The 144179-nt window shown below is 34.9% G+C and overlaps 7 protein-coding genes, 3 long non-coding RNA genes, 1 other non-coding gene and 1 pseudogene across 13 annotated transcripts; 8 read left to right on the forward strand and 4 right to left on the reverse strand.

Moving 5' to 3' along the window:
• Window positions 1-1295: 1295 nt before the first annotated feature.
• On the reverse strand, window positions 1296-2920 carry LOC132635696 (uncharacterized). Its single transcript, XM_060352195.1, has 2 exons — window positions 2603-2920; window positions 1296-1482 (listed from the first exon to the last, which is right to left on the reverse strand). The coding sequence occupies exons 1-2, from the start codon at window positions 2868-2870 to the stop codon at window positions 1424-1426; spliced, it is 327 nt and encodes a 108-aa protein (XP_060208178.1). The 5' UTR covers window positions 2871-2920; the 3' UTR covers window positions 1296-1423.
• Window positions 2921-8734: 5814 nt separating this feature from the next.
• LOC132637347 (uncharacterized mitochondrial protein AtMg00820-like) lies at window positions 8735-9052 on the forward strand. The gene has a single exon (XM_060354450.1). It carries the CDS (start codon window positions 8735-8737, stop codon window positions 9050-9052), a length of 318 nt encoding a protein of 105 aa, XP_060210433.1.
• Window positions 9053-30506: 21454 nt separating this feature from the next.
• On the forward strand, window positions 30507-31633 carry LOC132638322 (uncharacterized). Its single transcript, XM_060355252.1, has 2 exons — window positions 30507-30893; window positions 31439-31633. Exons 1-2 carry the CDS (start codon window positions 30578-30580, stop codon window positions 31525-31527), a joined length of 405 nt encoding a protein of 134 aa, XP_060211235.1. The 5' UTR covers window positions 30507-30577; the 3' UTR covers window positions 31528-31633.
• Window positions 31634-42079: 10446 nt separating this feature from the next.
• Window positions 42080-43898, forward strand: LOC132638323 (serine/threonine-protein phosphatase 7 long form homolog). The gene is made up of 3 exons (XM_060355253.1): window positions 42080-43039; window positions 43132-43296; window positions 43380-43898. Exons 1-3 carry the CDS (start codon window positions 42248-42250, stop codon window positions 43866-43868), a joined length of 1446 nt encoding a protein of 481 aa, XP_060211236.1. The 5' UTR covers window positions 42080-42247; the 3' UTR covers window positions 43869-43898.
• Window positions 43899-43909: 11 nt separating this feature from the next.
• On the forward strand, window positions 43910-44987 carry LOC132638324 (uncharacterized). The gene is made up of 3 exons (XM_060355254.1): window positions 43910-44513; window positions 44598-44666; window positions 44834-44987. The coding sequence occupies exons 1-3, from the start codon at window positions 43986-43988 to the stop codon at window positions 44936-44938; spliced, it is 702 nt and encodes a 233-aa protein (XP_060211237.1). The 5' UTR covers window positions 43910-43985; the 3' UTR covers window positions 44939-44987.
• Window positions 44988-49616: 4629 nt separating this feature from the next.
• Window positions 49617-53822, reverse strand: LOC132635697 (uncharacterized). Of its 2 annotated transcripts, none has more exons than XR_009580688.1 (3): window positions 52630-53822; window positions 50356-50467; window positions 49617-49727 (listed from the first exon to the last, which is right to left on the reverse strand). It is a non-coding gene; the product is annotated as an uncharacterized LOC132635697 (long non-coding RNA). The 2 variants fall into 2 exon arrangements; XR_009580687.1 differs by having other exon boundaries at window positions 50356-50477.
• Window positions 53823-76008: 22186 nt separating this feature from the next.
• On the reverse strand, window positions 76009-83317 carry LOC132638325 (probable ADP-ribosylation factor GTPase-activating protein AGD14). 2 transcript variants are annotated; one of them, XM_060355256.1, is made up of 14 exons: window positions 83078-83317; window positions 82624-82761; window positions 81561-81622; window positions 81312-81399; window positions 81150-81211; window positions 80983-81079; window positions 80319-80744; window positions 78975-79412; window positions 78420-78566; window positions 78228-78332; window positions 78064-78147; window positions 77203-77278; window positions 76969-77014; window positions 76009-76669 (listed from the first exon to the last, which is right to left on the reverse strand). In XM_060355256.1, exons 2-14 carry the CDS (start codon window positions 82729-82731, stop codon window positions 76540-76542), a joined length of 1869 nt encoding a protein of 622 aa, XP_060211239.1. In that variant the 5' UTR covers window positions 82732-82761; window positions 83078-83317; the 3' UTR covers window positions 76009-76539. The 2 variants fall into 2 exon arrangements, with proteins under 2 accessions (XP_060211239.1, XP_060211238.1); XM_060355255.1 differs by having other exon boundaries at window positions 76010-76669; window positions 77203-77326; window positions 83078-83316.
• A 3264-nt stretch (window positions 83318-86581) lies between these two features.
• On the forward strand, window positions 86582-89027 carry LOC132638326 (uncharacterized). The gene is made up of 3 exons (XR_009581675.1): window positions 86582-86795; window positions 87887-87951; window positions 88886-89027. It is a non-coding gene; the product is annotated as an uncharacterized LOC132638326 (long non-coding RNA).
• Window positions 89028-93878: 4851 nt separating this feature from the next.
• Window positions 93879-96634, forward strand: LOC132638327 (uncharacterized). The gene is made up of 3 exons (XR_009581676.1): window positions 93879-94092; window positions 95184-95248; window positions 96183-96634. It is a non-coding gene; the product is annotated as an uncharacterized LOC132638327 (long non-coding RNA).
• A 1876-nt stretch (window positions 96635-98510) lies between these two features.
• Window positions 98511-114813, reverse strand: LOC132635699 (uncharacterized). The gene is made up of 5 exons (XM_060352196.1): window positions 114593-114813; window positions 111918-114474; window positions 109838-111655; window positions 99944-100199; window positions 98511-99813 (listed from the first exon to the last, which is right to left on the reverse strand). Exons 2-5 carry the CDS (start codon window positions 114378-114380, stop codon window positions 99242-99244), a joined length of 5109 nt encoding a protein of 1702 aa, XP_060208179.1. The 5' UTR covers window positions 114381-114474; window positions 114593-114813; the 3' UTR covers window positions 98511-99241.
• A 12421-nt stretch (window positions 114814-127234) lies between these two features.
• On the forward strand, window positions 127235-140795 carry LOC132635700 (syntaxin-32-like; annotated as a pseudogene).
• TRNAW-CCA (transfer RNA tryptophan (anticodon CCA)) lies at window positions 137069-137142 on the forward strand. Its single transcript has one exon. It is a non-coding gene; the product is annotated as a tRNA-Trp (tRNA).
• Window positions 140796-144179: the final 3384 nt, after the last annotated feature.

Raw genomic sequence — 144179 nt, forward strand, 5'->3', positions numbered from 1 at the left:
ACCTAAAAGAAAATACATAATACATAATGCAGAATATGGATAGGCAAGCATTCAAGTCTATCCTATAATTTATATTGATAATCTCATTGTTTCCGTAAGCACATCATCCATTTCTAAGCTTTATTTCTATCATAATTTTTGCATCTTTGCGCGTATTCATTCCAATGTGTAAAAGTTGGTTTTCAATCATAAGAGGTTGTTTTAAACTATAGCCGATCCAATCACGGATTCGCAGATTCGTAAGATCAAATGTTACCGTGAATGAGGAAAATAAGTATTATTCCTTATTGAATCTTGGTCATAAATTAAAGATATGTAAAATGTATGTCTTTTAATCTTGTGATCTTAAACGTAAAAAAGGAAATAGGCATTCTTTTTAAAATAGACTAAAAAAGATAGTAAAACAAACAAATTAAAACACAGGGAGTACTAATAGTTTTTATATCTTACTAAATAATTTGTGTTCATTTTTCTATTTATGAGTTTCGAATGATAAATGCTTCAAAAAAATATTACTATATTATTTTGTTAATCAACGGCATGAATACATTGTTTTGGTAATTTTTTATCTTGGTTCTAAAATTTCATATAAATAACTCTGAAAAAATGTCTTATTTGTTGTTTTAGTTTGTCTTTCAATAATAATATTTTAATATATTTAGTCACGGATATACATCATAAGGGGTGTAAGTGTAGAAATTTTTACAATATAAACACTGTACGTGTCTAATTTTGAAAGACAAGGGATCTATCCGTGATTGAGCCATAATATAAGGGCGGTTAGCGTAGTTAACCCTACTTAAAATTAGATACACATTTTAGAGACAACTCTCAACACCAAACCTACCGCATATTAAATCTTAAATTTGTCATTTGGTTCCAAGTCAAGGAGGATTAGATGAATATAAATGCCATTGGATCAACCAAGTTAGTTTTTAGTAAGCTTTTTATTATAGCTAGACAGCTGAAACATTTGTAAGCACTCAGGCGGCGACCTAATTATAAGCTGTTCCATAATTTAAGTCATATCAAGGGTGTAAAATGTTTACACAATCGTGGTAATTAAATATTCAGTAAATTTTTATTACAAATACTGTGGTTGATAAATTTGATAAAAATAATAAATATCCTGCCATCACATATTAAACCGCAATGTTAATATAAAAATCAGTACACTATTCTTTTTTCCAACAAAAATCCTCACACTCTTTTCCATTTAGTAACTGATGTGGGAATTGAAACATTGAAAAAGAGGAAAAGGACATGAGGGAAGAAAACAAAATACAGCTATCAAGTTCAGACCGAACGGCAAATCACAAAGAACCATTTATTTATTAAGCACTAATAATTAAAAGATTAAATGAAAAAAAGTGAGACAAGAAATTCTTTCTAATGACATAACACATAGTGGTAATAAATATTTTTATGCCCCACAAAGATTTCCGCAATTGCCAAAGCATGCATCCAGATCTGCACCATTACCTGACAAACCAAAAAGGAAATTAAACTAAAGAAAAATAAAGTACTGTATATTTGATTTTTGAACAGAAAATGTACTAAAAAATAAAACAGGGAAATTAAAAGAGCGTTTTCATAAAATAAAATTAAAAAAGAAAAAGAAGAAGAGGGAGTTTCCTTCGCCCTCATTTAATTTCAAATTATGTTGCCATCAAATTTGTCACAATCGAATTGTCAAATTAAAGTAGTCAACCCTTATTGCATGGATTTAGAGACAATGATCACCTGGGATCATTACCAATTAATTCTGCAGATCCCGAACAAAGAGCCCGTTTGGATTGGCTTATAAGTTGCTTATAAGCTGTTTTTAGCTTTTTTGAGTGTTTGGCTGGCCAGCTTAAAGTCATTTTATGTTTAAAATAAGCTAAAAAAAATAATTGAGCCCGTTTGACTTAGCTTATCTAAAGCAGCTTATAAGCTGAAAACAACTTAAAATAAGCCCATCCAAACAGGCTCAAAGTTACTTCCCACATGTTTCATTTCCTTTTCACTAATTAAGCATTATTCTTCACATTCATTAGTACCTTTTCGGTTACTCCATTTAGACTATACTCGAATCAACCTTACTGGAAACGGCTTAAAACTTTCGTTTAATAAAAAATTCATCTGATCTTAAACCAATGTGGGACTCTAGCTTAACACACCCCGCATGTTCCGGTGTGGACATTAAACAAGTGGTTCAACATTGGATAAAAAAACGAACAAGGATAGGGGCCGTAAATGAAATTAGACTTAATTCAACCTCGAAAAAAGTTGAATCATAAGGTGAGACTCCAAGATCATATAATGATGCCATAATGCGTACTCCCTAACCAATGTGAGACTGTAACATGACCAAATATTTGCAAAGGTAAATTATACTAGAGCACCACCAAAGGTCGTGGCAGGATAGTACGGTAAGTAATCTTCCATCTTTAGACAAAGTTCTTAGGTTCGAGCCCTAGGAATGGAACTGTGGGAATGGAATCGTGATAAGGACCGCTTTACCCCAAAAGTAGGATTTGGTGCAAATCAGAATTAGTCGGGCCCTAAAACGAGTAGCAGAACACACAAGACGAAAATAAAAAAGGAAAACGAAGTATACCAGAGCGAGTAGGAATACAGATCTCCAAGGAACAGCCAATCTTGCAGTAATTTTGGTAGTCAGAAGCAGTACGAGGAATGCACTTGCTTAAGCACTGCAAATAACAAGGATTCCTCCCTGGTACACTTCCTTGCAAATTCAATAATATACACTGATTGTAACACCCACCCCAACAAGCATAAGGGTTATCCGCATCAACAATCTGCATTTGTTTTTCTACTACAATCAACATTATCAAAAGCGTAACAAAAATTCTAATTTTCTCCATTGCCACTTTTTTATCAACTCTTATTTTCTTTTTATCTCTTTTTTTATTTGGAAAGGTGCAGTAAGGGACATATGTATAGGTGAAAGGTCCAACTAATTTGGTGCCTAATTATTCAGAGTGTATTAAATGCATGGCTCTTGCATTTAATTCCTATTTTAAATGGAAAACCAACTCTTTTGACACGTTAATAGTTTTGGCCTTTTTGGGACATCTTTTTTTTGGCACTCAAGGTTCATACCGTGAAAACCTCAAGCTCATGCATGCAATGCCATGAGAAATGAATATATCAAGTACAGTAGTAGTTGCAGTGTTGCAGTATACTTTTGCTTGCCGCCCCCCACCCCCTGGCGATTCGTTTGGATTTTAACTTTTAGGTAACTTATTAGTTCTTTTTACACCCTACATTTCACCTAAAATTTCACGCAACCTCATGCTGGGTAAAACTCATAAATATTCACGTTTCTAAAAACAGTTGTCATGGAATTTTAGGATATTTTCACCTGTAAAATTCGAAATTTCATGACTGTGACTATTTTTCGAAGATATGATCTAAAAGTGATCAATGAGCCTTATTTCTACCCTCATGCCGCCTCAGTCCACCCTCATCGCCTCATGTGGAGGTGGGAATGCATCTACCGCGCGTATTAAGCCTCTGAATAGATATTAAGATTTTAAATTTGATGAATTCTTTGTAAAGTTATTAGTAGTGAATTTATTGAATTTTAAAAATGATGAATTCAAAATATATTAATCATTTGAAATTTTAGTAAGCTTTGACACATCGGAAATACTTCCTATGCTCCAATTTATGTGGCACGCCTTCCTTTTTAGCTTGTCCAAAAAAGGAATATCACCTTTCTAAATTCATAAACAAATTAACTTTAAAATTCTCCTTTTACTACCCTTATTGAGATAATTTACAACCACACAAATCTAAGATATGTTTTAGCCCACAAATTTCAAGTCTTACTTTCTTTCTTAAATTTCATGTCTAGTCAAATGATGTCATATAAATTGGGACGGCGGGAATATTAAATTCAGTTGAGCTTGAACCTATAACTTTTTAAGCTCCAGCCGCCTACCTCTGACTCCAACGTACAGTTGTTGAGTAGTTTGTAATGTACTAATGTTGGTGGGTAAGTAGTAAGTACCACTACACGTCGGTATAGCCCAAAAGCCATTTGAGTAATTAATTATATGTAGAAGTTCTTCAGCAAGTAATGGTATTCATTTCTGATTTCTGGACTCCGTTCTGTAACAGAATATCTAAATTTTAACTAAAGGAATATGTATGTCCATTAAGCAATATGTGTATTCAAAGTAAATCTGGTTCAGCTACTATATGAATGCCGATCTTTCCCCACAAGTGGCTAAAAAGTCTTGCAGTATATAAATAGGCTTTGTTGTATCGCTAAACTCGTTTGTATTCTCAAGTAGTATACATCAATATTTTTGAAGAATAGTGATTTTCACGCCTCAATATTTTGCTTTTTACTTTCTATTATTCTACTCCCTCCGTCCCATATTAGTTATCCATATTACTAAAAATATTCGCCCCGACACACTTGTTAATTTATAAAACCAAGATATAATTAATTAATTTTTGCCTATTTTGTCCTTAATTTTTTTTTTAAAGCAACCAATATTGATTAGTGCAATTTATTGGAGAGAGATAGGAGTAATATATTAAAATACATTTTTATTTATGATTTCTTAATTAAGTGCGTGTAAAAAAGAAAGTGGACAAGTAATAAAAGAAATTAAGCTATAGTATTGTTCAAGTAACTTCAGCCTCGCACAGGCAAAACATCTATAAGAAACTAGTTGTATAATTTCGGAAAATACTTACCCCCACTGGGTATTTACACTAAATCAATGTAACTTACAGTAGTTAAGTAATTTAATGAATTGAATACATATATTAATTAATCATGATTAAGCGATAGTTGTATATATTCAAACACATGTCATGCCTCCATTGATTTGGTATAAACACCAAGTACGGGTAAGTTTTACCATTTAATTATAGTAAGATAAGAGAAAGTTACGAAGAAAGAAACAAAAAGCTCATTAAAATTTTGCCGACAATGGTTTTAATTACCCATACATTGTACAGGATAATAGTCATAGTCAATATAATGTATATATTAGGCAGGTATAGCGATACTTCTATTTCCCATTTGTTGCACAGTGTACTCGAGAGAGATCTGAAAGTGATACTTGCCATTTCACGTGTTTAGAAACCGCAGGATATGTAGATTGCTTCCATTTTCTTTCCACTTACTATAACTTCAATTCAGAACATTAATTACTGCGCTTAGCTTTCTGTTGTTATGATGGTTATCGTTCATGGTGTTACGGACTTTCTTTTGAGATATTGTTATACTCAATTTTCGTAACATTTCTTTCATGTCAGTTATAATTGGAAGGACAAAATATTTCATAGTACTCCTTCCCTCCGTCTCTAATTATCTGTCGTGATTAATTAAATAGTTGTCTCAAATTATTTGTCGTTTTAAAAGTTCAGGACACTATATGGAACACTAGTCTACACTAATTGTAATAGTTTTGTTTATGGTGGAATTGTGATAGTGTCACGCCGCATGAAGAAAGCTGTCAAGCATTGAATGAAGGGAGGGAGGCTCGGGCAAGGTTGTCGGAGCACGTCCGCCGTTGTCTTTTCTATCGAGGTTGCTTGCAAGGAGTCGCGGTCCTGGGAATGAAAGTCCATTCCCTCGTGCTCTGGAACTCCAACACTTGGGTTGATAAATATGGGATGCGTAGTCCTATTAGAATAGGGTTACCTTATTAGACTAGGAGAGAAGAAGACTTTACTTCTATATAAGGAGGTCATTATGATGAATATAAAGCAGAAGAAATTCTCCCATTATTCTTGTCTCTCTAAATTCTCGTCTCTGTATCAATTTTAACATGGTATCAGAGCCACATTAGAAAGAACACAAAAACCCTAAAACAATGGCAAGTGACGGTAAAGAAACCAGCGATGACGGCAAAAGAATCGCCGGTAAAGAAAACAAAACCCAAAGAAACACAATCTCTCCCTATGACATTACATCGAATGATAACCCTGGAATTGTGGTGACACAAGTCCAATTGAAGGTGAGAATTATGAAGAATGGGCTAGATCCATAAGGAGAGCCATAAGAGCAAGAAAGAAGTTTGGCTTCATCGACGGTACAATCAAGAAACTGGAGGAAGAGTCGATAGCTTGGAAGATTGTGGACTACGTGGATTCGCGACACCATAGAACCAACGCTTCGCTCAACGATTTCACAAAAAGAGGAAGCAGAAGAATTATGGATGAGCATTCGAGAGTGATTCGCAGTTATTAATGGCCCTCGGATGCAACAACTAAAGGCGGAACTTGCGTAGTGCAAGTAGAAGGGAAGGACAATAGTGGATTACTATGGAAAACTCACTAAGATATGGGAGGAATTGGTGAATTACGAACAGATTCCAACTTGTACGTGCGGAAAGTGCACGTGTAATCTAGGAACGCTTCTAGAAGCCAAAAAAAAAAGTTGCATCTTCTCCTCGTGGGATTGGATGAGACAACGTATGGTACGGTGAGGTCGAATATACTAGCCCAGGAACTATTGCCATCATTGAACAAGGTTTATTCGAAGCTGGTGTAAGAAGAACGCGTGAGAGGAATCGCACGAGAAATGGAAGATCGGAGTGAAACCATGGCTTTTGCCGTACAAGGAAGAAACCCTTACCATGACCAAGGCAAAGGGAAAAATAATAGTGCATTCTGCACACATTATAAGAGATCCAGACATGTTGTGGACGAATGTTTTTGACTCATTGGTTATTCGGATTGGTGGCCAGGAAATCAAAAAGGAGACGAGAAAACCAGAGGAAGAAGATGAGGACAGCAACAACAGCAGAGGGGTGGATCGGGATCCGTCTGTGGAAAAGGCAACTACCATCGTGGTTGTCAAAGAAGGAACTCAGGCGAAGACAAGATCAGTGAACACAGGTGGGACAGGACCTCACAATTTGAGTGACGAGATCCAGAAGACTGTGATTCACGTGTTGAATTCCCAAGGAATAAACTCGAATGGTAAGATCAATAGTAAGACCGAAAACTCATCATGGATTATTAACTCTGGAGCTATCAATTATGTGACAAGTAATCTAGAGGAACCGAGCGATCAACGGTACATTCCTAAGTATCCATCTAGGCTTCCAGATGGAAGTAGCTCGGTGGCCACGAGAGAAGGAACAACCAGCCTAAATAATAGGATATGGTTAAAGGATGTCCTTTACGTTCCAGACTTAATATGCAATTTAATTTCTGTGTCACAACTTGTTGATCATTTAGATTGTAATGTAAAATTTAACAAAATTATGTGTGCTATACAGGACCCCACCATGAGGAAGCTACTTGGAACGAGTGAGCGCCAAGGTGGACTTTACTATTTTCGTAATGTGTCGCGAGTACGAGCTATGAAGGCGGAGGTAGTTGATTGGTTCGATCTTTGGCACAAACGGTTAGGTCATCCTTCAGCACAAGTAAAGAAGTCAATTACGGCATTAGGCCTAAACGAGAGTAGTGTTGGATCATATAAATAATGTGATATATGACAAAGGACAAAGCAAACAAGAAGTGTTTTTCCCTTAAGTGATAATATAGCTTCTGATATCTTTGAAAGGATTCATTGTGGTATATGGGGACCGTATAGAACCCCTTTTTCTTGTGTTGCTTCGTATTTTTTTACTATTGTGGATGATCACTCGCAAGCCGTGTGGATTTTTCTGTTAATCGACAAGAAAGAAGTGTCTCAAACCCTAAATAATTTCTTCGCCTTGGTGGATAGGCAGTTTGGTAAAAGAGTGAAGATTGTTAGAAGTAATAACGGAACTGAGTTCACATGTATGAAGACTTACTTCTTTGAACATAGAATTTTTTTTCAAACATCTTGTACAAGGACACCACCTCAGAATGGATGAGTCCAAAGAAAACACCGTCACATTCTTATTGTGCCCCAAGCATTGAGATTTCAGGGTCATCTTCGATCTAATTTTGTGGAGAATGCGTTTTGACTGCGGGGTACTTGATCAATAAAGCATCATCTTCGGTTTTGAATGGGGAACACCCCTATGAAATTTTATACGGGGAGGAGCCCTGGTATGATAATTTAAGGGTGATATGCTCACTATGCTATGCACACACAAAGGGAAGAACGAGGGCCAATTTTGAGAGTCGTAGGTGTGTCTTCTTGGGATACCCCTACGGAAAGAAGGGTTAGAGATTATATAACTTAGAGAAACTATTTACTCTCAAGAGATGCGGACTTCTACTAGACTAAGTTCCCCTTTGCTGTAGGATGAGGTAACTTGGTTGACATTATAGAAGTGATCGCAGATGAAATTGAGGGACAAAGAAACCAACACAACTTCGAAGAAGACCGAACTAATAATGTAGGTACGAACAAAACTCAGATGGACGAAGTACGGACACCGGATACTGAACCTACGGATCAGGCAGAATTAGACCGGACAGATGACGGTCCAAATAGAGAAAACTGGAAGAAGTACAGACGGAAGGTGTCGGGGCCAACGACCTGCAAGTGGAAGAACAATTGGGTCGGGGTAAATTTCAGAAGCATGAATCGATTTGGTTTCGCGATTACGTCAATGAAACACTCCGGAAAGAAAGTCCATCAACGCGTCTGCCCGATCTTTAGTAACCCTCAGGTGCGTCTTACCCTTTAGCTCACTATATATCTTATGATAATCTTTTTCTTGCAACATCTAAGCTTCCTTGTAGCAATCACCACAGGAACCGAACCAAAAATCTTCAGGAGGCAATGAAAAAGGAACATTAGAGAAAAGGAATGCAGCAAGAGATCCAAGCATTGGAGGATAATAGAATGTGGACATTAAAAACATTTTCACCAGATAAGAAAAAGCTTGGATGTCTATGGGTGTACAAGATCAAGTATAACTCTGATGGCACAATCGAGCGTTATAAAGCTCGATTGGTCATTTTCAAAAATAAACAAGAGGAAGGAATTTACTGCAATGAAACATTTGCTCCAGTTGCTACAATAGTAACCTTCGGACCTTCCTGGCATTTGCAACTTCACAAAATTGAGAGATGGATGTTCATAATGCCTTCTTACATGGTGACCTTACGGAGAAAGCTTACATGAAATTGCTGCCGGAATTTTGTGTTCCTGCTCTAGAAAAGTATGTCGACTCTGAAAATCTTTGTATGGTTTGAACAAGCCACACAGTGCTGGTTTGCGAAATTGTCAAGTGCTTTGATGAAATATGGTTCAAACAGTCATACTTGGATTATTCTCTCTTCGCGATGCGCCGACGAGGTATGCAACTTAACGTCTTATTCTATGTGAATGACTTGATTATCTCCGGAAACGATCATAGTGCAATTGACCGATTCAAAGACTATCTCTGCGCATGTTTTCACATGAAGGATTTGGGCCCTCTGAAGTATTTTTTGGGAGTTGAAGTTGCATGTGGACCAACTGGGTTATTTCTCTGTCAACAGAAATATGTCTTGGATATAAATTTCTGAGTCCGGATTACTGGAAGCTAAACCAATCAATATCCCATGGATTACTGGCATTGGCTGAAGGAGCCAATTTGGGAGATCTGGAACTATACCGACGTCAGGTCGTAGATTAATATACCTCAGTTTTACGCGACTTGAGTTATCATATTGCATGCATGTGTTGTCCCAATTCATGCAGCAACCAAAGGAAGCACAACGGAACATTTCCCTCCATGTGAAGAACCCAAGACAAGGCATTATGATGAGAAAATATTATGATCTCCAGTTGTATGGATGGTGTGATTCGGACTGGGCCGAATGTCTGTTAACTCGAAAATCACTTACCGATCCCCTCAGTAATTCACCCATGTCACAAAAAACCAAGAAGCAACACATTGTCTCTCGCTCATCAGCGGAGGCGAATACCGATCAATGGCAATGATAGTCTGTAAACTAAAATGGTTAAGGGGAATTTTGCATAGTTTGGGCGTTGAACATAAATCTCCGGTGAAAATGTATTGTGATAGTCAAACGACATTGTATATTGCACGAAATCCAATATTTCATGGACGGACTAAGTCACTATGTTCGGAACGCAGTCCAATCCGATATAATACTTCCTAGTCATGTATCAACCAGTGAGCAATTGGCTGATGTGTTTATGAAGGCCTTGGGCAAATCGCGGCATTAATATTTGATTGGCAAGTTAGGCATCCGAGACCCTCATGCTCCAACTTGAGGGGGGGGGGGGGGGGGGGTTATGGAACCCTATTCTAGTCTAATTGTAATAGTTTTATTTATGGTGAAATTGTAATTATGGTAAATATAGGATGTGTAATACCTTATTAGACTAGGGGAAGAAAGACCTAACTTCTATATAAGGAGGTCATTATGATGAATACAAAGCAAAAAAGAATTCTCCCATTATTCTTGTCTCTCAAAATTCTCGTCTCTGTTTCAATTTTAACACATTATTAATTATGTTTTCTCCATTTTACCTTTAGTAGAATTTTGTCATTAGTTAATGGAGATGCTGCATAAATAGAGTAAACATTTAATGAAGAGAGATTATAACTTAGACATAAATAAGGGTAAAGTTGTCAAATACCCCTCCTAATTAATATTTCTTAACGGACGCGTAATACAAAAAAAAACGACAGATAATTTGAGACGGAGGGAATATGTTTTAGGAGAAAATATAAATTAGTACAATATTTTATTTCTGAAAGTTATATGACGATCAAGGAATTGACAGGACTATTACGTCTTGTCTTCTTTCGCAACATGATAAGTTCGCAACCAGAGTTTTCAGTTTCAATGGTTTGTGGAAGGAGAAGTCAACTCCAAAATTTTCCACTCTATTGTCAAAGGCAAGAAAAAGAGACTATCGCTAAATAAGATGAGGAAATAAGATGGAACCTAGATTGAAGGGATGAAGACATTGCTAATGAAGATGTATCCTTTTTTTCAAATAAATTCTCCAAAGAGAATTCTACTACTGACTTTTCTAGTCTTAATTGCATTCTTAAAGTAATAAATGACTATGATAATGAACGTTTTACGACCAATCCAACTATGGATGAACTGAAACATGTGGTTTATTCCATGAATTCCCACAGTGCTCCTGTCCCTGATAGGATCTCAGGGAAATTCTATAATAGTTATTGGGAAATCATAAAAGATGACTTGCTACTAATGGTTCTTGATTTTTTTTGCAGGTAATCAGATTCCTAAGGCCCTTACTCATACTTGTCTAATACTTATTCCAAAAGTAGACAATCCTTAGACTTTTACTGAACTATGACCTATTAGTCTTAGTAATTTTTCAGTCAAGATTCTTTCAAAATTAGTTAATCAAAGACTCAGTTGCCCAAGCACAAGCTGTTCTCACCTAACCAAACAGGCTTCATCAAAGGCAGACCAATCACAGACAATATCATGTTAACCCAAGAGATAGTTCATAACATCAACAAAACCTCTCCTAGTGGCAATGTGGTGCTTAAACTGGACATGACTAAAGCATATGACAGGGTTTCCTGGGATTATCTTTATAGAATACTTAGACAATTTGGGTTCTCTGAGAGATGGATTGACAGTGTTTGGAAACTCATCATTAATGTCTAGTATTCTGTCAATATTAATGGCACTAGACATGGTTTTTTCAACTCCACCAGAGGCATCAAACAGGGAGATCCTCTTTCCCCCTCTCTTTATTAGAAAAGCTGAATTGTTTTCCAAAATGATGGACTCTTTAACTCAATCAAATTTTGTTTCATTTTCCATGGATAAGAATGGCCCTAATATCTCTCATTTATGCTATGCAGATGATACTATCTTCTCTTCATGTGATCCTCAATCTCTAGAGTTGTTGATGACTAAATTGGGGAAATATGAAGAGGTTTCTGGACAACTTTTCAACAAGAGAAAATCTGGATTCTATGTGACTTTTAAAGAAGATGACCCAGGATCAATATTATTAAAGGGATCACTGGTTTTAATCATTTCCAGTTCCCTATGATCTATCTCGAATGCCCCATTTATGTTGGGAGGAAAAAATTATTTATTTCAATACTATGGTGGCAAAAGTTGCTAAAGGATGGCAAGGAAAACTTCTTTCTTATGGAGGAAAGGCAGTCCTTATAAAATCAGTGCTCCATGCTCTTCCTCTACATTTATTATTTGATGTATATCCTCTTAAGATTGCTTTGGAACTGATGGAGATAATAATTACCAATTTTTTCTGGAGAATGGATGAAGACAAAAAAAAAAAAGAAACATTGGTGCTCTTGGGAGGACTTATGTTTCCCGATCAATGGAGGAGGTGTAGGTTTTAGATCCCTTAGGGATATCTGTAATACTTTCTCAGCTAAATTGTGGTGGAAATTCAGGACTCAAGACACTATCTTAAAATCATTTCTTGAGGCCAAATACTGCAAAAGATATCACCGTGTTGCTAAGAAATGGGCTTATGGACAATCTCACATATGGAAGAGGCTCATGGATAGCAAAAAAGTGGTGGAACCTTCTATTCTATGAAAAATCGTCAAAGGAGAGACATCTTTTTGGTGGGACAATGGACTGATCTAGGTCCTATTGCAAACCTAGTTTAGAATCAAAGAACTCCCAAAAAAAACTATGGCCAAGGATTTCTACAGGGGTAATAATTGGAATATTGTGAAATTCAAGAGGATATTACCTCAAAGTGTAATCAACTCTATTATCACTATTGAGTTTAACACTGAGAGACAGGATTTGCCTATCTGGACTCCTGATTTTACAGGGAAATTCAGCAGCAAAACTGCTTGGCAGAATGTGAGAAGGAAAAGAGAATCAACACTTGTTAGCTCAAAGAATTGGTACATATGAATTCCTTTTAGGATCTGTTTCTTCTTAATGAGGGCTTTACAAAATATGATCCCCTCGGATGATGCAGTGAAAAGGTTTGGAATCTGCCTTCCTTCTATTTGTAATTGTTGTCCAATTCATAAAATAGAGACCACTAAACACCTTTTGAGTGAAGGACAAATAACCACACAAGTATGGGAATTCTTTTGCAATACATGTGGTATTGGTTTGGTTCAGGGACAAATAAGATTGTCAACTATGAAATGGTGGATAACTAAAGGCAAGAATGAAGTTCACTCATGCATTCTTCAGTGTATAGCAATTGATATATGGTGGGAAATCCGGAAAACAGGTGTAGGGCCAGGTTTGAAGAAAAGAAGATGTCATCTTAGTACATTATTCAACAAGTCAACAATCTTATTTCTTTAATTCTCAAAGCAAAGTTCCTTGATATGCAAATTCCTCGTTCTTTGTTGGAGAAATGTAATTTGGTGGAAAAGCTCAGATCTGTAACTCACTCTCAAGCAGTGTACTGGTATAAACCAAATTTTAATTGGGTCAAGCTCAATGTGGATGGTTGTAGTAAAGGAAATTCAGGTCCAGCTGGAGGAGGAGGCATCATCAGAGATCACAGAGGTATAATGAGTCATGCCTTTACTGAATTTTATGGGCAATGCAGCAACAATATGGCCGAGGCATTGGCCATTTGGAAAGGAATTAATATATGTAAGGATAATGATTTTCGGAATGTTCTGGTGATATCTGATTCTCTTATGGTCGTCAACATCATCAAAGAAAAGCTAAAACCACCCTGGCAACTAACTAAGATTATTGCTAAGATTTAGAGATTAACTAGACATGGTGATTTTGTGTTCAAACATATATATAAAGAGGGAAACTCTACGGCGGACCTACTTGCTAACTTGGGAGAAGACTTAAAAACTTCTACTGTCTTCACTGAAGACTTAAAAACTTCTACTATCTTCACTGAAGCTTCCCTCCTTCCTGCTAAGGTTAGAGCTTCAATCAAGCTAGAAATTGATGGGCTTCCAAATTTCAGATTTAGAAGCAAAAGAAATAAATTCATATCAAATGGTAGCTGACTTGCTTGAATTTTTGTGGCACCTCTTAATGTACTTAGTATCCTTTTACTGTTGGTTTCAACCAAACAATAGAGGCAATACTAATCAGTACTTTCAGCTTAATATTAGTATACAAATGGGAAATAGGATGGATTTATCCAACCTCCACCATGTAAATGAGGCTAAAATTCTAATTATGATTTTTGAAAAATATACAGGTTGGTGTCATGCCAAACTCCTCCATCATAAGGATGGAACTCTTGAAAAAGGAAAAAAAAAAAGAATAGAGTGTATGCATACTAAATATGAAAGGGAAAATCGCTTGGGCATACGGAAGGGAAAATCGCTTGCGCATACGGAAGGTAAAAAGCTTATTAATTCATACTCAATATTTACATTAAATTTATTATTATATGACACGTCTTTATAGATATTGTTATCATCAAGTCATAGTATCAACTATTCTAATCTTTATTTAATCATAGTAAATTAATATAATTTGATGTAAACACCACATGCAATAAAGATTTTATCAAGTGGTGGTAGGTGAGGAGGGAATCAAGAGGAAAACAAAAGGAGTAGCCAATAAACTCCATAAATTAATTTGGCACTCTGCATAAGGGTGTCAAGTGGGCCGGGCCAGCCCGAACCCGGCCCGGTAAACCCGGCCCAAGCCCACTAATAGGTGTAAGGGGCTGGGCTAGGTGTCACACCCCTTTTTAACCCGGTGGAGTCGTCAAGCTATCACACCCCATTTTAACCCGGGTTAAAGTAGAAGTATGACGTATTGGAGATTCCTGTTATTTTGTTTGTTTTGTTTAAAGGAGTCGCCACCTAATTATTCATGGTGAATTAGGACACCTAAAGTTTATTAAAGTTATGTTTAAAGTTAACTCTGTTTAAGGTCTGCGAAACTTAAGATTCTAGGTAAGGGTTCAATTAGTCTAAAGGGAAGGTATTAGGCACCCTTTAAGACCCATTAACAATGGTTAACCGACCGGACTAAAAATTAATTAGGCTAAATGTAAATATAGTATTATAGAAAAAAGGAAAGCAGTTTTGTAAGTATGGCTAAAGTTATAGATAGATATGTAAGAATGTTATTTAAAATAGAACTTGTAAAAATATTAATAATTTGTATAAAAGAGTATTTTATAATGTTGTTTTGAAATACGACTTATAAATGTTGTTAAGATTTTAAACGAAAGTAAAATGATATTGTTTAGAATGATATTTGTGGAAGACATAATAATTTTGCATAAAAGAGGAAAATGTTAAATGATATTTAAGGATATTGTTAAGTCCCTAAATAAATAAGTAAAAGTATAGTAATGTTATCCAAAAAAATAAGATTTGTAGATAAACTAGGATGATTTTCCTATGAATAATAATCTTTTAAAAAAAGGTAATTTGACGCAAAATGATCTTTAAATAAAATGATATTATGTGAATGTAAATGTCTAGACTTATGTTCTTAAATACAACGAAAAGGCCATGACTTTCTTTCATTTTCTCATTTTTTATTTAATAAATTTGACTAAAAATATGTATAATTCTTGAAAATGTATTCATAAAATATACTTGAATTTATATTTACATCTATCGAAAAATATATTGCATTACAATGTGAGTTCTAGAAAATTGTTTGTAACGTGATATAGAGCGAGAACGGACATAGAATATACATTTTTAATTTTTTCTTGAAATATTATAAAGACATGCTCTTGAAAATCAATAACAAGAAAACAAGTGAAGCTTATGGGATTGATCGGTTTTCCTTAAATTAATTAACCATTGTTAAACTAAGCCCCACTATTTTGTTAAAATTCATCTGAATTAGGAAAATAAAATAAGATGTTAGTCATACAAAGCAAATAAAATATACAGCAATAAAATAAAGAGAGTAAAAGAGTAAATGGGTTTGGCCCATTTATTAAGGCCAACAGCTGCAAACTCTTCATACTATTGGGCTTCGGCCCAGATTTATATATTGCTGCCGACAGGGGGTGGACACGAGAGGAGTCATGTTGGGCTTTAGCCCAACGCCAAATGCGGAAGGATATGACGAGTCGCTTGGACCCGTATGCGAGATGTCGTGCAAAAAAAAATGAAAAGAAAAGGATTAGTATATAATCGACGAATAAGACTAAACACGTAAAATATACCCTCAAAACAGTATAGCAAACACCAACAGCAATCTCGTCTCAAAATTTGCACTAAAACAAAGAATCAGTCTAGCTGATTATAGCAAACACTTGCTCTCACGTTTCCTAATAACCAAACCCAATGATTATAAAACTGAAAAGATGATATTTTTTAACTAATGCTCGCCAGGAATGTAACTGGAAGCTATGTGTTTGAGGGGGATTATCTTAGGCAAATTATCCTTATCTTAGCAGTACATCAAGAAGAAGAGAAGGAAGGAATAGAGGCACAGACATGTCATTCAACTTATAAAATAGTATTTAACTTTAAACCTCAATTATCATGGAGAATGTTCAATTCCTCTAGACAGAGACAACTGATCAGGGAAAGAGGAAACAATGAAGGACCAACAGACATAGGTTATGCAGTTTAAGGACTTAATGTAATCATACAAAATTCATAGTTAAAGTTCCTTCCCTCATTTCTTTTAAGCATGGCTGTGTTCACACTTATCATACTTATTCTTATACAAGTTCTCTTTTGAAGGCAATGACTAAACATAGTTGAGTCCAATACCTATGTTTCATACACACATAGAACAAACTTAACCAATGCACAGCAAGGTCTTGATTCGGAAAAAACAGTTTTCCCTATGCAATGCACCAAAATTAAACAAAAGAGTTCTACTTTACCAATTTGCATCATAAATGTATATCGTTATAACTGCATAATGTCCATCTGCATCTTACAGGATGTTTGGGAATTACTAAAGCTTAGAATAGCACATAATTACTTTGACGCAGAGCTGACCAATTTAATAACTCATAACGATAGTTAATAAAGCACATTCTTGCATATTTAAAGCCTATTTAAGTACTCAAAGATCATACTGCTTTGATACAATTCAAACTGGGAAATAACCTCATATTTAAGAGAAGAATGATCACTATTAAAAGCAGCTCTTTAGCCCCATATGTGTACTGGGTATACTTTCATATACGCATCTTAATATATACATGATGGTTTCTATTCATGTAGTAACCAATGATAATAAGTTTGTTATAGCAAAGTCATTATGGGAAAATCATAAACTACTCATGAAATGTGAAGAAGCAAGGTTAGATAGAACAGTTACTATTTGAAAATTCTTTATTGGGTTTGAAGACGAATATGTGAAAGATTTAAAGCTCAGATTTCAAAGAGAAAAAGGCCTGGAAGTGAGATTTGAAACACAAGTTGAATTTAAGGTGAGAGGAGACAGTGCTAAAATTAACCATACAGTGGGTTCTATTAACATGGTTTCCCACATCCTGAAGAATAAACAAAAATACATTATAACTCGACAAAGCATACTTTCTTCTTTTCTTAATGATCAATCAAACAGGCAACCTGTTAACTTCATACCTAACTTAATTCTGATCTTAATGATCTATGGCCTCTGTTATTCTAGAATGCAGATCAAGGCAACAGCTTTGCTAGCTACGGTTGAATCAAAACAAACAGGAATCCCAATGTTAACATGCTAACGCGAGTATAAAGAAGTAGAATTGAAAGAAATGGAAAGAAGGGGAAAATTACTAAACCAGTGGCCTCAACTTAGCAAACTAAATTAATGCGTGAATATGCTCAACTGAACCAGACAAACTCAATACAGGGGATAAGTCTGATATGCAGTGGTTTGATTAACTAGATTGGACTATCATTTAAGTACACCTAAATGAGCTAATTTCCATGTTCGACTAGTTCAACCTAACATGAACATGTTTATGAAAACCGAAATGTAAGTAGCTTGAACTAGAAAGGGATCAAGTAGACTGAACATGCACAGTTAACATGCTGAGTTTCATGTTTAAAATATACAGATTACACTAATACAAGTAAGTTGTATCATACAGGCAATCCCAACGAACTTATCGCGAAAAACAGTCCATGAACACAACAGTTGAAGCTAAATCAAGTTCGTCGTTGTTTTGAATAAGCGAATAGTCATGTGATGATGCAGGGGATATTTGTCCTTTTAAAACAGTCGTAGGTAATGCGAGATATGTTAATGGATACTGCTAACCACATAGAGGGGAAAACAAACTGAAACTCGACTGAACATAATAAATGTGCTAATCAGGATATGAATACCATGCCAAACAAGTAATGAGATTGATCCATGTTGATTTTGAACCTATTTAAACATACTAAAACAGCAGATACGCAAGTTTAGACCAGGTTGTAAATGGTAAAGTGGTCAAAATGCCATACAAGAATGGTAGACAAGCAAGGCTGTTTATACTAAGAGTGCATATAATCAAATAAAATTTCACATAGACTCCTAATTTAGGGACAGTTATGTCAAAAACTCACATGGTCTAAATCAGTATTCAAAACAGTCATTTTGAGTCAATCATTTGAACAACTAAATCAGATTTTTATCTAAGTATGATAGCAGAATAATCAAGTTGACATCCAGTACATATTAAGGCAAGAATTATATCTAAATGTGTTAATGCCTATCATAATTTTCTAACAGAACCTACCACATACAAAACTAAATAGGGAATGCAACTAACAATTCAAAGCAGATTATATTCATGACAGGACATATTCTTTGAAAAAGATAGAGTAAAAGAGAGGTAGTGTCGGCCTGTTCTAATCATATACATAATATACTCAAAATATACACACCATGGTATGTATATCATATGTATATCGAATGTATATCTTTTCTTATCTTGATAATCCACTGTATATCATACGTATACTCGGTTTTAAATGTGTCCTAAGTTCTGGAAATTCCGTCTTACGCATCCGAATTACAATGGGCAATTTTCAAATTCAATTAACGATTAATAACCTATCCTAACAGCTCCCAAACATCAAACAAATAACGCGACGACAAAGAAACTACATAATCACTAAACATACAGTAGAATAAACTAAAATATTAACCCAAACAGAAGCTAAAGACCATGAGTAATAAATGTATCGAAGTTTACCTCTTGCGAGTGCAATAAAGTGAGGCGTCGACGGCGTCGAATCTACTCTCTCTTTATGAATAGACCCGAACCTTGAGCCAAACGAGTCCGAATGAAAGTATTCCGGATTTTTTGTGAACTAAAGTTTTGTATTCACTTTCGGGCGAATTGAATAAAATGCTAGAAAGTAGAGAGTAAGGATTGCTATTCAACAGTGTTGTTTTCTGTTTGTCACCAAAAAAATCCTCCCTTATCTCCTCCCAAATTCGGATTATTTATAGTATTGATTAGGGTTTAAGGGAAGAGAAAGAAGAGCGTGGGAGAGAGACGAAAAGGGGAAACAGGAGCGTGAGGCGTGGGGGACAAAGTCGAAGTGGGAGTCGCAGAAAACGTGGGGAGCAGATGGTGAGTGGAAGGGTTGTGTGGGAGAGAGAGACGAGAGAAGGCGGAGAAGATGAGCGCGGGAAAGGGGGAAAGGTTAGGGGTGTGCGGCGGTGAAAATGAGAAAGAGAGAAAGGGGTAGGGCTGAAGGCATTAGGTTTAGGGGGAGGATTGGGCCAGTTGGGTCGGGTATTTCGGTTGGGCTGGCCCATTAGGGTAGAAAATGGGCTGGTCCGTTTGGTATTTAGTTGGGTTAAAAATGTGGGTTGGGTATTAAAAGTGGGTTGTTTATTTGGGTAGGGAAATGATGTTAAATTTGTATTTTGGGCCATTAATTTGGCTGAAAATTGTTGATCCTTCCTCCGCTATTTGAATTATTATTTTTTGGGCTTCTAGTTTAATAACTGGTATTAGGTAAATAATTAATATGTAGAAAAAATAAATATTTTGCAAAGTGTTGTCTTGTAATTAATTTCACGAATCCGAACCCGAAAACGAAACAATGACTAACCGTTTAAAATCTGTGATAAAGTAATACTTATAATGTTGAAAGTAAAAGTAGTGATACTAATAGTAGTAGCAATAAAATATTGTGAAAAATAAAGTATTTAGCTCGTCAGTAAATTTAGAAACCCGAGTAAATTAAATAAAAGAGGGACAAAATTGGGTGTCAACACTAGGTGGGTTTTATTAGGGGGCTGGGCCGGACAAGGTGGACAGCCCACCAGCCCGGCCCACCATCAGCCCGGGTGATGGCCCACCGGGGCACCGGCCCGGCCCAACCCGACCCACTTCAAATTAAAAAAAAAAAAAAAAGTATTACATTTATTACTAATAATAAGTATTTTAAAAACATTGTATCCCAATAAAATAGTTGTAGCTATAATTGTGGATTCTTAAAATTTTGGAAGCAAATATATGAAATATTTATTAATTATTCAAACCATAGTTAGAATCTTACTTTAGTTAATTAAAACTTAACCATTAATTTTAACTCATGTAATGTGTCTCTTATTCAAGTAAGAACTTGAGAAAAATGGAGACAATAAAAATGAAGAGGAATCGGATTCGTTAATATTTAATTGCTACTAAATGAAAACTAATTAGCTCTCTTCAAAATTGCAATTATCGATTAATAAAACTAAAGGCTCACTGAGCCTTTGAATTTCTTTTCAAATTTGTGTTATAATTTTATTTATAATTTTATTTACAAGAATAATAATCTGTACGCAGTCAAAATAGAACTATAAATGTAATTGTGTAAAACTAATCCTATACAAGTAGCAACTCCAAGATAAATTTCTGCAAGGAGGTACAAACATTGATCAGTGCCCAAAAGCAACAAGACATTATAATAGGCTGACAAAATCAGTGAAATGACAAGCCTCTGAAATTGCTGATGCGTGAAATAAATCAAATACCCCTTTTAAGTTACTATCTTGCTGTTGGCTTACACAAGTTCAAAAATATTTCAATAGGTTATACAGTATACTATATAATAATATAAACTATTAGTTATATATATAATAATATATTAATATAATCTTATTAGTTTCAAATATTTTATATATAATAATAATTAAATATTTTTTAGCATATTGAAATGTCTCCACCGATGATGGAGACGTGACAATCTGCACATGACATTAGGACTTAGGATCAGATGAGATAATTAAATTAAGAACTTTGGTTTAGTATCAAAACTCATGTGCATTGTTCCCATTTAGTTCCCATTTAGATGAGTAGGAAATTTAGAGAAAGAGGAGAGTAGGGAATTGTGAGATAATATGGAGAAGAATGAATGGTATTTATAGTTTGAAAATAGGGTCAAAGTATAATTTAAGGAACTTGAAGGTTAAAATAAAGTTGACAACAACTAGATTTTAAAGTATTAAACTTAATAAATTTTAGCATTAGAATTTTTTTTAAAAATAATTAAAATCCGGCTCGGCCCACTAACTAAAACCCGGCCCGGCCCACTAACTAAAACTTGGCCCGGCCCACTAACTAAAACTCAGCCCGGCCCACTAACGGGCCCGGTTAGCCCGACATGTAGCCCCTATCCGAGGTGGGCTAGGCCGGACACCCTTTCCCTCTCCAAGCCCGGCCCCCAGCCCGGCCCACTTAACTTACAGCCCGGCCCGGCCCACTTGACACCGTCTCTGCATAACTTTTAAGCACTTGAACCACTTGAACATTCTCATTAGAGCAATAAAATTACAACAAAAAGAATTCGCAAACTAACTATTGGTATTTGCTAGTTTTTCCAAGTAAAGATGTAAGGGCTATGCCTAAGGGGTTGCTATTTTCTTTTTTCTTTTTTTTTTCTTTTTTTTTTGGGAGAGGGGTAATCTATATTATATAATATAAAGCTAGGCATAGACAAAGTGACGTGGCACCTCTCTATGGCCTAGATTGTCATTATCTTTTTTCTCCTTTTTTTGACACTTTTCCTCATTTTATTTTGAATGTAATATTTTAAAAAGTCTAGAGAGTCACCTCATTAATTCTCATAATACTGCAATTAGCATTTACTTCCATATAATTAGCATTCATTAATATGTATTAACTAAAAATGTTGCATGCACCTGTTGAACTTCTGGCAGAAAATTCGTTGTCTATATAACTGTTCACCTTCCTTACAATTAATTAAAAATTATTAAAACTATCAATTAATTAAAAATTATTAAAACTATGTACTAATACTGGGCCTTATCTTTTATAGGAAAATTTATTAGATATGTTAATATCGAATTTTGTGGTGTTAATTCTACGGTTTCAAACTTTTCACCACTCTCTATAGTGCGTATATATTGGATTCATTAGCATCTCATTTTCTGTACTCCATTTGTTTAGTTACTAATATGTTTACCTACATCTTGGCAGGTTGCCGAAACGCACGTTAGCCATGAAGAGAACAAACGTGGAATTTGGGATTGGTAAAGTCAAAGTGGGTGGTACTTATACAATAAAAGTAAACTCTCTATATTTATTTTTAATTTTTCCTTCCGTATTTGAATAATTAATTAAATTCGTTATTTCGGCAATAGCACAAGAAGTGTTGGTATGTTACAGTTATGTGCACAATCCAAAGACTAAGAGTTTGGAGCAATCCAACAACTTTTTCTTTTTTACTTCTCTGATGTGTCTCCAGATATTGAGATTCACTTTGAAGAATCATTTGATGTTTGTGAACGGGCTCAATTAATCTTTCGATTGTGCTCTCTTTTTGGACGAGAATTTCGTTTTTTGTTTTTTGTTTTTTCTCTCATTCTTTTTATGTTTATTACTATCACATCTTTAACGTGCAGTTTTATGACACTATATGATCTTCCACCATATTTTTTCTTCTATGTCATTTTTTGGAGCATTTATTTGTTTGTGTTCGTGCATGTTAGAGCAGTACTTGCTGAGATTGGCCATCCAGAACCTATGCCTATTGGTATTAATGATCGATTGATTTGTAAGGATCGATTCTTAAGTGCTTTGACTAGAAATTTCACTGGAGAAAAGTTGTGCGCATATTCATAATAATATACTGATATATCGTTTTGGGTTTTTGTAGAAATGACTTCTACGATTTCATCTAAAGCTTACTTCTAATCATTGCTTTCTAAATTACTTTTGTTCTTAGACTAAAGCACAAGTTAGATTATATTAAAAAGCTTATAATTTATAGCCTAGAATTTATCATTTGTCATGAATGGCAGGAGCTTGTCCGGATAAATTTGGAAGTCCTAAAACATTGCGCACCGGTTATTCCTTATATGTTCATAGCTTTTTTTGGCAAAACTTTTCAATTTGACCTTCCAATTTATTTGGTTATATATTTTTTTAATGTAATTCTTTTCTCGTGTTAGGAGTCAAGTCTACCATATCTGTCCAATGAAATTGGCAAGACAGTTCTTTCATACGAGAAATAGAAATTGCTTCATTGGGAACAACTATTCATTTTGCAAAGTATTTAATCAAATGTCGTTGTAATTCTTTTCTACGAGCTATTATATATTTCAGATTATCTAATAACTTAGAAACTAAATAAAGGTCAGAACCAATTACAAAAAAGTTTAAAAAATTAAAGAGTGAAAATTATTAATATTTTCGTGACAGGGCAAAAGGGACTCCAAGACAAATAAATTTTGAAAGAAACAATCAGATTTGGAAAGGGATTTAATGCAACTTGCCAACACATATTCATGTTTACGGTATCTCATGTTGAAAATATTAATGTTGTTAAAAAAATACGTGCTTTTTATCTTCGTTGATATGATGATTGTCATTTTCCTATTTAAGGATTTATTAATTTTAGGATTTAATAATTTTGGTCTCCTATTTTCTATAGTCTAAAGAAAATGATATTCTTGGTGGTGAATGGGTTTCTATTTACTAACACATTATAGTCAGAGTATTTTGTTTAATTCATTGGGAATTAAACAAAATTAGCTTGGGAATTTGATTATTGAGGGTTTTGGAGTTAATTGAATATAATCTTTATAAATGTGTGCATATGCATGAAAAATTATTCTATTACATTTTTGAGTAATTACAGTTATTTCATGACCACGCGAAGCGCGGATAGGTTAACTAGTTTAGTAGTAAAGTTAACGGAGTCATTTGGTTTGAGGGATAAAGAATTATAATACGGGATTAAATTTTGAATTACCTCATTTCACGTTTGATAGAACTTTTATTCTGAGATTAGCAATTTTGAAATTAGTTATACCACTATGATGATTTTATCCTTAAACACCATAATAACACATTTGCCCTTCTCCAAAATTCTTTTTTCGAAGTCCTTTGAGAAATCAAAGTTAAAAGTATTTCATTTTATTCAGTTTACATACTATTTTATAGCTAATGTACCTTATACCCTTATTTTAATTCAATGAACCAACAGTTTACTAACAAAAATATATTCATTAAATAATTTCATGTTATTAATCTCGGTATTATAATTTCATTATTATTATAAGTATATCCAGATTATAACTTGTTCACCAATCAAACCACTAGAGTTATTACAAAACATTAGTATGTAGTAGTATTAACGGTACGTAACTATGTTACCAAGGTTGGCCAAATTATTACAAACACTAGCCGATATGATTTTAACAAAATTTGCCTCTACTTTATGTTCTAAAACTACTGAATTAGCTATTGAAGGAGGGAAAGGTAGATGGATCATAGCACTGGAGTTGGCCTGCTTGGTTCTTTCCCTATACAAACAACGTGTCACCAACTTAAAGAAGTCATAAATAGAATTGTAATTTTATTATATCACCGTAATTATTATTAAGTTATCTAATGATTGAAATCAATCAAATATACTCTAAAAGTTATGCAGCTACTAACAATTCCCTGAAGTTTCCAACCTAATAATTTATTAATATTAAAGGTAAAATAGGAACGAAATGGTAAATTATCTCATTGATTTTTCAAACTGAAAAACAAAAATAGACATCTATTTAATTATACAAGACAAATAAAATGAACGTAGAGAGTTAAAAAAAAAAAATGTAACATCAATGCAACTAATTTAACTTGAGGGGATCCGTGCTCATGTTAAATTAGCTCCAGCATTCTCCGGTATTAATCTGAGATGGTGCCACATCACCAAAATGAAATTCGAAGGCTGGAAATTATTGCTCCTAATATGAAAGTCCACGCCGTTAAACTTTATACTCTCTATGTCCCAGTTGATATTACACAATTAAAATTTTAAAATTCAAACTTTTAAAGTTGATCCTTAATTCAGTAGAAGATTTCAGTTTTTTGAAATAAAACTTTTATATTTGAAAACTACGTAAAAAAGACTATAAATTACAATAATTGACAACATAAAATATTTAAAAGACAAATTAAAAAATCGGCAAACTACATAAATGACAAACATTTGGGCTTTAATCAAGCCACATAGCATATGTTTCAATATTTACATTTTGTAGCAACATGCCCAGCTTCCAGCGCGTGTATTTGTTTTTTTCACTGTATTCATTTTTTATTTTCATTGTATTCATGAATACAACGAATTTTTTTCCCATGCTTTTTCACTGTATTCACGAAAATGACTATCTGTATTCATAAATTGGATTGATGTATTCATATATACAACGAGTAAAACTGAATACATAAAAACATATATACACAAAAAATTAACAAACACCATATTTTTCGGTATGTATACAACAAATACAGGCATATACAACATAGATCCACTAAAATATTAACAAATACAGGCGAAAAACACTGTATATAACAAATACAGGCGAGAAACATTGTATACACTCAAATACTGAATACAAGAAATAAAATTGATTGTATTCATTTGTATACACTTCAAATTCACTGTATTCAGTTGTATACAAAAAGATCTTCTTCGAAAAACGCGAAAAATATTGTATACAGTATATGTATACACAGATATGGAAAAAAAATCAAAAAATATTGATGTATACACAAATCTGGAAAAAAAACTTCCGGTCAGATCTGAAAAATTCCGATCAGATCTGTGTACACCTTCTTCTCCGTCATCATCACTGTCAGCTTCAGATCTGAAAAATTTCGATCAGATTTGTGTACGCCTTCTTCTCCTTCACCTTCTTCTCTGTCATCATCACCGTCACCTTCTTCTCCTCCACCTTCTTCTCTACCGGTATTTTCGCTGGACACGTGGCGCTGGAGAAAGACGATGAAGTTGGCAATGGTTTCGCCGGAGAAAGAGGATGGAGGGAGAACGACGGCGACGGTGGTTTTCACCGGAGCTCTGGCGAGTGTGGAGGAGGAGAAGATGTTAGAGAGAGAGTGTGTGGAGGAGAGTGTTGTAGATGTTAGAGAGAGGATGAGGATAAGAAGTTATATATTTTACTTTATTAGTTACTAAATGATATTAATATACAAATGTTTGTTATGAGAAGTAATTAAGTTAAACTATAGCTACTAAATGTCATTACTCACTAGAAGTTTCTCAAGACATGTAGTTTTCCCTAAAAAAATTCAGTAAAAAAAAATTGATTGACTCTAGAAATTAGAAAATGCCACATAAATTGGGAGGAACGGGTAGAAAAGAATCGTCACCTCCAGGAGTGTCAACATTAGCCCAAACCCATTTGACCCACCCGACCCTCCCAAGCTTTAATGTGTTTGGGCTAGAGTGATTTTGAAAATGAGATAATTTGGGCTAGCTGAAGTTGACTCATCACAAATCATCAGCCCAAACTGGCTCATCAAATGAGCCCAAACTGACCCATCAATTGTCCTACATTCATATGTATAAAAGCTACCAAACATGATTAACTTCTTTTTTAATTATATTTAAATTTATTTTTTAAATTATTTTTATTTTTAAAAATGTTTATTTTTAACTTTTCTTAGAAAAAAAAATTATTTTTATTTTTTTGTTATTTATTTCCTTATTTTAAATTTTTTACTAGTACTTTTTTATTTTTAAGTTTTTAAATTTTTTTTCCCTAAGGGTCTATGCTTATCCGTTTTTGTTTAACCTATTTTCGACCCACCCATATCCGACACACGTTTTTCACTCTTAGTTATGTATAAGACAACCATAAAAATATAAAAATAAGACAAAGGGGTAAAAGAGAGGAATTTGACCAAATCACTATTCATTACGTCAATTAACATTTAATTTTCTTTTGATTTACTTTTCGGAATAATTTCGAATATAATTTATTTACTGGGATAACTTATGAGAAAATATTTACAGTGAATATCTTTATAATTTTGAGTAAAAAGCATAGGTTTGGGATTTTTTTATATCCAAAAAGTATTTAAATTTGATTTTTTTTAAAACATTGTTTATTTTGAAAAGCATGAGCGAGAGAATATTGCAAACAAAGAATATCGATATTTTTAGTTTCTCAAAATGTTGAAAATGTGGGTTAAGTTAGGCAGGTTGGGTTATGACCTTTCATTTAGTCCATCTTGACCCAATTCATCTTAATCCAAACAAGCTTTGGGCAGGGTTGGACTTTGGCTCATCTATAGGTTCAGCCCATCTTGATCTGCCCAACTTTAGCTCAAATGACCCATTTGCCACCGCTACTACCTCCAACTCCTATCTTCTAAGGGCCTGTTTGAAAAGCCACCTGGTAATTGGAATTGGTGTAATTACTAGGGTAGTAATTACACAGCCTAGTAATTACACAGCAGTGTAATTACAATGACCTGTTTGTTTGTCATAATGTAATTACAGTGTAATTACAAGCGTGTTGTTTGGTTGCACAAGTGTAATTACACAGTTAATTTAATTTAAAAAATAAAATTTAATTAAAAATATTTAAAATGAATATTTAAAAATATTTGCCTTTATAAATGATATGAAATTAGTTATTTAATAAGACATTGCTTTTTGAAAATATATTAATTAATAATCATATATTTGTAACTAGTATTGTAAAAAATAATTGATATATATATATATATATATATTTCAAATTAATAATATTTAATTTTAATTAATTATAAAACTTAAAAGAAGACTTTTTTTGTGAGAACGTCATGGATTGGACGTTTGACAAAAAAAAATATTTATAAATATAATGGCATAACATTATTCAAACGTTTGGCACAAAAAATCCATCAAATGTAAGTGAAAAATAAACAACATGCACTGTGAAAGCAAATAACTTAAAATTGAAAATATAACCTAAATTCAAAATCCAAAAGAAAAAGTTTAACATAATACTTTTATGTCAAATTCACAGTAACTTAAGTAAATAATTCAAAAGAAAGGGAAAATATAAGTCTATAACCTCATTCACAACGAAATTCTACTTTAATAACGTCACTCGTTATATGTCAAGTTTTTTAATGACTTATTCTTTCCAATATTAAAAGATGTAGTTTCAAAAATTAAAATAATAACACGGTTATGCTAAATGAATAAAAAAAAATGAGCAATTACATGGAACTACAAGAAGTAAAGGTTGGGAATGAGAAGAAGGAAATGAAAAATAAATAATATAAAAAGAAAAATACATTTACAAAAATAAAAATAATTAAAAAGTAAAAATAAGAAAGAAATTAAAATAATAGAAATAAAAAATAAATTAAAAATCAAAAGAAATAAAAAAAAATAGAAATAAAAAAAAATTAAAAAAGAAACAAACAAACAAACTAAAAAGTAACCATGTAATTACAGGGTGTAACTACACTCAATTCTCAGCCCCCTCTTGAGAATTGGAGAGTGTAATTACACCCTCTCAATTACACCTAATTTCCACCTAACTGTGTAATTACCTGGTTAAACAAACAGATCAAACTGTGTAATTACACTCAATTCCAATTACCTGGGTGGCTTTCCAAACAGGCCCTAAGAGTCTTGACTATGGATGTTCATGTCTGCTCATAATTAACCTCTTTTTTAGATTAGATTTATTTTCTTTGTTTTTGACGAAGAGCCGGTGATTGGTTATTTCAAAGTGATGATTTTTCACATAAAATTCTTCAGCTTCCACGAACTTATTTTTCAAGTACAATCGTCCAAATTAATTAACATCATTGAATTCAACTTTGACACGCTTCTTCTTAATTTCAAATACTCTTCTTATAGAGGAAATTAGTTAAAAGGAGTCTTTACAAAATGAATAGAGATATATGATCATATGGGCTATTCTGAAATAACACGAAGACAATTTGTTAAATTTTGTAGAGGATCATCTTTTTATCGTGTATTATCCGAACGTCTACTTTGTATTTCATAAAAAAATGTATATTAACGCTATCAGGTGAAATCTTTTGAGTATTGCTTTTTTGGTCCCTAATGTGTGAGCCAAGATATGACAATATCGATGAAACTTAATCCATTTTAATAGTTTTTTTTTTCATATTTTTCAAGCTACCCAGTTACAATCTATAGTTTAATATGAATATCAATTTGTACTTGTCTTTTAAGTGTTCTGATAAATAAATCAAAATATTTTTCATATTAAACCAAAACCTAAATCTGCAAGCCACCTAAGAGAAACATAGAGACAAAAGATAGTGCTTCAAGTCAAAGAAATAAATGACAGTAAAAAGAACAGACAAATTTGGGTACTTAGAGCCCGTTTGGATTGGCTTACAGCTTAAAGCTGTTTGCAGCTTATAAGCTGAAAAAAATAAGTTGGGGTAGTTCAACTTATTTTTTTTGGCTTATAAGCTGTTTTCAGCTTATAAGCTGCTTTAGATAAACTAAGTCAAATGGGTCCAATTATTTTTTTGAGCTTATTTTAAGCATAAAATGACTTTAAGCTGGCCAGCCAAACACTCAAAAAAGCTGAAAACAGCTTATAAGCCAACTTATAAGCCAATCCAAACGGGCTCTTAGTATGGACCAGCACGCAAAGTTGTGACTTTAGCCCGTTTCAAATTTCAGTGTCCTCATTGTTGTCAAGCTGCCAAATGTAGAAAATGGTAAAAGGACATAAATGCAACAAAAAATATAAACGAAGGGGCAAAAAAGTCATATGATTCTCCCATCCATTTTCTTTTCCATCCCAACTCCTTTTAAAAAAAAAAAAAAAAAATTGTATAAGATTTTTTTTTCTTCTGAATAACATGCATTCAATTACACACAGAAATTAAGAGTCGTTACAAGATGGGATTGATCGAAAAGATATCTTATACAGAAATTTTGTATAAGAGACAAGTCCTTTAAAAACGAAATTTCAGCATCCAAAACCTACTTTTAAAATATTACGAGTCTTGAACTCTTATGTTTAATATTATCAAGAATCTAATAGTATAAACTCCATGATAAATTAAGATTTCACTAAATATTTCCTATGTTCCATTTTAAATGACATTATTTTTTTAAAGTCGGTTTCGAAATGGAGCATACATCTTTACATTAAAAAATCTTTAATTTTAAATATCTTATTTTACTTTTAGTGGCATGGTCTTATAACCATATAGATGTGATGACACATTTAAAATCATAATTTGAGAATAATTTTAATATATACTAAAAAAAATTCCTTTTAAATTTTTGTTGGTATCGAGTCAAACACATCAATTTTATTCAAAAGGAAATGGAGGGAGTTTACACTCGGAAGTGAAACAAGACAAATGGTTCGATGTAAACTAGAAACTGAGTAATTTAACACTAGACACATGTTGCAAAATTTTGTTATATTTTGCGACACCCTAGGTACATATATAAACCTGTTACTAATAGGAAACTAATTACAATGAGATAACACCATATTAAGTGCAAAAAGTAGAATAGATCAAAAGGAAAAATTATCTATGGAGATGGGAAGTGGTAGAATTAATTGGATGGCTATGATAATTCTATGGCTTTTGATGCCACAATTACAAGAAGTGAAAATGGAAGACCAAGTTGTGACAACACCAAAGATTTATAGTTGCTGGGGAGGATGCTATAATAATTGTTTTCTTCTTAAAAAAACTGATGATTCTGCTGATACTTATCAGTGTTATTTCAACTGTTTGAACAAATGCACTGCTTCTTCTTCACCTACTTCTTCATCATCTCCTTTTGATTTTGAGAGTATTTGCAAAGGTGGTTGTTACTTGGAGATTTGCATCCCACTTAGCTTTGGTAAATCCTTTTATCTTTATGATCTCTTTTTTTAATTATTTTTTAGTTATGATGCGAAAGGAATTTGAGCGAGCAATCAAATATTTATAAATATTAATGAATTTCTTAATACATATAAATGAACAAAAGTTATAGAGTGCACATGAAGTGCTATGCTACAGCCTACATGTTAGATCCACCTATGAATTAACTAGAATTTGGGTGTGGGATGGAAATAAACTCTTCATTCTTCATGGGTTATTTTCCTGGTAGTCACTCATTTTTTTTTTATTGCAGCTACTACGTACTACTACATTGTTTTTTTCTAATGAGAAAGCCAATCAACTTTACTGAAGTATTTTGATAGTTACTGAACTATTTTTTTTCAATCAAAAAGCCACTCGATTTTGTCTAACACACACATAAAGTCATGGAGAAAAAAACAAAGGATGTTCTAGGGTACTTAGGAAACGAAAAATTGTTTACATTATCCTTTTTTTTTCTACTTTATTATTTATTCTGGTTTCCAACAAAAGATTATAATTATGAAATATTTGATTTGGCAGTTGGTGCAAATGTGGGAGATTGCTTGGGCAGCTGTACAAACCTCTGCAAGATTTTCAGCACCTTTACAAAGATGCAACTAGAAGACTAATCAATTTGCTTACTGTGTATTTAAAAACTTCAAAATTGCTTAGTGAAATGACCAGCTTACCCTTCATGTATTCACGAATTACCTGTTTGTTTCTTCTCTATTAATAATCTTTTTTTCTGGTTTAGAAACATCTAAAGAAATAGAGCTTTCAAACATCTACCAATAGGTTCTATTATTCTTATGATCATTTCCATAGTTCTTACATTCTTCATTAAATTTACGATTATATGCTAAACACTAGGGTCATAATAATTTCTTTTAGTAGTAATTAAACAATGTGGTGTGGGCGCCTTTTTCATAAGTGAGGTAGTATGTTTGCCACCTTTTACATAAGTGACAATTATTAACACTGAAAAAAAGTGATAATTATTAGCCAAAAAGATAGTAATTCGTTACGAATTCTTATAACAAGAACTTTTGTTAAGAGTGGTAAACTTGTTAGTTTGAACAGAAAGAGGGTTAATTAAGTCAACACTTAACCATTTGAGGAACCAAATAGGACCATTACATTTGGACAAACTAATTAAGACTTAGTTTGTGAGTTTTGGAAATCGTACATATCTAAGCAGTAAATGTAATAACTTGAAGCCTATCCATAAGCAATCCAAAAAGTTCAAATATACCCCTGAATAATTTAAAAAGGTCTAAATATTCTTAATGTTGCTTCCACCGTTAGTGCGAGGAAATATTTGGACCTTTTAAATAGTTCAATGGTACATTTGAGACAAAAGATAATGTTGGCAACTTCTATAAACCAATAGGTTACCGAATGACATATATGAGCCAAATCACAAACACTAGGAGCATTTTTTTCTCCCTTTCCATATATTTTTTTTCAATATATGTTTGCGCATAATTATAAGGAAAAGCTTAAACACTTGAATTAACTCGTAACGTTATCAAACAAGATTATACTATCATCTTTATGTTAGGATTTAAATCCCAAATCCGACCTTTGTAAGCAGGTTCCCAGGAAATATTGGAGGGTCACAGCTGGACCACTTAAATACCAACCTCCTTAGACAGAACCTACTTACGCCGTGATGTAAGCGAAGAATAAATAGCACACACAGATTTATAGTGGTTCACCCTCAATGTGAGAGCTACGTCCACGTTTCTGCTGCAGATCTTATTAAAGAAGAAATATTACAAGTGTTTACAACACTCAACCTCACAACCCCAATCCCAATTACACTCAAGAATTTTACCACAGAAAATTCTCTCAAAGACCTTCTCTTACTTAGGCCTTTCACTAAGAGTATTTCTCTTAGATTTTTTCTCTCTTGGGATGTGTATAGCAAATGATCTTAATGATGTCTTACAAATGAACCATAAGCTACCTATTTATAGGAATGAATTTCCTATGATGAGGTAAGCGCTTACATCACAACTATTATGAGGTAAGCGCTTACATCACGACTATGTGAACAAAAGAATTGACTTGTTTGGCCAATTCCACACCTAACAAATCTCCCACTTGAAGACTAATTTTAATTTGTCTTCACACTTTGATCGATGCAGCAGCTCTTTCCTATTTTCATACTTCGTGCAGGCCAACTGAAGTTGAGCATAGCTTCAGTTTGTCTATCGTCACTGCCTTTGTCAGCATGTCTGCTGAATTCTGACTCCCTGCGATCTTCTCAAGCACTAGCGCTCCATCTTCCAAAGCTGATCTAATGAAATGGTACCAGAGTTGTATGTGCTTCGTTCGAGCATGGTAAACCGGGTTCTTTGCCAAATGAATGGCGCTTTGGCTATCACAATATAGCACACTTCCCTCGTGGTCCTGATCCAATTCCCGCAGAAAAGATTGTGGCCACATCATTTCCTTTGTGGCCTCCGTCACAGCAACGTACTCAGCCTCACAACTAGAGAGAGCTACTATCTTTTGCAACTTGGAAACCCAAGAGATTGCAGTACCTCCGAAGGTGTAAACATACCCGGATGTGCTCTTTCTGCTATCAATATCACCACCGTTGTCAGCATCAACATACCCTTGCAATCCTGTTTTTGATTTTCGGAAATACAGAGCTGAACTCGAGCTGCCTTTCAGATATCTGAATATCCACTTCACAGCCTCCCAGTGTTGCTTTCCCGGATTGCTCATAAATCGGCTGACAACTCCCACTGCATGTGCAATGTCTGGCCTTGTACATATCATTGCATACATAAGACTACCGATTGCAGATGCATAAGGTATCTTGTCCATCTGCTTCTTCTCATCCTCGGTTGTCGGCGACTGATCCTTTGACAACCGAAAGTGTCCAGCCAAGGGAGTGCTGACTGGCTTGGCATCGTGCATGTTAAACCTTTTGATAACTTTCCTCACATATTCTTCTTGTGAGAGTTTGATGCCCTCCTTGCTTCGGTCGATTCTCATCCCAAGGATTTGCTTTGCAGCTCTCAAATCCTTCATTGCAAACTCTTTCGATAACCCTTTTTTCAACCGATCAATCTCCTGTAGGTTTGCTCCTACGATTAGCATGTCGTCGACATAGAGTAGCAGTATCATGTACGAGTCTTCAAATTTTTTGAAGTAACAGCAGTGATCTGCCTCGCCCCTTGAAAAATCAGCTTTCTTCATAAAGCTGTCAAACTTTAAATACCACTGTCTTGGAGCCTGTTTTAGTCCGTACAGACTCTTTTGAAGTTTGCACACCAGATTCACCTTTCCTTTGATTTTGAATCCCCCCGGCTGTCGCATGTAGATTTCCTCGTCTAGATCACCGTGAAGAAATGCAGTTTTCACGTCCATCTGTTGCAGATGTAGATTTTCCTTTGCTACCAGCCCAAGAACAGTTCTGATAGTCACCATCTTGACTACGGGAGAGAAGATCTCTGTATAGTCAATGCCTTATTTCTGTTGAAATCCCTTTGCAACCAGCCTTGCTTTATAACGCTTGCTTCCATTGGGTTCTTCCTTTATCCGATAAACCCATTTGTTTTGCAATGCCTTTTTATCCTTTGGCAACTCGGATAATTCCCATGTATGATTTGCCGATAGTGAATCCATTTCATCCTTCATTGCCAGCTCCCACTTAGTCGATTCATCGACTTGCATTGCTTCTTCATAACATTCCGGCTCCCCTCTATCAGTGAGTAGAATGTAGTTGAGGGATGGAGAGTACCTGTGAAGCGGCTTCCTGATCCTGGATGATCTACGCAGCTCTGTGATTGGCGTCTGTTCATTTGTTTCAGAATCAACACTTTCATCAGCACCTTCTCGGATTGTTTGTTCCTCTGCCTCGGTTGTACCTGGCTGCGGCTCAGGTGCCGGAAAGTCCCTCAAATCGACTATTTCCGATTCCTTGTCCTGACATTCTGAATTCTTTTGCAGCTTGTCTTTGTACAGTACCTCTTCGTTAAAGACAACATTCCTGCTTCGGATGATCTTCCGATTTTGTTCATCCCAAAATCGGTACCCAAGCTCGGTGTCACCATAGCCAATAAAGTAACACTTCTTTGATTTTGGATCAAGCTTGCTTCTAGCCGTATCATCATTATGAACATATGATAAGCAACCGAACACTTTCAGAAATGAAAGATTTACCTTCTTGCCACTCCAGACTTCTTCTGGAATTCTGAAATCCAAGGGAACTGACGGTCCTCGGTTAATTAAGAAGGCCGCGGTATTGACTGCATCTGCCCAAAATGTCTTGGGCAGTCCAGAGTGTATTCTCATACTCCGAGCACGCTCGTTCAACGTTCGGTTCATTCTTTCAGCTACTCCATTCTGTTGCGGCGTTCCAGGAATAATCTTCATCATCTTGATCCCATTATCGGCACAGTACCGTTTGAAATCACCATCAGTGTATTCTCCGCCGTTGTCGGACCTCAAACACTTCAACTTGAGGTTTGTTTCATTCTCGACCATGGCTTTCCATCTTTTGAATACACTAAACACATCGGATTTATTTTTCATAAAATAAACCCATACCTTCCTGGTTGAATCATCAATGAAGGTCACGTAGTAGTGTGATCCTCCAAGAGAGGGGACAGTGGTAGGTCCCCACACGTCTGTGTGCACCAATTCCAGCTTCTCGACCTTCAACTCCCTACCTGCATTTGAGAAGCTTACTCGCTTTTGTTTTCCGAGAATGCAGCTCTCACACGTATGAAGGTCCACCGTCTTCAGCTCCGGAATTAAACCATTTGTCACCAACAGCTTCATCCCCTTCTGGCTGATATGCCCCAGCCGACAATGCCACAAATCTGTCTTCTTTGTGTTGTCAACCACAGCAACAGTATCACGACAGCTAGTCGTCATGTAGAGAGTGCCAATCTTCTTTCCTCGGCCAACTACCATAGCACCTTTCGCCACCTTCCAAGACCCATTACCAAAGTTGAGATCATATCCCTCATCATCAAGCTGACCTACTGAAATCAGGTTTCGCATCAGCTTTGGAACATGTCTAACTTTTGTAATCTTCCACGAGGATCCATTTGACATCTTCAAATTAATGTCTCCCGTGCCAACAACGTCTAGCGGCTCTCCATCGGCTAAATAAACTTTGCCGAGATTCCCAGCCACGTAGTTTGTCATTATATCATGATGTGGGGTGGTATGAAAGGACGCTCCTGATTCAAGCACCCAAGAGTCTATCGGGCTGTCAACCGATAGCAACAACGCATCGCCAATGTCTTCCGTAGCAACGTTGATTCCAGCCCCCTTGTTGTCCTCCTTCTTTGGCGCCCTGCAGTTCTTCTTGAAGTGACCTGGTTTTCCACAGCTCCAACACTCAAATGTTCGTCCTGGTCTGGATTGACCCCTGCCATTCCTTGACTTCGATCTGCCCCTATTTCGGTTGTAGTTTCTGTCATAATTTCTGCTTCTGTTTCAACATTAAAAGCAGAACTCGTCGATGCCTCTCCAGAATCTGTCCTGCGCACTTCCTCAGCAAGGATACGATCTCTAACATCGTTGAACTTTAGTTTGTCACTGCCGACAGAATTACTAACCGCTGCTCTCATTGGCTCCCAGCTATTTGGTAGGGATGCCAACAAAATTAGAGCTTGCACTTCATCATCGAAGTCAATTTTTACCGATGACAATTGATTTACAATGGTATTGAATTCATTTACGTGTGCAGCAACATGAGCATTTTCCATCATCTTTAGATGAAATAGTTTTTTCATGAGAAATACCTTATTATTTGCCGAAGGTTTCTCATACATGTCAGACAATACCTGTTGCTCTGATACCAGTTGTTAGGATTTAAATCCCAAATCCGACCTTTGTAAGCAGGTTCCCAGGAAAGATTGGAGAGTCACAGCTGGACCACTTAAATACCAACCTCCTTAGACAGAACCTACTTACGTCGTGATGTAAGCGAAGAATAAATAGCACACACAGATTTATAACGGTTCACCCTCAATGTGAGAGCTACGTCCACGTTTCTGCTGCAGATCTTATTAAAGAAGAAATATTACAAGTGTTTACAACACTCAACCTCACAACCCCAATCCCAATTACACTCAAGAATTTTACCACAGAAAATTCTCTCAAAGACCTTCTCTTACTTAGGCCTTTCACTAAGAGTATTTCTCTTAGATTTTTTCTCTCTTGGGATGTGTATAGCAAATGATCTTAATGATGTCTTACAAATGAACCATAAGCTACCTATTTATAGGAATGAATTTCCTATGATGAGGTAAGCGCTTACATCACAACTATTATGAGGTAAGCGCTTACATCACGACTATGTGAACAAAAGAATTGACTTGTTTGGCCAATTCCACACCTAACACTTTAATCTAATACTTTGAAGGCCACTTCACTAAAATCTTTTTTCTTTTTTTCTGAGTTCTAATAGCAAAAGGTTCGACTATAGTTTTGGATTTTAATACAGCTTACTGTTTCGCCTATTCAAATGCCTTAATGCTAATATGAAATCTGATACACTATTTTTATGGTCAAACATATAAACGAAGTGGTACCCAAGTGTACTTAACTGTCTTTCTGCACACCTTTCAACCTTAATGAGCAGTAATTTGCCTCATTATTTGTTGTAACTTTTTTAGGTTTATGTTGTAACCTATTAATTCAGCTGGGTAACTTTAATTATAGATCCCACAATATTTGCATTTATTACTACCTGTTTTCTGCTCATCAACGACCAACCTCTTGAAATTTTTGTGAGACCAATGAATAAAGAGGACTTATTAATACACAAAAATGTTCCTATTCCACCTATCTGAGGATGCTAGCGCTTGATTCCAAAATAATATTATATTCAATCCATATTATCTGTATTTTAGAATTTTTTACATACCCTTTAGAAAAGACACTCCCTCCGTCCAGTTTTACTTGTCCTGTATATTAAAAATAGATCTTTACTTGTCCAGTTTGGAAAATCAAGAGATAATTATCATTTGATACCTATTTTACCCTTAGTATTAGTTATAATTTTTTTCCAGTCCTTAGTATTAGTTATATATTGAGTTGGAAACTAAAGGAATTGTCAGTGGTTGCACAAGTTTTAAAGTATGTTTGATTAATTTCACTATTAGATGACTTTGTAATAATTAGAGGTAATATAGTAAAATTGTCATTCTATCTATGGCTCCTTAAGGGGTGTGCCAAGTCAAACATAAATAAGTAAAAATGGACGGAGGAAGTAATTAATAGCTTTAATCAAAAGAGTATTTATTTAAATTACAATTTATCTCTTCTTAAACATTTCAATTGAAAAACACTCCACTAACAGAAACAATATATGTAGATCAATTCGGGGTGGAAAGTAGTAATAAATGATTTCTTGTTCTTTCGAAATGCCAAATATGTAATATTTGGAATCGTGAGGAAATAAAATACTTTCTTGGACTAAAAAGGTTGGTCAATTTGCTCCTATATGTCAAGAGCAATTGAATTTGAGAGAGAGGGAGAAGCCTCTAGCACGTAGACTTAGAAGCAATGGGTAGTTGGAAGGAATTAATGTGAGATGGAAACTAGGATATAATTGGCAAAATATACTCTCTCCGTTCACTTTTACTTGTCCAGTATTCTAAAAATAGATTTTTACTTTTACTTGTCACTTTTAACATATCAAGATAAGCCAATTTCTTTCTTCTTGTTTTACCCATAGTATTAATTATTTATTTTAAATCATTGTTCAAATCCAATTAAAAATATGCACCGATTAATATGGATATCATGGTAAATTATGCATTTCATTTATATTTCTTAAGGGGTGTGCACAGTACATAGCGGACAAGTAAAAGTGAATGGATGGAATATCACAAAGAGTTGTGGTGGGATGAATATGATTTTTTTTTCCATCTTAATTAGAAGTTTTAGATTTCGAGTCCTCAAAATAGAAAAGTTTTGGTAGAATACGATTCCCCCTTAACGGGTCTTATGCCGTATAAATCAAGATTAATCGGATCCACAAAACGGATAACAAACAACAAATGGAAAACGAAAAGTGCAAAATAATTGACTTGTAACCGGTCCACGTCGTTTCATGTTTCTAAAAAAGAACTAGATAAGCCAGGCCTGTGCTAAGCACGGGCCCAATATTTATCCCTAACAAATGGTACATGAATTTAGTCTATTTGGACAAACATAAGAATAGTTTTGACACGACTTATATACGGCAAATGCTTTTTTTAATAAGGTAAGATAAATTTCACTAATAGAGTGTCGAATACTAAAAAAAGAAATGTTTACAACATTCCTTGTTAGAAATACACTCCCAAAAAGTCGAGACAATAAGGGCCTGTTTGTAAATCCACCCATCTAATTGGAATTGGGTATAATTTGAGTGTAATTACACGGTAAGAATACTGAGTCATATTTTTTACGGAAAAGGTCCAAAAATACCCCTGAACTATTGAAAAAGGCTCATAAATACCCTCCTTCCACCTTTTGGTCTAAAAATACCCTTCCATCCACCTTTTAGGTCTAAAAATACCCTTAAGGTTTGTTTTTGGCTCAAATATACCCCTCAAACTAACAAGTTAAAATTAACTCTTTTAAAAAGCCAAATGGCAATTTGTAATTGGTCAATAATAAAATTCCGTAATTTAAAAAAAATCCAAATTTAAAAAAAAAAATTGCCAATAATAAATTTCCAGTAATTTAAAATTCCAGATTTAAAAACAAATTGCCAATAATAAAATTCCGTAATTTACATATTTTTTTTTTTTTAAATTGTGTGGAAACTTAAAAATTAAAAACTAAAAAATTTAAAAATATGAACGAAACTGTTTTTTTTTTTTTTGCATTTCGTGAATTAATCAACGAAATATGTTTTTTTTTTTTGCATTTCGTGAATAAAAAAACGAAATAGGAAATTATAATTTTTTTTTGCATTTCGTGTATTAAAAAACGAAATAGGATAAAAAAAAATTATTTTCGTTCATATAAAAACGAAATTGGAAAATTGGACAAAATATATTTTCCAATTTTGTTTTTATATGAACAAAATTAATTTTTTTATCCTATTTCATTTTTCAATACACGAAATGCAAAAAAAAATTATAATTTCCTATTTCGTTTTTTTATTCACGAAATGCAAAAAAAAAAAAAAAAATCGTTGATTAATTCACAAAATGCAAAAAAAAAATCAGTTTTGTTCATATTTTTTAATTTTTAAATTAAATAATATATGTGTCCAATCACAAAATGCCATTTGGCTTTTTAAAAGAGTTAACTTTAACTTTGTTAGTTTGAGGGGTATATTTGAGCCAAAAACAAACCTTAAGGGTATTTTTAGACCAAAAGGTGGAAGAAGGGTATTTATAAGCCTTTTTCAATAGTTCAGGGGTATTTTTGGACCTTTTCCGTATTTTTTATCATACTACACCAAAAGATTTTGTATGCATATGTTCTCTAAAGGCAATTCTTTTTATCCTCAAAGCATTTCTTATACCTCTCCAACCAAATAGTCCAAATGATAAAAACAGGAATGCTTAGAAATAGATCCCAAGTCTGCAATGCAAAAACACGACTTGCAGATTTCTTGTGAGTTTTCGTAGAAGAAAAAACATCTGTTACATAGATAGAAGCCTTTCTTCTGTAGCATATCTTGAGTTAAACAGGCTCTCACTGCTATAATCCAACCAAAACAAGCTACCTTTGTAGGTGCTCTCATTTTTCACCACATTTTTCATGGCCAAGTCAAATCCTACTGCCCAGCTAGTGCCCAGCTTAGAAGAGAGTATAACAGCTTGTAAATGAAAATTTTCCATCTTTATGGCAAATATTTTTGTACTTCTTTTGTCATCTTGGAGCAAACAATGTGCTGATAATATCTTATGATTCCTCATAACTTGTACTCACGAGATGCTTAAGACTGCATAATCTTCTCTTTAGTCGCAATCTGCATGTCGGCACAAAGAATAAAGCATATCCTGGATGAGTTTCTGCCACATCAGAAAGAATTGGTTCAGTTGTGACAAAGTTCTGTCACCTCTATTAAATCATGAGTCCGGAGCCTAAAGGGTATAAAAATACACGGTTTTTACCAAAAGGGAACGTTAAAAATTTATTATACCAAAATGGGTATATCGTGGGCTGATCCACGATATACCCCAATTTTTTTTTTAAAATTATCAAAAAACGAAAAAAAAATAGAAAAAAAATTCAAGTATAACGTGGACTGATCCACGTTATACAATATAAATTGTATAACGTGGATCAGTCCACATTATACAATTATAACTTGTATAACGTGGACTGATCCACGTTATACAATTTATATTGTATAACGTGGATCAGTCCACGTTATACAAGTTATATTGTATATTTGGACTGATCCTTTTGCCCTAAAATATTTCCCTTTCGTTCCCTTCCCTAAAATCTTCCGCCGCTTCTTCATTCCCTTCGTTGTCTTCCCTAAAATCTTCCATTCTCCTCCATTGCTTACAGAACCTCTATCTTCTTCTACTTTTCCTTCTCCTCTATTTTTTTTTAAACCCTGCAAAACAATCTAATTTTTGAAGCAGCTTCTTCAGCTTTATCTATTATTGCTATTTAAATTGAGGTATTTTTTCTAACTCATATAATATTGTATATTTATAATAGATATAGATCTGTTTGTCTTATATATCTTAATTGTTATTTTTTATTTGTGTTATTTAATACGTTTCTGTTATTTGTGTTATTTTAATTTGAACTTAAAATATGATTGTTAGAAGCATTATTATATAAAAGGTCCGATTTGTTTAGTAGCACTTTTGAAGAAATTTGTTGTTATGTTGCTGTTATTTTTGTTGATTGTTATATAAAAGATCTGAATAACTAAATAATATATTTTGTTAGGAATTGTTATGTTGCTGTTATTTCTGTTAGTGTTGTGGATGTTTGTAAAACGTGGACTGATCCACGTTATACAAAATATATTGTATAACGTGGAGCAATCCACGTTTTACAAGTTGAAACATTGTGGAACTGGATATTGCCAATAATAGACCGATGATGACATTTTCGGTACAGGAAAAAAGAATTGTGAAATGTGTCATAAACAATCGAATTTTTTTCCTCCCTTTTTGTGAATGTTGCTTTGTTTGATGTATTTATGCATTACCATAGTAATTTATGACTGCAGAACCTGTAATTTCTTCAATATATTTTGTTATGGATTTTTATACAATATATTTTGTTATGGATTGTTATACAATATATTTTGTTATGGATTTTTATATAATATATTTTTTTAATAGTGAGTTACTCCAAATAACTTGATCTGGACTTCATTTATTTTTTTTTGTATAAGGTATGGAGTTTCCACGGGTATGCGTACATCCGGGGCCAGAAGTGTACGATGTGTTAACACTCCAGGAGAAGCATCGATCAGAGGCTGTGTGGGATGGTTCCTTGAGAGGACCGACCGGATGCCTGTTTCCTCGCCGCGCGGATACTGAATTTTGGAAGCATGTGAGGCGTCATCCTTTTCATCCTCGCATCCTTGACTACTTTGGCCTGTGTGGATTTAGGGGAGTAATAGAGGTAGGATGTGTATCATATGATTGGGCAGTCATCACTGCACTTATAGAGAGATGGCGTCCTGAGACGCACACCTTTCATCTGTGTACAGGTGAGGCGACCATCACATTACAAAATATCGAGGTCATGTTTGGCTTGGTTGTTGATGGTTATCCCTTGAATAATCTTAATGCTAGATATATCGATATTGGTGGGTGGCAACAATTGATCCATGAGCTTACTGGTTGGGCACCCGGTCTGGATTGTTTTAATGGTGTTAGTAGGTTAGAAGTACATAAATTAATTGAATATATTAGAGGCTTAGATGATATTACAGATCAGACCCCAGAAATTGATATGCAACAGCGGGTTAGGTTGTACTTGCTATGGCTTTGTGGCGGCACGATATTTCCGGATAAGTCCGGTGACTTACTGAATTTAGATTATTTGCTTGACATGCGTGACCTTAGAGCAATGAATGAACAAGCTTGGGGAGCGGCTGCATTGTCATATTTGTATACTTGTTTATGCCGTGCTTCATTGAGGAAAGTGAAGGATGTGTGTAGATTCATTTCCTTATTGCAGGTACGTGTCCTTTAAAATTATATAATTTTATTTGGTTGTCCTATTTGATAGTTATAAGGTTTTTATGTATTTATTTTTATTTTTTAATATAGGTTTGGGCTTGGGAGCGCATTATACCGATGCAGCCACCATGCAGGGCTCTTCCGCCACACACGGCTCTTGCACGAAGGTGGACTCATCGTAAATCCCACGAAAATGAGGCACGTGATGTTTTACCCATATGTAGGGATGTATTGGACAACCTAATAGATGGCCAGGTATTTTATCATAATTATGGTTGTTAATGGCGTTTTGATAGAATAGTTATGCTTATGTGTAATTTATGTTCTTTCTATCGTAGTTTGTGTGGCAGCCTTATTCAGAGGCCATCATCAACAGACTCCCTGAGTGGTGTCTGCGTGGCCGAGATATTTGGATGGCGAAGGTTCCCCTTATTTGTGGGATCTATCGAGAGTGGCACATGGTAGACCGCGTTCTCAGACAGTTTGGTAGGAAGCAACATATTCCGGGTCCATGTGCAGAGATTGATCCTTTTCATTACAAACGTGACAAGCGGTATGCTATAAAAGTGGAAGATCAAGAATATTTTACCGAAACAGACTTTTTGTGGGGAAATCGTCGAGATAGTTTAATTCTGGCCGAGTATGAAACTCAAGATCCAGAGTCACTATCAGAGTATTTTTGTTGGTATCGACGTCACTCGCGCACTTTCATAGGAAATCCTGCGCATAAAGTGGATAGAGGATACCAACACATGGCAGGCAGGCATGAGGCACTGGTACGTACATTACATTCCATTAGATGTTTGATGTCTTTATATGTGTCTTAGACCACTCTCAAATATCGATTTTTTTTTTAGGCTTTAGGATATCAAGAATCATACAGGTTGGCTCAGCAGACTATCCAAGATCCAACCAAGTCTAATGAAGTGAAGGAAATAACAGAGATGTTTAGCCACATTAATACAGAGTCCATGGCTGCTGCCTATCTGGGGACGATGTTGAGTTTCGCTCCATATTATACACCACCGGCAGAGTATGTTGAGCCGCCTACTATGCAAGTGCCTCGTCATCAACGTCCTAATGTACCAATACCTGCGGCGCGTGGTAGAGGACGCCAATCAGGTAACAGACGGGGTCGAACTCCCGTGGATCACCAGTTGGTTGATGAGGAAGAGGTTCGTTTTGATCAAGATATGCCCAGCTCAACGATGCATGCAGATGATGATGCATATCACCCAATAATAGATTTTATGTCCAGCTCATCGACGTCAGCTCCCGAGGTTCAATCACCAGCGGTAATCAGAAGTGAGGGGCCTTTTCAGGCATTCGCATCGTCTGGGCCTATTAGCCTGGCAGTTATGGCCCAACAGTTTGGTGGTCAGACAAGCAGCTCTTATGGGATGACTGAGGGGCCTTTACCTGCATTCACTGGACAGAGCTCTTCAATTGGGAGGAGACTGAGTTTTACCGATGTGAGTATTCTAACCACTCAAATAGCTTGTATCTTGTTTAAAGTAATGGCTACTTTATGTGTCTTTATTATTTATTTTGCATAGTCTCCCATGGCATTTGATGTTGGATCCTCACACATTCCTGTGCCGGATGTACAGACTTTAGAGCCACAGGTTAGCTTTTAATTCAAATTTTTTTGAGACTTGTGGTTGTTATGTGGTGTTTTGTCTTGGTTGCTTTGGTTGTTTGTGTTGGTATATGGTATTGGAGGAACTCCTTGTTACAAGGGAGATGCTGCCTGATTTTACGTAGACAATCAATTTTTTTATGGCATTTACAGGATACAGGTGTGATACAAGAGGAGGTTCACCAACGTAGATCAAAACGAGAACGTCGTCAAACTCGGTGTGGCACGGGGGGGAAAAATGGACACTGTAAAAATTAAATTTTTATTATATAGTGGGTAACTTCATGTTGGGAAAAATTACTATTTTTATTTGCCAATTTCTGTATGTTTTTATTCAATTCTGGTTCACCTCGTTTCTGCATATTTAATGTGTGTAAAGTTTGCAACAAAATTGAATTGGAAAACGTTGGAGTGTAATTTTGTTGGCCAAATATGAATTGCAAATCGTTGGCTGACCAACGTTTTGCAATTCATATTATTGCAAAACGTTGGATTGCAAATCGTTGGCTGACCAACGTTTTGCAATTCATATTATTGCAAAACGTTGGCTGGCCAACGTTTTGCAATAATATGAATTGTAAAACGTTGGCTGGCCAACGTTTTACAATTCATATTGTTGGAAAACGTTGGCCAGCCAACGATTTGCAACAATATGAATTGTTAAACGTTGGCTGCCAACGTTTTTCCTCCAAAATCGCACAATACATGCGGTCGTCGAATCTGCCATGCAATCGTCAAATGAAGCGTGTTTTGCATAAAATCAAATAGTAAAATCCGTGAATCATTAACGTTTTACAAAATATGAACATATTATTGATTGGTAATTGATTCGAGAAATTGTTTTTACGTCAAATCACGCTTGCTGCTGTAAAAGTAAAAACGATCAATAATTTATAAATTTGTTTGTGTAAAATCATTGAATCTGCCATGTAATCGTCAAATCAAGCGTGTTTTGCGTAAAATCGAATAGTAAAATCCGTGAATCATTAGTTTTATATAAAATCCGTGAATCATTAGTTTTTCCTCACTAAATTCTACACTTCTCTATTGTAGACTTCATTTTTTAAGAACTCTCAACTTCTCTTTTGCACTCTCCATTAATTTCTACTTCTGTATTCTGTTGAAAAACATATGGCGGAAAATTATGTAAGAGTTAATTTATATTGGGGTGGGGAAGTTGTGTACGAAGAAGGTTCAGTTAGATATAACCGTCGTCCGGAAGCCGTACAACGCTTTCCAATTTCCCTGAAATACGATCGTCTACAACATGTTTTCATAAGCAAAATGACCATATCTGATCCAAATCTTTCGGTGGTTATCACTGGACGATATCCAACATCAATTACAGCTAGGGGATTTCCCATTTACGAGGAAACTCTTATTTCGGACGATGACTCCTTATCGTTATTTCTTCGAAGTCCTGACATATTTAGCAATCATATCAGTATAGCCACACTTGACATGTATGCAACTGTTGAACGCTCTACTAATGTTGGAGCACCCACTGACGATGAGTTTGATATTCGGGGTACTACGTATCTTCCCGCTATGAATATTGGGCTTCAAAGAGGTACACTTCAACAAGAAACAATGGTAGGAGTTGGTAGCCAGTCACATAACTTTGGTTGGACTATGCAGAGTTGTGATATTCCTGGACCGAGTAGTGCTCCAGATACAACTGAATTAGATGGCGGGAGTATAGTTCGATATCACCCTACTCAAGTAGAGTCATTTACAGAAAGGTAAATATAACGATGTTTTATGAAAACTTTCTCATTTACGTTCTATTTAATGTCTTTGTGCGTTTAACCATCACAAGAATACAACATATTATTTAGTTCTCATGTACTATTTTATAATATAACTTTCAGGATAACTATGTAAATTATTATACTGCAAATTCTAACTAACCTCTTTCATTGTTCATTCATGGAAAATAAAAAGAATACAACATGTTAATTTGTTCTCATGCACTATTTTTATAATATAACTTTATTTTTATTTTTCATTTTGTAATCGGCATGTTATTTTGATTATTTTTTATTTTTTAATTTGTCCTTGGGGTTAATATAATATTTTTAAATTTTAATTTTATTTATTTATGTAGGTGTAACGATTTTGAAGAAAACCCCGTGTTGACTCAACTCACACAAATTGTGAGCAATAACGACGTAGCTAATGATCACTCCGATAAGTCAGATAGTGATATCCCATTAGATCAAACAGAAACAGACGATGATCACTCATCTGATGGTGATGGTCATTCTGATGAAGACATTACTACTCCGAGTGATGGTAACGTTAGCTACCATTCTAATGCGATTCCATATTTGGACAACACAGAAGAAGGCCTGGATGATTTTGCCTTCATGAAAGATGACGGTCCAATTCGATCTGCACTTTGGGATTGTAATAAACCTGAATTTATCAGATCAGGTTAGTATGGTGACAATGAATATTCTTTTTATTTATTGGACCATTTTTAAGGGGTTGATAATTTTTCTTGTACTATGCAATTAGGTATGTTATTTCAGAACAAACAGGAAATGAAAGGCGCAGTGAGACTATATTGTCTCAAAGAAAAGAAAGAGTTCATTTGTGATCAATCCAAAGGTAAATTTTGGAGGGTTATTTGCAAGCGTCATATGTTGGGGTGTGAGTGGATGATCCGTTTTAGAGAAATTTCAAGTGGTATGTGGAAGGCAGGCAAAGCGGATCTCCACCACAGTTGTCTGACGGATGATTACAGAAAGGATCATTCCAATTTGAACAGTCATCTAATTGCTACTACGTTGATACCATATATTATGGTCGATCCATACATCAGTATTAAGTCAGTTCAGCAAAAAATAAAAGGATTGCATTTTTTTACTCCTAGTTATAGAAAAGCACAAAAGGGGCGTAAGAAAGCTATTGAAATGGTATTTGGTGATTTTGAAACCTCTTTCAAGACATTGCCCCGATACATGGCTGCCTTAAAATATTTCAATCCGGGGACCGTTGTTGAGTGGGAGCACCAATCAACTACAATGCAAGGTGAACACATCTTCAAGTTTCTGTTCTGGGCTTATAAACCAAGCATCGATGGATTCAAAAGTTGCAGGCTTGTCATCTCAATAGACGGTACTCATTTGTACGGTAAGTATGAGATGAAACTGCTAATTGCTGTTGGAATTGATGCAAACAATAACATTTTTCCACTTGCATATGTTATTGTTGCACGTGAGAGCTTTGAGTCCTGGACGTGGTTCCTTGTGTTGTTGTGGAGACATATTGTTCGTGAGAGACAAGGAATTGGACTTATTTCTGACCGTCATCAAGGAATCTTGCAATGTGTCCAAACACATGATTGGTTACAACCACCATCCACACACCATAGGTTTTGCGTTCGGCATTTGAAAAGCAACTTCAATAAAAAGTTCCTCAGTAGTGACCTTGAGAAGCTAATGTGGTTGGCGGCTACAGAGCACCAGAAGAAGAAGTATAAAATGAGGATGAAACAAATCAAAACAATGTCATCTCCAGCGTATTTGTGGTTAAAAGCTCTTCCGGAGGAAAAATGGACATTGCATAAGGACAACGGTCATAGGTGGGGGGCTATGACAACGAATGTCTCCGAATCTTATAACGGTTTATTGAAGAAAGCTCGTGGATTGCCAGTTACTGCCATGGTCCATTATACGTTTAAAAATCTTGTTGATCGGTTTGTTGAGAGAAGCACCCTTGCTGATTTGTTGATTGTGGATAAAAAAATTTGGCCGCACGCTGTTGAAAAGAAGTTTGATGAATACTGGGAGAGGTCCCTAAAGCATACTGACATGCAGCAATACAATGCAACTGAAGGGGTCTTTGAGATTCTAACATTTGCACACGAAGGTAAGGGCGGAAATATACATAAAGTCTCTGCCGAAGGGAAAAAATGTTCGTGTGGAAAGTGGAGAAACTACCATATGCCATGTTCACATGCAATTAAATTTTGTGATATTCGCGGAATTCAACCAAAGACCTATGTTAGCAAGTACTACAGTTGCAGGTTTTATAAGCAAACGTACAGTGGAAATTTTTCACCGTTAGGTGATGAGGCATATTGGCCACCTTCTCCCTTCAGTTTAATTGCAAACACTGAATACGAGCGAACTTCAGGAGCGCGGAGTACAACTAGAAGGAGGAATGAAATGGATATAGCTCCTGCTCGCATGGCTAGAAAGTGTAGTACGTGCAAGCAAACAGGTCATAACAAGAATCGTTGCCCCGATAGAAATCAGTAGTTGTTGTTGCTTATTGGTTTTTATGTTTTTTCTTAACTTGCACAATTGTTGTTTCTTTATGTACTCTTTCAAGAATATATAACATGTCTTGTGCAGTTTAATAGTTAGTATGTAATTTAACATTTACCATTTAGTTAATGTGTGACGTTTATTTAACTTATATTTAATTTTTTATTTCTGTTCGCATATATAACACATTTAATTATTTGCATGTGTTAAAATATTTATTTGAGTTAATCATGCTTTAAAAATTTAAAAAATCAATAAAAAAAATTTATTGATAACATAACCGAATATGATTTAAATCTAGACAACGTTATTTGGAAAACGAAAAAAAAAATATTTACAAGTATAACGTGGACGGATCCACGTTATACAATATAAATTGTATAACGTGGATCAGTCCACGTTATACAAGTTATAATTGTATAACGTGGACTGGTCCACGTTATACAATTTATATTGTATAACGTGGATCAGTCCACGTTATACTTGTAATTTTTTTTTAATTTTTTTTCGTTTTCTGACAATTTTAAAAAAAAAAATTGGGGTATATCGTGGATCAGCCCACGATATACCCGTTTTGGTATAATCAATTTTTAACGTTCCCTTTTGGTAAAAATCGTTTATTTTTATACCCTTTAGGCTCCGGGCTCATTAAATCATAGCACATGCTATTTCATGATATTGCCATCAATGTACTGCATTCCTCGTCCTGCAATTGGACATGGGATCAATTATGTTCTTTAAAACTCGCATAACCCAAAGTTCTCCTTCACCTAGATATACGAAGAGAATGCAATACATTATTATGAGTTCTGTTATGACAATCATATTAAGTGGCCAAAAAAAAAAAAACAGAATAGAATTGAATTGAATGTAAGTATTGAGGACAATACAAAAGAGCCGAACAATCATTGACAACCGGGAAGTTACACATATATAGCAAACTTCTAGATTCGCGTGTTCTGTGTCCTTGGCTTTCCAACATGGACCAGCCAAATAGTTTGCCAAACCAAAGAAATTATTCTTTCAAGCACACATGAAGCATGTTCAAGTCCAAGGATGGTGGCGTGTCCGTGTACAGCATTCAATAACGTGTGTTTCTCATAAGGTATTGCTTTATTGCCTAATTGTTTACATCTTGAAGGATAATTAGCTGTAATATATATTCTCATTTGAACTCCATTATTGATTGAATATTGGAAAAAGAGGTCATCTACTGCTGAAATTTGTACCCCAAGTTCAATAAATACAGCATAAGGAGATAATAAACACAAAGATATATGTAACATTTTATCTATTACAGATGTCATTGCCACATAAAGATGTATCCACTCTAGAGGAAATCCAAATATATTATTTTCATGCTAGTAGTGTCTAAGAAATTTGAGGCTTAGCTCTTACTTGATGCAGCAGAACTGGAAGGTAACAACATTTTCTTAGCATGATATTGTAAGTATCACACCTTTCTGACATAATTATAGTGTAGAGCGACATCGCCTGAAATTGCTGCTACCTGGATTGATCTGTAAAGTTAAATTAAATCCTTGTAGAGATAAATCACATGAATAATTACTAATTTTGCTTGAATCAAATCCAACTCCAGGCTTTCCTAAGGATAAACCCCATGTGGCTAGTTATAATAATGTTTCAGGGCATATTAAAGCTAAAACTCCCACAATATGAATGTAAAATGTCATCATCAGTTCATTGCATGAATCAAAATACTACCTCTTCTTGAAATGAGGGAAGTTCTTGCTATGCCAAACTAAGTTAATTCTATTCCTCTACACCATATGTGGTCCATATATAACTTGTAACTACAATTTGAAAGCGACGAAATAAACAAATTAAAGCACAAAAGCAAGCACTACCAACACTGGTTGTTTCAATAAACTGTGTGCAGAGATTTAGGCCTTAGCAACCTAAAGATAAACATAAATCTGTGGAGCTCTAACACGTTGAGGGATCGAAGAAACAATACCAAGAAAAATAGTTCATAGCCTTTTTGAGGTGACAGATGAGACACTTTGAGTCCTCCATGATCATGGCAAGTAAATTTTATTTTATCCTTTGAGTAGAAAAGCCATTTCACTGAGGTGGATCCTAGTGGGAATGATGCTTTAATAGTCTTAAAAAAGGGGCAAAGTAAGAAAGAAAAAGAATATACAAAAAGGAGAAATCATATTAAATTATCAAAGTCAGATGAATTATGATGGTTATAGTGGAAATGTGTTCTAAGTTCAATACAAAGTTAACAAATTTCAAATTATTGTTCTGCTTTAGTAGTTATTAGATTTGGAATATCAAATGAGGGCAAAGTAGTATAACTGTTTATTTTCGAAGGGAGTAAAATTTTCAGCTATTTAAATTACTCATTATTCAATAAATGGTTTGATTCCTATCTTTGTGGCAGGAAAAATTTTGTTCTTCAGCTAAGATTATTCAGTAACAATCATGTCCACGTGATCGTACTAAAAAATATAACCGAAGCAACTCGCTACAATGTATCTGAAGCAATATTCCTCTATCAAGGGATAAGTCAATAGCTTCTTTATAGCTAACAAACTAAAATAAAAAAACCAGCGAACTAATAGACTTCTTCAAAAGATTTTTCTTAAAATTGAGAACGCTTTTTATTCATATTTAAATATTTCTTCTAATGGCAAGAGATATAAACACGTGCCTAAAACACACCGCAAATGAACATAGGATATAGATATCAGAAAGTCTTTCAGAACTCCACATAATTAGTCACATTGACCGTTCTAGTACAAAGTGTTCTTATATATAAACCAAAGATACATTAGTTAACCCAATACCAATGGCATTGTTGAAACTTGAAAACCAGAGAAGACATCAAGACATCTAGTTCAGTTTAGTTGCTCTTCTAAAAATTAGTAGGCACATATTCATATTTTATAATTTGAGAACTACGCTCCAGGTTGATTTTTTTTTTCTTGTTAACTGGTCATAACTGGAAAACTAAGGCCCAACACACACCATCCATGTAATTTTTGTGATCATATAAAAGCTTTTAAATCTTTCTTATTTAAAGTTTAACTCTTAATTAGTTTGTTCTTTTTTTAACATGATTCATGTAAATTAAGGTGAACTATATAGGGGGATCTTAATTAGTAGCTCAGTCGATTGGCTACCTGAACTTTCACTTTATTTGTGAGAGTTCAATTCTCCACCTTGTAATCCCCTCCCCCTCGAGAAATTTGCATGATTGCCCTTATTTAGGGGTGGTCTTTAATTTTTGCGTTTCGCCTAAAAATTCATGGGTTCCGGATTCGAACTCCTGCTCAATCAAAAATTTTTAAAAAAAAATCGCAAAGCAGAGTTTGGTAGCAAAGTAAGTCTATTCGGGCAAACGAAAAAAAAAAAAAAAAAAGTTGCCTTAAGGCAGACTTTTGCCTCAACCTAGTGTGACTTACACTTCGTATCCCAAATCCAACCAAAACGAACACATGCATGGATTTAGTTGTACAAATATGGAAGCGAAGAACCCCGACAACATACCATTTTCACAACATCAACGACCATCAAAGAAAAAACTCATACTTTGAAACAGTGTGGAATATGGAGAAGCAACTCAGTAAAACATATATATATATATAATCAACACTGAAAGATGAAGAAGAAAAAAGCACAAGAAAAAGTTTAAAAACTCACCTGAAGAGATAGATGGAACTTCAAAACAGGGAAGGAGTAGCGATTAGCAATGGAGAATTGTGAAGAGACCTGCAATTGGCCGACGGAATTATCAATTCATCCAAAATTTAAAATTGAAAAAGTCCGACATTACCATCCAGACATGAATTGGAAAGTTGAAAAGCATAACTATGAAGAGAATTAAAGAGTTCATTGATGAACACTGGAATAAGGAAATCTTGCGTTGGAATGCTAAAGACCCAGACGGATGGTTCTAATTAGGTTTTGATAATTTATTTTTTTTAATTTCTTTTGATATTTATTCTGAGGCCGGATTAATTTAGACTCATTCCACGACGTCTTATTTTAGAGTAACACGCATCCTACTAAAAGTCTTTTTATATCTAAGACTTGAATTCAAAATCTGTAATTAAGATGAAAAGGTACTTATTACTCTACCAGAATCTATAATGATTTCTGACCGATATTATTTTTATTGTTCTATTAGTACAACTGAATTTTCAAGTACATATAGTCAATCATACACTATAAACGAATTCCTCATGGTGAAGTAATTATAGGTTTGGTTTGCAAATAATTTAAACATAAAATTAAGAATAAGTTGATTCATGATGTACATCAATGTATTTTTATTAGCGTTTTGTTTGGTCTAAGTAAAAAGATTTATCGATTATATTATTAGTTGTATAATCATATGTGATTAACAAAATTAGCATTAAATAATTAAAAATCAATTTATAGATACTAATTTTTATTTTTCTCTAATAAAAACAATTTTAATTAATAAATTTTGAGCATAAGCTATATCAACTATGAATACTTTTATTTATTGTATGAGATTTTGATGTTTTGTTGTAATATTATGTGTATTTTTGTATTTATTATCGGCTTTTTGTTTGGTCTAAATAAAAAGTTTTATCGATTATAGTACTAGTTATAATGATATGTGATTAACATAATTAGCATTAAATAGTTAAAATCAAAATAGAGATCAGTGATATCTAGCTGAGAAGATGAAGAGAATTGAAATAGTAGTTTGAAGAAAAATAATAATCATGCAAAAGAGACTGATTAAGGACGAAAAAGAGAAATAAAAAGAAAAATTTTGATAAGCAGAAAAATATTGACAACAACAATGAATTTTAGTCATAAAATTGGTAAATTTGAAGAGAACCGGAAGAAATTGAGATAAAAGCTGACCAAAATTTGCAACACCCAGATGAGAAAGACGAAAAGAACTCAAAGACCCGTCCTCAAAAATCTAGAGCAAAGAGTATTCTGGAAGACTCGATGGGTCTCTCTTGTTGAACTGATTCTTCTAGAATTGAAACCCGTACATGCATGTGAGATTTTTTGTGGAAAAAAAAACTCTTTTGCCCTTGGTCGTCCTACTCTTGGCTCTTCTATATAGTAGACTAGACGACCTATGCGCACGGGCCCAACATTTTAGATTATAGTGCATTTATGTGTATGTAGTTATTTTTGAATAGTGATAATATATATATATATATATATATATATATATATATATATATATATATATATATATATATATCATGTTCAAAATACGATTAATATAACATTGTAGTTTGTGCTCCGTATCTAAAATTTTATTATATTAATGTTTGCTATGAACACAAAATCGGTAAATTTATTAATATTTTTTAAAAGAGAAGACTTGTTTAAAAGGAAACTATTTTCTTCTCTTTGAGATAAAACAATAGCAATATTTAAGCATCAGTTGATACTTTCAATTTTAATTTGATTAATTTAAAGGTGTAAAATACTTATTATTTTTTATCAAATTTTGATTTGGACAATTTTAATTCAAATTATTAAATTAATTTTACATGTTTAAAACGAAACAAAGTAGAAATTGATTTTTTATTTAAATGAAGAAATACTATTTTTTAATTTTTGGTAAATATTCTCGGTTTAGCTCATTTTACTTGTCATGTTGTCTTTTGTATGGTTTTTTAAGAAAACGTCGATTAGAATTATAATTTGACTAAGTTACCTTATTCATTATTTGATCTCCATTTGATAAAAAAAAAATTACGACATTAATTTCTTTTCACATTTATTAAAGTAAGAATAAAAATAAAAAAGTAATTAAATTCTATCTTATTTTAAAATATAAATATTTTAAGTATATTTATTTTAGTAAACATAACAAATAAATGACATGGCGGAATAGCAAATACAATAGTTTAATATCTAGATTAGATCTGAGGCTAATATAAAAAGAGAAAGGAAATTGTATGGTTTGACTACTTAACCTTTTGAAGAAAAGCAATTTCATGGATTGACACGCACGCGGATATTTTTTTTAATATGGGGTTCACTGTTTTTTTTTTTATATTGCTTGATTTTAATAATATGGGGTCCACTTGTTTTTTCCCATGAGTTTGGAGATGGTGAGTTCAATTTTGTTCTTCCTTTTTTTTTATTGCTCGGTGTTATTTAGTATGAGGCCCCCCCCCCCCCAATTTTTTTAAGGGATAACGGACGAAAACCCATGTTTTATATAGTTTTTTTTTTTATATTGCTTGGTGTTGTTTAGTATGGGGTCCACCCTTTTGGACATTATTAGTTTGCACTATTTTTATGCATATAATATATATATATATATATATATATATATATACACTATGTTCAAAACACAATTAATATAACATTATAGTTCGTGCTCCGTATCTAAAACTTTATTATATTAGTGTTTGCTATGAATACAAAGTCTGCACTTTTTTTTTGACATTGTTTTTTTTTTAATATGGGATTCACTTTTTTTTTATATTGCTTGATTTTGTCAATATGTGATACTATGTTCAAAACACGATTAATATAACATTGTAGTTTGTGCTATGTATCTAAAACTTTATTATATTAGTGTTTGCTACGAATACAAAGTCCGCACTCTTTTTTTGAAATTGTTTGTTTTTTTAATATGGGATTCACTTTTTTTTTATATGGCTTGATTTTGTTAATATGGAGTCCACCTTTTTTTTTTTCCCGTGAGTTTGGACATGGTAGTTGTATAATAATTTCATTTGCTTTCACTAATGGGTTGATACGCATGTGGCAATAAATCCATCATTATTTATTTAACTGTTTGATTTTCTAAGCACTTTTGTATTTTAAGTATGTTGTTGTACAATAATTTCATTTGCTCCCTCTAATGGGTTGATACGCATGTGGCAATGAATCCATCATTATTGATTTAATTGTTTAATTTTCTAAGTACTTTTTTTATAACATTGTTTGTTTTTTTAATATGGGATTCACTTTTTTTTTTAATATTGCTTGATTTTGTTAATATGGGATCCACTTTTTTTTCCCGTGAGTTTGGATGTGCTGGGTTCCACTTTTTTTTCTTTTTTTTTTATTACTGGTTGGTGTTTAATATGGGGTACGCATGTGGCAATGAATCCATCAAGCTATATGGGCCCACAATTTTATTTTTCAAAAATTGGAAAACAGATTTAATATATAAGTATTTTAAGTATGTTGCTGTACAATAATTTCATTTGCTCCCACTAATGGGTTGATACGCATGTGGCAATAAATCCATCATTATTGATTTAATTGTTTGATTTTCTAAGCACTTTTGTATTTTAAGTATGTTGTTGAACAATAATTTCATTTGCTCCCTCTAATGGGTTGATACGCATGTGGCAATGAACCCATCATTATTGATTTAATTGTTTAATTTTCTAAGCACTATTTTTTTAACATTATTTGTTTTTTTAATATGGGATTCACTTTTTTTTTTAATATTGCTTGATTTTATTAATATGGGATCCACTTTTTTTTCCCGTGAGTTTGGATGTGGTGAGTTCCAATTTTTTTTTCTTTTTTTATTATATTACTAGTTGGTGTTTAATATGAGGCCCATAATTTTTTTCATTTGCTCCCTCTAATGGGTTGATACGCATGTGGCAATGAATTCATCATTATTGATTTAATTGTTTGATTTTCTAAGCACTTTTTTTTATAACATTGTTTGTTTTTTTAATATGAGATTCACTTTTTTTTTTTTTTAGTATTGCTTGATTTTCTTAATATGGGATGCACTTTTTTTTTCCCGTGAGTTTGGATGTGGTGGGATCCACTTTATTTTCCCTTGAGTTTGGATGTGGTGAATTCCACTTTTTTTTTCTTTTTTTTATTATATTACTGGTTGGTGGTTAATATGGGGCCCATAATTTTTTTAAAAATATTAGTAGTTGTTTAAAATATGTGGGCCCACAATTTTATTTTATTTTTTTGGTTGGTTGACGATGAAGCATGGGTGCAAACCCATGCTTCTATATAGTAGTAATAAAAAGAAACATGTTGACCACCCAATTAAAACAAGTTTGGTTTAGTTGGTGTGGCGGAGCAAGGTAGGATTTGGAAATACTTTCGGTCCTTTGTCGGTCTTTTTTAGCTACTACATATGCACGGGCCCTAACAATTTGAACATTCAACCTTCTTCTTTTTTTTGGGGGGGGGGGGGGGGGTTGTTGTTGGGTGGGGGGTGATTTTCTCACTTGATGTTCAATACCGACTTTGAGACCCCTTTAATTCGTATTCATGCAAGAAAATCTCACTTTTAAGAATTAAAGCGGTTTTTGCTAAATGTGATTTCATACCTAGAGTTCAAACCCAAAGACCTGATTAAGAATGAAGAAGTACTTATCACTTCACCATAACCTTTGATGAGTTTTGACAGTTAAGTTGCTCTTTCTTCTCCTTATTATCTTTTAATGTTCTTTTAAGTGAATTTTAAGTACTTATAGTCCATTGATACACTACAAGCAGGTTCCTCATCGTGATGCAATTAGAAATTATTTGATTTGCAAACAAGTTTTACATAAATTCAAGTTCCTCGTGAAGTAATTACAAATTAGTTGATTCTTATTTGATTTGCAAACAAGTTCTACATAAACTCAGGTTCCTCATGAAGTAATTACAAATTATTTGATTCGCACCAAGCTCTCAAGTTCTACATAAATTCAAGTTCCTCATGAAGTAATAACAAACTATTTGATTCGCACCAAGTTCTACATAAATTAACAATCAAAATAAGAAAATGTTGATTAATAATATAATCTTTACGTTATTGTATTTATTATTGAATTTTCTTTGGTCTATATAAAAAGTTTTATTAATTATAGTATTAGTTGTATAATTATATGTGATCTACATGATTAGCATTATGTAATTAAAAGTTAATTTATAATTACTAATTTCATGTATCTCGAATAAAAATAATTTTAATAGATAAATTTTTAGCATAAGCTACATTAACCGTGAATTTGTCTACTAAATCACCCTTAGCGATTCATAGACCATTTTAGATTTGTTTGTGACATCTTCTTATAGAAGCAATGTTAACATTTTTTCGGTCATTTTAATTTTAGCAGATATCATCAGATGAAACTAAATCATTCTCAGAGATTCATAGACCACGTTTTGATTTGTTTGTGACATCCTCTTATAGAAGCGATGTTAACATATTTTTTGTCATTTTAATTTAGCTGATATCATCAAATGGACGCTTTCATAAAAATTATCAATTGCTAAATTAAAATAAATCTTCACTTTATTTTTGTTGCTCTTATAGTTTATTTCATTGTGTTCGTAAAAGATTTAATTGTATGTTTATTGAAGTCAAAAGAACGATTCTAAGTATTTATGTGGAAGTGGTACTTTCCTTCTCAACAGCAAGAAAGTCATAAGACTTGTAATATTTTGTAAGTTCTTTAGTTATTAATATTGGATTTCATTGTTGTTGTAAATAAACCTTATACGGTGAACCTAATTGTCAGATTTTTTAAATTGAAGCTCTTTCTTTTAGGGTATATATTACCTGCGATTTATTATTATATAATGTAATATTGTAATTCCTTGAAGTACACAATAAAAGGAACCAAAGTAAGACACCTAAGAATAGAAATTAATCCTCTGTAGGAAAGAAATAAAATATGAATATGTAGAAGCCTTTTCATTATCATTTTAAAATACAAAATTCATATATTTTCTTAAATATGTGCAGAGAATATACATGTTTGCTTACCTTATGATATTTTTTAAAAAAATTCCTCACTTAAGGTATGTATTATAATAATATCAACAAAAAATTATGATACTTCATGTGCGAATCTTCTTTACTTTAACTTTTTTACAAAATTGTTAATCAAATATATTAATATATAAATAAATGTTCCGAAAGATAACTTGATTCAACTCAAACTTGGGTAGTATTAAACAAGTAAAGCTTGTTCACTTTCTAGCTAGGCTCTTTTATCTTGTGAGGATTTAAGTTTGCATATATAATTATAAAAGCCTAAATCTATCAAGTACATAGAGTATTATATTTATTTCCTCACGTTTATATTATGTGGTAATTTTTAGCTTTTCCATTTAGCCATAAATGATCTTTTATATAATAAAAAAGGTATTAATATTTTTAAAAAAAATTTACCCTATTAAATAAGTGGATTTTTACATAACCAAGCAATCATATTAAATATGTATTATTTAATTAAGGATAATTTAATGAAAACACCTCCTAGTTTCTAAGAGTGAGTGTGTTTCTTATGGAGTGTGCTCAACCAAAAAATATCATATAATATAGAACGGATGGAGTATTTTTATATTTGACATCAAAAAATCATTATTCTAATTATAAGTCAATTTTTTATTCAAAGTATGCATATACTGTAATAAGGTTTTTCAAATTGTTTGATATATATGCTGAATTTAGTTGTCTTATCAAATTACATTACTTGTCATGTCATATATTTATAAAATTAATTTGAGCAAATAAATAAATAATAGATTTTAAAAAGTTTTGAGGTGAATATGTTGGAAATCTTACGAAAAATACTTCATCGCTAACATGTGTAGGGACTTTTCTTCATTACGAACACTTGTAGGGACTTCTCTTCATCACGAACACTTGTAGGAACTTCTTCTAAGCTTGAGGAAAATACTTGATCACGAACACTTGTAGAGCATTCTTCGTAGCTTGAGGCATGTCAATGGCACTGTCCTTAAGGATATTTCACCCGGTATGGGTGTATCCCCCAGGATTCAACAAGCTCTTCTAGTTCAAAACTAGGAGCCAGAATCTAACAAAGATTTATCTTATATAAACCCAGCAATACAAAATATATTATCAAGTGTTATCCTAAAAAAATATTATATAGGGAATGAAAATCTACCAAGAATAAGAACTCCAACGGTCTAAAGACCATTCATGGCTGAATTGTATTCATTATCCATTAAGGCTATATTAATATAATATTATTAATAATAAATATGAGTAAAGATTAATGACAATGGTCAAATACCATTTGCCAAACTAAGGGAAGGAAACGGCCAATAGTAGTCATTCAATGGCCATATTCAATTTGCATAAAACACATTAATATGATAAAATAATGACTCATTAATATATAACACAATAATGGATTAAAATTTTCTTTTTGAGATATTAAACTCAATTTTTCACAACAATCCCCCACTATCTCAAAAAGAATAAAAGAAATAGAATAAAATAAGATGTTTTGCTGGATTTTCACATATGAGTACAATGCGTCGAATTTGGTGTCTTGTAGACTATGAACCAGACCTAGATAAAATAAGATTAACTTGCAGAACAATTGGTGAAGTTTAGAACTTCTATGAACCAAGAATTCATTTGTAAGCCAGGGTCTTATTCTATCACATTATACTCGCACAATCTTTGTCGTTATCGCGGTTTTGCGCTAAGAGGTCATGCGCGTGTCCTGGTATTCATGAGTGCTCTAGAAATCCGTCACAATTTCATAGAAGCGGCACCACTCCACACTCATATAGGTCCACCCATCAAGTGTATTCTGCAGAGCAATACACCACCTATAAAGGATATAGTAATGGATTAAGAGTTTATAGCTCAACCTCACTTTGTCTTGCAGATTTGCACTATATTCACACACCATAGGAAGGGACATAGTTTAATAGTGCACTTATGATCAACTAATGACTTGTTATTACCCATATGAACCTAATTCATGGGATCTCTAATCACATAGGTTGGGTTACCATCATTGTTAATCTTCTCAAATGACAAAAGTCTCATTCCCCTCGATGTTTCTTTTAGTCTTGTGAATCGGTCAAATTCACCTCAGACATCACATAATAATTTCATCTCATAAGTTTTATCACTTTATGTTCCAAACGAATATGTTTTATTGCCACCGAATATTCACTACAGCTAACACTGCTTGGCAACCGCAATATATAGACACGTTGGTTTTAACTCAACCTTAATACTCACTGAGAAGTCTCATTACCAGCCAACTCCAAACCATACTCATATTTCATTATGGTCTACTTGGCTGATTTTCATGATATTACACCTCCACAAAGGGTGAACACATAACCATAAATCCACTTAACATCATTGTACCCCTCTAGTACAATAAATATTAATTTAGCAAACACTTTACCATCATTTGCTTCTTATCAAACTTTATATTTTCAAAAGCATTTCGAACAACACCACCAGATGTTATCATTTTTTTTTCAAAAAATTCTCCAAACATAACTTTAGTAAGACACCGTGACCCCCACATTTTCAAAAAATTTAAAACAGGAAAATAATATTTTTCATCGGAAAATAATATTTTTCATAAGTCATAAGACATCATAACCCCCACATTTCCAGAAATTCTACGATAAGGGAATAATATTTTCATAACTCATAAGAAGTATTACTAATTTCTCATAAGAGATTTCATCTTATAAAAAACAAACTAATAGTATAACTTCACCCGAACGATTTTCTATAGTTACCCACACTATGCCATTATCAATATATATATTTTAAGAAAATAATGTTTTTATCAAGAGTTGGATAAGAAATAATACAAATACTAGTTTTTTTATATTATTTAAAAATAGTAAACACAAATAAACAAACTATGATGACAATACTCATTGCCCATTAAATTATTATTTTGGTTGATACAACCTTATCATACTCAAATAAAATCTTCTCTTCAAGTTTTTTTAGTAATTCCACAAGAATAAAATTATTGGCTCAAATAATAGAAATATAAATTACCCCAGCTAATGCCAATAATTTTTCCAAAAATAATTTTAAGAAGAATTTTTCCATTCTAAGAACTTGAATAGTTCTAGAATCACCAACATAAATAAATTATTTTTCTTCTTCAACTTGGGTGTAGAATATGCTTAGTAACACCAAAGTCTAACACTCAAACTCTCACATTAGCCACAAGATTTACTTGAGAAATGACCACAACAGTTATATCATCCGCTTAGCCAAAATTATTTTCACTTAGCGGGATTGTCAATTCTCCTAATCTTCTTCAACATTTTAGGAGTACGATGGCTTAATTTGTCACACACAAAACAATTGTTATCTCACTAAAGGCTCGATATTTACATTGTAAAATTTCAATATCATATCAATTGACACATGAAATCAACTTTGTCAAGAACCACCTCATGCTAAGAGAATTTTGTTAGTGTTAATTTTATTTCCATAATCAAATACTATTTTTTTTTCCTAAATGCAAAGGCTACAAAGCTAAAAGATTGACTTGCACATAAATATATCATATTTATATAATATAATTAAATCAGTCGTAACAAATTATTAAAAAAAAATAACGCCTTTCGATGCCTAAAGTAAATTTATCAAAAGTACACTTTGATGAATTCCAACGCAAATATTTTGCCACAAAATCTCAATTGTGTAAAGCTTCAATAATGAGATTTTCACTCATAAAAATAAGTATGCATATGCTTCCTTTCCCATCGATTTCTGTCATATATGAGAAGGCTTCTATAATGCATAATCACCATAAACTTCCAGTAAATTAGAGGAACTAGCTAGATGATAAACATAGATATGCTTAGATCCTAAAGTAATTTCACAAAAATACAATATTATGGTCTTCCAATACATTTTATCACTTCAGAAATTTCAAAATTGAAGGTTTAAAACTTCATAAACACTTTGTTCCAACCAAAACTTTACGTATTTGTTTTCCATATATATACTACACAAAACCAACAATCAAGAAGTTAAAGCGCAATATCTCTCACCATACTAGATGCACATACACATTAACAATCTACAAGTCTGTACTAGCAAATAATATGCATTCATAAATACTTCTAAAATAGCAAGGAGATTATATGTATCGCCTTAAATTCATCTACCTCTTATAAAGTACGTTTAACATTCAAATTTTTAGCAAACGCGTACCTGAAACTTAGACAGATTGTACTAAGTTAACTCTTTCAATTTTTCCGTAAGAATAGAGAGTGAAGATATCCTTAAGATTGTTGGAAATCTTACGAAAAATACTTCATCGCTAACATGTGTAGGGACTTTTCTTCATCACGAACACTTGTAGGAACTTCTTCTAAGCTTGAGGAAAATACTTGATCACGAACACTTGTAGAGCATTCTTCGTAGCTTGAGGCATGTCAATGGCACTGTCCTTAAGGATATTTCACTCGGTATGGGTGTATCCCCCAGGATTCAACAAGCTCTTCTAGTTCAAAACTAGGAGCCAGAATCTAACAAAGATTTATCTTATATAAACCCAGCAATACAAAATATATTATCAAGTTTTATCCTAAAAAAATATTATATAGGGAATGAAAATCTACCAAGAATAAGAACTCCAACGGTCTAAAGACCATTCATGGCTGAATTGTATTCATTATCCATTAAGGCTATATTAATATAATATTATTAATATAAATATGAGTAAAGATTAATGACAATGGTCAAATACCATTTGCCAAACTAAGGGAAGGAAACGGCCAATAGTAGTCATTCAATGGCCATATTCAATTTGCATAAAACACATTAATATGATAAAATAATGACTCATTAATATATAACAAAATAATGGATTAAAATTTTATTTTTGAGATATTAAACTCAATTTTTTACAACAGAATATTTGATAATTACATACTACTACATTTTTTATTTGGGATATACTTGAGAGGGGTCTAAAAAATAAATTTAGCTACAAATTGATGGACTGTGGAAATAAAAAATTTGATTGACATATCGTATTGCTACAATAACTAAGTAAAACAAAATGAATGAACTAAAATAGCCACGTGGTCTCCAAAAGTTTTTTACGCCTAAACATCATTTTATTAATTTTCTCAATTAATTTTTTTAGATTTGACTTCAAGAATAATCATCATTTTGAAGTAAAATTTGGTATCTTTTAATTGGATTTTTGGTTTGTCTCAAGAAAATATAATAAATGGAATTGACATAAATGATATGCTGCAATTTATCTTATGAGATTCATACATGCATTGGAAAAATCTTAAGTACACACGCTGAGCTTTCTTTTTCTTTTTTTAACTTGGTGATTACCGTGGAAAAAATTGTGATTGTAGATCATTTTACTAATTTTTTTTTGTTGGGTTGCATCTATAATCTCCTAAATTTATGTATTTATCCAACCTTCAGTTATTGGCTAATAGTAATTTATTTTTGCACGTACAATCTTCAACATTTTAATAAGAAAAGGACCAAAATACTGAATTGTCCTGAGATTTAGAGCCTGTTTGGATGGGCTTAAAAAAAGTAGCTTATAAGTTAAAAAAAATAAGTTGGGGTAGCCCAACTTATTTTTTTTTTGGCTTATAAGCTGCTTTAGATAAGTTAAGCCAAACTGGCTTAATTATTTTTTTGGGTTTATTTTAAGCACAAAATGGCTTTAAACTGGCCAGTCAAACACTTCAAAAAACTGAAAACAGCTTAATATATTCGAAAAGAAAGGAGAAAATAAAAGCTCTTGAAACATTGAAAAAAAGAAAATGAATAATAAACTTCTCCTTAAGAGCATATATAGCAGCTCTGAAGCTAAATCTGTTCATCTGTCACACATATCCGCAACATGACCTTTCTGCTTCACACGTATCAGATGTTGCATGGGAGAATGGACCTACCTGTGGATCCTTGATAAACCCGTCAACCGGTTCGGTTAAACCGGTTAAAACCAGTAACCGGAACCGGAACCGATAGAACCGGTTAACCGGTTCCGGGTAACCGTTTAATTATTACCGGTCCGGTTCTGATTTTTTTGAAACCGGAATCGGTTAAACCGGTAAAATCGGAACCGAACCGGTTAAACTGGTGAAATAAAAAAAAAATTATAGTCGTTGACGTTGGGCCTTTGTCTGTTAATGGACCGTTGGCAACGGTCCATTTGCAAAAATGGTCGTTGCCAAACGGTCATAAAATTAATTTTCGGCCCCCCAACCCCCCAAACTTTTTTTTTAACACTTTAACCCATCCCCCACCCCTATATAAACCCTTCTTCATTTTCATTTTAATTCACACCAATTCACTCTTCTTCTCTTTCTCTCAAATCTCAATCTCTCAATTATAGTTACTTTGCAATAATTAGTCACAAAGTCTTATTATAGTTTCAACTTTCAATTATTAATTTTTCAATTATAATAGTGTTGGTGGAGTTGGTGATTTTGCACCAATCCGAAGTAGCTTTGGTGGATTTGCAATTCTAGCCGCCTTCACTTTGTTGGAAATTAATCCGGTAATTTGGTACCTTCGTTCCAACTCTATCTTTATTTTTCGCAATTTAATTCTAGCAATTTATTTTTCGCAATTTAATTTACGCAATTTAATTCTAGCAATTTATTTTCTTGTGATTTATTTGATTGTGATTTAAATTAATTCTATTTAATAATGTCAAAGAGATTAAGACGTGGTGCCGGTAGTAGTAGTGGTATTGTTAGGGGTGGGCTTAATGAGGAAACATTTGTGGAAGAAACACCTAATTTAGGTATTGATGTTGGTGGAAATAATCCACTTTTAGGTCATGAGGCAATGCAACAACATTTTACCGACACTTTTAATGAAGATGATGATGATGATGAAACACAACCCCCCGAAAATCCCATAGGAGATACATGTCCTGCACAATCACATACACAAGACAAACCGCCTAGAACTCGTAAGCCAACTGCTAAAGTTTGAAAATTTATGACTAAGAATAGGGAAAACCAATCAGCTACATGTACCCTATGTGGACAAGTATTTAGTTTCAAGCAAGGATCTGGTAAGGATGGTGGAACGGGTACACTAAATGGTCATATGAGAACCAAACATATGGATGTTTGGGGAGAGCAAACGGGTTCAAATGTGAGGGTATTCAAATGACGATAGACCCACGAACCGGTAGAAATTTTAAGTATGACAAGAAAAAAGAGCGTGTAGAAATAGCTAAAATGGTAGTTTATGATTGTTTACCATTTTCCTTTCCCTCAGGTTTGGGGTTTGTTACTTACATTCAACTTTGTTATAATCCGTTATTTGAGGGAATTCCTAGAAGTACTTGTAGAGCCGATGTTATAAACAACCCAGTGAAATCCCACATCGTGGGGTCTGGGGAGGGTAGAATGTACGCAGACCTTACTCCTACCAAGGTAGGATGGCTGTTTCCGAAGAGCCGATGTTATAGATTTGTTTAAAAAATATAGATTTTATTTGCGCCATGTATTTAATTCTTTAAATTGTAATGTTTGTTTTACCGCTGATTTGGGTCTTAGTCTTAACAAGTTAGATTTTTTTGCTATTACATGTCATTGGGTTGATGACAACTGGGTTATGCAAAAAAGAATTATAGCTTTTTTATATGATGAAGGGAAAGGTCGTCACGATGGAAAAATTTTAGCAGATTCAATGTCTACTATTATGAGATTTTTTAACATTTATAGAAAAAACACTTTGTATTGCTTTAGATAATGCTTCTAATAATACAAAGGCGATAGGACTTATAAAAAGAGAACTAAACCCTTCGCTAAGAAATATTTTTCATGTAAGATGTAGTTGTCACATTTTAAATTTAATTGTTAAAGATGGTCTTGTGCATTTTGAAGATTCTGTTCAAAAAGTTAGAGATGCGGTTGCGTTTCTTTTTTGTAATGCTAATAGGGGAAGAATTAGAGATTTTAAGAATGCTTGTGTGGAAAATAACCTTAGACCTAAGAAAATTCAAGTAGAAATTGAGACTAGGTAGAACTACACTTACATTATGCTACAACAAGCATATGAGTATAGGATTCCCATACAACAAGTTCACAACAAATATAATACTGATAGTGATGATTGGTTAAATTATTCGCATTGCGAAGATGTTAAAGAATGTGTTGACCTCTTAGAAAAATTTTATAATGCAACTCTTGCTTTTTCTAGACAATTTTATCCCACGGTAACCGAAATTTTAGCCTACTTCGAGAAAATAGCTAGAGTTTTACAAGAGTATAAATATAAACCCGGTTATCAAGTGGCTATTTTTGAAATGATAATCAAATTTAAGAAGTATTTTTTTCCCATCCCAACTTTATTTATATTGGGTTCTCTTTTAAATCCTTGTTTAAAAGTATCTTATACTAAAAATTTGGTTAGTCAAATTTATACATTTTTAGAAATTGAAGAGCGAGTTCAACCATCTTTAGCTGAAGCCGAACTCGCTATTGATGATGAGTTTAGAAAAGTTTTTACTCATTATTCTAGTTTGGAAGAACGTGCTACACCCGTTGCTCCACGCCCTACTACTTCTCAGAGTAGCAAAAAGGGCTTGTCGGGTTTAAAAGTTTTACATTCACAGTCAACTTCTTCTTGTACTGCAAACTTTGATGAATATAACTTTTATTTGATGCAGCCAAATGTGGATATCAAGGAACTGGATGACTTGGACGTCTTAGCATGGTGGAAGAAGTACAAGGCAAGTTATCCAGTACTTTCAAGAATGGCTCGAGATATCCTTACGGTTCAAGTATCAACCGTGGCTTCGGAGAGCGCATTTAGCCAAGGAAGACAGCAAATTGGAGACCATAGACATTCATTATCCGGCTTTAGCTTGCAAGTACTAGTGTGCATTCGCGATTGGATTAGATCGGAGCGACGCAACCAAAACTTAGAAGCGGAGGAAGGCGAAGAGGAAGAAATTGAAGATTTGATAGCTAGTGGACCGGACCAAATGGAAGACTTTGAAGATATTTCCATGACCGAATATGATGTGGGGGAAATTAACGAAATGGTTCAAAATTGGTGATTTTATTATTCTACTATTTCTGTACAACTCATGTATTATTTGCAAGTTAAAAAAAACTACAACTTGCAAATAAATGTTATCCAAGAATGAATAAAATATATGGCTCATTGAGCTTTCTTCTATTTACTTGTGTTCATATTTTTACTTTTATTAAGTTAGGAAGATACCTAGAATATACTTAAATTAAAAACTAAAAAGTTATATATTTGAAAAATAACTAAAATATATTAAGAATATACTTATAGTATACTATATATTATAAGTATATTCTTAGTATATTTTAGTTATTTTAGTTATATATATATATATATATATATATATATATATATATATATATATATATTAAGTTATACATATATATAAGCTATATATAACTTAAACATATTTATATATATTAAGTTATATAACCTAAGTATATTGATACATATATTGATATATATAAGTATATTCTTACTATATTTTAGGTATATATATATATATATATATATATATATAGTGTTGCACCCCATTTTTACCAAAGGCTAAACAAAGCACAACTTATGGAGCTCTGAAATAATTAATTATATACAGAGTCGCCACCTAGCATTTAAGGTATACTAGGGTACCTATAAATTATTAATATATGCAGCTTAACATGGTCTACGAAAATAAGTGAGATTCTAGGTAAGGGTTCAAATTATTCCGAAGGGAAGGTGTTAGGCATCCTTCAGAATCCACAAATGTGGTTCCCGGCTGGACCAATTTAACTATTCGAGGGATGTGTAAAAGGTTTGATTATTACTTACAAAAATTAGTAGAATTTAGACTAAAGAATAACTAATATGACTATTCACATAAATAATCGTGCAATATGTATTTTTTACATATGTGATATAATAATTACTTTTTTTTAAAAAAGGTTATGTGCAACTTAGAAACTTGGGTATGTGACAAAGGTATAAAAAGAAAATGGACATGAAATTATTTTGCACTCGAAGTGAGTTAACTAATTTAACTAGTTAAGTATGTACGTCTGATCAATTAATTATGAGAGTACATTCTAAAGCCTAAATATTGAGGCAAATCACCCTATTTATTCACTTAAGTGTGTTAAACTATTGAATTAAAACTCTAGCGAAACATGATAACTATAAGAATATTAGCTACAAAAATAACAACTGCCTAAAAATTAATTTGTCTAAAACACATAAAATTTAAATCACCTAAGCAGATCATAAATAAATACAACCAACCTACACCCTAAAAAGTAAAGTTTCACTATATTTTATGCTTGCATAATTTAAGAATGTAAAAGAAAATATAAACAAAGAATTTAAGAAGCTATTTGAACTTCTTTTGAGTGTCATCTTCAAAAAGTAACTCCGGATACCTGCGTGAGACTTAATAAAAATGTTAGTAAGAAAATAAATAACTATCGGATGAATTAAAGGAATAATGAATAAACTTAAAATAAAAACCCGTCTTTGTACATGGAAGGCCTTGGAAATCGACGGAAATTTCTTCATCGGCCATTTGGGTTTAGTATTCGCCCAAATAATTTTTTTTACAAAGCAACATTTATTTAGTAAAAAGAAATGTAAAATCACTCTGAATGCAACATAACAGGAATGAATGTAGTACAAAACCAATAGCAAATTAGCCATATCTATATTACAACAGCAGCAACAAATAAAAATAAAAAATAAAAAAATGAACTATAAACAAAGAAGTAGACCCCTACTATAAAAAGGCCTCATAGCCCGTGAGCTTTTTCTGCCATTTTTCAGCATTTCAAACCCCAATAAAATACCCAACCAATTAATGCAAAAAAAATACCCCATGATTGTGTCTTCCTTTTCATTTGTACTTTTATGGAAAAACATGGCCCCTATTACCCTATTGCATTAGTAGTGCCTTTAAATTAATTACTTGAAGCAGACATTTCAGTTTCTTAAAGACAGTAACAAATTTAGCAGTGGTTTAATGTAACAACAGCAGTGATGGAGAATGTAGTAAAAAACGGGACAACCATTTCTCAAACGGAAACAAGGCAGTATATCAATCCAAATAGCAACAATGGTCATTAAGATGCAGCAGCTAAAACATATCTAGATCAACACATGAGCATGTGGCTCACTTGATAAAATTAGAATAGCAAATAACCCAACAGAAACTTAAAATAGAAGTTCATACCAATTGGTCATCTCTATTACGCCAAATCATGCAGCAAACCAACATAAAGTTTTATAAATAAAAAAATAAAAAAAAATTAAAGAATCAGTCCAACACAGCAAGCAAACATATCCCAACATGCTTGTACGAAAATTTAAAAGAAAACACAGAACATGGTGGAGCCGTTGGAGAAGACAACACAGTCACCGATTTTAATGGAAGTTTTCGGCCAGTGGGGTGGTGCTCGTGGTGGTTTTTTTTTTCTGCCGGAGCTCCGACGGTGGGAGTTCGTCGAGGTTGGCTTGGCGGTGGATAGAGAACAGTGGTGGTTGTTGGCGGCGACGGGAAGAGAGAGAGAAAGAGACGAAGTGGGGCAGCGGGGCGTTAGAGAACGGAGGGCGTAGTGGGCTGGTGGAGCGTGGCTGGTGGTGGAGACGGTGGTGGTCGGCTGTGGGTTCAGTGGAGTGGTGGTGTGCGGGAGATGGCGGCTGGAGAGTGGAGGGAGATGGGAAATGTTTTTATTAGATTTAGCAATCTGAGTGTTTGTGTGTGTGTGTATTATGTAGAAGATGAATACCCCTCCCTTTTCTTATAATGCAAAATGGCCCCTGTTTTGTCCAAAGAATAGAAGATTGCACCCTTTTGTCTCCTCAATGCTTACCTTAATCCTTTTTTTTTTTTAAAATGATGAAACCTTGACTTGATCGGATTTTACTCTGCGTTAAAAAATTAGTTACTCCGATTTTCTCTGCACTGTCAGACTGTACTAAAATATAGTTAATTAATACATGTATAAATAATAACGCAAGTATAAAATATAAACATTAATGTCTATGATATGAAAATGTATTGCTATAAAATTAAGAAACAATTATTAATTGCACAAAAAAAATGGTAGTATTACGCTGTACATGTGCAAAATAATGATTCTTGAAAAAATGACAATAAATTGAGAAAATTCCTAAAATAAGGATAATCATCAATAAATTGTTGAAAAAATGTAAAAAATGTATAAAAAATGTATTTCGTGCTCTTTAACGAATCAGGGCCCCCCAAAACGTTAATTTTAAGCACGTCGAGCCAAAATTAGGTGTCAACATATAGTATATAACTTAAACATATATCTATATATATATATATAAGTTATATAACCTAAGTATATTGATATATATACGTATATTCTTACTATATTTTAAGTATATGTAGTATAACACTATAACTTAAGCATATATGATATAACTTAATATATATATATATATATATGTATATACGTATATTCTGTATTGCTGACTTGCTGTTAGCTTGTTAGTCAGTAAATATTTAAACTTTACTTATAAACTTGTATAACATATGTAAATATACCTACAATATACTAATAAATACTATAATATATATAATACAAAAAACAAAAAAAAAGGTTTTGGAGACTTTGAACCGGACCGGTTCCGGTTTGAGGTTTCAAACCGGTAAACCGGTTAAACCGGAACTGGTTAAACGGTTCCGGTTTTTTAACCGAAAACCGTCCGGTTCCCTAACCGGTTACCGGTCCGGTTCCGGTTAAACCGGTTGACAGGTTTAGATCCTTCCATTGAGAAACAAAGTACATCAAGGACATTTGTTTCACAATTAAATGAGATGAATTTTTTGATCAAAATAGTAGAAGGTACTCTTTCCCATAGCATTATTGTACAACAGACATAGCAATACCTTTTTGATAAATGACAAGATTGCCCTTGGTGGACGATCCTACCTCCAAACCTACTCTTCTATACAGTAGAAAAAAACAATTTTGGTCCAAAATATTTGTCGCTTAAGAAAATTGAAATGACACCATCATCATTATTATTATTATTATTCACCCTTAATACTACTCCCTACATAAGGCGTATAGCCATGCATTTAAAAATACGGGTAATTTACTCAAATACCTCTTATAATTAATTACATGATTTTCTTAACTGATGTGTCAAAATCTTAAATGACAAGTGAAAAGCACGGGAGGGAGTGACAAACTAAATTTGGATATGTAAAGTTCTGAAACAGACTATCACTAACGCAACTCAAAAGTTTTAGAAAATACTGTCATCGATAAAGCAACAACATCAAAAACATTAGTGATAAAAGGTCAAAATCATACCTCAACTATCACTTTTTTTAGTTTCATACTTAAACTATCAGAAGATTGAGAAAACTACTTAAACTATCACTATCTAGTTTCCAAAACACACCTCAAATTATTCTTGAATGGCATGTGATCTACACTCTCCATTTTATATAAAAATATTATCAAGTGTTATCCACGTGGATAAATAATGTCACAATGGCAACTACATGGAAATTAAAAAAAAACTATTTGTTTTTAAAAAATAAAAAAGAAAAATAATATTTGTAAACAAATATCAAAAATTATAGAAAATAAAAAAAATAGTTTAAAAAATGGATTTTTTTTTTTTGAAAAAAATAAGAAAACTGATTATTTAGTTTTCACATTTTAAAAAAAAAATCAAATTTTCCATTTTTTAAATCTTTTTTTTTCTGATTTTCTAAATTTTTTGATATTATTTTTTTACAAAAATTATTATTTTTTTTAAAATCCAGATTTTTTTTAAATGCAGATTTTTTTAAAAAACATAATGCAGTTTTTTTTTAAAATATATAGTTTTTGTTTTTTATAAAAAAAAAATATTTTTTAATTTCTATGTAGGTGCCACCATAGCATTACTTATGCCATGTGAACAATATTTTTGAAAAAATTTCAGCTTCACTTGCCTTTTGGAGAGTGAGTTCAGGTGTGTTTTGCAAACTAGATAATGATAGTTTAGGTAGTTTTCTCAACCTTATGATTGTTTAGGTATGAAACTAAAAAAAAAAGTGATAGTTAGGGTGTGTTTTTTACTCTTATCTCAAAACATTATTACTATAAGTTTATAAGTAAAAATCTATGTTTAAGGTCTTGTACTTGAATCAGACTTTTGAGAGTTCGTTGCATTTTGTGCCCTTAATGTGTGCACCTTTTTTTAACTTGTACTCTATCCTCTATTTTTTTTAATTGTTTACACCCTAACCTAATCATTTCTTGGCAAAACCATAAAACAGTTCATTTCATTAGGAACAAGATAGGAAATATTTAGTTTTTAGAGAGAGAAATAATCTGCTCATCATGCTAATGCAAACCTCCATGATATTTATTCTATTTCTCACTTTCAGGAATAAATAAAAAAGCATCCATTGATGCAGTGTGTGTAGTAGCTATGCAGTACTACTGTTGTTTTTTTACTTGTCCTTCAATTTTACGGTGTTAATTATATTCAAATCATGAAATTAGAGAATTCCAAGCTACTACTATACATGTTATCTCAATCATGGGAGTATTTCCTCTTTTACTTTTATAGAATAACCAAATCTATTATTGACAAGTTTCTCACAATTTGCTACTTTACAGAGAATACATCACGCATCCAGTAAACCTGTCAACCGATTCGGGTTAACCGGTTAAAGCCAGTAACCGGACCGGTAAAACCGGAATCGGAACCGATTCCGGTTAACCGTTTATTAATTACCGGTCCGGTTTCGATTTTTTTGGAACTGGAACTGGACCAGTTAAACCGGTAAAACCGGTCGAATTAAAAAAAAAAATGTAGTCATTGGCCTGCTAATTTGGACCGTTGGCCAATGGTCCATTTGCAAAAATGGCTATTGCCAAACAGTCCCAAACCCATATTTTGGCCCCCCCCAACCCCTCAAACTTTTTTTTTTAACACTTTAACTCATCCCCCACCCCTATATAAATTCCTCTCCATTTCCATTTTAATCCACACCAATTCACTCTTCTCTTTCTCTCGATCTCTCAATTATAGTTACTTTACAACAATTAGCCACTTTAAATTTCTCTCAATTAAATATTATAAAGTCTTATTATAGTTTCAATTATTAATTTTGCAATTATAATATTGTTGGTGGAGTTGGTGATTTTGCAACAATCCGAAGTAGCTTTGGTGGATTTGCAATTCTAGCCGCCTTCACTTTGTTGGAAATTAGTCCGGCAATTTGGTACCTTCGTTCCAACTCTATCTTTATTTTTCGCAATTTAATTTACGTAATTTAATTCTAGCAAGTTAATTTGTTGCAATTTATTTTCTTGTGATTTATTTGAGTGTGATTTAAATTAATTCTATTTAATAATGGCGAAGAGATTTAGATGTGGTGCCGGTAGTAGTAGTATTGTTAGGGGTGGGTTTAATGAAGAAACATTTGTGGAAGAAACACCTAATTTATGTATTGATGTTGGTGGAAATAATTCACTTTTGGGTCATAAGGCAATGCAACAACATTATACCGACACTTTTAATTAAATTGATGATGATGATGATGATGAAACACAAGCCCCCGAAAATCCCATAGGAGATACAGGTCCTGTACAATCACATACACAAGATAAACCGCCTAGAACTCGTAAGTCAACCGCTAAAATTTGAAAATTTATGACTAAGGATAAAGAAAGCAAACAGCTAAATGTACCCTTTGTGGACAAGTATTTGCTTTTAGGCAAGGAACTAGTAAGATTTGATAGCAAGTGGAGCGGACCAAATGGAAGACTTTGAAGATATCTCCATGCCCGAATATGATATGGGGGAAATTAACCAAATGATTGAGAATTGGTGATTTTATTATTCTACTATTTCTTTGCAACTCATGTATTATTTGCAAGTTAAAAAAAAAACTACAACTTGCAAATAAATGTTATCCAAGAATGAATAAAATATATGGCTCATTGAGCTTTCTTCTATTTACTTGTGTTCATATATTTACTTATATTAAGTTAGGAATATACTTAAAATATACTAAGAATATACTTATAATATATATCTACTTAAATTAAAAACTAGAAAGTTATATACTTGAAAAATAACTAAAATATACTAAGAATATACTTATAATATATATCTACTTAAATTAAAAACTAGAAAGTTATATACTTGAAAAATAACTAAAATATACTAAGAATATACTTATAATATAAATATACTTAATTTATAAAATACGAATTTATAAACTTAGAAAAACATTAAGCTATAAATAACTTAAGTTATAATATATAAGTATACATAGTATACATATAACTTAAACATATATATATATATATATATATATATATATATATATAACCTAAGTATATTGATATATATAAGTATATTCTTAGTATATTTTAGGTGTATGTAGTATAACTTAAGCATATAACTTAATATATATATATATATATATATATATATAATACAAAAAACAAAAAAAAAAGTTTTTGACACTTTTGAACCGGACCGGTCCGGTTTCGGTAATTTAACCGGTAAATTAGAACCGGTGACCGGTTCCGGTTTTTGAACCGGAAACCGGCCGGTTTGTTAACCGGTTACCGGTCCGATCCGGTTCAAACCGGTTAACAGGCTTAGCATCTAGTAATGTTGAAATGAGTAAATCAAGGAGTAGTTCATTAGTACGGACGAGTATACGTTTCTCCACTTATTTAATTTAGATATGAAGCACAAAAACAGAACTTGTAGTATACATAATAAATATAATATGGTTTTAAAAAAACTTCATGCGAAAAGAAGCACAAGTACAGAGCTATTTTCATAGTTTAGGAATAAGCTGTCAATCTTTAAATGGTGGTTGTTTTCGATTTTCGTTTCTCTAAAGGTGGAGAATCTGAGTATATTCTGGGAACTTTTACCTTCTTCTAATTCTTCTTTACAATGATTTTCTTCACCAATTTATCTGTATAACGCAGCTTGAAAAACAACCTAGCCTGTTATTATCTCATCTAACTTTCATTGTTAGTGATCAATAGATATCAGCAACGTCATATATGGCTCTAAGCCTCTAACGAATCATCCATTCTAGTCCCCCTCCAATATTCTCTTTTGAATTATATATATTTCCTATTATGTTCCTCATAAAATGAACTGTTATATGGTTTTGCCAAAAAATAAATACGTTAGGGTGTAAATCATAAAAAATTAAAGGATACGGTGCAAATCAAAATAAGGTGCATACATTAAGGGTGCAAAACGCAAGGAACTCGACTTTTAATTATGTAGCTCATTCCTTTAGAATAAAAAATAATGTATAGAAGCATGAGAATAAATCAAAGTAAATCAATCAGCTAATTGACCAAGTTCACCATCAGGATGAAAAATTGAAAATTAGACCAATGTACATACCTCCAGTTATACACATTTTCCCAAATTCAAATTAGTTCAGATCAAAGGCGGATGCAGTTTCAATCTTGGATTCACCTCTGGTTGATATATACAGGGGCGGATCTACAATATGTGTTACGGATTCGGCAGAACCCTATAGCTTTGACCCAACCCCGTCCACTTAGTAGTACTATAAATAATCTATTTTGAACCCAGTAAGCAAAAGGGTTGTGAGTTCTGAAGTCATAAAGTTAAAATCATGAATCCGCCTCTGGATATATACAACTGCTAGTTACACCTTTGAGTTTCATAGTACTTGCTAGCTATACACATTTAAACCAGACTGACTGAAACTAACTTCTCCTAAGATATATGTGAGTGGGATTCAAGAAACTGGAACAAGTGAAGTCTTGTATATATATGTTTGTTGTTTCTTTTTTCAACTATCCAAATGGATTTCCTCCCACAGATGAAAAACTATTCGATGTAGCTGGCACTGGATTGGACTGTTGAAGAGGATTTAGGGAAGAGAAGGTGGAATCATCCTTGCCAAAGCTAGTATTCCCTTGCGGTCTGTGATGAAAGATTGAAATCTTAATTTACATGATAAGAACTAATAGGTAATCAAACTATCAGTACAGCTGAAGTTCTAATTTATCTCATCACCTCTTTAGTTATTGATTTTTAGTTGTAATCTGATAATGATAATCAAAATTAGTCTCTTCAATTTAAGAGAAACAATTCTTCCTTGCACGTTCTATTTCGTGGTTACTCAAAGTTCAAATTGCTTGAAAAAAAGAACGTGTTGAAGCCATGTGGTCTAAGATTGCAAAGCCGAAATATTGACATAGATTCTGGAACAGAAACCTTACTTGGCAAGGGCCATGTTGTTTGGTATTTGTTGCCCTACATATACTCCTGCAAACATTTTGTCAGAAACAACAAGAAAAAGATAAGATCAAATGTCATAACAAACAGACGGTTGAAAAAAAATTCGAACTGGTATATATTGACTATATAACCAATTAACCATCTCATCTAACAATTTAAGCAGCTATAGAGAACGCACATATTTACTTAATTACATCTTGAAGAGTTGATCTTACCTCTAGGAATGGTCATCCCATAGTTAGTTGTCTGTGGAGGCATTGCCAAAGCATAAGGCAGTGGCTGAGGCTGAGGCTGTACATTTGTTGTTAGTGCTGCTTGCATAGGTAACATGGAAGGGAACTAAAAAAAGAAGAAACTTCTCTAAGTTAGAGCGTGTGAAATGAAATTAGAACGTTTACGTTCTTTTCCTTCTCCTTTTAGTTCTTCTTTTCCTAGTTTTCGTCCAGTACATATTGCACAGGGTTAATGAAAAAATTGTTTGCTAAATCATTAGGACCAACTAAATACATCCGGAGCTTAATAACCTTGGTGAGCATGTAACTGATTGAAAGATATAAAAGAATCATCTCAGAACTTCCATTCTAAGAGATTTACCTCCTCTAAACTAGATTTGTTCATTAAAAGCAACATCAAACATTTTAGACTTCTAAAGAAATTGACAAAGGTTTGGAGAATAGACATAATTCGAACAGAAAAGACAAATCCGTCTAAATATAACACCAAGTATTTTGATGAAGATATAAATTAAAGAAGTAAGAGGAAACAATGCCTCTTAACTTCAATAGTACTCGGCGACGTCTAAATCATGAATTCTGTAATTGGTGATCTCCTAAAATTTGCTTCATGTTTAGTTCATTGTATTCTTTCGTTTTCTTTTCCATGCTCTTGTTGCATAAAACAATTCACTGCTAGGAATGCAACACTCAACTTAATATGTTATGATCTACCTTTTTGTTCAAAATTGCAATTGAAATTCCCAAAGCAGTACAGAACACACTGTGATTGAACAAGAATTTTGGAATTGTGGAAATTAGTCCAGAAAGACAAATTAACATATACACCAAGACTCAACATACCTCTGGTGCTTGAACTTGAGGTCCATCTTGACCAATGTCGAATGGATTTCTTGACCTTGCTGAGTTTGGGAGAGCTGAAATTGCCTGTAAGCAGAACTTCCTTTATATTAGAACATTAACCTATTCCATGGTTCAAATTTGATAGACTTTTAAATGTGATTTACCATTGCAGTCGGATGGTATTGCATGCCATACGCCATTCCATGAGAGGCAAATTGCCAACCTGGAACGGCTGCAGCAAGTGGAGGATAGCTCATTGTGAAAAGGTCCTGCATCAAAATTATCCCCATTTAACAATTCTTGTTTTGCGACATCCGCCAAATTAAGAGATGTCTAGAAACCAGTTTGAAAGTTACCGCTGGGAGTTCTTTTCTTCCTATAGATTTTGGATCATTTCCTGGACTAGTATTTAGAGCTGTCATAGAGGCAGCCTGAGATGGTTGAAGAGATGATGGATTTGTAGGTGGTGCTTCAGCATTTCCTGTAGGTTGCAAAGTATTTTGCTGCCATTAAGCACAAAAAAACAAAGTCAGTGGCATCTCTGCCTGAGTAGATGTAGGAACAAAGAGCCTCATTTCAAATACTGAAGTTCAATATTTACAAATAATAATACAGCCAACAGCATTAGCAAATACTGAACTTCAGCACTTGAAATACTGGTGAAAATTGAAAAACTTGTTTGAGGAGTCTATTAAAATGAAATAATGGTGTTCCCTCACAAACTTCAACTTTCCCGAAGTGAGATTCATATCTAAACACAACTTCAACTGTCAAATATTTTTTTCAACTTCAACCAAATATTGTCTGAATGCCTAGTTATCCCTACTTTTTAAATGTTTCAGAATATTTTGCATCATTTGTAAAGCAATGCCAAAGCCATCTAATTATGAAACTTCACAAACTTTTCTCACCTGACCATACACGACTCCAAATGATGTGGTACTTGGTTGAACATTGGAGCCATTGATCCCCATGGACACTGCAGAATGCTGATTTTTGATTGGTAGTGCTGTGGAATCACTAGGTCCGGGCAATGTTAGGGTACTCTCTGGCAAAGCCATAGGAGGTCCGGAACTACCAGAAACTACAGGGGAAGCTCCAGCTGGTTGAGTGGCAGCTGGAATTTCGGTCGACGCAACTGGTGGAGTTGACATGTCAATAAACAAAGATTCGAGTAAATTCATACTAGAAACCTTATCTGATGAGGAAGGTGGAGCTGAGGCATTGGAGGTCTCTTTAGGTGGATCTGTTTGTTGTGCCTGTTGCTGAGGCTGCGGCTGAGGCTCAGTTTCCAAATCAATTAAGCTACCAATATTGGCAGCTGCCTTTTCCTTTTCCTTTGCCATTTTCTGCATTAAGAATTTAAAGATCAAGAATATTGATATGGACATAACAGTACATCTACAACTTCCCAGATATCCAAAACTCAAGCTGCACGAATGAAGGCATAGCAAGCAGAAATCAAGCTTAGGGAATAGTGATCTTTCCCTTAATAGATGAATAAGACTCAAATCTATCATTTTACTAGAGAAACGAGCTGCATATATAATGATGAAAAAGAAATGTCTGACAATTATTTTGGGACAAAAAAACTTGTGTGAGCAGCGGCGGATCCAGGATTTGAAGCTTATGGGTTCCCAGCTAGCAGTGTCTGTTGTTACTGGGTTCTCAGCTCAAATTTCTTATATATTTGAAGGGTTTCACATTATAAATACAAGGTTCGGCTAAAAGTTGTGGGTTCCGGCAAACCCACACCCAATGGTGTGGATCCGCCCCTGTGTGTGAGGCGACACAAAGGAAAGAGCTAGACATTTATGATTACGATTGCATAGTTATCTGAAAAAGAAATATATAAGTCGGGATGAAAATTTGCATCACTTCCTGAATAACAGTGGCTATCATCATGACACTTGAGACGTTTGCACGACTAAGCACTCAAGTTGGCTTCTTTTTTAATAGCATTCTCTCTGTCAAAATTTGATATGTTGATGCTTAACTAGACACAAAAATTTAAGAAAAAAAGAAAGAAAGACTTTGGCAAATACTGAAATTATCCTTAGAACTCGTGATCTTAAACATACCAAAATATTTTGTAACTATAAGAGCATGTCATTAAGAGTAAAACTGAGAAGTCTAAAGTTCAAGTGTTTCCAAATATAGAAAGATGTTACTTTTCTCGGAAAAGACTACAAAGCAAAGTGCCATATAAAATGGAACAGAGTGAGTAAGTAACTTGAAATGATCACAAATCTCACCTCATCATTAGCCGAGCTTTCACGAGTAACTCCGCCACTTTGTTTAGGAGACTCACCAACCTCTAGTGGTATAACTTTGTCACCCAAGATGTCTTTAATTGAATGTATTTTAGGGGAACTAGGTGAGCTGCTTGTGCGCCTGGATTCTGATTTTGAGAATATATGATATTGATATCGCTTAACATCACCAGTTCCCTCATCTCGGAACCTGTCATCAACAATTTCAAAGCGAGTTGGTAGGCTCCGCTCCCTGCTAGACCTCTTACCTTGGTTGTAATTACGGGGACTTCTTCTATCTTCAATATTGGAATATGATCTTAAGTTTATATCATCACTCCTTTTCCTTGGACTGTATGTTTCAGATGAACATCTGTCACCATTTCCGGCTCCAGGACTGTACATTTCCTTGTAGTCATCTTTTAAACTCTGCCAAAAACATAAGATCGGCTTCAACATTTCAAAGTGTTTTTAAACAATACTTATCAGTTACTTTCAATTAAATAATACAATGGGCAAGTTGCAAAAAATATACACTAGGAGTATTATTTATCGGAAATGTATATTATACGTTAATATGCAAATAGAATACGTTTACAGGCTATTATTTTGGTGAGCAGCTATTTATGCAGGATCTAGCATGAAAATATTTTTGGTGGACACTTACCGTTTTCACTACGGGAAGCTTGTCACGGCCCCTCTCACCTGTATATTTGCGGTCCACGTAAACATGCTTTATAAACTCCCGAAGTCTGTGAAGATCACTGTAATGCAAAAACAAGATAAGTATTGGACCAGATCACTGAATAAATTTTAATTTCTAGAGAGAAATACCTGGGATCTGGATATGAATTACGATATGGATCCCATGCTTTGAAGTAGATCTCCTTTGCTCTCTAAATAGTGAGAAGTGAATTAGCCTATTACCAGAGAATGATTTACAAGTAAACTTCAAAAGCGAATGACCATTTTAACTGGCAAAATGTGCATGCATACCTCATTACCCCCAGCTTCCAGAGCACTAACTTCTTCTTCACTAAATCTAGCCATTGACACAGATTTTACCCTATGTGTGAACTCGCGGCTGAAAAATCATTTCAACGAAAAATGAATCATCAAATACAACAAGGAACACAGTTTATATAACTCCACAGAAACACATGAATGAAAGATTCTGAGGAATATATAGGGGTGGGAAGAAATATGACTCGTTTAATTATGAGCAGTATCTTAAATGATACTTACTGCACTCCGCTGCAACGTGTGCAGACAAATGTCCAGAAAGTTGTGCAAATGTATTGTGGCCCCTATTAGGAAGAAATTATGCAAAAAAAAACATTAGCAAGGACTGCAAGGTATTTGTTCCTCTACTAGAGGGTGAAAGACTATGATAGTTTCTTACTAAAGATGATGCAGAATAAACAAAGATGGGCATATTTGAGATTGAGGAGCCAAGCATATAATAAGTTTTCAATCAGTTGTTAATAAGAGATTATGTTCCTCAGAAGACTCGAAAACAAAGTTTACTAAAAATCAGTTGATAATGAATCTGAGTTGAGGCTTATTGTCATTCGCTCCAATTGTAAGTACAACAATAAATATACAAATAACAGTCCTTCCATTGCAAGTTAGATGTCCACATTTCCTTTTTATATTCGTCCTGAAACGGAACTTTGCACTTGCACAAATATATTTTCTAAAACAAGTTGGGGCCAGCTATATGAATCCGAACTATTCATATCGCTCTAATTAAGCTCATTTGATCCAATACTATATAAAATAACAATAAAAATATAAAGTACTAGAAATTCTCTATATTTTCTACTGCCATATAAATATTTGACATGACTAAAGCACTTCTTGCTAAAAAATGGACCTAAAGTCGTTGTATTAACGTGAACTTAATCACAACTAACCATAGATCATTTTCTTCCATTGTGCCTCACTCTAACTTTGAACTCTGGCATTAATAATTAGACATTAGGACTAAAGAGAAAACCGCGTGCAACTTCTACTCTTCATTTTTCAATTGCAAAGTTCAATCTTCAATCAACAGTACTCCCCTACCCCGCGCCAGAAGCGGATCTAGGATGAGTTCTAAGGTTCATCAGAACTCATTACTTTCAGCTCGAACTACGTATACATATGAAAAAAAATAATTTTAAAATGTATATACACAATAAGAACACGAACCAACTGACTCTAGATTCTGGATACGCCTCTGCCTTACACCATAATAGAAAACTTTGGGCATGACGTGCCAATAATTAATGGTAAGTATAGAGAATAATTAGAAAGCGTTACGTACCAAACTGTTGCAGTTGATACATCTCCTGTTGTCTTGAAGCTTTAAAAGACCACGAATGATCTTTTCTATTCTTTCCTCTTCTTTCATTTTATTGAACATTTTATTCATCTCCAACAATTTCTACCTTTATCCAGCTACCTGTTTCATCAACAAAAACAAGCAAAAAAATCTAAGACAAAAATTATTAATTTTAATTATCTCGAAGCTATTTAGAAGTCAGTAATACAAAGGAAAAATCATTTGCATCAATATTTAAAACCAAACTTATATATCCTCCATGATTTTGCCCATTCTATACTTTTGCAACCCCAAAAGAAATACCCAACATGCTAAAAAAACAAATATCATATTGGTATTTTTGTACAAAGCATGTTATGTGCAAAAAAACAACTACTTGTTACAATGGTATTAATCAAGTCATTTTTTAAAGAGGAGCAGATTAAGAAAAAGTTACCTGATAAAATGGAGTAGATTTAATTTATGATTGAAGGAAAATTGTTGGAGATCTAGGAAAAGAGGTATAATATGAAAGCTGCTAGCCGTGTTCTCATGGTGGAGAAAATAAGTTTTCTTTTTTTCTTCCTTCATTTTTTTGGATTGAGAGGAGGGAGAGGTGAAGAGGGAATCTTGGCTGTTTTTTCGGTTGGGTGGCCGTTAACTTAAGCACCACCTGTGTACCAATTTTTTAAAGCATGGAAAATTTTCCTAATCTCTAAAAGCAAAAAGCTCATGATGTTTATACGAGAAAAGGACAAAAATGGTCCCTTAACTATGATAGTAGGTTCAAAATAGTTCCTTAACTATGCACTTAACGGTTTTAGTCCTTTAAGTTTGTTACAAGTTAACAAAAACGGTCCCTTAACTATGAGAGTAGGTTCAAAATAGTCCCTTAGCTATGCACTTAACGGTTTTGGTCCATTAAGTTTGTCATAAGTTGACAAAATGGTCCCTTAACTATGAGGGTTGGTTAAAAATAGTCCCTTAAGTATGCTTAACGGTTTGATAATGTCAGAAATGGTGTCTCGAAACACAAAGACCGACGGACTCTATCGATTAAAACTGAGGGGCTCCATCGACTAAATAAAATACACTAGACTTTAGAAATAAATTAGAAATAGCAGAAACTAAAAAAGTTGTCACTACCAAAAACAAACGAAAAAAACGATGGACGGAAACCGATGGATAAAATCGAGGGACACTATTTTTTTTTTTTAATTTTTATTGTTTTTTACGAAAATCAATGGAAGTCCATCGGTTATTTTTGAGGAAAAATGCGCGGAAACTATTTAAAAAAAAAAAAAGAACCACTACACTGGAAGTATTTAGTTTTCTCTAGTTTTCAGTAAAAACGAATCTAGTGTATTTTACTTAGCGAATGGACTCCCTCGATTTTAATCGACAGAATCCGTCGGTCTTTGTGCTCCGAGACACTATTTTTTGACATTATCAAGTCTGTAGGTTTTTCCTCAGTTTTTTCCTATAACCGACTAACGTTCGTCGGTTTTGTCCCAAGTTATTTGACCGATCTAGAGTTCTCACTAATTTTTCTCTTTTTTTCATAGTTCTCGTCAAATCTAACAAATAGAGTTCGATGAATATTTTGTCGAGACTAAAACTGTCAACTTATGGCAAACTTAAAGGACCAAAACCGTTAAGTGCATAGTTAAGGGACTATTTTGAACCTACTCTCATAGTTAAGGGACCGTTTTTGTTAACTTGTAACAAACTTAAAGGACTAAAACCGTTAAGTGCATAGTTAAGGGACTATTTTGAACCTACTATCATAGTTAAGGGACCATTTTTGTCCTTTTCTCATGTTTATACCAAATTAATAAATATAAAATATGTCTTTCATAAATATATTAGTTGTATATTATAAACCAAATTAATAAATATAAGAATTTGAAGGGGTTTGCAGGAAAACTTGAAATTTTGGGCTTAAAGAATCAAGAATGAATGGGTCCCGGTTCATAAAGTCTGTCATCGTGGGAGATGGAGCAGTGGGTAAAACTTGTCTACTCATTTCATATACCAGACGAGTATTGGATGGGCTAACGATGGCGGTGGCAGTTGTCATTGTACTGCGGAGATGGGTGGTAGTGCCGGCGAAGATGGTGAAGATAATTTGAGAGGTGTCGTGATAGTGGTAGTGAAGATGTGAGGTGGCATGCCACGTGGCGTCCACCTCACCGAAATGTCAATGCCACATGTTCACTTTGATCTAACTTTAATATTAGAGGGATATATTGTGCCCAAAGTATAACAGTAGCGGTATATTTGGACCCAAAGAATAACGAGGGGTATATTTGACCCTTTACCGATAGTATAGGGGAATATTTGACACTTTTCCGATTTTTTCATGGAAAATTTTGATAATCTCTAAAAGCAAAATTGCAGTCACTCATCGTGTTTATACCAAATTAATAAATATAAGATATGTCTTTCATATATATATTTATTATTTGTTATATTATAAACCAAAATATATTCGGACAAAAAAAACAAAAAAGTAAGACTGGAACCCCCTTCCCCCCTCCCGTGGCGACATGGAGGCGAAAAAGGGATAGAGAAGGATGGGTTTTCTCTTGTTTTTGGCATAGCGGGCTCCCAGTGAGAAGCTCGCACGGCAGGCTAGTAGCTTAGTGGTAGAGCGCACCCCTAATATTTTTTTTTTTTGTTGTGCCAGAATTGTGAGGGCTCTTTGCCATATGAATAATTTAATGTGATCACTGGCATCTAAACCTGAGATGAATATCATCCAAACACATTAGCTTAGTGTATTTCTCCTATTTGAGTCGGGGTCTGAAATCAAACTCATTCTCGGGAGGATTCGGGCGGGATCCAATAAAAATGGTCTACTTTGACAACTGATATATCAATTGATGAAACATGATAGAATATTCATATTGCCTTGGCCTCTGAAAAAATTATTGTTAAACCATCTACATATATAAATCTACATACACTAGTTGTTGGAGGTCCGTGCTAAGCTCGGCCCAAACTCAAAATATAAAATATTACATCATAACTTTTATCAAATAAATATAATTTTTCGTCTACTACATAATTAATTTAGTATATTTGCAGGTTAACCATATCTTCTTGATAAGTTTTCATAATTATTAAAGTTTGTTCGTCATATAATTAAATAATTTTAAAGGAAAAATTATTTATGAGGAAGTAAGTTTGGTAGGAACATTAATAAATACCACAAGGACGCAAGTGATTCGATATTCTGTATAATAACATGATAAAGTATGACAATTACAACTTGGGAAGATCATAAATTAGAAAATATTTTTGTATTTTTATAAATTTGTGAGTATGTAATTTTTATTTATAGATAAAAATAGATTTCTTTTGATATTTATTAATTTTTACTCATTATTTTATGTGTCAAGGCTTTACACTAGTCAAAAGTGATTTTTAACCCTAGTTTTAGATGAAAGTCAATAAATAACCTAAATTCATAAAATGAACCTCAAGAATCAAGTTAGTTCTTCATATATATGTTATGCTTAAAAAAAATGAATCCTTAGTAAATCAAACAAGACATCTTAGATATAATATGATCTTGACTGATACTGTTACGTCCCGTATTTTTATATATTAGGACAACCCGGATTTGACTATGATAATTTAAGGCCAAGACTATTCCGGGATTTGAAGTCGGGACTTTTGACCTTTAATTTTATTTTTGAGACATAAGTTATATATGAAATTGTTGGCATTGAACACTTGGGAAAAAAATTGGAACCACAATTCATAAATTTGGAATTTAAAATCTTGCACCAAAAAAAAAAGAGGCCTTGAGGCCGTGGGGTCCTTGGAATGGTCCCACACATTGTTGTGGCCAATTTTAATTGGTCCAACACATGTGTGGGCCATAAGCAAATAGAGATATTTTGTGGGATTAAAAGATGACTTTCAAGTCATCTTTCTACCATTCTACACTTAGTAAAATAAAGCCACAAGATGAAGAGCTTCTCCAAGAAGCTCACGGCTAAGCTCCATGGAAAACCAAATCCAATTCAAGCCTTCCAAAAAATAATTCCTTGGTGTAAACCCACTATATTAAGGTCCCTAAGTAACGTGGAAGCATCGTTGGAGCGATCAAGTCATTCATTTAAGAGATTGCAAACCCTAACCCATTGTGGGATTGAAGAAGAAAGGTAAGTTTTGCTCTTGTTTATGTGTTGTGAACGTTTAATTCATATTGTAGCATGTTAATATGGGTGAAAATCATGAAATATAGTATGTTGGAAGTGGGGTGTGTGATGGGTGTGTTAGCCGTGTAATGTGGGTGTGATTGTGTAAATGGGTGTTATGATTGAATTGATGAATTAATTGGTTGTAGCCTATTTGATTGTTGTAGAGTGGAGAAAAGAATAAAAATCATCGAAATATATATATGTGTAATGATAGATGAACATGGGTCATGCTATATGCCAAAGAACACACTAATGCCGCTTAGCGTTTGAATGGTTGTTGTGATGACTTCTATGTTGGAAATTAGAGTTTAATGTCCCAAAATTGATATGGTAAATGGGCGGACTGATTTGGAGAATTTTGTGCACCTAATGCAATCTTATTTATGAGAACCATCAACATATGTATATGTGTAGTGTGGACGAATGCGGGTTATATAATATGCCGAAGATCGCGTTAATATCGCTTAGTGTTTTAGTTGTCGTCGTTATGAATTCTAGTTGGAAATAAGTGTTTAATGACTTAAGAAAGATGTTGAGATTGTGTGGGCTGATTTGAGGCTCATTGTGCGTTTGATGTAATTCGTATATTTGTGAAAATGACATCGTTATATTGTGGATTGTTGATACAAATCATGGAATGAAATTGAGGAATGTGCTATAAGGGCTGTGTTTCGGCCAATTTGGAGCAAAATGTTGGGTCGTTGGAAATATTATGTGAATTGTTTAGAATGCCCTTGAATATTGTTGGAAGGGATTCGGGTTGATAATTTAATGTATGAACTATATTGTGGCTTGAATGTAAGCCGTTGAAAAGAATATTAGAAATGTTGTAAAAGAGATTTATTAATGTAATATTGCCTTTCGGATTGATTGTCGACGTTGCTAGGTTGGTTATTGTGGTTGTTGTTGTTGATTTTGAGCGAGTTAAATTCTCGGGATGGCCTATTTACAGGGGAAATGCTGCCGAATTTTCTGTAGAATTTAATGATTAGTTGGAATGAATGGCTTAAGTGCTCTTAGCTAATGTTTGGTATTCGTTGGCGTAATTGTAGACCTTGGGGAGCCCGAGGCGTAGATTGGGATTTACTTAGATTGGCTATCTTGGAGTGCGTTCGAGGTATGTAAAGCAACCTCCTTTCTTTTGGCATGCCTTAGCTTAAATAGGCTAGATTAAAGCCTTAAGGAAAATCCTATGATTTGAAATCCGAGCATGATATGATATAAATATATTCCTTGGCACTCCTATATATGATTTGATAAAAGTATGAACCTTTACGTCTTTGAAATAATCGCTTTCTGAACTTCGTATAGAAAGGTTTCACTTTAAGGATTTTCGAAATTCTTGAATGTCATTTCTTGCACATAAATGCTCGGATTACCTCAATACTTTTGTAGGAGCCTATATGGCATATGATATGTATGTTTTCTATAGGCGGGCCCGACTCGGGTAAATACCCATCCGTGGGTCCCGCGACTTTCCTTTATGAAATTCGAAAACTTTTGAAAGAATTTGTTAAGACTACTATTTCGATTTTCAAAAATGATCATTTTACTTATGTTTGAACTTATGATAATGATTTTATGCATATGACTGCTCACGACTCTATTCGTGCATTCTGTTATTCCCTTCGCCGAGTCCCGGGCCGGTTCTGTTGTCGTGCGCATTTTGATATACTCCGGAGTTATGCTGTGTTTATGGTTCACCGAGCTACTCGCAAAAGAGGGTCGGGTTCCACTTATATTTGGTGTTATGCTGTGTATGGCGTTATGTGGTGATGTGATATGTGACGGGGATACGGAGATTTGAAATCTTTCTGGTGTTATGCTGTGTTATGGCGCCATCGACGGGCGGGCGACCATATTCCTCTGTACCCTATGCATGACTTACATAATTGAAACTAAACATTTTGATATGATTGGATTTGCACTTATGTTCGGCACTTCTGTTTCGTTTATGTCTCAGGTTTGTTTTCTGTATATTCTGCTTTGCATACTCAGTACATATTTCGTACTGACCCCCTTTCTTCGGGGGCTGCGTTTCATGCCCGCAGGTACAGACGCACAGTTCGGTGATCCCCCAGTTTAGGATAACCTCTCCTGCTGTTTGGAGTGCTCTTCTCATTTCAGAGCATACACTTTTGGTATATATATTTTGTTCGCTATGTATGCATATGTTTGTTCAGGGGTACGGCGGGGTCCTATCCCGCCATATGTTCCGTTTGGTCTGTTTAGAGGTCTGTAGACGTAATTGTGGGTGTGTGCCTACTTCTGTACAGATGTGTGTATATGTCTCTATTCGTTATGGCAGCCTTGTCGGCGTGCATTTGTATATGTGTTTTGGGCCGTTACGCCATTTGATAGCCTGGTCGGCTTTTGTTGCATTTGACAGCCTTGTCGGCTTTTGATATATTTGACAGCCTTGTCGGCTTCTGACACATTGATAGCCTTGCTGGCTTTTTGATATATGTAAATGTATATGTTGCGCTGAAATGTGTTTGATACAGTTTGGCATAGTTTGAGACGGCATACAACAGTTATAGCCATATATGCTATTTGTATGTGATTCGATATAGATAAGTACGTCAGGGTGCCCAACTAGGGCACCAGTCACGGCCCACGGGGTTGGGTCGTGACAGAAGTGGTATCAGAGCGGTTTGTCTTTGGGATGTCTACAGGCCGTGTCTAGTAGAGTCTTGTTTATCGGTATGTTGTGCACCACATCGATAAACAGGAGGCTACAGGACATTTAGGATATTACCTTTCTTTGAATCTTAGATCGTGCGATAGAGCCAGCCGTAGGAAATGAATCTCTTTTTACTAACCTTTAATTTCAGCTGGAGGACGGTATCGACGTAAGAAAATGACCGATAATATTGGAAGCTATATCGTACACAGATAGGAAATGGTACGAAAGATGTATGTCGGGGAAGCTATTTGAAGTATGATGGAAATATAAAGTTGAAGATTGAAAAGAAAATAAACAGGAAAATGTCACCGGTGCCGTTAAGTTAGGCATGTGAGGTAAATCTCGACATTTTCATACTTTTTATTGAAATTGTTAGCCCTGTGTGGCTATGATACGATGTGATATGATGATATATATACGTATATGTGTTGGCCCTGTGAGGCATGGTTGGTATTTCCTGTGTACAGGTTTTGGAATAGTAAGAAATACAGAGGAACCTCTGCCCAAATTTTTCCAGAAATATAAAGAGGGGAAATGAGATATAAGTTCTTAACATGTTTTGAAAGTCGATACCGACAGGGTAAATTCATTATGTGGGATTAAAGTTTAAGGGATACCTCCGTGTCATTCGTAAGAAGTATCATTCTTGTTTGGAAAATTTTATTTCGAGAAAGCTTATGAGAGTAGCAAATTCGTAATTTATGTAAACGGACCAGAATATGTTCCAACCACATGTTGCTTCAAAAAAGCTTATGTTGAAGGGCAAAAATGTCCAACGATTAAATTTCGATTCGTTTGGAGAATACTAAATGTACAACCGGCAGTTGGATTTAAATGGTTCGCTTACGACTTAAAAGATATATATATATGTATAAATATGGAGGTAATTATGTGGATTAAGTACTAAAGGATTTCGCGATGTTCGTCGGATTCTAGTGTTCTTTTTGCTGGTGGTTGGAGAATGCCTTACAGTAATATTTTATCAGTCTTCATCGACTAATTTGAGATGGAATTTGTGGAATGAAAACTTAAATTTGTGGGCTGCTTAAAATTATATATGTATATGCATGAGGAGAAAAATATTGAGAATTTACAGGGGGCGACACGGTGACTATATAGTCAAGAAAAGTAAAAGAATTCTCTCTAGATCGGGGTGGGACCCGCTACGAGAACGTTTTGAAGATACGTAAGACCCCGATTTGCCTTAAATTATGTGATAAAGGTTGTGCGGGGAAATTGATGCGATTATACCGGCCTTAACGCGTCTAAAATCATTAAAGTTGTAAGGTTAAGTGTGTCAGGGCCAGAGCAATTCTGGGATGGGTGACCCCCTGGGAAATGTACAAAAAAAAAATTCGCAAATATGGATATAAGAGACAAACAGAAAATTTGGAGTAACCTAAAATGAAATTAGGGTACGTGGAACGATTAGAAACTTTATAAAGGTCGCGTGGGCTGAGACGGATTAGATTAGTCAAAAAGGGAGAAAGTGCAACGCAACTCTAGAATTAGAATGAGTTTGAACAGATGATTGAAGACGCTTTGTAAAAGAAATGCTAGTGATATATATATATATATATATGCATGCATAGGACCCCCCATTTATGATTTTGCCGACCGATTGGTGAACCCTAATAGCCAGCGTTGCAATGTATAGGAGGCATTAACAGAATAGAATTTATGAGACAAAGTGAAAGGTATGGTACAGATGTTACGAGATGAACTGATATTCATTTTGCTACCGGTTGAGATTGGAAGATTCTAATACGACGATGTTTGGAAAGAAAAGAGAATATTTGAGTGGAAGGAAAGGAGATCAAAATGTTAGAAAGAGTTAACCGTAAGAAACGTAATGAAGCAAAGCTTCTAAAAGAGTCGACGGGCAAAGCACAAAATTAATTGCGAAAACGAACTGGAATGTAATAATGCAGGGCAAAAGGAAAACCTATGTCATGGAATGATGAATCATGCGAATATTAAGTAATTCGACTATCGAGAAAACAGAACGACAGATAAGGAACGGGTGTGAAGGAAGGATATAATTATTAAATGATAAATTGCTATATTAATTAAATTATTTGAGTGCCAGCTACTGGATAAGATTTTGTACTATATGATTGAGAGTTTCATCCCTTCGTGATTTTGTTAAGATCTCGTACGAAGATAATCAAGTTATAAATTATAAAGGAAAAACATGGATACGGTATAAGCACAACCCCAAAAGAGGGGGAGCGGATGAAAGCGAAGTAAGATAAGTATAAATGGAAATAATTGACACACAAGATCAAAGCGATAAAGAATTGGCCTAGGTCTTCAACATAGACCGAGATATGCAGTTTTTGGGGACTAGCCAGGTATTACAGAAAAATTTGTGAAGGACTTTGCTTCTTCTACGGCACTATTAGCGAAGCTAACTCAGAAGGCCGTGAAATTTCAGAGAACCGGTACGTGTGAATGCAGTTTCCAGTTACTGGAGGAAAAATTAATTTCAGCTCCAGTTCTAGCTCTTCTCGAGGGGCCAGCCGGGCATGTTATTTATTATGGTGCTTTTGGTATTGGGATAGATTATGAATTAGTGCCGCACAGTCAAGTTATGGCCTAAGCTCCCCGGCAGTTCAAATCGCACGAGAGAAATTATCCCATACATAATCTGGAATTAGCCGCGGCGATTCATGTCTTGGGAATGTGGCAGCATTACGTACATGGGGTCTACGCTGATATTCATACGGACCATAAGAGACCCAGTATATATTTTTTTTTAAGCAAAAGGGAGCTAGACCTGCGGCATAAATGGCTTGAATTATTGAAAGATTATAATGTCGATATTCTGTATCATCTCGGAGTATTGTTGATAGATTAATGAAATCAGCCCATTTTCTTCCAGCCAAGATTACTTATTCGGCTGAGGGTTATGACAGAGTGTATATTAATGAGATAATAAGACTTCAAGGGATTCCTATATCTATTATAACCGACTGAGGGACTCAGTTTACGGCTAACTTCTGAAGATCGTCCCAGGAAGGACTGGAGCCTCAGATGAGTCATAGCACAATATTTCATCCTCAGTCCGACGGACAGTCCGAGTGTGCTATTCAGACACCGGAAGATATGCTATGGGCCTGTGTTATCGATTTCAGAGGTTGTTGGGGTGATCATTGTCGCTAATTGAATTCGTTTATAATTAAAAAAATATCGTTATCACTCCAATATTCGGATGGCACCATATGAAGCTTTGTACGGTAGGGAGTGCAGATTCTTTGATTGGTTGGTTTGACGTGGGTGAGATACAATTAATTGGTCCAGATGTGGTCCAGCAGGCAGTCGATAAAGTGAAACTGATTCGAGAGCGACCATTAGCGGCCCAGAGTCGACAGAAATCTTATGCTGATAAACGACGTCGGCCGATTAGAGTTTCAAATTGGCGATTGAGTATCCCTGAAAGTGTCACCTATGAAAGGTGTTATGAGATTCGGCAAGAAAGGAAAGCTCAGTCCGAGATACATTGGGCCTTATCTGATTATTCGTAAAATAGGTAAGGTGGCCTATGAACTGGATCTGCCAGCTGATTTGGGAGCGGTACACCCGGTATTTCATATTTCTATGCTTCGTAAATGTATTGGTGACTCTTCCAGAATTTTTCCTACAGATGATATATAGGTCACAGAGGAGCTATCTTATGAAGAGCAACCCATAGCCATATTGGATCGTCAGGTAAGAAAGTTGCGGAATAAAGATGTGGCTTCTGTTAAGGTGCTGTAGCAGAATAATAACCGAGAAGAAATGACTTGGGGGGGCTGAGGAGCAGATGTAGAAAAAGTATCCTCACCTATTTCCAGTACTTCAGGTAATGCAAATTCATTGTTTGATTATGTTGATTTGTGATCGATTTGTATATGATGGCTATAAAAGAAACTCCCCCGAATTTGAGTAAGATCCGTAGCATTAATTCAACATTCGAGGACGAATGTTCTTAAGGGGGGGAGGATGTTACGTCCCGTATTTTTATATATTGGGACAACCCGGATTTGACTATGATAATTTAAGGCCAAGACTATTCCGGGATTTGAAGTCGGGACTTTTGACCTTTAATTTTATTTTTGAGACATAAGTTATATATGAAATTGTTGGCATTGAACACTTGGGAAAAAAATTGGAACCACAATTCATAAATTTGGAATTTAAAATCTTGCACCAAAAAAAAAAGAGGCCTTGAGGCCGTGGGGTCCTTGGAATGGTCCCACACATTGTTGTGGCCAATTTTAATTGGTCCAACACATGTGTGGGCCATAAGCAAATAGAGATATTTTGTGGGATTAAAAGATGACTTTCAAGTCATCTTTCTACCATTCTACACTTAGTAAAATAAAGCCACAAGATGAAGAGCTTCTCCAAGAAGCTCACGGCTAAGCTCCATGGAAAACCAAATCCAATTCAAGCCTTCCAAAAAATAATTCCTTGGTGTAAACCCACTATATTAAGGTCCCTAAGTAACGTGGAAGCATCGTTGGAGCGATCAAGTCATTCATTTAAGAGATTGCAAACCCTAACCCATTGTGGGATTGAAGAAGAAAGGTAAGTTTTGCTCTTGTTTATGTGTTGTGAACGTTTAATTCATATTGTAGCATGTTAATATGGGTGAAAATCATGAAATATAGTATGTTGGAAGTGGGGTGTGTGATGGGTGTGTTAGCCGTGTAATGTGGGTGTGATTGTGTAAATGGGTGTTATGATTGAATTGATGAATTAATTGGTTGTAGCCTATTTGATTGTTGTAGAGTGGAGAAAAGAATAAAAATCATCGAAATATATATATGTGTAATGATAGATGAACATGGGTCATGCTATATGCCAAAGAACACACTAATGCCGCTTAGCGTTTGAATGGTTGTTGTGATGACTTCTATGTTGGAAATTAGAGTTTAATGTCCCAAAATTGATATGGTAAATGGGCGGACTGATTTGGAGAATTTTGTGCACCTAATGCAATCTTATTTATGAGAACCATCAACATATGTATATGTGTAGTGTGGACGAATGCGGGTTATATAATATGCCGAAGATCGCGTTAATATCGCTTAGTGTTTTAGTTGTCGTCGTTATGAATTCTAGTTGGAAATAAGTGTTTAATGACTTAAGAAAGATGTTGAGATTGTGTGGGCTGATTTGAGGCTCATTGTGCGTTTGATGTAATTCGTATATTTGTGAAAATGACATCGTTATATTGTGGATTGTTGATACAAATCATGGAATGAAATTGAGGAATGTGCTATAAGGGCTGTGTTTCGGCCAATTTGGAGCAAAATGTTGGGTCGTTGGAAATATTATGTGAATTGTTTAGAATGCCCTTGAATATTGTTGGAAGGGATTCGGGTTGATAATTTAATGTATGAACTATATTGTGGCTTGAATGTAAGCCGTTGAAAAGAATATTAGAAATGTTGTAAAAGAGATTTATTAATGTAATATTGCCTTTCGGATTGATTGTCGACGTTGCTAGGTTGGTTATTGTGGTTGTTGTTGTTGATTTTGAGCGAGTTAAATTCTCGGGATGGCCTATTTACAGGGGAAATGCTGCCGAATTTTCTGTAGAATTTAATGATTAGTTGGAATGAATGGCTTAAGTGCTCTTAGCTAATGTTTGGTATTCGTTGGCGTAATTGTAGACCTTGGGGAGCCCGAGGCGTAGATTGGGATTTACTTAGATTGGCTATCTTGGAGTGCGTTCGAGGTATGTAAAGCAACCTCCTTTCTTTTGGCATGCCTTAGCTTAAATAGGCTAGATTAAAGCCTTAAGGAAAATCCTATGATTTGAAATCCGAGCATGATATGATATAAATATATTCCTTGGCACTCCTATATATGATTTGATAAAAGTATGAACCTTTACGTCTTTGAAATAATCGCTTTCTGAACTTCGTATAGAAAGGTTTCACTTTAAGGATTTTCGAAATTCTTGAATGTCATTTCTTGCACATAAATGCTCGGATTACCTCAATACTTTTGTAGGAGCCTATATGGCATATGATATGTATGTTTTCTATAGGCGGGCCCGACTCGGGTAAATACCCATCCGTGGGTCCCGCGACTTTCCTTTATGAAATTCGAAAACTTTTGAAAGAATTTGTTAAGACTACTATTTCGATTTTCAAAAATGATCATTTTACTTATGTTTGAACTTATGATAATGATTTTATGCATATGACTGCTCACGACTCTATTCGTGCATTCTGTTATTCCCTTCGCCGAGTCCCGGGCCGGTTCTGTTGTCGTGCGCATTTTGATATACTCCGGAGTTATGCTGTGTTTATGGTTCACCGAGCTACTCGCAAAAGAGGGTCGGGTTCCACTTATATTTGGTGTTATGCTGTGTATGGCGTTATGTGGTGATGTGATATGTGACGGGGATACGGAGATTTGAAATCTTTCTGGTGTTATGCTGTGTTATGGCGCCATCGACGGGCGGGCGACCATATTCCTCTGTACCCTATGCATGACTTACATAATTGAAACTAAACATTTTGATATGATTGGATTTGCACTTATGTTCGGCACTTCTGTTTCGTTTATGTCTCAGGTTTGTTTTCTGTATATTCTGCTTTGCATACTCAGTACATATTTCGTACTGACCCCCTTTCTTCGGGGGCTGCGTTTCATGCCCGCAGGTACAGACGCACAGTTCGGTGATCCCCCAGTTTAGGATAACCTCTCCTGCTGTTTGGAGTGCTCTTCTCATTTCAGAGCATACACTTTTGGTATATATATTTTGTTCGCTATGTATGCATATGTTTGTTCAGGGGTACGGCGGGGTCCTGTCCCGCCATATGTTCCGTTTGGTCTGTTTAGAGGTCTGTAGACGTAATTGTGGGTGTGTGCCTACTTCTGTACAGATGTGTGTATATGTCTCTATTCGTTATGGCAGCCTTGTCGGCGTGCATTTGTATATGTGTTTTGGGCCGTTACGCCATTTGATAGCCTGGTCGGCTTTTGTTGCATTTGACAGCCTTGTCGGCTTTTGATATATTTGACAGCCTTGTCGGCTTCTGACACATTGATAGCCTTGCTGGCTTTTTGATATATGTAAATGTATATGTTGCGCTGAAATGTGTTTGATACAGTTTGGCATAGTTTGAGACGGCATACAACAGTTATAGCCATATATGCTATTTGTATGTGATTCGATATAGATAAGTACGTCAGGGTGCCCAACTAGGGCACCAGTCACGGCCCACGGGGTTGGGTCGTGACAGATACGATATCTTCATTTTCAACATTATACAATATCTTTCAATAATTTTTACTTTTTGTATTTGTAAGCACATATGATCTCACTAGAGAAGCAAAATGTATAGGGACAAATAGGAGAGAAGCATATGACGTGATACACGTTTAAATATAGAGTAAGACCTGATAAATGATTTAGTTAGAAAAGAAAATTTAGCTCTAAAGTTACCAAAATTTTACTAAATGTCTAAGGACAAATAATGTAAAAGCAACTTCCTCCGATCCATATCATATGGTGTTTTATAGTCTGGACACATCCTTTAGGAAAAACTCACATCTAGAATTAAGAAGTCTTTCACTAAATTATTCTTAACTAAATACTACTCCCTCGGTCCATTTTTACTTGACCGGTATACTAAAAATAAATGTCCATTTTTACTTGTTCAGATTGAAAAATCAAGAGATAATGTACAATTTCATACCTATTTTATCCTTATTATTAATTATTGGGTGGAAATATCAAGATATCACTAGTAGATGCACAAATTTTAAAGTATATTTGATTGATTTCAATTATTTAGATAATTTATTACAATTATGAGTGATATAGTAAAACTGTCATTTATTTATTGCTCCTTAAGGGGTCTGCCAATCTAACATGAACAAATAAAAATGGACAAAGAGAGTATCAATTTAACATGGGTTCCTGGTTATGTGAAAATTCACTTATCTAAATGAGGGTATTTGAAAAAAAAAAAAAAAAAAAAACATATTTTACATAAAAATTTATTTATATGATACTAAATGTAAAAGTTAAAACAACCATTTAATATGAAACGGATGCATAACTCTACAAATGGCAAGAAGATATTCTTAAAAAAGTTGTGCAACAAACAAATTACAAAAACCCAAGTTGAGTGGTGAATGAGAGCAAAAAATGAAAAATGAAAATATGTAAGGAAAAGTCAATTGGAGAAGCCACATGTAAAAATTTTATTAGAGTTATGAGAATACAAGGACCACAAAACTCACTATTCTCACTTATATATAGATATAATATATTATAAAAGACGATTCGCCATCTGCACTTAATTATATTTATCAGAATCCTATTCGAGGCAACTCCTCATCTGTGCTATATACTGCTTCGATTGTAGTGTAACCATGTCTGAATTAAACCATCAATCACTTTCCATGGGGAAATATACGAGTACTAATCTAAAAAGCGGGTGTAATGACTGCTCATGATAAATTAAAACTGTTCACATGACAGATGATAAGGCCAATGGCTGAATGCCTGAATCCCTGTACGACTCCAACGCCAAATCGTCAATTAACAATAAAAATATATCAGTCATATAATTATGATACAAAAGATCTAAAAAGATACATATGCCAAGAATATCAATTGGATATTTCGTTTTTTTAAAAAAACATAAGTACTTTCATTATTATTCATTGGTAATAAACGAGAGTTATTCTTAACTCCGTTTTTAGCCCCATAGATATATTATATATTGAATAGAAAGGGATTTTTTGTTTCCCACCATAATTTTGAAAATGAACGACATCTTTGTTAAGATTACCCCTCGTTAGCATGCACACACGCACGTGCATTAAAAAAATTTAGTTAGCTCGTACACGCCCATGCGTGTGCCATAATGTGTGTGCGCGCGCGTGTGTTTGTAACTGAAACTAAATGCCAGCACATCCAAATGCCACACACACAAACTTTGAACTGAAATAGAGACAACATGATGCACTGCATAGAAAGATCAAGCAAAAGCAGCTATTCGTCTGCTGCCCATATGAACATTTGAAATCATTTCGAACTTCATCATAAACTGTAGAAGCAAAAGGATTAATGCCTCATTTAATGGGTGATTACTTACAGCCACATCCTTCATCTGTTTTCCAACAAATATAAGTGTTCTCCGTCAATACAAATAATAGGTACTCCATAAGCCCAAACTAGAATTTGTGATTTTCTTTCAAGAGATGTAGTATATTATTTCGGACAATTGCTCCTTCCGCATCAAGCACTATGCTAAGGTTAAGTGGGTCAATAAAGACAAAGAAGCTAAAAGAAGAAGGAAACACTGATAAAATCTGTACAGTGATCAGCATAGCAAAATTCCATGCACCCCTTTACCGGCAAGAGCCCTTCAGTTGCAATGAACTGGAAAAACCTGCTCCCGGAACACTAGTGGGCAAAGAAAGGCTAAAAAAAAAAACTATGTACCAAAACTGCCTTGACTATGACGACGTATAATTGGAGAACGTAGCATCATGACTTAGGCAGAAAGCAAAATTCTGCTACCAATACTGCCCCAGCCACCTATGTTGAAAATCCTTGCTAAATGCTATCAACAAATGGATGCCATACCATTGTCATTTTGCAAAATTAGCGCATTCCAAAGGAGATGAAGACTTTGGCAGTACATGCCATTCGCAGGGATCAGGGAACTTGATTCCTGGCAATCACATATTCAGGGACAACCTAACCATCAACATTTGTGCTCTCAGCAGCAGCTTTGATTGCCTCAGCAGTCATGAGAGCTACAACAGCTTTATGAATGGCTAGATCAGCTCTATAGAGTAACCTTTGGGCCTTCTCCCTCTTCAGTTTTGCCATGTTACGAGCATGCTGTGCTGCTCCGGAGGCGTCACGCAACCTGAACTCATGAAGATCTGAACTGTCAAATTGCTCAATTGCAGGCCCACAAGATCCTTCAGGATGGTAATGCTTTTGACTAGTCCACTCAGGTAAGCTCATATTCCACCTATGAACCCCATTTCGCTTCACAACAGTTCTCTGATCATATGAAGCCACCATATGTGGATTACTATGAGAGTGAAACGACCCAATCTTCTTTGATTTGTTCCTATAAAATTTTGGCTGATGATTCCAATCTGACACATCTGAGTTCAAGGAAAAATACCCAAACCCAGAAGCTTCCCGTGGTGAAAAAACTCGGGGTGACGCATGAAGCATAGGGGAACCATCTGAATATTCATGGCTCGGATACACAACCATCTCATCTCCATGTGAATATCCATTTAATCTTCTCCCTATAAAGAAAAATGACAGAATTAAAAGAATCACTATAATGTATAAAGTAGTTGAGCAACAGTAAGAAAAATAAGGTTTTTCCCAAACAAACAAGGGCATGGATGCTAGCAAATTGGCAAAAAAGGGTACCAAAGGAATGAAGACCGTCTTGATCTCTTGAACCAATATGATTGTGTCCTGAGACCGAGATTTTTCTCTGCGAGCGTTGTTTTGAGCCCTTGTTAGGAACCTCCAGACCTCGAGGCTTCAAACAAAATGCGTACATAGGTGGTTTCTCCGTGAAAGCTGCTTTCTGCTGGCTTACGCTAGCAAAGCCAAGATTAGCATTTGACATTGCTTGTTCCCAGTCCTTAAGTTGCTGCTGATACCTCTCCCAAAGTGGAGGCTGAAGAAAAAAGAATCAGTGAATTGTTTCAGAAAGATCAGCCTTAATTTTTCTTGCATGAAATACAAAGAAAACTCAAGCATGAAGGCTTTTAGCAAATATGACAAGGAGAATTACCAACCAACAAATTAAGAATATGACCAGCAGAAAGACAAGCCACATGAAAGGGTATTAATCTGAAATAGACAGTTCACATAAAGACAAGACATATGAAAGGGTATCAATCTGAAATACTGCTCCAGATTGTACACTTGCGGAATAGCCTTTTACCCTCATTTCCTTTTGGTGCACCTACAAGACTCTCCTATATGCATAGACAATTAGGTCTCATTCATAGAAAACCATATCTTTTGTAAGATTATCTATTTTTTGGGTATACTTCTTGCATACGGGCACATTTTTGCTTTCTTTAATGAAATTTATTACTTTATCAAAAAATGACTAGGTCATGCTTTTGGTCACAAGGGTGTACAAAAATTCCCAATAATTTATTGGGATTACAATTTATTTATTTTTTAAAACTGGTAAATTGTAATTTATTGGGATTACCATTGGGAGCAAAACAAGGATTCTGGTGTTTGATCCATTAGGTTCCTCGATTTCTTTTTTTAAACAATATAAGAAAACACCCGCGCAGGAACGGTAGACTGCGCAGGAAAGGATTCGGGTGGGGGAGCGTCTACCTTTTTGAAACTGCAAAAGGATTCTGGTGTTTGACAGAGAGTAATTTGAAAATATAGAAGAAATTGCCTCCTCAGAAAAACAGTATCTTAGGTGGAAACTAACACTATTAAACAGTATCTTGCATAACATCCCTACTCATTTAATGCCATTGATTCCCATTCCAGGCATAGCGGTGAAGAAGCTGAGCAAAATCAGGAATCATTTTTTTATAGGTAGGCATAATCAAAAGGAGTGAGTTCACCTGATGGAATGGGACAAGTGATCAGGAGAAAAAAAGGTAGGAAGCATGAGAGTAAAAAAGCTGAAGCTTCAAGAAAAAAACTTGACGCTGAATGGTGTCGGGGATTTGATGAAGAAAAAATGAATTATGAAAGCAAGTTCTCATCACTTAATACGGGAAAGATAATGTCAGATGTACAAAACCAACAGCCCCCGTGATGTTGCAGTGTGGACATAAGAAATTTGTTGGAAGAATTCCAAGACAAAATCTAATTAAATGTGGGAAATGAGCAGAAGATCAGGTTCTGGCTTAATAAATTGCTGGAGGAGATGGGCTCAAGAGATTTATTTTCATAACTTGTTCAGTCCGGTAAAAGTGGAGTCTCTACATTTTTTTTGTTATCTATGTAAAAGATTTCATTAATAATATCAAAGCCAACTTTGGAAGGAGAGGAAATCCAGATGTTTTGAGAATGCCGAGAATGGTGTGCAGCTGATCAAGCTGGATTTCATCTTGCTTTCGTGTTTCTGGTGTAATCAGCTATACTCAGATAATATTGCTACTATTTTTGATGTTTTAGATTCAATATAGATATAGGACGGTAGAATTTTTTAGTACTCTTGTAAATATGGTTTCAGTACAACTCATGTACTTTTTTTTTTTTTTTTTTTGATGAAGTAAGAAGTTTCCATTAAGAAAGGCAACTGGAAGGTGCCATTTACAAAAGCAAAAGCTTGGGAGCTTTTGGAGCAAAAACAAAAGCTAGTAAGCTTTTGGAGAGGAAACTAAATTAGACTATGCAAGAACCATGGAGCTAACAAAGTCCAGGTAATTGTCAATGCTATTAACAGGGGAGTGAAAGCTCCAACTGAACAAAACTACTAAACATCTAGCTTTTAGAGTATGAAGAGGAGTTGAAATCCCATCAAAACACCTGCGGTTTCTCTCATTCCAAGTAACCCAAAAAATGACGGCAGGAACCATCTTCCAGACCTTTTTGACGGCTTTGTCAACTCTCCAATGATTCCAACTGATATATGCTTCCTTTATGGACTGCGGCATGGTCCATACTAACCCAAAAATAGCAAAAAAGAAGCTCCAGATCTCAGCAGAGACTGGACAATGTAGCAGCAGGTGGTTGACAGTCTCCAAGCTTTTGTGGCAAAAATAGCATCTGTTAACTAGAGTTATTTTCCTTCTGCTGAGGTTATCCTCTGTAAGAATAGCTTCCCTGAGGGCACACCATGTGAAGCATGAGACTTTGAGAGGCATCTTTGTCTTCCAAACATGTTTCCATGGCCATTCCTCTAACAGACCGTTCTGAGAGCACAAAAGATTATAGCTTTCTTTGACGGTGAATCTCCTTTGTTTAGAAACTCCCCATAAAATCCTGTCAGGTGTTTGATCATCCATAGTAAATTCCCCAAGTGATGCTAGAAGAGCAATCGCGTCGTTTATCTCCCAGTCATTGAGATTCCTTCTAAGTGTAGGCCTCCAGTTATTATTCTCTCTGTACTCTACAATACTAGCCTTCCGATTGATAGCAATTCGGTACAAACCAGGATAGCAATCCTTTAAAGTTGCATTTCCAATCCACCTGTCCTCCCAGAACTTCACATGAAGCCCATTACCAACTTTGTAGGATATATTCTGGAAGAGAACCTGATGGAAGCTGTTGATGTGTTTCCATGGCCCAACATCGTGTGGACATGTGCTCTTCTTTGGACTCTAATGATTTAGGGCTCCATATTTGGCAATGATGATCTTTTTCCAGTAACCCGCTTCAGGTTCTCCATATCTCCACAACCATTTCATCAATAGACTCTGGTTATGCAGCATGAGGTTCCTGATTCCTAGACCTACAGCAGATTTTGGCTGAGTCACTATTGGCCACTTGACTAGTGAGAACTTGTGGTTCACTGCTACCCTCCCAAAGAAATTTCCTTCTAATCCTGTCAAACTGCTTTAGGATAGAGCTTGTCATAGGAAATAAAGACATGATGTAGGTCGGGATGCTGTCTAGAACACTGTTAATCAAAGTCAATCTGCCTCCCATTGAAAGGTATTGCATCTGCCAGGTAGCAAGCCTTTTTTCCGCTCTTTCTAACACCCCATTCCAGATTTCAATGGATTTAAATTTGGCTCCCAGAGGTAAACCTAGGTAGGTAGTCGGGAGTGAGCCAGTTTTGCAGTAAAGAACATCTGCTAACTCTTCCAAGTTTTGAACCTCGTTAACAGGATAGATGATGCTTTTTATCATATTGATATGTAGACCTCACAATGCCTCGAACAACAGAAGTAAGAGATTAAGGTTGATAACTTGAGATTTTTCCGCACCACAAAAGATCAAGTATCATCTGCACAAAGCAGATGTGAAACATTGATTGAGCTAGTTGGATTTCTGCCCACCTGAAAACCTTGAATCCATTGTAGCTCCTTAGCCCTACCCAGCATTTGTGTAAGGCCTTCCATAGCCAAAATGAAGAGGAAAGGAGAGAGGGGGTCTCCTTGTCTTAGGCCTTTCTCCGGGGAAAAGAAGCCTACAGGACTCCTGTTAACTAGCACCGAGTATTTCACAGTTGAGATACAAAATTTTATCCACCTAAGCCACTTGTTACCAAAGTTCATTTTTTTGAGGATGTCAATGAGGTATTTCCAGCTCAACTGATCAAAAGCTTTTTCAATATCTAATTTGCACAATAGTCCTGCTTCACCACTTTTAAGCCTCCAGTCTAGAACCTCATTGGCAATTAAAGAAGCATCTGTTATCTGTCTGTCCTTGAGGAATGCACTTTGCTGCTCTGAAATCAGCTTCCCTGTGACTTTCTTCAATCTTTCGACCATGGTCTTAGCTACAATCTTGTACACGCTACCAATTAAGCTAATGGGTCTGTAGTCCCTTAGCTCTATTGCCCCTTTCTTTTTAGGGATAAGGGCTATGAAAGATGCATTACAAGATCTCTCCATGTGGCAATTGAGATGAAAATGATTGAGCGCCTCCATTAGATCTGCCTTGATGAAGCTCCATGCCTTTTGAAAAAATGCCATAGTGAAACCATCCGGGCATGGTGCATTGTCTGGGGCACATGAATTTAAAGCAGCCAGATCTTCTACTTCCTCAAAAGGTGCTTCCAAACTCTCACTTTCAATTGCTGATAAAGAGGCCACACCTTCAAAATCTGCAGTGGGTCTCCAATGTTCCCTTTCTTTGTAAAGCTTCTGGTAGTATTCCAGAATTTCCAGCTTGATCTGGACCTTGTCTTCCACGATGTTTTGCCCCACTAAGAGTCTATCAATGCAATTGTATCTTCTTTGAGAGTTGGCAATTTTCTGGAAAAACTTTGTGTTTTTATCACCCTCCTTAAGCCATGTGCATCTGGATTTTTGCCTCCATGAAATCTCTTCAGCTAAGGCAATCTGATGCAATTCCATTTTTAAGGTAAAAGTTTTTTCCTTTTCATCTGCTGACTGAGGTCTTTGATCAGCAGCTTGATCAAGGTGCTGCAAATCATCTAATGCTTTCCTCCTTCTGGTTTCTAACTTGCCATACACTTCTCTGTTCCAGACAGATATGTCCTTCTTTAGGGACCAGAGCTTCTGTAAAAGAATAAAATCAGGGGAACCAGTGATAGAGTAAGATTGCCATCATTCTTTTATCATGTCCATGAAACCATCTGCTTTTAGCCACATATTTTCAAATTTGAAATAGGAGGGTGAAGGTTCCCAATCTCCACACTCCAGGATGATAGGTTTGTGATCTGAAATCACCCTTGGCAACGCTAGCTGCTTCACATCTTTAAATGCATCACTCCATTCGTTAGAAAATAAAAATCGATCTATTCTTGATGCTTGAGAATGATTTGCTCCTCTTGACCAAGTATATTGTGCTCCTTCTAGAGGGGGGTCAATTAATCCCAAGTCCAAAAATAAGTTGGAAAATTTACACATTGCCCTGGACCTTGTGGAGCAATGAAGTCTTTCACTTTCGTACCTACATACATTGAAATCTCCGATAGTTACCCACTGATCCGACCATAGTCCTCTTGACTGCTGATAACTCCTGCCAAAACTCTTTCCTTCTGGATTAGAATGAGGACCATATACCCCTGTGAAGGCCCATTTGAAGTCTTTAGTTAGACTCTCAAATCTGCAGGTCAGTGAGTATTCCCCGGATTGAGTATCAACACATTGCCACTGCCTTTTGTCCCATAAAATTAACATCCCCCCTTGCTCCCAATAGCCTTATGTTCAACCCAAGATATCCATCTGCAGCCACAAATCTCTCTAATTAGAGAGCTGGTCCAATTTTCGATTTTAGTCTCTTGAAGGCAGACAATATCAACTCTCCATTTACGAATCAATGACTCCAAAGTCCTCCTTTTATTTCTGTCGTTTAGCCCCTGCATATTCCAACTCAAGATTTTTATTCTCATCTAGGTTGAGAATTGTGGAACCTGCCTCAGCCTTTCTTCTCACAATTGTCTTGAAGACCCCATTCCGGGTTTTTTAGCTTTGCTTTCCTTTCTCCCTTTTTTAGGACTGGCAGCTCCCTGTGCCTCCTGTTGTTGTTGAGCCAATAATTGTGCCTTGCGCCTCTCCTCCATCCTTAGAATAATATCAAAGAGGTCATGTTCAAAACCTGTGGCGTTTACTCCGAATAATTTGCAAGCTTTAACCATCGTAATTTTAGTCCACCTTGATGTTTCCACCACTGTTGGCTTGTCCACCACTTGCATGCAAATATCTTCCCGATCATGCCAGGGAAGAGGGAGAAATTCACTAAAGGAATGTAGTGAAAAATCTGAATCCAAGTCATTCTCAGAGGGGCGAGAAGGTGGCTCCGATTCGTCATCTGCATTGAATTGGGAATAGGATGGTTCCCCCCTTTCTTCCTTGCCCTGATGAGATGATGCTAGAATTTCTCCTGAGAGAAGATCGAAAGAATTATGATGCTCTATGGAATAATCCCTTGGCAAACAGGGCTCGTTTTTATTAATAACAGACTTTGCCTTCCAGGTTGGATAATAGTTGGGCCTTTTCCTCTGCTTTCTTTGTTTTGGGCCTTTTGAGTAGTAACCACTTTGATGGCCCAATAAACCTTTTCCTTTAAAACCTTGGTATTTAGGCTGCTGCTTAAGAATAGGGTTTGTAGGGCCAGATGAATTCAAATTTGGTCCCCTTACCTGCTTCTTCACTAGAATTGGGTCCCACAAAGTCCTGTCCCTATCAGCTTTCACGCTACCCAATATTCCTGAGTTTATCTCTGCTGCATCTGTTGACAAGTGATGCTGACATGGACCAGTGGGTAATGGAGTTGCCCGGATCTCCGTAATTACCACAATTTCAAATTCCTTCCCCCCCTGGATTAATCTGACCTTCGCCGGAACTTGGTTGCCGATATTTTTAACACATAAACGAGCCCAAATAAGGTGATTTCTCTTTCTCGTGTCTTCATCTTCCCCGACGTAGCCACCACATTGGTCCCCAATACTTCTGAAGGTTTCCGTTGTCCATGCACTTAGGGGAATGCCAAAATCTTTGACCCAAAAAAACTCCTGACGGCTGGATTCTGATTTAGTACCAAACTCCGGTGACCACCATTGCAAATCCAAATGTTTCCCATTCCAGAACCAATTCCCAACCTTAATTCTCATCGCCTTTTGTCTCGAAAGGAGTTCGAAAAGAAAGATATTGTGATCCATTGGGGTAACTTTCAGGCCAGCTGTAATTTTCCATCGACCCAGGAACCATTTTTGAATGGTTTCTGTGTTAGGGCTAATGTTGAAAGGGTCATTGAAGATACCTATCAAACATCTGGAGAGTGGGTGTTCTGGGTCTTTGAAATTAGTAGTAGATGATGAAGACAAATCTGGCCAGCTCTCAATTTTAGCCGCTTCAAAAAATGTCTTCAAAAGTGGGGATGCTGGACGAAAAGGACCAGTGATGTTGGAGTGCCCTAGAAAACGAAGAATTTTTCCTGCAAAATCCACCCAACCGCTGTTGTAATTCACCTCTGGAATGATCACCGCCGACTTCCTTTCACCGCACCATACCTCAATTCTAAGAAATATGCCGTAGATATTGAAATTCTAATACACCCTGTAGAGATATTGTTGTTGTTTTCTACCCCATCTTCTGTAGAGATCCCCTACCCCCCGTGATGCTTGCCTCATAGCATCACATATCCACCGAAGATTGTTCTCATCGATGTTGATTCTGCAGGTGAATCGTTTGCTCCTTTCGATGAGGGAGAACCATCTATTCTCTGTGTCCCCGATGTTGACGAGTTCAAAAGATTTTTCCCCTGAAATGAAAAATGCTTGCTTGCCCATGGTAAGAACCAGAAGAAGGTCTTCCCAAAAAAGTTTTAGAAGGAGAGAGAGAAAAGGCGGGCACATCTTCCAAGTCAGAGAGAAAATTCATTTGATTTTTTTATTTTATTATTTTGATAAGGCTGTTTTATTCATTTGATATATAAATACAGTTACTGGTTTCAAAAATAATAACAAGGCCAACTTGGCCGTATATAAGAGGTATACCAAAAAGGGAGAAACCTACAAAATATGATTCTATCCAAAAGACACTCACTCCTCTGTACAAGAGGAACAACATGGGTGCACCAAAAGTAAATAAGGGAGCAGAGACTACTCCTTAATTGAGCAAAGCTTGTCTCCACCCTTCAAAAGCTCTCCAATTTTTTGTTTTCCAAATGACCCACATTTTTTTAATAAGGTAAGTATTTTATTAACAAATGAGGAAGTCCCGTATACAAGCCGTATACCAAAAGAAGAGAATCTACACCAAAATATGATTCTCAACAAAAGAGATCCAATCCTCTATACAAATAGGGACCTCATAATAAGTACACCAGAAGGAAACTAGAAATAACACACTACACCTTGTGCCATCTTCTCCTAGCTAACTCCTTCACAGATCTTGGCATAACCCAAGAAATACCAAACCATCTGAATATATCCCCCACAAACTGAAGGCTAATTGCAATGTAACATAATGTGATCCACGTCCTCACCTGCCTCCTTGCAAAGGAAACACCAGCTCAAGCAGACAAACTTTCGTTTCCTAAGATTCACCGCCGTCAAAATCACCCTGTAGTAGCCAACAGTGGCGGACCCAGGATTTAAGGGTCGTGGGTGCCTCATTAAAATTAATAAAAATAAAATCCCTAGCAGAGGTTCGAGCCCAGGTTCCCCAGCCACCCAAATCTTTAAAGTTCCGCCTGGGAATCAAAGCACCCAGCTGTGTTTTTGGTTTCCAGGGTGCTTTTTGAGTTTTTATATCAAATTTTCTATATTTTTTAAATAACTATACCTAGTGTGCGTCGGGTTTAACGGGTGCTGGAGCACCACTAAATTGAACATAGGTCCGCCCCTGGTAGCCAACCGCGTGAAGAAGCACACCTTACTTGGCACCTTAGGTATCCAGGCCAAAGCATATGGAAACTATCCTCCGCCCTAACCAGGAGTTTCTCGTAGGACTTAACAAAGAACACTTTGTTATCCCCCAACTCCCAACTCAAAGCTTCGGTCGACCGGCTAGCAATGCTTTTTAAGTAAAACTAGCATTCTTTGAAGCTCGGTCACCTCCCTATCCTGAAATTCCTCCTAAACCTCAAACCCCAAAAAGTCCCATCCCCTTGTGTCCCTCTAACTTGTTGAACAAACAAATCCCTTTGGCAAGAGACTCTATACATTACCGGGAATTCATCCTTAAGCACCATACCTCCACACCACTTTTGCCCCCAAAAAACTAACTCTACTTCCATCCCCGACCTTAAAACCAATGTTATCATTAAAGGCATCCCACCCGTTCATTATATTCCTCCACACACCACACCCGAAAGGCATAGTGATCCCATTTGTTCACCATCCCCTTCCATTTCTCCATATTTATCCGCTATCACCCCTCTCCAAAAGGCTTTTTCTCCCTCCACCCTAAAAGTTAACTTGTTGGTGCTTTCTTAATAAAATTACCTTACTTTATTAAAAGAAGAAAAAAATAAAGAGAAAGGTCAATTTTGATTAATACAGGACATAGAGGGCACAATGTTATGTCCTTCAAATTAGTACAACTAAATAGAACAAGCTAACTTTCTATTTAATCTGTTAAAACACTAAATTTATGATGAGTCGTGCATAGTTCAAGATTTACCCTACATACAGCTGAACATCAATCACAGTACTTCATCCAAGAGGATCAATCTGTTGGGCATAATCTGATGCCCACTTAAAGTAGAATATATTGATCCAAAAAGAGATGCTTGAGCACCGTGACCGAGGCGGACGATCTTCAAACAAAAGGCATCACAATTTTAATAAATTTGGTGCAGACACCAAATGGACACCAGATTTATAAAGAAAGCAGAAAGAAGCAAAAGTCACATAAAGAAGTTCTTTTTGATAAGTTATCACATAAACAAGTTTGTCCCCTTCTCCATTTGCAAGGAAAAAAGCTACCAAAATTGGTAAAATCCCACAAGAAATAGATTCCAGATATAATGGACTATAACCCCTTAAAAGTTAGTATAAATCTAAGCCTGTTAAGAGAAAAAATATTAATAAGTTTACGACAAGACTGCCAGTCAAATAATTTGTGTATCAGTTTTGTCAAATATATTTTTAGCAGGTAATAACAGCCAATAGGTGTACTGACACGAGCAGATGCTGGCAGTAGTCTGTCAGCTGATTAAAAGTTGTCAATTTCAATCTAATCATACCTGGAGATGGCGTATTAATGACATGTCATTCTTCTGCCGCTTGTTCTGCCAATGCTCATGAATGGATTTAATTACTTCCATTGGCCCTACACCAACCATCAGCACTTCCACCTCATCAGGCGTAAAGTGATCACGCTGTCGGGCATAAGCAACTTTCTCAAACATGTCCATTACCTTCTCAAACAATTCATCAGATATCTCTTCATGTTTACTCTCACTGGAGCAAGAAAAACTCTTCCTGGATAACCACTGCTCATCCTCACTGTCCATGTCATATAGTATACGTGATGGATCCATGGCCATTTCAACATCACTTTCAGCCTGTCTGTAGTACTTTGGTGAAGAGCGAATGAAGGAGACTTCTGATGCATAATCTTCAATTTCTTCTATCAAACGGACACCAGGAATAGGGATGTTTTTAACTGAGGCAGCACGTATATTCCTGTTATAACACTCTTCATGCAACTCCTTGAACAACATCCACTGGCTTCTGTCAGGAAACTCCAGGACCCAATCCTTCCCCCCTTTCCACATCATGGCATGGGTAAAGCGATTGGTAGAGCCAGGCTGCAAAACATTATGAACTTTATATGAATACTTTGTAACCCCAGAAAATTTGACAGCAATTCTCCATTCATTGTGACCCGCAATTTCCAGGACTATCCGCGCACCAAATTCTCTCCACCCTTTGACCCCCCCAAGAGTAACCAACACATTTGCATCGCAAGCTAGTAACTCAATATTTCTCTGCGAACCACTACAACTATCTGCATTCTTCTTCTCACTAGCTCTTCTAATTCTTTTATAAGGAAGAGCTCGAGGGCTGTGATATTTTTGCATTGAACCATAGTCATAACCTCCGTATGGCACTGTGTACTGCACCTGTGTTCGAGGTTTCTTTGGACCATTGCCAAATCCACCGCGTGCAAAATTTGCCTTCCCATCAACCCATACAGGTGAAATTTCTCCAAAAGGAGAAGAACTAGAGCTGTTTCTGTTGCGATACAGCAATCCTCTAGGGCAGGAAGGGTTGGGGCTCTGGTCCATGCGATCCCTCGTGCCAGTAATATTGGGGCTCCGGACCACATTACTTGTAACAGTACAGTTTGGGCTGCGTATCATGTCATCACCTGTATTCAGAGTCAAATGAGACGCGTCTCCCAAGATAATTCCTTTTCCATCAGATAGTCCCTCCAGTTGGTCAAATGATGGAATTACAACACTCATCCCCACCAAACCAGAATGGCACTGAGCATTAGACAAGCTGTGAGATAAATTGTTCGAATTTTTTCTCCCGGGAGATTCAACAAACTGGTCCGATAATTGATCATCAGATTCTATTTTGTTTGACACAACAATCACATCAGAAGTGTCCAATTCAGAATGTCTGGCAATGGAAGAGCTCGAGGAAACATCTAATTGACAAATTTGAGATGACCTTCCCAGCTGTTGTTCACGCGCCAAACTCCCTAGTTGCTGTTCAGCAAATGATGACCCTCCATCAGAACTAGGTCCAGTAAATGAAGTTTCTGCACTATTCTCAGTGATCTCAGAGCACTTCATCCGACTGAAGTCATTTTTAACTGGCTGGCAAGCATTTATAGAATCATAATCCCGAAGGCTAACACAGGCAAAGTTGCGCTCCATGAGTAACCTGAGATGTAGACATATGAAGAAAGTGGGTGCAGCAGCAAATGAAAGAGCAAAAGGAGGAATCCTTCCAAGCTTCATTGCAGAACCAAAAGTAGAAGTAGTAAGCCTTGCACTGCAACACTCTGTCGAGGTGGCTTTGGGGAGACAACCTGGCACAAACTTCTTCTGCAAGTAGATAAAACATCATCATTCTCACCATGGTAACACTGGTGAAACATATATGGGGATAAAAAGAACAAACTAGTAAAATCTAGACAGATGTTAAAAAAGGAAATAACAACTAGAAAGAAGAACAAGGAGAAATAGCATACAATCCTATCAATATTCCATAACATTCAGAACAATAAGTACCTTAAAAGACAAAGGCCAGAAAGAAGAACCAAAAAGAGATAGCAGACCTGCACATCACATTGAGAACGAGAAATACCTTAAATGAGGAAGGGTCTGCATGAGCATTGAACTGTAATTGCTCACTTCTGCAATCGAGGGACTTGATATTCTCATATGTGCACTCAGAGAGAGGCAGCTGCCTAGCAAGCAAACTATGTTTCTGAAGCTTGGAGTCCAGGTATAACCATTTTGAGTTTTTGAGTTTGGAGAAACAGGAAAATGCAAAAGATTGCTGCTTCCTAGAATCCTGAATAGAAGAAAGCCGAAACCTTACTGAAGTTACAGGTAACTGAAGACTTTCAAACCTCCACTCTTCATCAGCTTGATTGAATAATGTTAAGACAAGGAAGATAAAGGCCACGGCGTGGTTGAGGCAACACTCAAATAAAAGAAACCTCAGTCCGACTACATTATCAACAAAAAGCATCTCTAAAGAAAAATTTGGCCACCTTATCATAATGGCACCATGCTGCAGCAGCAAAACAGTGCGAGATAACCAATCCTGTTCTGCTTCAAGCAGCAACAAAGGCAATACGGGTAGGCATATTTCCACCCTGAATTGCTTAGCCTCTAACAATGGCATGTGTAATCTTAGAACCCCTTCATCATCAACTGCAGACAGTAATTTCTCACCCTCAGGGCTAGGAATGCACATAACTCTGGTGCTGCAGTTCTGCAATTCATCCACAACTGGTGCAACAGGAACAGTAGCTATATCAGCTACATAAGCTTTGTCAGTTTCATACACAGGTACATCCTTCTTACGAAAACGCCTTCGAACATAAACAACAGGTTTTCCATCTTTGGGGCTGCTATGACTTTCGACAAAAGAATTCTCAGCCTTGCTAAGACCAATCAGTTTGTCTGGGAATAAAAGATCATTATCTGTCTTGTCTTTACTGCTGTTCAAGGAACCTAAATTCCAGCTTGTGCCCTCAGTTTTGACATGCAGCGGTGATGACACAATAGGGGTAGACAACTGTATTGTTTTCTGTTTCTTCAATGGCCTGGAAGGAGAAGACTTTGCTCGACGAGATGATCGAGCCAACCAAGATATAATGGGCTCCGAGTCCAGACAGTTACCTGGGTGGCTGTCCTCATCTACGGCCAAGTCAAGTTTTCTTTCACCAATGCTTTTCGTGGCATTTGCAGATCTTCTGACTCTCCTTTTTCCAGGTACCTCCCCAGGGAAAAGCAAAAGTTTAAACCGCTCATTTTCAAGGTTTATCCATTCCTCATCTCGGTCATAATATTTAACATGGTGGAGTTTCCTCTCTGGATCATAATCATTCAAAAGACCAGAATACCAACTCTCATCCAATGGCCAGAAGACTTTAATCCTTCGGTTCAATACCCAGTAAGCATCCAAGTCCCTAGGAAGAACTTCATAAAAATGACGGCGTTTCCTAGAAATACCCTTCTCTTTGAGCTTCTGTCTTGGTCGTAGAACTCTGTTAGCAGTATCAACTGATACAGATTCTGAGCCAGTCAAGGAATTTCCCTCCCGACTAACGAAATCCTGACCAGGAGTGAGTAAAGAAGATAATCGTTCAGCAGATAGTGATGCTGAAGATCTGCTTTTTGAAGAAAACCCTGTACAACTAGGGTCAAATCTCGATGACAGCATCCTTGCTGCATTCTGCTCAAGGTTCTCTTCATCATCATCCTCCAGAGAATCTTGACAAAAGCTTCCAAAGTTATCTCCAGATGATACACCATTCTTTACAGATTTTCTACTCCTAGATGACGAATCCTTTCTCTTGTTACGAGTACTCTGGTGCTTTCTAGAAGATGATTCACCATTATTTACAGCTACATGACCATCTTCCTTACCCTGCCGAATTGAACTGGCCTTATCTTTTTTCTTTTCCCCTGAATCATCAACACTTGCCTTTCTTTTTACCTTGACCGCAACACCGTTGCCAGCTGAATGACTAGGTAATTTAGAAGTCTGTTCATCACTTTTACCTTCTCCCCCAGACAAAGCTCGCTTTTTTGGAAGCTGATCATCAGCCTCAGTTTTGTCAGGTTCACTTTTTATCTTGCCATTTCCAATGACAGAAGTCTGAACCCTCGATAACTGCGAACCTCGACCATTATCAAACTTCCTTCGCCCCACAGTACCACGCGGGCGCTTTGGAATTGGAATAGCATTACCATTACTATCTAAACTAAGAGAAAAGCCACTCAACCCATTGCTGCAATTCAATCTTTTCGCCAACTTAGACGATGATAACCGCGATTCACTATCCCCATTCACATGATCCTCATCTGTACCATTACCATTACTCCCACTCTTTTTCCCAGATGGCTCAGCTTTGTCTAATGACACCTCTGTTATACTCTTCCTCTTTTTTTTCTTCTTCTTCCTATCATCAAAATCACTACTCTCCTTCTTTAAATCCCCAGACTTGTATAGTGTCTGTAGATCCAAAGACCTTTGTTTCTTCGAATTCTTGATAGAACTACCACCAGATTTTTCTTCTACACCACTTTCCATCTACAGTAATCACTTAATCCCAAACAACAATTACTTCCCCTAATTTCATATTCCATCACACATCATATTCATAAACAAACACATGCTTCCAGATCTGTTTAACAACAAAATACTGAATCAAAACATAAAAAACCTTAAATTTAACAAAAAAAAATGTATGCATTTCCTCGACCAAAACAAATTATTATATCAAAGTCAATAAATACACGTACCCTTTCCTCGGAATTATCGAAAGCGAGAGCGAAAACGGAGAATTTTCACCACATGCAAAAGAGGAATTCTAGGGCTCCGATCAGAGAAATTTGGGGATATGATTTGGTCCGATTTGAAACCCTAACTAATTTTATCTTTTTTAATATTTTGAAAATAATATCCTTTTTTTCTAAATTTTTACCCTCCTTTTTACAAAAGCTAATGTGAGATAGGCCTCTAGGGTTCGTTTTGGTTTTACAATTTTAGAAAGAAAAAAAAAAGAGAACCGAAATAAATGTTTGCCACGTGGCTCTATTTATCTCTGTTGAAGTTTTTTTTTTTGACGGTGAGATTTACTTTATTTGTAGGGGAATTTGTGAAAATGTAATGACATGTTACCTTACGTGGCAAGATCTGGACTGTGTTAGTTTTCTTGACGGTGGAGATTGGCTTTATTAGTTAAAGTGGTTAACAGAACAGGAAATGGATTGACGGTTGAGATTAGATGCTGGCTGGAATTGACGGTTTGGATTAAAGAGTTATTTGGCAAAAGTTCGGTAATTAATTATGGGACAACACGTGGCTTTTCCTTTTATGTTTAATGAAATGGGGATACAATTAACCGAAAATTACAGAAAGACCATTGTGGTAATATGGGTAAATTTAGCAAGTTTGAACGCTATCATTGTCTGCCACGTGGAAATGCGGAAAGCTACCAATGTTTACCCCCTAAATCTGATTGTTTTAATTTATACGTCATAATTTGAATCGGTATAAATTTGTAGAAAGAAAAATGGAGTTTTAGAATGTGAGTTCTTAAATATATCATATTACGTGATTATAAGACTTTTAATGATCTTAAATATATTATAATATTTATATAATTATAAAAGTTGACTTTAAAATTAAAAGTTTAATTTTAAAAAATTAAAAGTTAAATATGTCCGTATGAATTGAAACAAAATGGTTTTTTTTTTTTTTTTAATAAGTCCACTAGGCTTTTCACCCCCTAGTGGCTATTTTATTAATAATCAAATAAAACAACAAAAACCAAATAGGTTCAGTCACTACAGCTAAGAAACAAAATAAGAAAGTAAAAAGCTTGGTTAAAATTAAGACGGGTAGCTGAGCTCGTCAGAGCGAGCATCGTTGCCGGAGCTGTTGCCATATGCAACCGATCCTTCCACCTATTCCATTTTGTCTTACCAACGGATCTGAGGTTAGCCGTTTGAAATTCCTTTTGTGACTGCCTCAATATCAGCCAACTTGTTCTTCTATGTATGTTGAGATTCACCTGATAACATCTTTTATTGTGGTGCTACTGTGTTGTATTTGCTCTGGGTATATGTTTGTTGTCATTCTCCGTTGTTCTTTGGTTCGCAATTGCAATTTTATATCTTCATTTGCTCTACCCTTCATGCTTTTTGTCGATTTTGACTGGTTTGTTCCTCTGTGTATGTAAATCTGGGCCTTTGCCATTGTAATATGCCTTTGCTGTTTCAATTGCCCTTTTTTTTTGTGTGTGTTTTTGTGCTCCATATCCATTATGTTATATGAGTTGAACTCCTTCGCATGGTGTGTTTTCCACTACTTTTCTGACCACCGGAATGAGCATCCAAGGATGCTAATACCACACGTTAGTCAGTCCATAGTGATAATTTGCCTTTGCTGTTTCAATTGCCCCTTCTTCTGTTTTTGTGCTCAATATCCATTCTGCTATATGAGTTGAACTCCTTTGCATGATGTGTTTTCCACAACTTTTCTGACCACCGGAATGAGCATCCAAGGATGTTAATACCACACGTTGGTCAGTCCACATTGGGCACACTATGTATATGTAACCTGCAAAGCAAGTAAATATGTTAGTGTAAAAATCATTCATCTTCATCTTCTTCTCAAAATTTTGAGAAATTGGAACCCCAATGATCCTCTTCCTCCATAACTTTGTTCTTATCCTCCTCTATCCTCCTTCAAAAGACACTATCATCATTTACAGTTTCGAATCCTCAGATAGGAAATTTAATTAACTATGATTGAGTGAAAAAAATTTACGTGCATCCAATATTCATTTGTTTATTAATTTGATATAAATATTATGCATATGCAATGGCAAAGTTAACTTTTTTTTAAAAAGGAAGTCAATTAATAACCTTTCATCGAAAAGTTACCGTCTATAGGTAGATTAATTTTTCTATTACACATGTAAAATATACTATTCATTATATTTTATACCATGTCGTGTCTTTATTTATTTATAGTTTAAATTTAAATTCTCCTACTGAAATTCCAACTATGTGTAAAATAATTTTTACTCTTCACATGCCTGAGATGAAGGCATTAACCTTAGAAAGTGACATGGTCAAGGAAATGCGGTGGGAAATGTTGTTTGGATGGCCCACAACAGATTCTCGAGAGTACTTTTTTCTCTTTTCTGTTTCCCTATCCCCTTCTTTCCTTTTTTAGAAAACTAATGTTTTTTGGAAAAAAAAATTTATACATATAACTGAATAAAAGTGAATTAAAAAAAGGATAAAAGTGAATTTGAATGTGTATATTTAGTCGTGAAACATGCTGAGTATATTTCATTTATGGATCGTTCTTGTGCATCTTCTTCGAGGAGGAGAGGAAAAATGACATAGAAAATTACAAAACAAATGACATAGAAAATTACAAAACAAAGAATCAAACTTACACGAGTTAATTTACTAAATGATCATTCAATTTGATGAATTTATCTAGTATTTTTTCTTAGTTTCAAAACAAAAAAATCAGTCAACTATTATTTGATTTCTTAAAAAGTCACACCTACCGGATTATGGTACAAAATCCGTTTGAGATTCTTTTTAATTTTTTTAAATATACATGTTTTATATATATATATTTGTGAGACCTATATATATTCTTATATATAAATTATCTGTTTCATCTAGTTGAGTAACCCGGCGGCTAAGACTGCTGCTTTTGGACGCTTGTATGAAGAAGTGGGGGGAAAAGGCGGGGACAAGAAATTGTACAGGCTAGCCAAAGCGAGGGAGGGGAAGGCAAGAGACCTGGATCAAGTAACGTGTATCAAAGACGAGGGAGGGGAAATTTTGGTAAAGGATGCCCTTATTAGACGAAGATGGTAGACCTACTAATACTCGCAATAAAATTTTAACACCCTAAAGTAACTTTTTGTCCACGATTTTCATAACTTGCAAAAAAATCATCACCGCAAAATCATTAAACCAACTCTTTAGTCAAAGTTTAGCGTGTAAAAAACCATTTAATCAATTTTATAAATAATTTCATTTCTAATTATTAACATCAAACTAGAAGAATGGTAAGTGTACCGAATTTGTTACAAAATATAATAAGCATATAAGTGAAACAGATATGATACAAAAGACCTCGGACAAGTTTCAAAATTGAATACCAAAGTGAGTACTGTATTTATTTCCGTCTCATGTGAACAACCTCAAATGTTCTAGTGGGGATTGAATGTAAAAGTGAATATGGAAAAGAGAGAAAGGATAGAGGAAAATGGTGTACATACAGGTGTTCACCAACAAAGCACCATTTATTTTGATGATCCATTATCGTGATGTATTTCTTGACATATTTTTCTCTTTACTTTTGATACATTGGAAATTTAGTTAAATAAGATTCTTAAAATTTGTCGTAAGCCACAAGGCTTAAATATGTCAAAACAAAAAACATTATATCTTTAGTGTTGTTTGATTGCACAAGTGTAATTACACCGTTAGTTTAAGTTAAAAATAAAATTTAATTATAACAATTAATAATTTATATTTAAAAATACACGCCTTTATAAATGATAATTAAATTATATATTTAACAACAAATTGTTTCTTGAAAATATATTAATTAATAATCATATATTTGTAACTAATATTGTAAAAAAATAATTGATATATATTTTTCAAATTAATAATATTTTAATTTTAATTCATTATAAAAGTTAAAAGTAATTTTTTTTTGTGAGAACATCATGGATTAGATGTTTGACAAAAAAAAATATAAATATAATGCCATAACATTATTCAAATGTTTGACAAAAAAAATGTATCAACTATAAGTGAAAAATAAACAGCATGCAGTGTGAAATAACAAATTAATATATAGTACTAAAGCAAATTAATTAAAATAAAAAATATAGCCTACATTCAAAATCCAAAAGAAAAAGTTTAATATAATACCCTTATGTCAAATTCCAACACTACATAAGTAAGTTCCAACATAACTTAAGTGAATATAATTCAAAAAAAAGGTAAAATATAAGTCTATAACCTCATTCACAACGAAATTCCACTTTAATAACATCACTCAGTATATGCCAAGTTTGTTAGTGACTTATTCCTTCAAATATTAAGAGGTGTAGTTTAAAAAATTAGGATAATAACACAGTTATTCTAAATGAATAAAATAAAAAAAATACGAGCAATTTCATGGAACCACAAGAAGGAAAGGTTGGGAATGAGAAGAAAGGAAATAAAAGATAAATAATATAAAAAACTATTTTAAAGATAAAAATAATTAAAAATTAAAATAAAAAAATAAATTAAAAAAGAAAAGAAATTGCAATAAAACAAAAAAGAAAGAAACTAAAAAGTAATCATGTAATTACAGGGTGTAATCACACCCAATTCTCAACTTCCCATCCCCCCCCCCCCCCCCCCCCCCTCAAGAATTGGGGAGTGTAATACACCCTCTCAATTACACCCAATTCCCACCTAACCAAGTAATTACTTGATCAAACAAACAGGCCAAACTGTATAATTACACTCAATTACATTCAATTCCAATTACCTGGGTGGTTTTCCAAACAGGCCCTAAAAGTTTTGTCTCGGGTTACCAAAAACAAAATTGTACTTATGACCTTTATTTGCAAAAAATATGCACATTGGTCTGCCTCCCTCCAAATATGCTTGATAGCGGGCATCTTAGCTTCCAATAAATACTTACAACAGTCCATGAAACACTATATGTCCTCTTTTGTGATAAATCTTGACAAGATGTAGATGAGTTGTTTCCATGGGCTTATATCTTACCATCCCTCTGTTGCGATACAAAAATACATTAGAAGAACTTTCTTTTTCTATTTTTTTACCGGATGTCCAGTATCCGCATTGGAATCTAATTAAATTTGGATTCGCACCAAGAAGTCTCACATTGGTGGGTACAATGTTTTTAACAAAAGCAACTCTATACCAGTAGGACTCGAACCCATAAGAAAATCTCAATAGCATATTATATGTCATACTTATAGTTTCTTATTTTTTAATGATGCATTAGCCAAACATATATTTGTAAGTAACTATCATCAGAATGGAAGGAAAGGGCAACAAACAATTTTATATGTGAATTTCTATTGATATAAAGATCTTTTTTTGTTATAACTTCACATACATTTGATCTATGCTAAAAAAGATTGAATTAATTTTCAATGAGAAGTTCCTGTGGCGCAATTGAGGACGGTTGAATGAAAATAAAATATGGTCGTATATCACTTTTTAAGAACATAAGGATCTAATGTGAAGGTGAAACCCAACTTGAACAACAAATCTATGTTAATTAACATATTATTATATTTGATGAATGTCGGTAAGGTGTTAATAAATGAATATTCTCTGAGGATTCTGTAAACATCAATTGAAAGAATGCATGTATGGACACATTCTTATCATAGTTAGAATTACGAGAAATATTAAGACAAATTAAAATATAGAGATTGTTGTAGGCAATTGAGGAACGTAACATGAAAATAATGTCTGAATTCTTCTCTTCGAGCATCCTTATGATATAACTTTACATCTTACCATATTGCTCGACCTTAACCATGTAGCTTTTTCCATCATTTCTTATTTTGATAGGCATCTCACCTTCACCTCAGGATGAGAGGACTTTTTCAATCCTAAGATTTGTTCCCTTCGCAAGTGACCTAAAAGTCGGACAGATGCTTTAAGAAGGTGTCAGTTGACTCATCAAAGAACTCTTGGAGGAGAACAAACACGTCATGCCGAACGAGTTGCCCCATTCGTCTACCACTGAGACGAGAGATAGACCAACAAATTGAGTTGGAACCTGGTACGAAAGCACTCACTTTTGCACCATATAGGATGGCACTCCCGGAATTAGAAGAGTTGAGAGACATAGCTTTAGAATGCCCTAGTAATTAATCAACAGCTCAAGCCAATGGGAAATATATAAAGCTTAATTTATTTTATGTAATTTAAGAATAGCGTGTCAATATATTAAATTGTTTATAGCACGTGTAAAAAATATCAATAATAAATAATCGTAACGTATGATTCAAATTATTTTTTCATATTCTACTGACCTTCCAAATCAGTCTAGATGACCCAATAGAGGCATACTCCTATATCTCAAGCTCGAGCTAAGCTCGAGATAAATATATTATGTGTTCAATGTAACCAAAAATTGTCTACAAATAAAGATGAGGTTTCCTTCATCGATTTAGTTTTTGAAAATTTTATGGAGATATACGAAATAAATTTTATATCTATTAATAATTCACATTACTATTTCATTTTCAAAAACATAAATACATAATCTTCACATGATATATGTATATAACTTCCAAGAAGATTTACCAAACTGAAGGTTCTTGAGATCTTTGTGCCATTAGTCACATTCTCTGTTCCTAATCCTCTTTCTTCTTATCTTCTATCTCAAACGTTTTAAGCATACCTCCAATGACTTCCTCAACTTCTTCTCTATAATTTGATGATAGTTAAAAAAAAGTACTGAAGAACCACCACTAAAGGTTCATTGTGAATATGAATTGTGGTAATTATTTTTTAGTAGGAGTGATTGGGATTCACTGAAAGCATGACACTATATTCAAAATTTCGAATATAAAGATTTGCGATCAGTATTTTTTAGCCAGCTGTTGATAATGAGCATGGTTATAATATACATCGGGGGTCAAAATTTTAAAGATGGAGAACATTGCTATGACTCTGTATGTTACGTGTATGTTACTTGTATACCATACGTATGTCGGGTGTATATCACATGTATGTCATGTTTATGTCATGTATATAATAGTGATCCACAAACATACATACACTGTTAGGTGCCATTGGAAGTTCGTCCAAAACCACTTCTTTTCTCAACAAAATCGCTCCAACTTTCAGATATAAGATAACTTCCAATAAGAACAATTCAGATAAAAAAATTTATGTTCAAAACTCAAATGTTGGTCCATAATTTTTTATGATTTCCTTTTTCACTATTCAACTCTCAAATTAGTGAAACTACACCTCTCATCTTCAAACAATAACAATCAAACAAAACTTCAACAATAATTGATTTCAAATTTAATAAACTGTAGCCGCAACTTTAAACATAAAGAAACCAATGACTTGGTTGATTCGAATCTCACGCAACCAAGCAAAGTTTAACTACTTCTTTAAAACTGGAGCCTAAAGTCGAAGGGATGCTATTTTTTGGCTTAAAGTGCTATAGTTGGTTAATGTTTGAAAGTGTTAAAAAAATGTAACTAGTGCTCTTAAATTGTCATGTGGTTTTCTTAAAAAAAAAAATGTTTATTACTTTAATATGTGTTGAAAGCATTATTTTTTCTAGGGCAAAGGTGCAAATGTACCCCTCAACAACTTAGCGATTTAGAGTAGATATACCCTTTGTTAAAAAAGTGATGCATATATATCCCTGTTGTAACACAAATGATGCAAATATAATCACGTCGTTACACAAATGGTGCAAATATACCCTTTTCGCTTCCAGAATTATTTTTAAAAATTATTTAGCTTATCTTTTAATTAAGAAAATATCGCGTGACTTTAAAAAAAAAATAAGTCTACCCATTTTTTTACAACCATGAGGCAATTTTTTTTTCTAGTGTTAAAAAAATATCTCCTTGGCTTTAAAAACAAAAAGTCTACCCATTTTGTTAAATGAGGCAGACTTGACCCATCAGAAAAAAAAAATTACCACTTGGCTTTAAGAAAATTCTACTAAAAAATAGGTAGACTTATTTGTTTTAAGGTCATGCTGCAATTTTTAATTAAAAACAAACTAAATGACTTTTTTTTTAAATAAATTCTGTCATTGAAAAGGGTTTGCACAATTTGTGTAACGGCAGGGGTATATATGCATCACTTTTTTAACGAGGGTTATATATGCTCTAAATCACAAAGTTAAGGGGTATATTTGCACCTCCCCCCCCCCCCCCCCCCCCCCTTTTTTTTTTTTTTATATGGATAATAGCTAAATGATGTGCTATTTACTATGGAAGAATTACTTTTTAATCTGTCCAACTAAATATTGTATTATCCTATACGAAATGTAGTTATAGTTGTAGTATGAGACGGAAGAGCTGTATTAGCCGAGAATTAGCTGTATCAGCCGACGTGTATCAACAGTATCATGTGGGTATGCTGAAATCGCGTGAAAGAACTTTAACAACGCGTATTGTTTCAGTGCACACAACTACGTATGTGTATTACTTCCTTGGTTCACTTTACTTGCCCACTATGTACTTGTAACTTCCTTAAGAAATAATAAATGAAGTACCTAATTTACCATGATACCCATATTGATTGATGCATATTTTTAATGGACTTGAAAAAGGATTTGAAATGAGTAATTAATGTTATGGGTAAAAACAGGAATTAAGAAATTGTCTTCTCTTGATATGCTAAAAGTGACAAGTAAAAGTGAAAATTTATTTTAGAATACTGGATAAGTAAAAGTGAACGGAGGGAGTAAAATTTATTACAAAACCCAAAATATAGCTAGGTTTCATAATATTTTGAAACTATAGTTATGTATGTAAATACAATCTAAGGGGTCTTTTGGTAGCTGGACAAGAGACAAGCTATGTATTAATTTATTCATTAACTTATACCATGTTTGGTAGCTAGTAAAGTGATGCCTTACTCATGTATTAATTTTTGCATACTTATATCGCGTTTGGTAGCTAGTTAGGAAGTAAATTATTTGTGTATAAAATTAGTACGACGCTTGATTTGCAATTTAGAAACCCGCATAACTAATACATGTATACGTTATGAGGGAATCTATGTTCAGGGTAGAAGATGGAATAATTAATACATGAATAAAAAGTTGAAATGACAATATTACCCTTATCATTCTCCATTTAAATACTTTCGTTTTCTACACAAATAGTTTTTGTATAATTTTTTAATATAATATTTTACTATAATATTTTTTTAAAAGTGTTTTAAATTTAATAGTAACCAAATATTTTAATTTAAAGAAGTTATTAACTTTCAATTTAACAAACCAACATCCAAAGAAATAATTAATGCTAAACTAACCGTGCATAACTAAATCCTGTATAATTCATACTTACATTACTAATTAGAGAATTCACCCGCGCTTCGCGCGGTCACAAAAATAAGTGAAATTTACCAAAAAAGTAACACATTGATTTTGATAAATGATATATCAGTATTTACTAATCAAATATTCCTAAATGATTTTACCATGAGTTACTACAATGTAGATAGTCTTATTATAATTGATAAACTTATATTAATAGTGATTTGTTTTTCGCAATATCAATATATCGTCCTTAACCTTCATTCTTTAAGCATTTGAAAGTAAAAGTACTACTACAAAAATATTACTTCTAGCTTCATCTAAATGAAACAAAATCTCCCTCTTATGATTCAGAATTTATGTTGGTCACTACCTTTCACAACATGAAAAAGTACAGACCTCTAAGAAAATAATAAAGCCACTGAACCTTTCAAAATTTAGGTATTCTTGCAAAGGACTCACTTGTTAGAAGTTGGAGTAATATATTCTATCTATTTTATGGGAATTCTTTTTTTTTTTTTTTAATCTATAATGAAAAGAACACTTTGTTTATATTTCATACTAGTTATGTGAGGCCCGTGCTAAGCCCGGGCCCAAACTCAAGATATAAAAGTAGATATTTTAACTAAAAAAATATAATCTGTGTTAGTACAAGTGTACAACAACAACAACAACAACAACCATATACCCATTGTAGTCCCACAAGTGGGTAATTATATAAAAGCAAAATTTTCATTCCACTGCTTTAATATTTTAACTTCCATTTTGATAAAATTATTTACTTCAAATCAAATGCGGAGCCAGAATTTGACATTTATAACTTATGTATCCTAATTTTCTGAAGTTATTTAGTTCTAAATAAATAATCTATACATAGTTAATGAACTTTTAAGACAAATACATAATTTAACTTGTGCAGCGGATGGAGCTGCTCCTCTCTTAATTAGGGATTAGGGGTTCGAACATGGATATAGAAAAAATCTTTGGAGGAAGCGTTCCCTCCGAATAGGCGCGATACAGTGCTAATTATCTAGATTAATTGGGCTTAAATGCGGATATCGAGCACGAACCAGAAAATCAAAGAACATGAAAAATGAGAAGGTTCGATAACTTTTGAAAAGTAGACCTTAAAAATAAAAAATAAAAAAATTGACTTAAATAAATAAGATTAGGACCTAAAAGTAATTAATTTTTTTTTTTTAAAAGAATTAGAAATTATTGTGAGGACTACAAAAGTTCTCAGGTTCGATAGCTTTTGAAAAGTAGACCTTAAAAATAAAAAATAAAAAAATTTACTTAAATAAATAAAATTAGGACATAAAAGTAATTAATTAAAAAGTTTTTAAAAATTTGGAAAACTCTTGTGAGGACTACAAAAGTCCTCACATTCCCTCTTATATTATATAGTAATATTTACTTTAAATATATTTATTTTCCGTATAATCATCTAATATCCAAAATCACTGGCTCAATTAATCTAGATCTGTATCGTGTTAAATTTTTTCAAAATTCTCATTGCATATAATTTTGCGAGCAACTAAATAGGCTTATGTAAAAATAAAATTGAGGGAGGACATATTATACAACGAAAGTGTTTATACCAACTTTAAAAGTTCTTTTAGTAAACTCTATGCTGGAATAGGTTCACATAGAGTAAAATCGAGGGAGTATGACTTTTCTTCTTAAAGCAATTGCAAAAAACCTGAAACACAAAACTAACAAACAAAAAAAGATTTAAAAAACTCATGCAAGAGAATTGAAACAATTCCAACCGCTTCAACTTCAATTTCAATCTTCTCATTTGTTGCCTCAGCATGAGCATCGCTTGGCTTTTGTCGCTTGTTTGGCTTTAGTTCAACAACCACCACAAAAATTTTCACACTATAAATCTGTCAGTCATAGAAAAACACCGTATACGCCACATAAAAGTTATAATCCGCACTATATACCAAACACACATATGCTAGACAATCATAATTTATTAAGATTAAAAAAAAATAAAAAAATCGATCTTTCAAAGTACCATTTTAAATCTTGTTGAAGTATGATAGTCAACAAAATTGTTTAAATTATTCGCCAACCCCTTTACTTCATGCCGCCGTGCTTTTATCCAACAATAGTAACTCAATATTAACGTTCACTAAAGCAAAAGAAAAAAGAAGGATGATAAATGGTAAAAACGTACTGTAATTGATGGCAAATTGCATTTGCGACTGGAGCTACTCACTTCCCGCAATAGGTCAGTGCAGTGCAGATTCTGTTAAAAACCATAAAAATTATCATGCACTAATGTATTTATTCAAGTAAAAGAAGCTAGTAATATTTGTTTATTCTTAGAATCACAAGAAAAATTAAATATAAGAAGAACAAATGAGAGCTAATATGTTGTTTTGTCGATACTTTCCGAAACCTGCAAGTAGCATCAGAAAATTATCAAAACTAACCAATAAAAATGTGCAAAAAGCAATGAAAATGAAAAGAAATAAAAGCAAATAACCATATGAAATACTTATCAAACAACGATTGCTGAATGGCAAGAAGAAGATGACAGAAAAAGATACATTGCTTGTTGTACTTTCTCCATTTGATCACCTAAATCAGTGAATTTCTCAATGTGAAATTGAAGGAAGGGAGGAAGAAGAACAATTAATTAAACTTAATCAGAGTTGCCTCAACACTTACTTGGTCGACAGTGCCGCCACGGTTCAATATACCTACTATATCGTAAGCTTCATATCCAACTCTAGATAAGGATATATTAGCTGCTAAAACTCTTCTGAATTTTATCATGGATTCATGTTATGTGTTCATAAATTTAAATGGAGAAGTAGTATCTTTTTTGTTAGAATGGAAAGGGGTATTATAAATTTGCTTGGACCTCTTCATCTTTTACCGTTTCACAGCCTATTCATGTTTTAGATAAATTGATAAGTTTTAACTAATCATGGAGGAAAATGTGGAAAACTGTTACAAGTATAATTATTATGTGGGTAAAAAACTGTTCTGGACTTAAGTGCAAACTGATTAAATGTATCACTAACTATTTCTTTTACGTGGGCTGAATTGGAGAGTTAATTGACCCTTATTGTTGAGTTACTTATTATTTATTTTATGAGGTTTTTTTTTTTTTTTAATCCAACTACTTAATAAATTATGTAGAGAAATGAAGGAAAACAAATGCAAAAATATGAGAAAAAAGATAAATAAGAATATTAGTATGTCACGTCACTTTATCTATATCTAACTTTATATTATATATAGCTATTTAATTACTAATAGCTGTATAATGCTAATAAGGTAGGAAAGGGCCCCAAATGTTTGGTACGTGGTTTAATTTTTCCTTTGGGTCACGTGGGTATTGTGTTAAAATATTCGGCCCCAAAATTCGCCTTCCTTCCTTGCTTGCTCATCTAATCTACTGAATTCTTCAATCCCTACATAGATGTAGGGTTTTCAAAATCGTCATTCGAAGAAGATTAGCTGATCTCGCAATTCTAGGGTTTTTCAATGCGCATGTAAAATTCTCGATATCTACAGTTTATTGGTTGTATAGTGTATTATTGAAAATGCCTGTGAGTGCGTCAATACGAGATCGAACTCAAGAGTTTCAGAGTATATCCGACAGGTTAAAAAAGTCACTTTCATTAGTGGTGCTTCTTCTAAACAGACAAACACTATTGCTGTGCAATCCGAGCCTCCAAAATCGGTTTTCGAATACATCAAACCTCTCACAAGCTTGCAAAACTAGCAAAATGTAAGTCAATTTTTGTCTCTCTCACTATAACTTATTCAGTATATTATTTTGTTCTCGAAATGAGCCATGTGTTAGTCTCTCTGATACTTTTCATTTGTCTTGCATAAAGATTTCATTCTATATCCCATTTGTTTGCGAGCAAAATGTAAGTCAATATTGTCTCACTAAACTTAATGAGTATGTTATTTGGGTACAGCTTTTGAAAATTATTGCGCGACCTAGCTCAATATACAATATTATACAACATTAAACTGGGGAAGGGGAGGGGGGGCATTATACATGATGTATCAACCTTGTATAATAGTGTATAACTAGTGTTTATAAACAAAAAAGGGGTAAATCGGGTAACACAAACTCAAATTATGGGCTACGTGGCGTAAATATTTTCAAAAATAGTCACAGAGTGTAATTTTTCATTATTTATTTATTTTGTTTTGGAGAGGAGGAAAATTGCAATTAAAATATGTCTTAGTGGGCGTTTGGATCTAAGGATTGTGAATTTTGGAAAAAAAAAAAGTAGTACTATTTGTTTTCGAGTTGAAAATGGTGTTTGGGAATTGGATTTTTGTTTGGACATGAATACAAATTGGAGTTGTTTTTGTTTTTTGTGAGTGATTTGTAGTGAAAATTCTGAAAACATTTTCGAATTCCAGAAAATTGTAACAATTATATGTCCAAAATGTTTTTTGAAATTAAATTCTGGAAAAAAGTGAAAACCATCCATGGCCAAACGGGCACTTAGTCTCTCATACACTTTCCATTTAATTGTTGGATATCTATCTTGTATTAAGAACTCAATTCTATGTCCCATTTGTTTGTGTGATTGTTTACATTGCGGGTACCAAGCCCTGATAAAGGAGAAGCGTAGCTGTATGTTGGCAACCAAACTAAAACTAGTCAAAATATATCATTAGCTCACTACTAGCTTGACGTTGAGGCATAGATAGTTTCTAATTGTCCCATTTGGTTTTTGGCCATCTTTAATAGTAACAAACAATTTGGAATGGAAGAGTATTTCTATACTCCATTTATCCCATTGTATCTCTCTCTCACTATTTGGATAACCTTACAATTTATTAAACGTTTTATATTTTTAATAGTTGCTAGTATAGTAATCTGATTAAATTTTGAATGTGTCAATTGTATTCTAAAAAAATAAAATGAATAACCTGTACTTGGGATCAACCTAAGATTAGAGATTTCACATGTGGTACTTCAACACCGTAACACCGTAGTTGGGACACCGAGATTATTAACTTTTTTATCTTATCAAAAAGATATTATTAACTTTATTTTCTAGCAACCATGAGAGTCATCCCGCTATTGGGAGGAAGACGTCTAAGAAATAGATAATTATGGAAAAGAATCTATTACTATTTATTATTGTGAATGGAGCACCAATTGTTTGGTTTATCCATGGTGGTTACCTTCTGGTAGCTTTCAGAATTTGTTGCGGAATATGAATCTAAATCTTATTTTCTCAAAATTTTATGTGAATTTTGTTTTTATTAATCATACTAGCAATTTAATACCCTTTACTAAATTAAATTATGACATACGCATCAGCGTGACTAATAGCTTGTAAATCCATAGGTTGTGGTTGCACTTTTCGCTCTTGAAAGTTAATGAGATTAAGTTTTGAATTGTGATATTAAGGAAACTGGCAATCTTATTGCTAATATAAGCTTAATTCAGCTAATGTGAGCTGGATTAGCCTTTTGAGTGTTAGCGTCATATTGTGCATCCAATGAACTTGATGGCTGTTAGTTGTAGCACATATAATTCTTCTTCATTAGTCTCCATGGCCTTAAAATCTTTTCTGTAGTGTATCTTACCATCAGAAAAGATTTTAAGGCTACGAAGCCTAATAAAGAAGAATTATCCCAGATAGGGCTATGCGAAGCTCGGGTTGACCCAAAAATCTCTACCAAAGAATGCGTAATTGGTTACTCGGTGTCATTATCGGGCTATCCATTCAGAATCGGAGAGTAATTTAGAACTTCGATTTATCGGTTTGGGGGTGGGGTATATTAAATTTTATGTCGATTGATAAACCAATCCGGGGGTCGGGTATGTTAGATTTATCTCGGAGGGGCAAGATGAGTTATCGCCATCGGAGGTATGCTGTAGGCAATTGAAATATATGCATGTCACCAGTTGAGGTTGTTAGTGCCAGCTTATTCTATCTTTCTGCAGCTACTAGTGGTTAAGAGAAAAAGTATTGGGATGTTGGGTCGTTGGAATTAATTACAAAGCTGTAGAGTGCTTCCTCCCCACTCCTATTCTCGGAAAGAAATATATCAATTCACAACATTGCCCTGTTCTATTCTTGTTCCTGCTTAGTCAAAGGACCTAGGTGAGCCTAGAAGGCAAATTTTGGAAATTTGTCAATCTTTAGAGATCAATTTTTGAACTCCCAGAAATATGAAGAAAGGAGGATGTAGATGAACTGGTAGTGAAACAATGATGGGTTGAAGGTGTTACAGGATGTTTTAGACCTAAAATCATAGAAAGGAAGTCATCTTGAGATATCTACAATCTCTTAAAATCCATGCAGAACTTGGCAGAAAATAGAGTATAATGGAAGAAAAAGATCCCCAACTAGTTGAGCTTTAGGCCAAAATTTTGTTGGTACGGTCAAATTAGTCCAGCATTTGGTAAGAGTCTTTTTTATTTTGTTGGGAGATTTGTGTGCAAGTAGAGAATGTAGAGAACTTTTAGGGTTAGGAAACCTAAATTTATAGAATATTGGATTGAGATGGGTCTAAATGGACTATGCGGATTCATATGCCTGACCCCAACTAGCTTGGGATTGAGGTGTAGTTGTTGTAATTTGTAAGTTATATGGCCATGCGCTGTTTTAATAAGTTGAATAGTGTTATTAAATATTTGGAAGAACTCTCGTATGCAAGCAGCCGAGCAGTATACCAAAAAGTAAAGAACATGTCTCGACAGGTAGTCGTGGTCAGCATCGAGGGACTGGTGGTGTAATGGAGAAGTTCAAGGGAAGGTGGAAGCAAAGAAGGTGGCGCATGCAAAGTTGATAGAAAGCAAGGATGAGGTGGAGAAGTGGACGAATACAGAACTTTATAAGATGGCGAGGAAGGAGGCGAAGTTGGCGGTTTCGACGGCAAAAACGGCAGCTTTTGAACGCATGTTGCTGAACTAGAAGAGAAAGGAGGGGACCAGAAATTGTTCAGGCTAGCCAAGGCGAGGGAGAGGAAGGCACGTGATGTGGATCAAGTAAAGTGCATCAAGGACGAGCATGGCAAAGTATTGGTAGAGGAGACTCTCATTAGACAGAGATGACAGTCATTCTTCTGCAAACTCTTGAATGAAGAAGGGGACAGAGACATTGTGTTGGGAGAATTAGAACATACAGAAAGGCGTCACGATTTTGGGTATTGCAGGAGTATTAAGGTTGACGAGGTTAAGGGTGCTGTTCGTAGGATGCGCAGGGGAAGAGCGACCGGACCTGACGAGATTCCTGGGGAATTCTGGAAGAGCGTGGGCCCGGCAGGTTTGGAGTGGCTGACTAGGTTGTTTAATGTCATCTTTAAGACGGCATTGATGCCCGAAGAATGGAGGGCGAGTGTAATGATTCCTCTATACAAGAATAAGGGAGATATCCAGAGTTGCAACAACTATAGAGGTATCAAGCTGCTAAGCCATACTATGAAAGTGTGGGAAAGGGTGGTGGAGATGAGGGTGAGGAGAGGTGTGTCTATTTCAGAGAACCAGTTCGGATTCATGTCGGGACGCTCAACTACATAAGCCATCCATCTTGTGAGAAGGTTGGTGGAGCAGTATAGGGAGAGGAAGAAGGACTTACACATGGTATTCATCGACCTAGAAAAGGCTTATGACAAAGTTCCAAGACAGATCCTATGGAAATGCTTGGAGGCTAAAAGTGTACCTGTGGCGTACATTAGGGTGATCAAGGACATGTATGAGGGAGCCAAAACCAGGGTAAGGACAGTAGGAGGAGACTCAGAGCACTTTCCAGTTGTGATGGGGTTGCATCAAGGATCAACTCTTAGTCCGTTTTTATTTGCCTTGGTGATGGATGAATTGACACGGCAAATTCAAGGTGAGGTGCCATGATGTATGTTGTTCGCGGACGACATAGTCCTGATTGACGAGACGCGTAGCAGAGTTAACGCTAAGCTGGAGAGTTGGAGACATACTCTGGAGTCTAAAGGGTTTAAGCTGAGTAGGACCAAGACAGAGTACTTGGAGTGTAAGTTCAGTGAAGCACCTCAGGAGGCTAGCTTGGAAGTGAGACTTGGTACCCAGGCCATCCAGAAGAAAAATAGTTTCAAGTACCTTGGGTCTATTCTGCAAAGCTGCGGGGAGATTGACGATGATGTCACACATCGTATTGGGGCAGGGTGGATGAAATGGAGGCTTGCTTCCGGAGTGCTATGTGACAAGAAGGTGCCACGAAAACTTAAGGGCAAGTTCTACAAAGTGGTGGTTAGATCGATTATGTTGTATGGGGCGGAGTGTTGGCCGGTTAAGATCTCTCACGTTCAAAAGATGAAAGTTGCCGAGATGAGAATGTTAAGATGGATGTGTGGCCACACTAGGAGTGACAGGATTAGGAATGAGCATATTCAGGATAAGGTGGGGGTGGCCTCGGTGGAAGATAAGATGCGAGAAGCGAGATTGAGATGGTTTAGGCATGTGAAGAGGAGAGACACAAGATGCCCCAGTGCGGAGGTGTGAGAGGTTGGCCATGGATGGTTTCAGACGAGGTAGGGGTAGACCGAAGAAGTATTGGGGAGAGGTAATTAGACACGACATGGCGCAACTATAGCTTACCGAGGACATGACCTTAGATAGGAGGGTTTGGAGGACCCAAATTAGGGTAGAAGGCTAGTAGATAGTCTCGTTTTCCGTTCTTATTAGTAGTCGCATTATCGCAATATAATTTTTTCTGCTCAGATTTCTGCTATTATCTGTTATTTCCTGTGCTTTGATTATCCTGTGTTATCTGTGTCACTTGCATTATTTCATTTCATATCGCTTTGATTCTCTTAACCTTATCTGACTTCTTTTTATGCTTTTATTGAGCCGAGGGTCTTTCGGAAACAGCCGTCCTACCTTGGTAGGAGTAAGGTCTGCGTACACTCTACCCTCCCCAGACCCCACGATGTGGGATTTCACTGGGTTGTTGTTGTTGTTGTTGTATTCTATAAAAATCCAACCAACCATCTATACGAATAAGAATCTCATGGGTGCACTAAAGAGAAATCAGAACGAGAAGCTATTCCTCTAATGTAGAAAATAATTTATATATTAGCATCCTTGTCTACTTCTACTTGTCCCAAAAAAACATCCTTTTCTACTATTCTTTGTCCAAACTGTAATCATTATCTGGAAAAAACAGCTAAGATAAACCAGATTCTGTTCTACATCTGTTTTTACACTCAGCTTTGGGTTTTTTTAAGTATCATTAAGTTTTTTCCCTCCTAATTCTTTCTTGTAGGAAGCAGATACCAGATACCAGGTGGGATAGTGTTTCACTTAAGAGTGAAAATCTGGTAAATGACAAAGTGTTTCACTTGGAATCTTCCACTTTTGTGCATTTGGTAAGCAGTAGAGGTTTCGGAAAAGCAGCTAAGAGCTTTCCCAGAGGAAAAGCTTTATTCTGACTTAAGTGCTACAAAACTTGCTGGATTTTGAAGTTAGTTGTTTCTTCTAATATGACTTCTCATTTTTTTTAAATCCAAATCCTTTTACGGATGCTTATATAGTATTCTGTGAAGTATGGAACTCTTTATTTCTATGCTTTAAGACATTCATTTTACCTTTTGAAATGATAAAGTCATCAATTTGGACTTACTAGACTACGCAGTTCCCTTACAGGCCCCAGTTATGACCTCTCGTTGTGTTTTCTCACCATGGGTTCTTGGGGCAGTTCAATTTTTTTCATCTAGTGTATAATGGATTTAAGCGCACGGTACTCTGCCTGTTATAAATTCATGTAAAAGGAAATAGAGTTGCAAACTTGGGAAACTGACCTTTTTTATGGATGCCAAAGAGAATTTGGGTAATGAGTAGCTAAATATAACCATCTTCTGAAGTCCTACAAGGACCATAATGGCTTTTCTTGTGAGTTTATGTATTAATACTGCAGTCCCTCCCTGGACGTTGTTGTGCCTACAAACCTGACCATTTATGCTTTGGTTTGTTCTCAAACTATAATAGAGAAGATGCAAATTGTAGTCACTAGATGTCGACCCTTATATTTTACATATTATGTGGTTTAGTACACCGGGGCCTTGGCTCTTTGACACTTGTTTATGTTGTGATTAATAATCAGGGCCAAGGTTTCTGATATTTATCTAATAGTGTTATATGTCTCACTGCAGTGGCAAAAAGGACTTCCGTTTTTGATGACCCGACTACAGAAATCCAGGAGCTGACTGCAGTTATCAAGCAAGATATTACAGCACTTAACTCTGCTGTAGTAGATCTCCAGCTTCACTCTAATGCATGCAGTGAAAGTGGTAATAGTGATACCACTAGTCATTCGACTACTGTTGTAGATGACTTGAAGAACAAACTGATGACTGCCACTAAGGACTTCAAAGAAGTACTCACCATGCGGACAGAGGTGAGACCAGTTATATGCTGGTTTTATCTTCGTTATTAGCCTGTTTTCTTACTCACATATATCTTTTGTGAGTCTCAAGTTAGTGAAGGCTTCTATTTACTTTTTTTTTTTTTTTGGTTACTACATTGTGTCCTTCAACTTTTTTGTCGTTTAACAGTATAAAAAATACACGTCATCATGGTCATTTCCATTTTCTTGGATTTCTATTTCCAGAATATGAAGGTTCATGAGAACAGAAGACAGTTGCTTTCTTCATCAGCTACCAAAGAAGCTTCAAATCCATTTATGCGCCAACGTCCACTAGCTTCAAGGAATACTGCTAGTACATCAGCCAGCCCTCCTCCTTGGGCTAATGGTTCACCTTCTTCTTCTCAGTTATTTCCAAGGTGAGGATGAAACTCTTTTACACCATCTTGGTAGTTCATGCCTCACAGGCCTGCTATAACTGAACAGATGCTTGGTCAGCAGCCATGAGTTTCTCTTGTAATTTTGGAACATCTTGCTTGTTATATTTTTAATACAAATGATTTTAACTTATTCAAAAGAGGAGATGAAATTTAAGGAGCCTGTTCTTCTTTCCAACCTTTGCTTTTGGTGATCTTGACATGATCGCTGATCTATTCATGTTGATTCCAAAAAGAAATTCCAAACGATTCATGAATTAAAGGTTGAAAGAGAGGAGATAGCTCTTCCTGTCGTGGGAATAACCTTTTGTTTGGTCTTATGGCATAATCTATCTCTCCAAGTTAAGTACTGGACATTCCAGATAATAGCTTCTCCAAACATGTTCATAATCCTAAGTATCTTTGTTATACTATTTGTCTAATCCATTACCAAATCCAATTTTTTATTAACCCCCTTTCTTCCAAGAAACTTATATTCTTGAATTGGTGAAATTGAATAGGACATGCACCTTGTTCAGACCAATGCGGTATGGTAACAGTCCTAATGGTGGGAAGTTTTGATCTATATCTGGTTAAAAGAATGATCGGGGGCTGATCTCCGGGAAGTTTGGTTTCACATGATCTTTTGCTTTAAAAATCATGAGAAATTTAAAGAGCACTCCTACCCCTTACCCACGCTTCCCCATGCCTCTCCCCACTAACATACACTATTCTACCTTCATCTGTTTCTTCCCCTTTGCCTCCTTTTATTATTCATATCATTTTTCAATTCATTATTTCGTTATTTATCTTCTATCAATATACTTTTGACGTATCACCTAGTTGCTGTAACTGCCTGTATTGGAATTGTTGTGCACTATTCTTTGGTCTTGCTATATTTGTTGGTTATCTATTTGATCTCTCTTAGCATCTCTCTCCCTCTCTCCGTCTACTCTCCCTCTTTTTTTTCTTTTGAACAGGTTACTACTTTGTATTATAGACCAGTACTTAGGTAGTACTGAAAACCCCCTTTACAAAAGAAAGTAAGAAAACTAAGATGCTAAGAAGAAGAAAATCCTTGCATGAGTAAAGGACTTCTAGGATTGATTCTGCATCTACTGAGGGATTCTTTGTACACCAAAAATAGAGCAGCAACATACAGTCTTGCTTGATCTTCACTCCTATCCTTTAAACATCTGGAGTTCCTTTCTTTCCGGATACTCCACCAAATGCAAGCTGGAATGGTCCTCCAATAACTTCTATTCCTTGCCCCAATCCCAGCCTCCTCCCAGCTAGAAAGAGTGTCTACAATCTTGCTAGGCATTGTCCAAGATATGCCTCTGAGATTGATAAAAAGCTTCCATAGCTGATCAGTAATTCTGCAGTGTAAAAACAGATGTCCTACTTTCTCAGCTGCTTCCCCACATAAGCAATAGTTGTAAACTAAGATATTCCTTCTCTTTCTCAAGTTTTCATGTGTCAAAACAGCTTCTTTGGCTAGCAACCATGTGAAGCATACTACCTTAAGAGTATTGCCCCTTGTTATGCCCAGTCCACCACAAGCAGTCCACTCCATCCTTCAGCCCTTGGAAAGATTCCAAATGTTTATATAGCTCAACTAATCTAGGTATTTCCCAGTCATTCAACATTCTTCTGAAAGTCAAATCCCAGCCTTGAGGTGACCACATTCAGCACTGTTTTGTTCTGATGTTGTGCCAGAGCAAACATATCAGGAAATAGTTCCTCCAAACTTCTGTTTCCCAACCACCTATCCTTCCAAAAGATTGTTTTGTTGCCATTATTTACTCTGATGACAGATTGGCTCTCCAAAAAAGGCCACCATGCTCTGATTGACCTCCAGACAGTTACACCATATGGATTATTGACCTCATTGGTAGCCCAAAAGTCTCTCCCTCTTTTAATCTAGCCAGATTTGTATTAGTTCAATAAATGTATAGTTTAGTGACAATTTTGGTAAAATGGTACAGATAGATCAAAAAGTATTGTATATGTTGGAAAATAACTGTTCTACAAGCAAATTTGGAGCAGCATTGGCCATATTAATAATGGCAGAAAAGACGAATATGACATTAACCGTAAGAAAGTAACAAATAGCAATGTAGTATAAAGTTGATGTAGCTAAATAAAATAAAGAATTTGATTCAAAAAGTCGAAAAGAGTTAAGTAATAAACTAATAAAAAGATTGAAACATAAGCTAAATACAAGAAAAGATACGAAGAGATGCATTCGCCCCCTATATATTTGATACCTTCTCCTACAATGAAACTAATAACCCCAACCCCGTTAGTCATCCCATCAATTACTCGTCGATCAAAAAAATGAGTAAATTCAGCTAATCCTTTTATCCCACCGACAAAGAATCTTGTATAAAAAGCATCTATGTAAGCGCTCTTAGTTCAGTTCGGTAGAACGTGGGTCTCCAAAACCCGATGTCGTAGGTTCAAATCCTACAGAGCGTGATTTTTTTCTTCTTAGATCAAATTAGAATAAAATAGATTCATTCAGTAACTTTCACAACAATCGGTAGAGGCAGGGGTGGTGGTGGTGCTTGTGCTATGGTCAATAAAGATGTGCCATGGTGCCCTGTAAGGTCTAAACATAGTAGCTGAGGGACTCGGGAGGGGCAAGATGAGTTATCGCCATTGGAGGTATGTTGTAGGCAATTGAAATATATGCATGTCACTAGTTGAGGTTGTTAGTGACAGCTTATTCTATCTTTCTGCAGCTACTAGTGGTTAAGAGAAAAAGTGTTGGGTCGGTGGTATTATAATTATAAAGCTGTAGAGTGCTTCCTCCCCACTCCTATTCTCGGAAAGAAATACATCAATTCACAACATTGCCCTGTTCTATTCTTGTTCCTGCTTAGTCAAAGGACCTAGGTGAGCCTAGAAGGCAAATTTTGGAAATTTGTCAATCTTTAGAGATCAATTTTTGAACTCCCAGAAATATGAAGAAAAGGAGGATGTTGGTGAACTGGTAGTGAAACAATGATTGGTTGAAGGTGTTACAGGACGTTTTAGACCTAAAATCATAGAAAGGAAGTTATCTTGAGATATCTACAATCTCTTAAAATCCATGCAGAACTTGGCAGAAAATAGAGTATAATGGAAGAAAAAGATCCTCAACTAGTCGAGCTTTAGGCCAAATTTTGTTGGTACGGTCAAATTAGTCCAACATTTGGTAAGTGTCTTTTTTATTTTGTTGGGAGATTTTTGTGCAAGTAGAGAATGTAGAGAACTTTTAGGGTTAGGAAACCTAAATTTATAGAATATTGGATTGAGATGGGTCTAAATGGACTATGCGGATTCATATGCCTGACCCCAGCTAGCTTGGGATTGAGGTGTAGTTGTTGTAACTTGTAAGTTACATGGCCATGCACTTTTTTAATAAATTGAATAATGTTATTAAATATTTGGAAGAACTCTCGTATGCAAGCAGCCAAGCAGTACACCAAAAAGTAAAGATCATGCAGTAAAATATGATATTCTACAAAAATACAGCCAACCATCTATACGAATAAGAATCTCATGGGTGCACTAAAGAGAAATCAGAACGAGAAGCTATTCCTCTGATGTAGAAAATAATTTATATATTAGCATCCTTGTCTACTTCTACTTGTCCCAAAAAACATCCTTTTCTACTTTTCTTTGTCCAAACTGTAATCATTATCTGGAAAAAACAGCTAAGATAAACCAGATTCTGTTCTACATCTGTTTTTACACTCAGCTTTGGGGTTTTTAAGTATCATTAAGTCTTTTCCCTCCTAATTCTCTCTTGTAGGAAGCAAGGGGATGGAGACACACAGCCATTGTTGCAGGAACAACAGCAGCAGCAGATGGTTCCATTGCAGGACAGCTACATGCAGAGTAGAGCAGAAGCTCTTCAAAATGTTGAATCTACTATCCATGAGCTGGGCGGCATTTTTAATCAGCTTGCTACCTTGGTTTCTCAGCAGGGAGAGGTTGCAATCAGGTTTGTATGACAATTGTTGTAGCACTCGAAAAATAAAAACATGTAGGAGATAATATTACAACAACAATTATGATGATGATAATAATAATAAAAGGATTTAGGAGATCTCAATGCTTTGTATTTTATGTAGTTATCTTTGTTCAACTTGTTGACACCATTGTTGTCTCCTAATGATAAAGTTAATTATATGATGACAAGTGATGGGATTTTTTGTTTGTTAAATTTTTATAAACTAATCACTAGTTCTGGACTTATCATTCTGATCAGTTCTTTGATGTCTCTTATTGATTCTATTTTGTATGGTAAAAGTTGATTTTTAACCTTTGCATGAACTTTCGGTCTGAGAACATTAAGGATTCAATTTGGGATCAGATCATGCATCCACCATCCGCTAGTTATAAGGATTTAGAAGTCTAGTGTCTTTTATATCATAGCATATTTATGTTTGAGGAAACAGGTTAATTCTTCTCAGTTCTTAAAAACATTAATACGTAATTGATAATCTTTCCTATTTGTTGACACTCTCGGAAAGGGGAGGATGACAAATACATTCAAATTTGTTGGTTTATTTGATCAGGGGAATAACATGCCATTGTTGTTGTAAATTCTATGTTAAATTGAGCTTTGAAAGTTCTTTTTTTAAAAAAAAATAAGGTAGAGATTTTATTAAATGGTACCAAGATGGTACAGGAAAAAAACAAAAACAACATAAGTCAAAAGCAGCCTACTACCCTCTTCTTCCTAGCATATCCAAGAAATCCATATACTGGTTCAAACTATCTATTAAGCTGCTTTTACACCAGAAGTACAAATATTGTAAAAATCTATCCTTAATTCTGGAAATGTGAGTTCTCTTCCCTTCAAAGAAAGCTTGTTCCCTCTCCAGCCATATTGTCTATAAGATAAACAATTGTATAGTTCTCCAAATCTGCTTTATCTCTTTTGGTATCACCTACTGCTGCCAGCCTTCCAGCAAGCCTTTCACATTCTGAGGCTTCACTCATTTAATACCACGAAGATTTATGAACAACTCCCAACATTCTCTAGAAAAGAAAAAGGTGCTCAACTGTTCCCTTGTTTTCTTACACAGAAAGCATCTACTTGTGGTTAACATAAAATGTCGCGCGTGTACTCTCAATGAACCCCACCATCTCATTTTATATAACACCTCTTTCTATTGTGATTAATGTAATGCTTGGCACACTTATTTTAATTTACAAGTAAATCTTTTGTGCATTATTGATAGTATTTTTGAAATCAAATTGCATTAGTGTCATGAATGATCTTCAATATGATGTTTATCAGCAGGCAAGGGTTTACTGCTTTATCCCTAACTTGGTTAGAGAAAAGTCTGAAAGTTAATGAAGTTTCTTATACTTCGAACTATCTGTATTTAGAATCTTATAAAATGGTGCCTTCCACTTGAAGTTTGCTGCTTCTCTTGTTGTCACTCTGTAGTGTATAAAACCTTGTACTAAGTGATTGTTGATATTAAACTGATATTCACAATATTGTCCTTATTTGCGATTTTTGTCAAGATATGGTGGGGGGTGGGTAACACATTCTTTTAGCAGGAAAGTAATATCTTGGTTTCCATCACAGGATTGATGAGAACATGGATGACACACTAACAAATGTGGAAGGGGCACAAGGGGCTCTGCTCAAGTACCTCAATAGCATCTCGTCAAATCGGTGGCTAATGATTAAGATATTCTTTGTGTTAATTTTCTTCCTTATGATTTTCCTATTTTTTGTGGCATAGTGAACACTGAACAGTGGCAACATTCGACAAAGTGTGATGTAGAAAGACTAAATAATCCTGTATTTTAGATATGTTGCTCCCTCCCCTTGTGACTCAACTGTTGTTTCAAGTTCGAATTTGGTACCAACTCCATTTTGAGGCATCTTTTTCACCCTTGTCTTCCATCAGATGCGGCTTATTGTAGTTACCCTGTGAGGTTATTGGCATTGGCAGTTTCTGTTTTTGTCACCACTTTAAGTTGAAAGCTGTCACATCTGGTTACCAGAACAAGGGAAAACTATCCCGGTATAAAAATATGTATTATTTTATTTGGTAATTATTTGAATTCTGTATAGTTAAAATATCCGGTATAAAAAGCTTGTACTATTATTTATGCTCCGTTTGGTTGTCATTTCAATTCTGTATAGTTAATACCATATTTTATACAATAGTCATTGTAAGGAATCACAATATAATGATAAGCTTAAGTATTCAAGTTTTCTTTTAAAACCTACCCAAAAATGTCATGACGGCTCTACTTCATCCTACCTTTTTAAAACGGTTTGCCAAATCTGATAAGTCAAATATATGTTCTCGAAATACACTGTTTTCGGAAATTAAACGCAAAGTACTTTAGGAAATTAAAAAGATCCATGTAGGTTAGCTGAAACTAACAACGAGATCCATAAAAGAAACACAGAGCTTTAATCATCACTCTTTTCAAGTTTCAATTAGTACAAAACTACAAATTACTACATCAATCCTTTCAGGCAAGCCTTAATCATTAAATAAGATGGAGACAACTAGCCTTTTCTTTTTCTTACAAAAGAATCTTTCTTAAGTCTTCGGTTCTATCTTCTCTTGAAGATGCACTTAATTATATTAAATAATATTTGTTTACTTGTAAGAAATTTTTTAAGACTTGCATAAAACCAGCAGACAAGAAGTCTTTCGTTTTTCTTACGTTTGCGAAATATTGTCATATAGATGTGAAATGTTGCGTGACGTAGAAGATGACAATTTTCATACGCATGTTTTCCAGAAAGCATATCCACGAATTACTTGCACAAAGTTTGTGTGGAGGATACTGATTTAAGAGGATATGAACGAACATAATTCTATCCCCTAACAAATAGGTATCTCCTGTGATTTTTATTTTTGACAATCGTGTGAAATATATTGGGTGCAGAAAATATATTGTTGAAGTTCTTGGGAGATAGATTTTGTTTGGGATCGAAATAATGTTACTCAAATACAAAAATTCAACAAGAATTCTAGGTTTGAGTACTCGAATTTGACAGTTCAATGTAACCAGAAGAACTGGAATAGAATAGAAGAGAGAATAGAAGTTTAGAGAGAGAATTTATGAATCGGTATATTGATGATTGGAATCCTTCAATTACAATGCTTTATAGTTGTTGAATACAATGAAAATATCTACTAACTACTTGACTAATTACAGCTAATTGACAGCTAACGAATCAGCTACTAAACTAACTTGAAAACTGCTTAACTAACTTCTTCTAACCAACTGTTGACATGGCCAACTAACTTTTAAATGCTAACTGATTCCTGGACTTCACTTCTAACTGCTATAATTCTGCTATCAATACTCCCATCCCAAAAGAGATCTTTGACCTCAAGGATCAACTGAGTCAAATTGCGGAAATCTGATCTTTAGAGCATTGTAGTATTCCCATGTAGCCTCATCTGATGGTAACCCTTTCCAATGAACCAGCACTTGTGCAACAGCTTTATTACCTTTCTTAACCATCCCCCTCTGAAGAATAACTTCAGGTTCAGGACAGTGTGGATGAGCAATGTCAATAGAAGGAGGATAAGTGATCAAACTAGGCACCTCATGACACCTCTGGAGTAAGGACACATGCACAGTAGGATGAATCTTCACAAAATCTGGAAATAGGAGAGTATAGGCTACAGGACCCACCCTCTTGATGACTTGGAATGGACCATAGTACTTGGCAGATAGCTCGTGGAAAGACTGATTTGTAACAGTCCTCTACCTGTAAGGTTGAATTTTGAAATACACCCAATCACCAACCTCAAAACTCGTGTCACTTCTATGAGCATCAGCCTATTGTTTCATCCTCAACTGAGCTCTTAAAAAATGGTGTTTGAGTAATTGTAACTTCAATTCCCTGTTGAGTAGTGTGTGATCCACTTCTGCAGAAGCAGACTCCCCTGGTAAGTATGGCAAGTGTAAGGGAGGTGGTCTGCCATATAGAGCCTCATAAGGTGTAGTGTGAATGGCTGAATGATGTGATGTGTTATACCAATACTTAACCATAGCTAGACAAGAGAACTAATCAGTAGCATCTTCATTACAAAAACACCTCAAATAAGTCTCAAGACATCTGTTCAATACCTCAGTCTGACCATCAGACTGAGGATGATATGCAGAAGAAGTGTTTAGTTGAACTCCTTGTAAACTGAACAATTCTTGCCAAAAAGAGCTCAAAAATACAGCATCTCTGTCACTAGTTATGGTATCAGGGAATCCATGCAACCTTACAATAACATCCATGAATTCCTTGGCTACATATTGAGCAGTGTAAGGATGTTTCAATGGAATGAAATGTCCATACTTACTCAATCTATCAACTACCACCAAAATGACTTCAAAGCCTTTGGACTTGGGCAAACCATCAACAAAGTCCATGCTTATTTGTGATCAAACAACATCTGGTATTGGCAAGGGTTGTAGCAGCCCAGGGTAAGCTGCCAAATCATACTTGTTCTTCTGACAAATGTCACACTTCAACACAAAGTCCTTGACATCATATCTGATGCCTTTCCAGTAAAACAAGGTCAATAATCTCTTCAGAGTTGCTTCAATGCCAGAATGCCCACCTTAAGGAGATGAATGCCAAAGAGTAATGATCTCCCTTCTCAAGCCTAAATTTCTTCCCACTACCAATTTGCCTTTCCTCCTGAGTTGTTGGTGTTGCCAAGTGTACTGTTTATGAGAACGAGCCTATGTTTGCAATTGGTGAATCAAGGATTTTAACTCAGTATCTGAGTCCCAACTATCAGATATAGCCTGCAACAGATCAGTATTATTGGCAGAAAGAACCAATGACATCAATTCAGCACCAGTTACTCTGGAAAGTGCATCAGCAACCTTATTTTCCACCCCTTGCTTGTACTCAATTGTATAGTCAAATGGCATCAACTTAGTGAGACAAGACAATTGAGAGTTTGTGTGTAACTTCTGTTCCATTAAAAACTTCAAAGCCTTTTGGTCAGTTCTGATAATGAACTTTTGACCAAGCAAATACTGAGACCATTTAGTCACAGCTTGGACAATAGCCAATAATTTCCTGTCATAGACAGACATAGCAACATGTCTTGGTGATAAGACCTTGCTGTAGGATGACCTTCTTGTATCAAAATAGCTCCTATCCCATAGCCACTTGCATCAGTTTCCACAATGAAAGTCTTTTTTGCATCTGGTAATGCTAGAACAGGAGCTTGAGTAAGCATCAACTTCAATCTCTCAAATGCAACAGTTGCAGCATCTGCCCATTTGAATTTATCCTTCTTTAACAAGTCAGTTAATGGCTTGCTAACGACTCCAAATCCTTGTATGAATCTTCTGTAATAACCAGCTAACCCCAGAAAACCTCTTAACTGTTTGATGGTAGTAGGAAGTGGCCATTTCCTAACTGCTTCAATCTTTTGAGGGTCAGTGGATACTCCCCCTTGAAGGATGAAGTGACCCAAATATTCTATCCTTTGTACTCCAAAGAAACACTTACTTTA

Source organism: Lycium barbarum, chromosome 4 (assembly GCF_019175385.1).
Source record: "Lycium barbarum isolate Lr01 chromosome 4, ASM1917538v2, whole genome shotgun sequence".
In the NCBI taxonomy this organism is placed as follows: domain Eukaryota; kingdom Viridiplantae; phylum Streptophyta; class Magnoliopsida; order Solanales; family Solanaceae; genus Lycium; species Lycium barbarum.

Coding starts and splice junctions, on each gene's coding strand:
- LOC132635696 (XM_060352195.1), bottom strand. CDS start 2,870: ATGGAGAAAATTAGAATTTTTGTTACGCTTTTGATAATGTTGATTGTA. Junction 1,483..2,602: donor CTGTATTCCTACTCGCTCTG/GTATACTTCGTT, acceptor TTGGTTTGTCAG/GTAATGGTGCAGATCTGGAT.
- LOC132637347 (XM_060354450.1), top strand. CDS start 8,735: ATGCAGCAAGAGATCCAAGCATTGGAGGATAATAGAATGTGGACATTA.
- LOC132638322 (XM_060355252.1), top strand. CDS start 30,578: ATGGAGATGGGAAGTGGTAGAATTAATTGGATGGCTATGATAATTCTA. Junction 30,894..31,438: donor TTGCATCCCACTTAGCTTTG/GTAAATCCTTTT, acceptor TTGATTTGGCAG/TTGGTGCAAATGTGGGAGAT.
- LOC132638323 (XM_060355253.1), top strand. CDS start 42,248: ATGGAGTTTCCACGGGTATGCGTACATCCGGGGCCAGAAGTGTACGAT. Junction 43,040..43,131: donor GATTCATTTCCTTATTGCAG/GTACGTGTCCTT, acceptor TTTTTAATATAG/GTTTGGGCTTGGGAGCGCAT. Junction 43,297..43,379: donor ACAACCTAATAGATGGCCAG/GTATTTTATCAT, acceptor TTTCTATCGTAG/TTTGTGTGGCAGCCTTATTC.
- LOC132638324 (XM_060355254.1), top strand. CDS start 43,986: ATGTTTAGCCACATTAATACAGAGTCCATGGCTGCTGCCTATCTGGGG. Junction 44,514..44,597: donor GGAGACTGAGTTTTACCGAT/GTGAGTATTCTA, acceptor TATTTTGCATAG/TCTCCCATGGCATTTGATGT. Junction 44,667..44,833: donor TACAGACTTTAGAGCCACAG/GTTAGCTTTTAA, acceptor TGGCATTTACAG/GATACAGGTGTGATACAAGA.
- LOC132638325 (XM_060355255.1), bottom strand. CDS start 82,731: ATGAATAAAATGTTCAATAAAATGAAAGAAGAGGAAAGAATAGAAAAG. Junction 79,413..80,318: donor AAAGCTCGGCTAATGATGAG/GTGAGATTTGTG, acceptor TTCTTAATGCAG/AAAATGGCAAAGGAAAAGGA. Junction 78,333..78,419: donor GAAGAAAAGAACTCCCAGCG/GTAACTTTCAAA, acceptor ATTTTGATGCAG/GACCTTTTCACAATGAGCTA.
- LOC132635699 (XM_060352196.1), bottom strand. CDS start 114,380: ATGGAAAGTGGTGTAGAAGAAAAATCTGGTGGTAGTTCTATCAAGAAT. Junction 111,656..111,917: donor CAGACCCTTCCTCATTTAAG/GTATTTCTCGTT, acceptor ATCTACTTGCAG/AAGAAGTTTGTGCCAGGTTG. Junction 99,814..99,943: donor AGACGGTCTTCATTCCTTTG/GTACCCTTTTTT, acceptor TTTTCTTTATAG/GGAGAAGATTAAATGGATAT.